The sequence below is a fragment of the Saccoglossus kowalevskii genome, chromosome 17 (genome assembly GCF_978046115.1).
Source record: "Saccoglossus kowalevskii chromosome 17, keSacKowa6.1, whole genome shotgun sequence".
In the NCBI taxonomy this organism is placed as follows: domain Eukaryota; kingdom Metazoa; phylum Hemichordata; class Enteropneusta; family Harrimaniidae; genus Saccoglossus; species Saccoglossus kowalevskii.
In genome coordinates this window covers 13,469,879-13,587,373 of record NC_140657.1, presented here as the reverse complement: position 1 = coordinate 13,587,373, position 117,495 = coordinate 13,469,879, and the positions used below count along the sequence as shown (strand labels likewise).

Here is a 117,495-nt window from a genome sequence, read left to right as displayed (position 1 = left end):
TCTCCCCAACAGTCCATACTGGCTGTTCTAATAACGACTAGAATGACGTGTAAAGAGCATGGTTCCACAGTGACTAAATGGACATGCACAATCCAAATTTCAAGCATCACTCAAACATACACATGTAGAATATACAACTACACACATATATATCCATGTATTCATGGTTCAATATGAATGTACTCAGTTACGATTGCACTTGGGGACAATTCTGCCCACTGGCATAGACAACCAACAGCATAAAATTAATATAATTACAGTACGAACACACACAAATTTCAACAGGCAGTATAAGAATGTATTTAGTGTTAGTTTATTACTGATAGGTCACATCCCATTGTTGTTAAATGTTAACATTAATAATAAGCACTTGATCTAAATAAATGTACCAGTATGTAGTTTTGTTTACTACTAATAGTTAAATAAAATTGTTTGTTTAAAGGGCGGCGGCCATCGCGCTGCACATGTGCAACATTTGAGTCAATAAACATTGATTTTCCCACAATCCAATGCGCTCTTCTAATGGAAATCACAAGTATGAGGTTTGACCTGGGCGCGACTTGCACTAATTACTGCCGGTGACTCCTTGGATACCTACCAATCACCTAAGTACCTAATTAAAGAATGGTAACGTCTCAGTTTGTACTTGTTGATCTGCGCCATCTTTGTTTATATGAGACCCATATATCCGTGCAACAACTACCACCGTTTAAAGTAAACATCATTCATTGGTGAATCTCATTGAATGATTGTAGTTTTAACATTGATAAGTTACATTATTGTTGTTTAAAGTAAACATCAACAGTGATTGGTTGATCTCCTGGAATGTATTAGTTTTTTTTCATTACTGATAGGTTACACTAAACTTTTTAAAGGATGATGGTCATCGTGCAGTGTGTGTTCAAATTCCATGTAAACAAACAATGTATTTTAAATACGCTGTGCACATCGGTACAAGTCTCATTGCGAACAGGACGTGATAATCATCGGCTTTAAAAATAAACATTATTCATTGGTTGATTGGTTTTGTTTAATACTGATAGGTTACATTGAATCAATGTTTAAGGTAAACATCATTCATTGGTTGATCTCATTGCATGTCAGTAGTTCTGTTTAATACTGATAAGTTACATTAAATCAATGTTTAAGGTAAACATCATTCATTGGGTGATCTCATTGAATGTCAGTAGTTCTGTTTAATATTGATAGGTTATATTAAATCAATGTTTAAGGTAAACAACATTCATTGGTTAATCTCAGTGAATGGATATGGTGTTGTTTGATACTGATAGATTACATTAAATCAATGTTTTAGCTAAACATAATTCATTGGTTGATTTCATTGAATGGATGTAGTTTTTTAATACTGACAGGTTACATTAAATCAGTGTTTAAGGTAAACAACATTCATTGGTTGATCTCATTGAATGGATATGGTGTTGTTTGATACTGATAGATTACATTAAATCAATGTTTTAGTTAAACATAATTCATTGGTTGATCTCATTGAATGTCAGTAGTTTTGTTTAATACTGATAGGTTACATTAAATCAATGTTTTAGTTCAACATAATTCATTGGTTGATCTCATTGAATGGATGTGGTTTTTTTAATACTGATACGTTACATTAAGTCAGTGTTTAAGTTAAACATGATTCATTGTTTGATCTTATTGAATGTCAATAGTTTTGTTTAATACTGATAGGTTACATTAAATCAATGTTTAAGTTAAATATGATTCTTTGGTTTATCTCATTGAATGTCAGTAGTTTTGTTTAATACTGATAGGTTACATTAAATCAATGTTTAAGTTAAACATGATTCATTGGTTGATCTTATTGAATGTTAATAGTTTTGTTTAATACTGATAGGTTACATTAAATCAATGTTTAAGTTAAACATGATTCATTGGTTGATCTCATTGAATGAATGTCAATAGTTTTGTTCCATACATATATGTTACATTAAATCAGTGTTCTAGTTAAACATGATTCATTGGTTGATCTCATTGAATGTCAGTAGTTTTGTTTAATACTGATATGTTACATCAAATCGCTGTTTAAGTTAAACAACATTCATTGGTTGATCTCATTGAATGTCAGTAATTTTGTTTAATACTGATATGTTACATCAAATCGCTGTTTAAGTTAAACAACATTCATTGGTTGATCTCATTGAATGTCAGTAATTTTGTTTAATACTGATATGTTACATCAAATCGCTGTTTAAGTTAAACAACATTCATTGGTTGATCTCATTGAATGTCAGTAATTTTGTTTAATACTGATATGTTACATCAAATCGCTGTTTAAGATAAACATCATCAGTGATTGGTGGATACTTGTCATTACCATCAACACACTTTATAACAAATGAACTATCAGGATGACAGAAAAAAGTTAGAGACTGACGACTTGAGTTTTTCATTTTACTTGTCTCTGGTATCAACACTCTGTGCACCTGTGAAGATAAGAAGAATACAAAAGAGAAATTAGTGAATAATGTAGAATAAATTATGCGTGTTTGTGCATAAACGCCAATATTCAAACTGTAATATGAGGTAATTACAAGGATACTGCAAAGTATGCACGTAGGCAGTACAGCGAGAATACTGACTGACATACAGCAGAGGTTGACGCAACAGCTAACTGTATGAGTGCATACTTTGCAGTATCCTCGTAGTAACCTTATTATTATTATACATCTTTCACTCCCAGGAATACATCATCGGAATGCCAAAATCCAAAATGTTTAAAACAAAACAAACCCTGGGGCAGCTATGTTTGTTTTTTTATTATTAGAGGACCCTCATATGTGTAATCGTTCCATATTTGTAATTTGCATTTCCTAATATGAGGGGGGGTAGCTGGTACAGTTTTACGGGAAATAAAAAGGGCTTTTTACAAGTTTAAATTGAATTTTGCAGTGAATTGTGTGAATTTCCCTTGATTATTCTTTACGACTTTTTTTATTTCGATGTAAATTCTTGTACATACTGAGAAAAATGACACATTTTTACAGTGTACGAAAACAATATTTGATTGATTATGTTGTGCGTCTAGCCTGTGATTACAGAATTACGTAATTTATTTTTTCAATTTAAGTTGTACGAACAAAAAAATATTACAATTACGTTGAACGAAAATAACCCTTGCCCCCCCCCTAATATGGTAGAATGAAAATGCCCAGTGCAATACCGCAAAATTATAGCACGCTGTAACTTATGGCGTTACAGTGACAGATGTATAATAATATACCGGGTATATTACATGTATATTACATACCTATCTTAAGTATATGTCCAAGTGATGAAATTGCTTAAATACTGTAGAATACTTTATTTTCGCTTGGAATTTATTTTCGCTATTTTCACTGAAGGGATGATTCCGTGAAAAAATAAAATCCAGCGAATATACTTTTTTTTCCCTATATTTCACATTAAACTCATCAAAAATCAGTGAAAATAAATTCCATACAAAACGCCCAAAAAGCCTTTTTAGTGAAAATTAATTCCAGCGAAAATAAAGTATTCCACAGTTGTTTTACTATGTCAGCATCTTATCCTTGAACCCCAAACAAAGAATCAGAGTTTATCTACATGACACATGCATACGAGGACACACATGGCATGCAGCACGATATTGTGGTGATAAGCTTGTGTATACTCACTGTGGATACAAGTTTATCAGATGTCCATCTTTGCATAAGATCTCCAATATTCACAACAATACTTCCTGTCATTGGTGTGGCATCCACAAAAGTACCATCAATACTTTTGACCTGTAAAAACAGATGCATGTTATAATCATCTACTCCACATGTTAAATTATGGGATGGATAGTGCAAGTAGCTGAAAAGTGAGAATGACAATAATATACCGGTAGACGAAACATCTCATTGTTAATGACATAGTCCCCATTGGAATTGGGGGAAATGTTATTTATGCCAAAAATAAAATAATATGCACTAAAACATAATTAATTATTGAGAGTGTATAATTGGCTGGTCTTTGACTTGTATCTCAACATGTTTAATGTTTGTATCAAATTTGAAAACTAATAAATCCTGTCCAAGACACCACATTTTCAAAAAAACTGATGCCAGTCAGCAATCTCTGATCTGATTATGGAACAAACTGACATGAACATGTATTCCTATATGTATGATGTATGTATGTGCCAAATATGAATGCAAATGGTCCATAAGCCTTGGAAATAAAGTAGAATGGTCACAAAGCAAGATGACCACCAGTCAGCCATCTTTGATCTGATTATAAAAAAAATTGTCATGGACATGGATTCTAACATGTATAGTGTATGTACAAAAACCTGGCAAAAACCTGGCAAAGCTTACATAAGATACCACATTTTCAAATAAACAAAATGGCTTCCAAGTGGACATCATAGACGTGTATCCTAACATGTATAATGTATATACCAAATTTGACCAAAAACTGACAAAGCATGCACAAGATGCAACATTTTCAAAACACAAAACGGCTACCAGTCAGCCATCTTTGATCCAATTGTGAAATGAACCGCCATAGACATGTGTTCTAACATGTATAATGTATGTACCAAATTTGAAAAAAAATGACAGAGCATGCACAAGATACCACATTTTAAAAAAGCAAAATGGCTGCTATTCACCAATCTTGGATTAAATCAGTAAACCACTACATGTGCATATGTCCCAGATAAAGTACTAGGCACAAGAATTAATAGATTTGGTGCATAGGATTCTGAAATATGATCCAGAGGGACGGATGGAAGGACGGCCAGACAGGGACCAAATTTTAAGTCTCTGTTCGAACGAATAATCATTGATAACATGGTTTCACTGTACCAATGATTGGTAGACCAGACTCAAATTCTATCTGGAGATGAACACCAAGAAAAGGTGGTGATCCCTACCATGGCTGAGTGTGCTACATAGGAGACTCAATTTGGAGACTGAAGTCACTGGTAAACAATCATAACTTGTATGTGATTAAGAATTTATGTACCTACTTATTAGGTCTATATTCCTGCTTATATGTAATTTATTATTACTATTCTGCATGATATAAACACCTCTAATCCTTCAATGTCATATTGGATTAATAATATCCTCACCTCTAATCCTCCAATGCCATACTGGATTAATAATATCCTCACCTCTAATCATCCAATATCATATTGGATTAATAATATCCTCACCTTTAATCCTTCAATGTCATATTGGATTAATAATATCCTCACTTTTAATCCTTCAATGTCATATTGGATTAATAATATCCTCACCTCTAATCCTTCAATGTCATATTGGATTAATAATATCCTCACTTTTAATCCTTCTATGTCATATTGGATTAATAATATCCTCACCTCTAATCCTTCAATGTCATATTGGATTAATAATATCCTCACCTTTAATCCTTCTATGTCATATTGGATTAATAATATCCTCACCTCTAATCCTTCAATGTCATATTGGATTAATAATATCCTCACTTTTAATCCTTCAATATCATATTGGATTAATAATATCCTCACCTCTAATCCTCCAATGTCATATTGGATTAATAATATCCTCACTTTTAATCCTCCAATGTCATATTGGATTAATAATATCCTCACCTCTAATCCTCCAATGTCATATTGGATTAATAATATCCTCACCTCTAATCCTCCAATGTCATATTGGATTAATAATATCCTCACTTTTAATCCTTCTATGTCATATTGGATTAATAATATCCTCACCTTTAATCCTTCAATGTCATATTGGATTAATAATATCCTCACCTCTAATCCTCCAATGTCATATTGGATTAATAATATCCTCACCTCTAATCCTCCAATGTCATATTGGATTAATAATATCCTCACTTTTAATCCTTCTATGTCATATTGGATTAATAATATCCTCACCTTTAATCCTTCAATGTCATATTGGATTAATAATATCCTCATCTTTAATCCTTCAATGTCATATTGGATTAATACTATCCTCACCTCTAATCCTCCAATGCCATACTGGATTAATAATATCCTCACCTCTAATCCTCCAATGCCATAATGGATTAATAATATCCTCACCTCTAATCATCCAATATCATATCGGATTAATAATATCCTCACCTCTAATCCTCCAATGCCATAATGGATTAATAATATCCTCACCTCTAATCCTCTAATGTCATATCGGATTAATAATATCCTCACCTCTAATCATCCAATATCATATCGGATTAATAATATCCTCACCCTTAATCCTTCAGTGTCATATTGGATTAATAATATCCTCACCTTTAATCCTTCAATGTCATATCGGATTAATAATATCCTCACCTCTAATCCTCCAATGCCATAATGGATTAATAATATCCTCACTTTTAATCCTTCAATGTCATATTGGATTAATAATATCCTCACCTCTAATCGTCCAATGCCATACTGGATTAATAATATCCTCACCTCTAATCATCCAATGTCATATCGGATTAATAATATCCTCACTTTTAATCCTTCAATGTCATATTGGATTAATAATATCCTCACCTCTAATCCTCCAATGCCATACTGGATTAATAATATCCTCACCTCTAATCCTCCAATGTCATATCGAATTAATAATATCCTCACTTTTAATCCTTCAGTGTCATATTGGATTAATAATATCCTCACCTTTAATCTTTCAATGTCATATCAGATTAATAATATCCTCACCTCTAATCCCCCCAATGCCATAATGGATTAATAATATTCTCACTTTTAATCCTTCAATGTCATATTGGATTAATAATATCCTCACCTCTAATCCTCCAATGCCATACTGGATTAATAATATCCTCACCTCTAATCCTCCAATGTCATATCGGATTAATAATATCTTCACTTTTAATCTTTCAATGTCATATTGGATTAATAATATCCTCAACTCTAATCCTCCAATGCCATACTGGATTAATAATATCCTCACCTCTAATCCTCCAATGTCATATCGAATTAATAATATCCTCACTTTTAATCCTTCAATGCCATAATGGATTAATAATATCCTCACCTCTAATCTTCCAATGTCATATTGGACTAAAAATATTTTCACCTCTAATCTTTCAATGTCATATTGGATTAATAATATCCTCACCTCTAATCTTCCAATGTCATATTGGATTAATAATATTCTTACCTGTAGTCCTCCTACGTCATCTTGGAATAGTAATGTAATTGATCCATAATCTGAATGCTCTCCACATCGTATCTGATTAGGTTTAATTTCATCATTGGGTATGGGTGGGTACCAAAGTGATCTAATTAGTGTACCATTGACTTGACTGCCAATACCAGCATGTGCTTTGACAAACAGTAATGGATCCTTATTAAAAAACAAACAAAAAACAATAAATACATAGTGAGCTACAAAAAATCCACATATTGATGTTAATATTGTTATTGTTAAATATATAAAAGCGAAAATAGCTGTAACTATCGATCTTTTTTTTTTTTTGATTTTCATTTTTAATAAAACATTTTCGATGTCATTAGTGCTAATTTGTAACAATATTTCAATATAGTTCTATTCTATTCTATTCTATTCTATTCATTTTGAAACATATACACGGGTGGCCAAAACTTATAATAATATAAGGTTATTATGAGGATACCTCAAAGTATGCATGAAGACAGTACAGCTGTAGTAACGATTGACACGCAGCGGAAGTCAATGTGAAAGTGTACTGTTTTCATGCATATTTTGCGGTATCCTTGTAATAATCTAATTATTATAGAAATTTTCCTTCGAAGGATACATCATAGGAATGCCGAAATCCAAAAAGTTTAGAACAGAACCAGCTTTGTGTGGAGTCCGGTCAAACTCTGGTGGCAGCCAATTTTTAATATGGTAGAATGAAAATACCACGTAAAATACTCCAAAAATACTGCGAAATTACGGCATGCTGCCACTTATGGCATTATGGTGACAGGTGTATAATAGTCTTTATATTCAATTCATCCAATCAGCAACAGAATACACTTGTCTTTGAGAAGTTTCATGTCAATGAGCTGACGTAAGTAGACAAATATACAAGATGAGGGGATTGTGACTTACTTCAATTTCTAATCCTCTTGCCATAATTTCCAACATTCGGTTACTCAACTCTTTACATTTACCAAATAAAGCCATCACCGATTCCGAGAACTCTGGCAACTCTTTCTTTAGCAACAACTAAAATACAACACAAGATGAGATAAGTAAACTGAGTCTACATTTGTATGTATATTTAACTCAGTCACAGTGCCTTGAAAACTTTTTATCTGAGCAATTCTCTACCCACTATTTAGATTTGCTAGTGTCAAAAATAGTGTCATTTTTCATTGCTTTAGTATAACTATATGTTATATATACTATTGTTTACTAACATTTTTTGAGTGATCAACAACAATCCAACATTATTATTATTATAAGTACTTACAGTGCATTTCTGGGGTAAATAATTAAAAAGTTCTTTGTAATCCCCAGGTCTATCAGGATTCAGTCTGAAAAAAAAAAACAATGTTATTTTTGAAAGTTTCACTTTCAACAAAATAAGCACTCAGGTAATGTTTCCAGTAGCAATGCATTGTGGGTATGGTTATGGTAATGTTTCCAGTGACAATGCATCATGGGTATGGTTATGGTAATGTTTCCAGTAACAATGCTTTGTGGGTATGGTTTCATAATGTTTCCAGTGACAATGCATCATGGGTATGGTAATGTTTCCAGTGACAATGCATTGTGGGTATGGTTTCATAATGTTTCCAGTGACAATGCATCATGGGTATGGTAATGTTTCCAGTGACAATGCATTGTGGGTATCCTAAATGTTCAAAACATAAGTCCTTTTGTTTTTGTACTGCATCAGAACAGGAACAAAAAAATGGGGCAAGTTTGTTTTAGCTCACCTAGGCAAAATTATGCATGTGAATTGCTCACCTTTAAAGGAAGATGTACAATATGCAAATAATCTACTGTAAAATACTTAATTTTCACTGGAATTATTGTAAAATCTGTATTAGAAGCTGCAGCTTCTATTAAAATGGTACAATGCAACTGAGGGGATGCGGCTTCTATTAGAGGATCTACACATATGAGAAATGGTGAATTTTTTGGTCTCAATTGTTCAAAAAAAATGTGTGCGACTTATATTAGAGATGCGGCTTCTACCGTTAATACAGATTTTACGGTAATTTTCACTGAAAAGACTTTTCGACTGATTTTTGATGAGTAGAATGTAAAATATAGGAAAAAAAAGTATATTCTCTGGATTTTATTTTTCACTTAATAATTACTTCAGCGAAAATAGCGAAAATTAATTCCAAGCGAAAATAAAGTATTTCACAGTATCACAATCTAGTGACAATCAATGTCAAAATTTAAACTGGGGTATATTTTGCATTTCACTGATATGCATTGTGTTATCAGTTGACATTTGATTTGACAAATTCAACAACTCACAAGGTGTACTCAAGGCTGTCCTTTAAATGAACTTTAATCAACATTATAACAATAGACCTTCTGGGTTAATTTGTATTGTGATCAACAGTGAACAGGAGCACAGCGCCCTCAAGCCATGGCCATGCGCCCCCTTACCCTAAGGAACAGATTCTCTGGGAACCATAAAATTCTGATTGACAAGGGATCACATGTTGCCACAGTCTTCAACTGTGATATGTCTAATAGTAATTTTGGCCCCAAGGAAGCCATAGAATGCTCAATTTTAACTTAGAATTATCAAAAACTCCACACCCTGGTAGGAAGAACCCTATCTCCCCGCTTTGTGGCGCCGCTGAATTCCAGTCCTCCCTCATGCAGTTTTTTCTAGAAAAAATTCCTGTACTATGGTCGTGTCTTTTCTTGTTGATTTAGCACAGCACTGGTGCAGTGATATGTCTTCAGCTATATTAGAGTTAGATAAATATTTAACCTCTTTGATTGCCAAAGATAATTTTTATCACCTTTGACAAATATAACCAATATGGTTTCATGTTTGTTTGTTTTTTACATTTTGATCAAAACCTATAGTCAATAGAAAAATAGGTTCATCAGCTCCAAAATTATTTATAGAAAAATAAATAAAAATAGGCAAAATATTGCAACATAGTTTTAGCATGAGAAAAGGGTTACCAACAAACTAACAATGTGTCAATATAACATAACTCACTGTTCACGCCAAAATGTTTTTCTGTAATTCTTTGGTAATTTTTGATGGAATAACAATTTCCTATTTACTGACAGTATTAACAAAAAGTTTTAAAATAAATTTGAGAAAAAAAAAATGTGCTAGTTTATTTATGATAGCTGAACAATGATTTTTCCATTTAAATTATCCTACAACATCTGAGCTCTAGTGATACATTCACGCGTTCATTTATAATCGCTATATACTGATTCAAAGGTAGGCAAATAAACTGTGGTTGTTGATCAGAAGAGTGGTAAAAACTTCATGTCAGATGGGGTGTGGGTTGGAATCCCAAAAAGAGTTTACAACTTTAAAGCGGGAGGGTCGTCACCTGCACACGTGCGAGAATTGAGTCCCAAGCGACGATAACAACACACGCTAAAAATGCAAAGGTTCATGGGTAGATGCTTGTTTGTAAACAATGACACGCTATGGCCATGTGACGCATTCGCAGGTGACGATTGCCCCGCTTTAAGCTATTCATCTTGCGGCTATTTTGACAGACGACAGTCTTGACAAACCCCACAAAGCTTCTTTATACCAATATCATTATTGGATTAGAAGCTCAGAAGCAGTACATGTTAACATATTTTCAGGGTTTGAATGAATCATGCCAAAACAGGCAGTAACATTCAGGATTAACATGCCACATGCATAATTGAACCATAATGTCATAGCAACATGTGACTCACAAAACTGATAATATAATTAACATTAATGTAGAATATTTACGTAATATTATGGTAATCACTGTGAGAAATATGTGAAAGAGGCGGATCCAACGTCTAGCACAAAAATCAAATGATATATCTTTCCAAGTGATTGAAATATGGCATTAAAATATTCTTATTTCATCAAAATCAACCATTATCAAATGTCCAGGAATATTGCCACACTGGTCGGCCCGGACCGGCACTCAAAATTAGTGCCCACCACGGAAACGCTTCCGATCATGACTATTGTCCGATTGTTATTATAATTACATACTGACCGACACGCTTCCTGTCAGTCATGGATTATATAATTTGTATACAATGGACCTAGTCGCCCGATGAGGTAGCGGCTTATTAACAATACTAGTCAATGTTGTTAAATTAGCACCTCTTTGTTTGTAAGTAAATACTTTCTGACAATAGACACATTTAAATTGAAAGCTAAAATTCTTTCAAAATCAATTCCACCCTGATATACATGTAACATGGTCAAAGTGGAGTTCACGATCAGGTTACGTTATTCAAGAAAAAATCAACACATCAAAATATTTTTGCGATTGTCAAATCCCATGCAATGTTTTGACGGTCACTTTGACGCTATGACCTTTGTTTATCCTCTTTTTACATTTAGATTTTATGCATAATGTGGGATCTCACAGTAAACAGAAAAATGTCTTATTGTCACTGGGATTTGTTTTCGATGGCATGTTGCATGTAATTCACTTTCACTATTACAGTTTTTTAATGATCTAATCATTCACAGCAAAAGGCCCTTAAAATGAAATTGTTACTTCTACCACAAACAAATTATAAATACATACTGTATCACTTTAAAACAATTCCTAATTAAAACAGTTGAATGAATGAATGAATGAATGAATGAATGAATGAATGAATGAATGAATGAATGAATGAATAAATAAAACAAATAAATTAATAAATGAACCAATGAATGAATGAATAAAATAAATGAATGAGCAAATAAATAAATAAATAGATAAATAAATAAATAAATAAATAAATAAATGAAAGAATGAATGAATGAATAAATGAATAAGTAAATAAACAAATAAATAAATAAATAAATGAATGAGTAAATAAATAAATAAATAAATAAATAAATAAATAAATAAATAAATAAATAAATAAATAAATCAGGAATATTCTCATTTAGGGAAGAGTAGGAAATCAAACGGGCGGTTCACCGCGGTAATCACCGCGGCTCTCCGCGGTACACCGGGGAGAGCCGCGGACTGCTTATAATTAGGGGTCTCTACCGCGGTGGCCACCGATACCGGTTGCAACCGCGGTCGTAGGAAAAGTGTGAAATACGTACTTAACAGTTGCCTTTGTGATTCCATGAGTCTTTGTTTCAAATAGCTGTTTTTAAATCGAGCATGTTACGAGCATCGCTGGCATGGAAATACTAAGCAATATAGTAATATTATCGGCCCACGTATTTTATTAATATAAAAATCCATAAGTCCAATGCTGTATACGAATTGTTGTTGCGTGAAACAATGTTGTATTTTATGCATGTATTTATCACCAATTCCAAGAGTAAAAGTCGTAACTTTCGAAGGTACGAGTATTATGACTCGTCCATACATTTCACTTACGTTTGTTACACTTGAATAAAGTCTACCACATGAAAAGAATGTTATTTACGAAGTTTTAAATAGCCAAGCCTTCCTGATTCGAGCCTCTTGTTGATTTGACAACGGTGGGTATCATTAATGTTTATTCTTTGCCTGTATCGCATTCCAGACAAAAAGTTCAAGATCGGTAAACAAGAAATGGACGAACTAAAATGTCTCCCGTGTTTCACGTGCGGCATGATTATTAAAAAAAAACAGAGTTAAGCGGTCATGTACATTCTATAAATCTAACCTTGCACACATAATCTTGTATTGACGTGTTTTTTTTTTGGTCAAAAACGACGTTGCCTTTCAGTTAACTCTTCGCGAGAGTTTACCGATTTTTTGAACAAATGTTAAGTAACTATATCGTTTTGCGTCAAACTGGGTGGCCCGAATTTAAATGTCAGTGCGTGAACTCATTGAGGTCATTGCCCATTGCCGCACGTAATTCAAACACGTGGTTATTAGAGTTCAGTCAAAATGTACGTGAATAATGCGATCGAAGTGCGCTGCGAGTTTATTATAAAAAAATTTAACATTACGCATGATATTGTATGTTATTGTATGGTTAATATTACATATTCACTTTATTTCGAATAAAATAATTCACCGATGAGTCACAAGTATTTAAATTATTTTCTCAACTTTCGTTAGACACCTGACTCCGGGACCTGACTATCTTTTTCAATGATTTAAATGCGCCCATGTTTATATTTGCGTAATAATTACGAATGCAACACATTATCAAGTCGGTAATATTGAAATATTCACAGACCCAATAGCCCGGGTTAGTGTCCCAACAATAATAAAAATAACATAGTTTACGTAATTATTATAAAAGTAATACATTGCAAAGTTGAAATATTTAGAGCCCGTCCAATACTGTAAACATATTTGCGTTATTAGAAAAGCAGCACACTAAGTAAACGATGTTGAAATATTCAAAGCCAATACAGAGTTGGATACAAGTTGTGTTATTACAGTACCGCCGGATAGGATAACAAATTTACGAGATCGAAGCGCGGACCAAGAAAGAAAAAGGTTGCTAAGGTAACGCGCCAGTTCAGCGCGTGACTTGGGGGTCAAACTTCGGTCAACACACACTTGATGTCAGCATCGCCGCGTAGCAAGTTTCGCAACGTACAAGTTCAATTGTGCCCCAAAATGATGTCGACGATCACTCAATTGTCGCAACGCATGTTGTACCAAGTCCATGATACACCCCGTTTCGACTTTGGCTTGCTTTTTCTTCTTAGTGCATGTTCTTGTTCACGTAAATGCGACCTCTCACCAATGTATTAAAACACTTTGAATTTATACTTATGCGTGATTATATTTGGTCCACGCGAAACATTAATCTTTTTAAACATTTTCTGAGACCATGCATGATATATATTCACAAAATAATGCGATCTTATTTTATACTATATTGATCTCTGCGTCTTTCTGGATCGTTTTGTGATTTTATTCCAAAGCTCAGGCAAATAAAATAATGTGAACTATTATAGACTAGTTTCCTAGCTTTTGGCTCAGCCAAATTGGTTTAATTTTTCATTAGAACTTTGTGATCCTGTTAATTTCCCAGTTCCTTGTGTTCATTAATGGTCTTGACAATAAGTGTGAATTGCTGTGCGAGCCCACCGCACACGACCGCGGTAAACCGGGGTCATGGATTCTATGCATAAATTTGCATAAAATGCGGTCGACCGGCGAGCACCCACCACCACCGCGGTAATGACCGCGGTGCACCGCCCGTTTGATTTCCTACTCTTCCCTTAGGGACTATACTTACGCTTCTCTACCAATCTCAACATAGCCATGGTTGTCATTTGTTGGTCTGGCATACTTATTTTTTGTTTCACTTGGCAAGGCAAAAAATTTTGATGACTGTTTAAATGCATTATCAATCTGCAACATAAAAGAAATGAAATTACTGTATAATATGGTAATATCATGATTTTTAAATTACATTTTACCATTTTTTTTTCTAATTTGAATACATCAGAAACAAAGTACAATGAAATTGTCAACAATAATAATAATATAAAATGTGGTAAATGAAATCATCACTTTGTACGATTTTGAGTAGAAATTGAAATTGTTTCTTGCTTTGTTGAATAATTTACAGTTTATCAAATGGTGTAAATTCATCTTAGCAATGAGAACAAATACTACATGTATTTCTAATGGTTTATTTGATTGTGTCATGGTCGGTAGTATGGGAGGAGAGAGGAGAAGTTTTAATCCAGATTTATATCTTTTATTTCAAGCTTTATCATCATTGTCTATTTTTCCTTACTCAACAAAACAGGTTTGACTCCTGAATTTTAGAGCTGAATAATAAACTTGCTCTGAACATGAAAAATGAGGAAGCAGTAAACATGCACAGCACGGTTCATATGGTTATAGGTTACTGGTAAGACCTGTCATCGAAAATAAAATAGTTGTTTTCCCAGCATGAGTATAGATGAAAGACTGCTCTGTAGCAAAATTGTTTCAGTTTGAAAACGAATAAAAACACATCTTGTTGTCTCAGGAAGTATTTAAAAGGGTTAAGTGGGGCTTTATACTCTTTCAGATAAACTTGGTCAATTACGTGCACTGATCTACGATGTGAAAAAAACACATGACTTTTACGCAATAGTTCCACCATTTTGTTTTTAGTCTATTCCTGACAAACTGACTTTTAATCACATTGTGCGTGTGAAATATGATGTTAGGACCCTGGTAGAATCCTGGAAACTTCTTATTGATAGAATATCTGTATTTTGGTCAAGATGTGCAATTTTGGTGTCAATTTATCTCCGATAACTTTTACTGCTTTCGAGCTAGACTGAATTGCAACCAAGTACCAATAAATAAATTAAAGTGATCATGAAAAAACAAAAATGTCCTCTCTTCTCCCCTAATACCTTCCATGGTTGTGCGCACCTTTTTTTATATTGCCAGTTTATGACTGAATTTTGCAGTCATTTTAACATGATTCTTTTACATGTAATATGTATATGTATTCCTCCTCTTCAAGTTTATTTTTTAAAGTACTGCAATGTATATGTATGTAATTTGTCATTTTAATTTTTGTTTTTATTATTCCAGTCTTTCTCATATTTTTTTTAATTGATGTTTTTTATTTCTGATTTTTCAAGCATTGTTAAGCATGAACTATTTTTTTGTTTACTTGCTTGCTTAATTTCTCCATGTATTTGTAACCATAGACTTTACCAATGAGAGGTTCTCCACCAAGCTTCATTTTACATATTATTTTGGTGGATTTGTTCCCTACATTAATAATTTTGTGACAGAATTACAGGTGAAATTTTTCAGTCTTGTTTTATCCCAAGTTAGTTCGGTTAAGAAAGATACCCCACATTTCACAAGCATATGTCAATATTGGTATTTGTGTTGTATTAAAAAGATTTTCTTTAATTTTTTCAAAATTTTTTGATGTTGCGTATATTTTGGATTGTATCATTGTTACTTTGTAAACTTTATCAGCAAACCTATCTGTTGCGAGTGTTATTGAGCCAGTTGATTTGAAAAAATAACTTCTAAATAGATGTATTGTTCCTCAATATTAATTAGTTTTACTAGTTTTACATCAATTAATGCAGAATATAATGACTTGTGTCTTTTCTATAATGTCAGTCCCAACTGTTAGTATACTCACTGTTTTCTATACTGAATCAAACATTTTTTGAGGTCTACAAACAACAGTAAATTTTCTTTGATCCAGTTTGATAGAATGGAGAGTTAGAACATGATCCACTATCCAATGTTTTTGACGAAATCCAGCCTGATATGGAAGTATTACATTCTACAAAATGTGGGTATTTTGATATTCTGTTATTTGGGAATTATAATCATACTATTAAAACACTTTGGTAATTACGTTTCCATGGTAATTGTTTGTATCTCTCTGGCTTTCAAAAATTCTTTTTTATGGGCAGATGCGATGAAACTTGTACTCCATATTTTGAGATAAATTCCTGTATCCAGAACATAGGTGTATAATTTCTGTAACAATTGTTTCACTTTTTTGTTGCTGTATTTCAGCATTTCACTAGCTACATACTTTCTGGTAAAATTGCTTTATTGTTTTTAAATCCTTTCAATGTTTGTACGATTTCTGTCAGTTTTATTGGATAATTTATGGCAAGGTTGTCTTTCATTTCACTTTCTTTTTTATTGTTCTAACTTAGACTATTTCTTTTATTAACACATTTCTCCCCAATTAGTAATGTAGGTTCGGGGGCAATCAAAGTGATTTTTTTTTTTGATTTTTCTTAACTAAACAGTGTTAAAATTTCAAGAATTTTGTAAATGTTGCATCATACTCAAATAACGATTTTAAAATATAGGGAACTGAGGCACAAGTATGTGATTAAAAGTCCCCAAGGTTTGTTTACGTTGCTCTTTGATTGACATGACACTGTTGACGATATATGCAAATGAGTTGCTGGCCTCAGTTATGGAGAAGCGATTTGTGAATTCCTGTCCTTGGCTCCTTGTTAAGCGCGATCAACTAGCCTTGCAAACAACAAAACAAAGACAAGGACACTTCCACACAGCGGCGGAAATCTTGCATGAGGGGCGAGATCTGAAATCTAGACACTCTGAAACGCTATTTACTGCATTTGGAGAGGCAGATTTTGCTGACACCACAGTCTGTGCTGACACAAAGGGTTTCAGCTTGATTTTCGGGGGTGGGGGTTGTCTCCTCTTGGTGCATAGGTTTTAAGCTTTTCGCATTGTGGGCGATACTAAAAAAAATGTTTCTCACGCATTTTTTTTCATTTTAACACTGAAGTAAACAATTTTCGTTTCGCTGTAACCGTGTTGATAGCATCTTTATTGTACCATTCACTGAACGAACAACAGGGTTGTTGAAGGTCATGTGACCCAGTGAACAATATTGCAACACTTTTGGATCAGGTTGCATTTTCCTTCCGAGCAAACACATATCACCATACTATACTTGGAATTGCAAAAACACGGCTGTTTTTCCGTGGTCATATATGCTACAACTTCAACACAAAAACATGAGACATTATAATTATAGAAAACCATGCAATATTATTAGTATTATAACCGTCACTGACCAGTTCTTGTGGAATACCATGGTTTGTCAAATAAAGAAAACCGATCGTCTTCAATGCATTATGTACGTCATCTATTAGTTCCTGGAAACACTCTTCGTCCGGGGACTCTCTCTGCAAACCATACGCAGTGAAGTCGATGACAGGGATTGTATGGGCCGCCATACCAAAATGCACTATTTACATAACACCCGTGCTCTCTTACCGGTCAGTGCTCTGGCGTGTATTTTGAATACACAGCTGATTGAAGGTGGTTACGCCCTCAACGGCAATAACTTTCGTCGAACGCTTTTCGTCTATTACATATTCGAACACGAGTAGGTAGGAGTACATCTTCGGTCCCTGTCAATTGTTACAGTCCTACCAGAGAGATATAGAACGACAGACCTGGTTATAGAACTAGAGACATGTTTGTACTTAAAACAATTGTTGATAAATACATTAATAACAAAGTTACAACAAAAAATAGGCATAAAATAAACAAAGTGTTTGTTGGATTTGAAGATTTACAAAAATTAAAGCCTTTGATAGCATATTATAATTTGTTAAAGAATAATATTACTGGAAACGTATATCAGGTAATTAAAAGTATGTATGATGATGTGAGATACAATATAAAATTAAAAAATGGAATGACTAAAGATTTCAAATCACTCAGAGGTGGAAGACAAAGTTGTAACATCAGCCCAATACTCTTCAATTTATTCCTAAATGATTTACCAGGACAACTAGATAAGTCATGTAAAGCAGTTAAGTTAAACAACAATACAATTAGTAGCCTGTTATATGCTGATGACCTTGTCTTTATGTCTGAAACTGAAGAAAGGTTCGTTGTTTCAATAAGTTGGCAGCCTACTTCAGTATGTGGAACCTAAAAGTAAACACATCTAAAACAAAAATTATGATTTTTAATATAGTATAATTTTTGTTAAATTAAATAACTAGAAGTAGTTAAAACTTATAAATATTTAGGAATAGAATTTAAACCAAGTTCGATCTAGCAAAAGAACATTTATATAAGGAAGCATTACAAACTCAAAAAATAATTAGCACATCAACAAATATCAACATAGCAACTTGGATCAACGTTTTTGACCATATAATAAGACCAATACTAACTCATTGATGTGAAATATGGGGTTCAGAGAAGTATACAGATAAAACATATATAGAAACATTATTGATCAATCACAATGGGCAAAACCAATACAAGAAATACTAGGCGAAAGTGAAATTAATAATTATTGGAAAGAGACTAAGAAAAACATACATCACATAAGTGATCAAATAGAAGCAAGGTATGTAGATTTGTGGAGAAAAGCAATTAATTCAGAAAAATCTAAATCTGAGGAAAATAATAAATTAAGAACATACCATACAGTAAATTCAAGAAAGAATTTAAAACAGAGAAGTACTTAAATAAAAGCACAAACCTCAAATCATCCTTTCACAATGTTAGATAACGAAGCAAAGTTTATATAAATTACGGGCAACATACATATAGAACTGACAGTTTATATTAACGAAAGTGCCATTTTCTAAACCAGTGTTATCAGTATCTTTATTTTCATCATTTCTTTTTTTTTGTTTCTTAGAATAGTATTTGACTATGTTCTATTCAAAATGAATAATGTCTATCAAGTTATTATTATTATAACACATTCCCTTTCTTCTATGAACTTTCCAAGGTCAATAATATACATCTATTTATTGACACAACACTGATTTTGAGAAGTACAACAGTAAAGTCACTAATACCACAATACAATAAAAAAAATTGATTAACAGTGAAAAATAAAAATGCATACTTGTTACAAAATTACATTTACAAATTACAAGATTCACTCTCCATTAACATACGAAAATACATTACAATACATATACCGTATAACTATACTATGGGGTGCTGCGGTCTTATTTTAGTGCAATGTTCAACAAGATTGTGATTATACTAAGCTTCATAATCATTTTTTCCCCATTACTATAAATTTGTACTCTGTCAAATTTCCGGCGTTCTTATTCAATTTCTTTCTTTGATCGTTGTAAACAGATTAAGTTGTTATAAAATTGCAATCGTCTTCTACTTCTTTATTTGGGCAAAGATTATAGACTCCTTTCTGTTGGAAATTTCGGTTTCGTATGTTTCGATTTTGCGGTCGTGGTTACTAAACGGAATCGAGATAATGACTCTCGTGTATCAATATTTGTTAGCATTGTTAAATAATTATTCATTTCAAACATTTCTTGAATGCTCTGTATGTCCTCAGTTTGTTTTCCCCTGGTTTGTTATTTTTTGTGTTATCTGACTTTAATTTATTGTTTCAGTGAGGGATGAATATTTTTTTCTACTTTTTTTTGTTAACTGTGTAGCTTAAATTGTGTTTCATTTAAGCACAGAAACGTTTTATTTTTACAAGTATTGAAAACGTCATGGTCACGTGATCGTCATAGCGTATATAACGCTAAGGAATCAAGATAAAGAATAGCCAATTTGAACGAAAATGTTTTCACCCATAAGCGTGATTTCGACGTCGCACACAGAAACGCCCGTCACTAGTCAGTAGGCACGGTTACAGAAAACGTGTATTGGGCTGTTTTCCAGCAATCAAATTAGTGACTAGTCGATCTAAGCAAACCGGGTGAATATACTGGTCAACTTACCATGCTATAAGCACAATAATTCTGGGACGCTCATTGGCTTATTCAATAAATTTGAATGTAATAATATAACATCAAAACAAATCTATTATCCAATAACATACAAGATGACAAAAGTCATCAGGTCCATGAGACGCACAATTCGCCAACAGTGTAAGTATGAACCATCTTGAACCACTCTACGTCTCTGTACAAGTGGTGGTACCAGGTGTCCAGAATCGGTAAGCATACCCTGCTAGCACCCGTCAAGATGATACCAATAACTCCAGAAGCATGTAGTTATCTGGGCAAGTTGTTAAATAGTTTATAGTGAGTCATATCCAGGAATACGAATTTTTTAGGATTCTTTCTTTAGAAACAAGTGTGGGTTTACTTTTTTAGCTCAATGTTTTTTTGCTGTGATTTTTACTTTTTAGTATATCTGTTAGGTGTTCATCATCCGTTCTAAAGTTGCTTTTATTGTATTTAATATTTGTATTCATGATTTGTCGTTCCTACTTCTATGAATTACAATTGACAAACAAATGTTTTTCGTTTTCAATATAAGGTTATATATATATATTTGAAGGATATGAACACTATTCTGAACCTTGTCAGCTCTATGATTTGGATTTTCGATTGTGGTGAAATATTATCATATGCAAATTATGTTTCCTAACTAGGTTCGTAACTTGTTTTCATGGTTTGTGCCTTTATTGTCATCATGTGATGTTTCTGTGCTTTGGATTTTAAATAATTGTTCTAATATAGACATGTTACATATACTGTATATACATTTTTTTGTCATCCTTAGATTTATGTTTTTTCCAAATATTTCCCATATTCAAAGTTTCTAAAATGTCTGTTACCCAGTTGTTCTTTCCCTTTTTATTAAGATATATGTCTAGTTTCAGAGGCGGTGGCACGACATTTTGCATTAGGGGCGAGATCTGAAATCTTGACCCTCTGAAACGCTATTTTGCTGCATTTTGAGGGGCAAGTTTTGTTGATACAAAGGGTTTCAGCTTGATTTGGGGGGCCTTCTGTCCCCCGGCCCAGTGCCGCCGCCACTGTAACAGTAAGCTTCATGAACCAGCGTTAGAATTACTTGAACCAATATTCGATCATATATTTTAGGCTTGTTGCTAGGAGTGGATAACTCCCCAACTCTAGCAGGCATGCCAAATTACTTGCTTTGTTATTTACTTTCAGACGGTATTTGCAGAAATGTATTTGTACTTTTTTCATTGCATGGTTTAGACAGATTTGCCATACGATGCGATTTGTTGATGTTTTCGCTCGTCCAAATTTCACTGCAGTAAAGCATAATTGGCTTTGCAATTGCACCAAACATATTTATGTATGTATGTTTTGATTAAATTCGTTTTTTTCTGAGAATAACATTTTGAAACATGCCTTCATTACTCTTGCTTTGAGCTCCGGCGAAGTTTCCAGATTTGTGTGTTTAATTCCGAGGTTTGTGTAGGTTTTTGTATTTTCAAGTTTCTTTCATCAACATCAAATTTGAGTTTGTCCAGTGGTTTACAGAACATGCAATTTTTTGATTTAGAGATATTTCCATTTCTGAATTTATTGTTTAAGCCGATATGTGATTGGGACAACACTGCGAGGTCGTCTGCATATAGCAGAATGGGAGACTTTTGTTTAAGCGACATGGCGGGTCGAGGCAAGTCTAATGATGTTTTTAACTGATCGCTGGTTGTATGTTGCTTGTTGAATCAGACTCATGATCGGTAGGCCAACATTTAAATCCTACTTTAGGCTGAACACCAACAAGTGTAGACCCCCTACCCTGGGTGAGTGTGCCACAGACTCAATGGGAAGGCTAATACCACTGATCTAGATTCATTCACTAACGAATGCGACTTTGGGGGAACCTTGGTTAGGTTCTGCAGGTGTTTGTGTTCGACCGAGTATAGTTGACGCCAGAATAACGTATTAAATTGCCTTTTAATAGAGAGATGGCCGAACAGTCCTGACATGTAGTTCCAAACATAAATATGGCTTCTGTGGCAAAATGTGTCAGCGATAGTACTTGCAATTTGCACATTAAACGAGAAGTCAGGCAAAACAACAGTAACATTCAGTAACAATTCAACTGTAGCCTAGCACAAAAACAAAAGAAAAAACGTCTGATTTTATAATGCCATTTACATAGACGTTGAAAAAAGTGGACTGAGTCCATAACTTACCACATTGGGTAAGTTGCCAGAAGAGTCCGAGTTGCCAGATGGAATCAAAGGTTTTCTGGAAGTTTATTGCTTAGGTTTTTTGTGGTTTGAGGACAAATAAATTAGGTATGAATCCAATTGGTTTTCTAATAATTGTTTTCCTTTAGATGTTTCAAAAGCCGCTGCTCAAACTGGTGTAAAGTTTACAGTTATACTATTAAGAAGTATGATGCCTCTGTAATTGTTTGTTTTGTCACCTTTTTGAAAATAGGGGTGATCATTCCTAAATTCCAGAAACTTGGGATGTATCCACTCTGGCGAATTAAATCGCATAACTTGTGTAATGTTTTTATTAATGGTTCCTGTTGGCTTTGATTATTTCATTGGTAATTTTATCTGCGCCTGGAGCATTTTTACTTTTAAGTTTAGTTGCAGCATTTTGGATTTCTAATTATGTGAGATGTACTTGTTTAAATTCGCTTTTGGTAGAGAGAGTGATTCTTGATTTTAAAGTTGTAGCTTCAATGAGTTTTCGTTCATTGTATTACTTACATCTATATGAATTGAATATACAACACATAATAAATAAAATGTGATACCATACGTGCCCGTAGTTTGACTTGGATGACAACGTCTTGCTAGATACAGACAAATTGTCCATGAGAGCGATTTTGCATGTCACTTGCTCATGAACCTTCTCAAGTTGTGTATGGCATGAACCTTGACTTTACTGAAGATGCCACCCGGTAGCTGATATTTTCAATATGAGTATCATCACTCAGCACAATAATTTAGGCCTAATGGTTGCATTGTTAACTCAAAGCGCGTTTTGTGATACTGTATCTTTGGCCTTGAAATCTAAGCAGGCATTGTGGGTAACAATAGTAAAGTATGCCCCTCAAAATGCAGGAAATAGCGTTTCAGAGGGTCTAGATTTCAGATCTCACCCGCGGGGGGGGGGGGGGATACTCCAAGTCTCTAAACACGCATTTTTGTGACATTACACTCCTTTTCAAGTGCAGAAACTTAAAATACATACCCTATATACATTCCTTTTTTCACACTTTATTACTTTATTCAACCCTAAACACGGTACACACGTCAAATAACTAATTTAAAATAACACCCCTTTTACACGTTTTTACTTCAGCTTGCGTACCATATTTTATTCAGTGAACCACCATAGGGGATCTCGTCCTCTCGGGGAAAAAAATCGTGCCACCGCTTCTGCACTGGGAACATGTGTACCAGTTTTGAAAGCTTTGGCTATTTCTATTGCAAACATCTATTAGTCTTGCCTGTCGCTTTTACGGAAAGCTATACCTGTCCAACGCTAATAAAATCGAAGTGGACAAACTAATTTATATATCACCATGTTCAAATGTAACACCAGTCGAATACATTGCAGATGTACTACGGACAAGATAATTACGTATTGAAATAAATGATATGCTCATAAAATTGCAATATGATAAAAGAATGGTTAATAATAACCTAAAAGAAAGTACGCCCGTTTATGCAAAAATAATCCCTAAATCTCAAACTAATGGCCATGGTGTTACACGTAAAATAAACTTCATGACCAAAATAATAAAAATCATAGTCATCGACTTTCAAATAAACTAAAACTTTAGAAAATTAACTTTAGTTTTACGTAATTTCCAACTATAACAGTAGCGAAAAAGAATTGCTGAGAATCTATTTATGTGTTTGAAGTTCAAGAAAAAAAATCAGAAAACTGATCACTACAAATTGTAACATTAGCATGTTAAATGATTCACTTGCATACTATCACAAGATATTAATTTTTAACAACAAAACTTCTAGATTGTACAAGCTACAGTGAATAAATCGAATTAATAACATTATCAGTGATCGGTGTTTCTCACTGAATGTATTTAGTTTACTGATAGGTGACATCAAATCGTTGTTCGAGGTAAACAACACCAGTGACTGGTGGATCTCGTTGAATGTATAGAGTTTTAATAGTGATAGGTGATATCAAATCGTTGTTTGAGGTAAACAGCATCAGTGACTGGTATATCTCGTTGAATGTATAGAGTTTTAATAGTGATAGGTGATATCAAATCGTTGTTTGAGGTAAACAGCATCAGTGACTGGTAGATCTCGTTGAATGTATAGAGTTTTAATATTGATAGGTGATATAAAATCGTTGTTTGAGGTGAACAGCACCAGTGATTGGTGGATCCCATTGAATGTATGGAGTTTTAATCTTGATAGGTGATATCAAATCGTTGTTTGGGGTAAACAGCATCAGTGACTGGTATATCTCGTTGAATGTAAAAAGTTTTAATATTGATAGGTGATATCAAATCGTTATTTTGGGTCAACAGCACCAGTGATTGGTGGATCCAATTGAATGAATGGAGTTTTGATATTGATAGGTGATATCAAATCGTTGTTTGGGGTAAACAGCACCATGATTGGTGGATCCCATTGAATGTATGAAGTTTTAATATGGATAGGTGATATCAAATCGTTATTTTGGGTCAACAGCACCAGTGATTGATGGATCCAATAGAATGTATGGAGTTTTGATATGGATATGTGATATCAAATCGTTATTTTGGGTAAACAGCACCAGTGATTGATGGATCCAATTGAATGTATGGAGTTTTTTAATATGGATATGTGATATCAAATCGTACTTTTGGGTAAACAGCACCAGTGACTGATGAATCCAATTCAATGTATGAAGTTTTAATATGGATAGGTGATATCAAATCGTACTTTTGGGTAAACAGCACCAGTGACTGATGAATCCAATTGAATGTATGGAGTTTTAATATGGATATGTGATATAAAATCGTTATTTTGGGTAAACAGCACCAGTGATTTGTGGATCCAATTGAATGAATGAAGTTTTAATATGGATATGTGATATCAAATCGTTCTTTTGGGTAAACAGCACCAGTGATTGGTGGATCCAATTGAATGTATGGAATTTTAATATTGCTACCAAATTGTTATTTTGGGTAAACAGCGCCTGTGATTGGTAGATCTCGTTGAATGTATAGAGTTTTAATATTGATAGGTGATATCAAATCGTACTATTGGGTAAACAGCACCAGTGACTGATGAATCCAATTGAATGTATGGAGTTTTAATATGGGTATGTGATATAACATCGTTATTCTGGGTAAACAGCACCAGTGATTGGTAGATCTCGTTGAATGTATAGAGTTTTAATATTGATAGGTGATATCAAATCGTTCTTTTGGGTAAACAGCACCAGTGATTGGTGGATCCAATTGAATGAATGGAGTTTTAATATGGATAGGTGATATCAAATCGTTCTTTTGGGTAAACAGCACCAGTGATTGGTGGATCCAATTGAATGTATGGAGTTTTAATATTGGTAGGTGATATCAAATCGTTCTTTTGGGTGAACAGCATCAGTGATTGGTGGATCAAATTAAATGTACGAAGTTTTAATATTGATATGTGATATCAAATTAAATCGTTGTTTGATGTACATCAATGACTGGTGGATCTCATTGGATGTATTAATATTGATAGGTGGCATCAAATCGCTGTTTAAGGTAAGCCTGACCAGTGATTGGTGGATACTTGTCATTACCATCAATACACTTTATAACAAATGAACTATCAGGATGACAGAAAAAAGTTAGAGACTGACGACTTGAGTTTTTCATTTTACTTGTCTCGGGTATCAATACTCTATGCACCTGTAAAAATAAAAAGGTATACAAAAGAGAAATTAGTTAGTAATCAGAAAAAGACAAAGCCATGTTTAAAGTAAAAGTAATATATGTCCAACCATACAAGTGTAATTATTCTTTTATGCTCATATTTGGATTGTAATTTTTGTATTACACGCCTCCCAGCTGATACACATGCCTTTAAAACAACCCCACGAATCAATGGATAACAAACTCAAGCCAAAATATTGAATCCATCACTACTAACGTAAAGACAAGTTTACATAACACAGTTCATGCATGTCATGCTTTGCCTCATGAGATGCCCCTAATATATGATCTGATATAATCAAATAGCTATTATGGGTCAGGCAAGGACAGTTTTTCTGGCAACACATTGACACATTGCAACAATTAGCTGCCTTGCCGCGTGTTTATTACTATTGCCGCTATGTAGCCTCATGCATTGTCTCCTGTAAATCAGCCTTAAAGACTACTACATCATTGTAAATTATATAGTCCCATGAATCATTTGAGTGCATTGTATGTTGAAATAAGAAGTTAGTGAGCTTAAAAGTAAATGCCAGAGACAATAACATTGTTTCAGGTAAATAGTGAAAGAAAAAACTGGATGCACCTACCACCGAATATGTATTATTATCATACACAATTTGATTGATATTGGTTTGGTTAGGTCACAGTGCTCTATCCATGGTCTGGAAACGGCTATTGTCTAAGGTGTAAATTACCCGCTGTGCTTGGACTGCGCTGGGTATGGCTTTCCGCGAAGCATAGTCTCTTGATATCAGAGGATTTTATTGAAACGAACGATTCATTGTTCCCTTCATGTTCTAGTTTTTACAACCGAAAAAAACATATATTTTGATAATTTATATAGATTTAGAAGCTCAACATAAGTCTTTAGCCGGCAAGTCTTTCTATAGTGGCATATTGACATTATTATTCGTGAATATCGCACTTAAATTTGAGGACAGGGATCACAACTTGGAACACGTCTAACAACCTTGACCGGTTGGGCCCTTCTATTTGTCATGTGTTTTAGAAAGATCAATGTTTTTTTAGTTTATTGGATAGCTTAAACCCAGTTGTAGTTGGTGGATCGGTTCATTGTGCTTGTTTTATTATATTATATAAAGTATACGTGTCATATTTAGGCATCACTTTTTCCGTTCAAAATATTGATGGCCTCTCGCCGATTCATTGCCATTCGAATTTTCGTGTCATTATTTTTGTTTCCAAGCATATATTTGGGATGTAGTTTACAATGCTGGTGACATCATGTCTCTAAGAATAAGATCCTGCAGTATCAATTCTTTAGCACTGCCAGAAATTGAGTAGGCAGACTTTTTTTTCGCCCCACTGAGAATTTATTTACGAGCGCCATTTTGTTTTTGATTTACTAACTTGCTTGACGCGAGTCAGCGGGTTGGCCCATTTTATAGTATGAAAACCATGTTCAACCATAATATTTTTTTCAATGTGAATAGATTTGTACATTAACCTTTTGGTGATGTAGTTAGTTTTTTCTCAGATGTTCGTATTTTGACAAATCACGGTAATATGTTCTGTTCTGTTTATAGTTTGTGATCACAGTGCTAAAGTTAGTGTACGCACAGCTTCGTGGCTCATTGTCAAAGGTGTGAATGGTTTATTTACCCGTAACCAGCCCTGGGACAATAGACTGCGAATTTTTTCCAGACCGAGAATAGAGGGACTGTGGTCAGGTTTAGCTAATTTTTTTACCAGGCTTTAGCATTTATAGTATCATGAAATGATCACCTTGCATTACCAGTTGGATACATTTGATGAGATCATTTACACAAAAATAGATGCATATGTATTTGTATCAACCATTGGTCATTGTATCCCAGAGAATTTGATAAAAAAACAAAATTGCAGCCAGTCGTACAAAGTAATTTCTGAGAGCAAGCTTTGGACATATTTAAGTATTAGGATGTTTTATGTCCAAACTGGATGCCAGATGACATTATTTGATCGACTAAAAAAAATGATGTGCATATGTATGACATCATGTAACAAGTAAGATATAATTTGGTCCAAGAAATGGCTTCGACAAACAAGTCCCAAATTAATAATCTCAGTGTTTGGATTTTATTCAATGCAAGAACATATCTGACATACAGCACAATACTGTGGAGATAAACTTGTTTATACTCACTGTGGATACTAATTTATCAGATGTCCATCTTTGCATAAGATCTCCTATATTCACAAGTATACTTCCCTCCAAGGGCTTGGCATCCACAAAAGTACCATCAATATTTTTGATCTAGAAAGACAGATGCATGATATATTTATCTACTCCACTTATACATGTTAAATTAATTCAAACCTCAAGTCAAGTTTAAGTTTATACCTTAACTGGTGATGGAAAGCTAGTTGTTGTTTATGTAAGGATACACCAAGTGTTCAGAAATAGTGAAGCAGATTTTATGATTTTGGCTCAGTGTTTCTCTGAGTGATGGAAACTATCCCTAGATATCCATGGTTGATGGGTTGGTTTGGTTAGTTTTACTTCCCATTCCCAACTCCTGGGTTCAGAGGCAGAATTTCTAGACTAGTTCCTGATAGAGAAATGTTTTACACTGTTTAATCTTTTTCAACATTGCAGGTTTTGGGATGGAAGTAAGGATATTTGAAATGAAATTTGCACCGATTGGATGAGAAACTATGCACCACTAACTTGCTGGGCTGCAATTGGCACAAAACTAGCACCAAAACCAGTGCCAACCCTCACAACGAATTTAGGAATGCTGTGTTTGATGGAAGGCATTAAACATTGTACTTTATAGATAGATTTATTAGATGCTCATTTACAAATACATTTGAGCAACATGTGTTTCCGGGAGAGAGTGATGAAAGGATAATGAAAAAAAACGTTCCCAAACATTCAAGAATGACCACTAAAGACAGTTCAAGCTGAGTCCAATTGCTGATATATCGAGCATAAATCATGGGCACAAATCCAAACATTATTGGAAGTTTTCAGAAACTTTTTACAAATATTAATATTATATCATTATTAATGTATGATTGTTTCATCCCAAATTACCAGGCAAAATTTGGAGACATAATAAATATAGCAATTTCGAACATTTTTTCTAAAAATTTGAATCAGTGACACTAATTTTAACTTTTCAGTACTTTAATGGCATAAAGCCATATAATAAAAGCTTCAAGAAGATGACATATCTTCAATAAAATATTCATTAACTTTAAGATCCTGTCTTTTGCATAAAATCGAAATAAAATCAGCACAAACAAAGGTCACAGCATTGTGTGGCGTCGAATATAGCAAATGTAATTTTGGGGTATTTCAATACTTAATAATGTAGGATACACATTTGATTATAACCAAAGAAGTAAGGGTATCTCAATGCCATATTCTTTTTTGGAATACAATTTCAAAATCGGTTCATGTCTTTTACATATTAGGCAAGGCCTTGCAGTGAAAGGTAAAATAACCTATTAGGCATGAACATATACTTACCTGTAGTCCTCCAACGTCATCTTGGAATAGTAATGTAACTGATCCATAATCTGAATGCTCTCCACATCGTATCTGATTAGGTTTAATTTCATCATTGGGTATCGGTGGATACCAAAGTGTTCTTAATGCTGTATCATTTGCTGGACTCCCAATACCATTATGGGCTTTCACAAACAGTAATGGATCCTAATAAGAAAAAAAATAGCTGTTAACATTGCTATTGTCAACCCCCTTTAAATATATTAATCTTAATGAATTACATCATTTAATATCAAATTCAAACATTGGACAAAACACAAAATAGTAGCATATACACTGTACTAATAATTGTTTTAGAAGCTACCATTATGTCACCTCATATGCTATAAGTAAAGAAATATTCAAGATAAAGGGAATTTTTGTGACTTACTTCAATTTCTAATCCTCTTGCCATAATTTCCAACATTTGGTTACTCAACTCTTTACATTTACCATATAAAGCCATCAGTGATCCTGAGAACTCTGGCACCTCTTTCTCTGGTAACATCTAAAACACAATTTGCAGTAAGTACCTTTATATTCAGCTTAAGGCTAAAACGTATTAACACCCACAGTGGCTAAAATATAACATTGTTATATTTTTCATAGCCATTAATTAATTGAAAGATTGTCTATAACCCCTTAGCATGTGCTCTGATGATATATTCTGGCTCCCATTGACGACAACTACCGTAAGACCATCGCTGATTGGCTGCTGAGTTGTAATAACAATTATTTGTTTGTTTCTTCTGAAAAACATGTTTCGCAACTGGTCTATTAATTTAGTTCCATGTGTTATTCAAGATAGCGGCCCCCATAAAGTAAATGTGCACCAGCTTACTGTGGTTGTACACAGATTTGCTGTGCTATTGTTTGGGTTATCAACATCCGGATAACGTCTGGTCAGGGGTCATGGTGTTGAAGTAATCATGTTTTTTTATATGTAAATAATAAGGGTGCGTACGTTGTTTTATTATATAATTCTGTGACAGGCAATAGAGGCAATACATACGCGTAACAAGATCGTTACTAGTTTATTACTAACATGGCTGAAGAAGTAACAATAACAACAACAAAAGCGTATACAATAACTATAATGAACTCGAGAGGGCGCTGCCCTATGTGAACTAAATAATATTGAAATGGTAATGTCTATGTATTATATCTATAATAGGACAGTCTGTCACAAATTTACATTGCAAGAAATTGTATGCAAACCATTCAAATTTAGAGGTGATATCCAATTCCAATTTTCATTAATTAGTTTTCATAATTCCAGTATTTAGGACATATCAATATTTGTATTATTTGTACAAATCTGGTATACATTATTTATTTATAAACAATTTTAACTTTTCCTATAAATCATTAAAACGCCACCAACGTCTATGGTTTGCAAATAAAGTTATGTTCATCGAGTCGCAATTATTCATACACTTTGATGTTCGCGCTTCGTTATTTACATTCAATGCACTTAGTCAAATTTATTTAGCAATAGGAAATACACGAGTCTGTATCATTATTTACAAATAACGAGCTTACTTTAAATATAATGGTATTTATTTATAAATAATGCATTTTGCTGCATAATATGTAAATAATATTACACACTTTTCTGATTATATAGGAAACACAATTTTTTGTATAAAAATCACATAAACAAAATAAAGTATATAATACGTTGATTCTTAGTTTGTAAATATCTGCTGCAAAAAAAGATTATTTTCATAGTTTCTTTATGTGTATAACTTACCTCATGTCATAATTAAATAACATGAAAATAACTTATTAAAAAATAATAAAATTTACATAAAGATATTATATATATATATATATATATATAATAGTATGAATCTTTAGAAATAAAACAAAAATGTTAACTCATGAGTTCTATATACTGTGAAATAATTTATTTTCACTGGAATTAATTTTTCGCTGAAAAGACTTTTTGGATGTTTTGCATGGAATTTATTTTCACTGATTTTTGGTGAGTTGAATGTAAAATATAGAAAAAAAGATATATTTGCTGGATTTTATTTTCACTGAATCACTACTTCAGCGAAAATTAATTCCAAGCGAAAATAAAGTATTTTACAGTAATTGATTTGAAAAATCATTATTTATTAATAATGAAAAATCATATAATTTTTTTCATATAGCTTAAATCCATAAAAAAACGCTATATAAATAATTGCACAAACAGCACCCCATACAACTGTATTGCACAATATGATGGCTGAATGTCTTTTATAATTTATTTGTGAAAACATTCACTGCAAACATAGGCACTACATCATGTGTACTTATCATATGTGTACCAAACCTGGGTTCTCCTAAATCAATAGAATAGGGACCCCTATAATTTTGAATAAACAATATAGCTTAATTACCATAATAATGAATACAGTGTATAATAGAGGTGATTGACATAGTATACTGTTATGCAAATTAGCTGGATGCTAAGTTACTTTCGTGGAGAGAACATAGCGATACTCTTTATAATAATACTGTATACGAAACAATTACGTGCTAGGCTAAATTACAAGTTGGTAAATATGAACAGTAAAAAATAAAGTGTATTGTGCCAGTAAATTTCAAACCTGTACATCAAATCCCCATAAAGGGCTGTGGTTGTCACGCCGCGTCCTGTTCGATATGGGACTTATAGCGACGTATACAACGCGTGTAAAATACATTGATGGTTTACATGAAATTCCAACATGCGCTACGCGACGACCACCGCCCTTTAACCTTATACATTGTACAGTGAGTAATTATACTTCTACAGTATACAGTTTATTTTGCCTGCAACAATTATATTTATAAAGAGGAAAGATGCTCTTCATTATCTATGTATATGGTGCATATGCCAGAATCTATTCTGATTTCAAACATCAGTCTCACACCAAGCTGCCTGAAATTACTTCCAAAATTACCTAATAAGCCGGAATTATCCATAAATTCACAAATTTAACAATCTTATCCAAAGTCTTGAAACATTGGTACTTCACATTTTGTGAGACACAATGGAGTCAACGACAACGACAACAGGCATTTTCTCTCCATATACATCTCCGTATTCCCATGCTGCTCCTCTTTTCAAAAAACTAAGAATACTAGACATTTTTATTTATTTATTTATTTAATTATTTATTTATATGTATTTACTACCTGTGCAACTTCTACCTTTACCTTTGTTTTTTTGTTTTGTTTTTTTTGGTGAAATAAATTTCATTCATTCATTGACCTTCATCTATAACCATAATAATAACAATTAAATAATATCAATTTGTATAGTACTTGTAAGTCATATAAATGATATGACTTTTTTGGCATAAGTAATGAATCAAAAAGACATATTGCGCATGTTTTTTTTCACTTCATTTTGGGCATTGATTATCTTCAAAAAACTATGGTAATTCCACACTTTATTTCATTTCCTTCATTCATGTAACACAAAAACCATCATTGCAATGCGAAAAAAGTGACATTAATATTATATCTTTGAAGACCATAAATTTAATCTAACTTTGATACTCACCTGTAGTTTTCCAGTACATTCTTGTGGAGCAAAATTGAAAAGTTCTTTATAATCTCCCGGTCTATCAGGATTCAGTCTGAAAATAAAAAATGTAATTTTTTTCAACCAAACAAATCTTGACATGACAGAATCATCATCAGTTAATTACTAAACAAAACTGAAATATGTCAGCAATTCTTAATCAGAACATGGAACAAATTACCTGATATATAAAACAGAGGGGGCAGCACGAAATTTGTCATGGGGAGGGGGAGATCTGCTCACTAATCTTATCTAACCTTACCTTACTTAATTTAGAAATATAGACCCTCTGAAACGCTATTTCCTGCATTTTGAGGGGCAAATTTTAATGACACAAAGGGTTCCAGCTTGATTGGAGGGGGGGTGTTTTAGAGGGGGCAACTGCACCCTCTGACCCCTGTGTTGCCACCAATGTATGATGTATTTCATGTATAACTGAGATCTAGGTTCAGAAATATTTGATCGATTTTTACATTAAAATGGTCGCCATTCAGCCGACTTGAATCTGATTAGCACAACAAAATGACGTGCAACAAGAATGAAATCTATCCATATACAAACTAGGTTCATTTCCGAAATGGCAAAAATGCTTCGATGAACATAAAAATGGACGCCATTCGGCCATCTTGAATGAGATTATGAATTAATGAATGAACTTATGTAACCCAAGACGTATAATAGATGTGTGAAATTTGAATGTGATCAGCCCAGGTACGTCAAAGATATAAGCGGGCATGCATACACACATGGATGGACAGACACAAGATAGTCAATTCATAAGAAGCATTGATTGGCAATCATACTTTGCCTTTATCAATAATTTTTTTTTTAAATCTGTGACTGCTATTTTCTCTGAGAAAACACAGAAAAAATGAAAAAAAACTTTCACCTTTCACCCCAAAAAATTATACTCATCATACTCAAAAATACAGGCTCATCATCATTGTTGCACTGGGGTCAAAGGTCACTGATTTCATATCTATCCAAGTTATCAATACAGTTGGGTCTGTTTTTCTGGATAAATTGAAGTGCATTCTGTCATTTCAGGTGAAGTCTCATGTTTAAACTGAAATACATTGCGAATTTCATGAATTAGGAAAAATAGTATAATTTTAAACATATCACACTTCAATCTGATTAAAATCCGATGTAGGTATGAGGCTCCAATTTTTTTTTTTTTTTTTTTTTTTTTTTTTTTAAATATTTTTTGATAACCCTTTATATTATATTTATTTGTATTTTAGTTTGATTAGGTCGATTTTTTGGTTTTTCTTGCCATTAATCAGTTCTTAGAAAATCGTGTCCCAGTCGCCTCTAACTCTACGGACCCAGTTGAAAGACAGCCTCATTACATTATTCCAGATTGCAAGACTATAAACATTTGCCCAAATGGGGAACATTGGATTGTCAGTCGTAAAGACTCCTAGAGACAGTACATCCATATTTTATTGGATGGTTGACAAACTAAGAGAAGAGAACGATACTTTCCCACAGACAATTACTTATTGTTCATTAGCTCTTTATCATTATTTCAAAAACTAGTATTCCCAGTCAGTTTTTATATGCGAATGTACTATAAGGAAACTGACAGTATTGTACAAGAATCGCATCTAAAAGAAATAGCTGAAGTGACCAACTAAAGTTTGAGATTAATATTCTGCCACACAGCCTTTGGTATGGAAATTTTTATGAAAACAACTCATGTACTCCATTTAGATCCCTCTTTCGATATTGAAAATTATAATACAGGGGTAGGGTTGAGTTGGTAGAGATGATGAACCATCTCAGCAGTCTTGTTTTGTCATGTAAATTGAAGATTTTTGCATCAAATGAAGATATCAGTGACACGAAGAGCAATAAACCACATCACCTAAATAAGTGACACGTTGGTTAATGTCATGAAACATAGCATATATTTACAGGTATATTAAGCCATTAAATTTTTTTTCAGCTGTTTTCATAAGCATAACATGTTCATCTGCTTAAAAAAACAATTGACAGAACAAGTACCAATAAATATATATTTCTCAAAAAAAAAAATATGTTTGTCAATCACTAATTTACTGAAAATACTCTTATAAAAAATAAAAGTATTTGGCAGCTATTCATCACATTTTTAGAATTTTAATTTTAGTTGTTGCTAAGTCAACAGGAATATGTGGCTACCTACTATTAGTTAATTGTGATGGTACTGTTTATCAAAATGGCACAACTATTCCAAAATGCCTGTTGAGAATCTTAGTTAAACAACAAATTGATAGATACTAAAGATATCTGGTGGATTTTTTCTTTGTGTGACCAAAGATATAAACTGAGAAATTCAAAAACACTGACTAAAAAATACTAGTAGATGGATTCAGGAATCAATTCTGATCAGACATAGACAAGAACAATGAAGTCATCAATAATTCACAAAATCAACAAAAAAACAAAAACAAAACAGAACTGATATGAAAAAAAAATTATAGCACAGAATCATGTCTAAGAAAATACTAATTAACATGATAAATTAATCCATGTTCTGCATTAATCTCATAACGTAAATTGTATGAAATTTGCATTACAAGAGTTGGTGAAAAAAAGCACACTGTGCTTGTAGCCTCTCAGCTGAGATAGCTGTGCTGTTAGCAATGCACATCAATAAATAAAATATAGGTGATTAACATAAATATTATGTAAATTAAATAAATACTATCGACACGCGAATACTATTAGTTTGTTTCTAAAACTGAATCCACAAACAACACATTCATCTGCCCTGGGAGATAATTGTTTCTGGGGTGTCACGTTCTTCCTGAAAAAACAAACAAACATGGAACATGGTGAATTGATCGCTAGCGTTGTTGGCCCGATCTTAAACATTCGTGATTGGGATAAAACGACTTGAAGTTGATACCGGATCACTGACGCCGATCCAGAGGCAAAAAACAACATTACTGGCATATGTAATTCATCTGCCACCAAACAGAAATGAAATGCAATCACGGCTAATGCTACTTACTTGTTATTTTAGACAACGATCCATCATCGAAAAAACTGCATTGTTAATAAGTTGTATGAGGTCCAGCTCACACAAAAGTAGCTGCCGTACGCCGCCATGTTTTCAGTCATGCTCAAGCGCGTTTGTAACCTGTGATCTGATTGGCTGGTCCCTGGGCGAGATTTGTACGAGATTTGTATAGGCATTTGTATGGGACACGATTTTCTAAGAACTGATTAACGGCAAGAAAAACCAAAAAATCGACATGATCAAACTAAAATACAAATAAATATAATATAAAGGTTATCAAAAAATATTTAAAAAAAAAAAAAAAAAAAAATTGGAGCCTTATACCTACATCAGATTTTAATCAGATTGATCACACTTAAGACAGGAAACAAATTACACCGGGGTCTTTAAGACAAGGAACAAATTACACTAGAGTCTTTATGACAAAAAACATATTACACTGGGGTCCTTATGACAGAGAATATATGATACTAGGTTCATTAAGACAGGAAACAAATTACACTGGGGTCATTAAGACAGGAAACATATTACAATGGGGTCATTAAGACAGGAAACATATTACACTGGGGTCTTTAAGACTGGAAACATATTACACTGGGGTCATTAAGAAAGGAAAAATATTACATTGGGCTCTTTAAGACAGGAAACATATAACACTGGGGCTTTACAACAGGAAACATATTACACTAGGGTCCTTAAGACAGGGAACAAATTACACTGGGGTCATTAAGACGGGAAACATATTACACTGGGGTCCTTATTAAGACAGGAAACATATTACACTGGGGTCTTTAAGACAGAAAACATATTACACTGGGGTCTTTAAGACTGGAAACATATTACACTGGGGTCTTTAAGACTGGAAACATATTACACTGGGGTCATTAAGAAAGGAAAAATATTACATTGGGCTCTTTAAGACAGGAAACATATAACACTGGGGCTTTACAACAGGAAACATATTACACTAGGGTCCTTAAGACAGGGAACAAATTACACTGGGGTCATTAAGACGGGAAACATATTACACTGGGGTCCTTATTAAGACAGGAAACATATTACACTGGGGTCATTAAGACAGGAAAAATATTACACTGGGGTCCTTATTAAGACAGGAAACATTTTACACCAGGGTCATTAAGACAGGAAAAATATTACACTGGGGTCATTAAGACAGGAAAAATATTACACTGGGGTCATTAAGACGGGAAAAATATTACACTGGGGTCATTAAGACAGAGAACATATTACACTGGGGTCCCTAAGACAGGGAACATATTACACCGGGGTCATTAAGACAGGAAAAATATTACACTGGGGTCATTAAGACAGAAAAAATATTACACTGGGGTCATTAAGATAGAGAATAAATTACACTGGGGTCCTTAAGACAGGAAACATATTACACTGGGGTCCTTATTAAGACAGGGAACATTAAAATGCATTATAATTACCTCGGGAAAAGAGGTATTGTTCGTTTGTTGGTTTGACTTTTAGCAGGATGACTCAAAAGGTTTACGATGGATTCTCATAAAATTGTTGAAATTTCTGTTACAGTAGTAGAAACTGTCTCAGAAGAGAAAACTGTTTGAATTTCTTTCTTTGCTGGTGGAAATCAAACCAAATGCCAGAAGTTTCATTAATTTCAGATTCACAACATTCGTCAACTCAACCCCTATGTCAATATTCTGTGTAACAGTAATTTCAGTGTTGTGACTACTCACGCTTCTCTGCCAATCTCAACATAACCATGGTTACTATTTGTTGGTCTGGCATACTTCTTTTTTGTCTCAGTTGGCAAAGAGAAAAATGTTGATGACTGTTTCAATGCATTATCAATCTGCAACATAAAACAAATAATATTATTATTATGAATTTTAAATTTTACCATTTTTGTCTATCTTGTAATCAGGTAAAATTATAATAAGTAAAAATGCGTTATTAATTTGAAACAAAAACAAATATTATTAATATACTATCATTTAACTCACATTTTACATTACTATCAACAATCTGAAAATTTTTATAATATGAGAATTAATAATATGATATACCTCAGATTAAAATGTTAAAATGTGCAGGTATTACATTTATGCAAATTAGGCTAAAAATAACAAATGTGGGTCTCCAATAACAGGGTTAACAATTCATGTGCTACTTTCAATGACTGTGTTCTCAAAACATTTTCACAATCACGACAAGGATGGCTATGGGTGTGAGAGTGGTGAATTTTACTGCGGTGAAAATAAAATCATTGATCGTTTTATGGACTGCAGACAAAATTCAACATGAAAGACAAAAAAAGATCGCAGCCCAGTTAGGAGATACAAGTGAAATGAAAGTTGACAACAACAATCATAGTTGCCAAAAGAGAAAGTCTTGTATTTTTTTGCCATGCCCTCAAAACTATTTGTGCCTATTAATTATTTTCTCGTTCTAGTGTCAAGTCTCGCCACTGTTGACGAGTTCAACAGTTCAAAACAAAACAAATTCAAAATCATTGAACAGTTCATTTATACTCATTCTCCCGCCATCCACGACTCAAAATAGTCGGGAATACTTCAGGATGATTTAATACACCATTCTGATGATGCAAAGTATGTCTTCCTCAAGATTTGTTACAAAATACAGAAATACTATAAGAAACAAAACGATCATTTTTATTATTGCCGTTCATTACTATCTTTTCATTTACCCATGTATATTTCCATTTGCTTATTTGTATTTTAAATCATTCTTTTGTTATTTTTATCTTTACGACGGTTTTAATTATCATTCATTACTATTCACAAAGCTTCTATTATATTTCTATATTTCATTTTTTTTCAGTTTCATATTGTCTTTTTGTAAACCCCCTGTCAAGGTTTTACTTCTATAGTTTATACGCCTGCATCATGTTACAAAAGAGTCACATTTGTCTAATTTGTTTAGTAATTCATGTCCTAACCTTCAAACTGCCCAAGCATTAGGCACTCTCTCTCCTTAAATATAAGATAGAAAAATATGGGATAGAAAAAGTTGTTGCTTAGTTGTAGACTCTAAGTAGCTTGGACAAGTGGGACCGCATATAACATATGGGCCCCACCTATATCAGTATAAGTTTATTACCGACCAGGTTTCTATCTTGAAACTGCTCCAGAAAACATGTTTGTTATGTGTATTACTCATAATCACCGTCCCTCAACAGGGGACGGTGTCATAATATACAAGAACTTCGCCTCGTTGTCTAACAAATTGAACAAATAGAGAACCCGTACTCACCAGTTCGTGTGGAATACCATGGTTTGTCAAATAAAAAAAAACGATCGTCTTCAATGCATTATGTACGTCATCTACCAGTTCCTGGAAACACTCTTCGTCCGGGGACTCTCTCTGCAAACCATACGCCCTGATGTCGATTACAGGGATTGTTTGGACTGCCATATTAAACCATAGACCCTCTGACGTATATGATTAAACACACTGCTTACATATCAATAAGTGTGCGTCTGCACTTGGACGTGTATTTTGAAAGGGCAGCTGATCGCAGAAAATGACGGCATGAATATGTGCATTACTAATGCGCTTGTCACATACTATACTATGCATACTATTACTGGCAAGAAACGAACGATGAATGCACTGCGTTAACTGGATTTTACAATATATGGTTTGGGAGGATCCCATGAAAATATTTGCATGTATTTTTCACACTTTTTTAATTTGTTTACAAAAAAGAAAGAAATATGTAACAAAATGAAACATGTCTGTATAATAAGAGGGGGGGGGGGGCAAGGGTTATTTTCGTTCAACGTAATTGCAATATTTTTTTTGTTCGTACAACGTAAATAGAAAGACGGAAAAGGCCCTCTAACCGAATGGCGCGGTAATGGCGGAGCATTTGAGTCGGAGAGTTCTTTGGACCATTCAATGTTCCATTTTTTAACATTGTAAACTGTAAAAACATCTTTTTTTCCTTGTAAATTGTAAAAAGCCCTTTTTAAATCCCGTAAAACCGTACCAGCTACCCCCTTGCCTCCCCTCTAATAATTGTGGTTCTGTTGTAACTACTATAACCTAATTTCAATGTTACACATGAGACACTGAAACTAGTGACTCAGCTGAAGTATCGTCACCTGCGCACGCGCAGGAATTTAGTCGCAAGCGACGATAACATGCCACCTTATGCATGCGCAGTTGACCTTTCAGAATTCAGAACCTCAGAACCCTAGAACTCAGAATTTGGAGTGCGCCCCCAAACGAAGAAATTAAGGTTTATGAATTATGTTTTTTATGTGAAAAGAAAACATTCTTAACTATCAACTTAAATATAATATTTTTTTAGACCAAACTGCGCTTAATTAGCCAATTTGCATATTAATTAGCTACAAAATCATTTACATCTTATAGTTCAATGTTAGATTTCAATGATATTTGATTGAGATGTGCGAGTTTATTCACAGACCTGATAATTCTAAAAATAATTTGCTTATTAATTCCACGGATTTTTATCATGTTCATGGCTGTTTTTCTGTATACGTGAAGTTATTTCAATAAAATATTAATGACGTCATTTTGCTTCGATCAATCTGCTTTAATAGAATAGTGTTAGAATGGTGACAGAATTGGCAGTCTTGGCTAATCTGCAGCGCCCTCTATCATCGTTATGGTGCCCTCATACCGATTTTTTTACATTTCTGACATTATGACATGTCATCTCAAATGTTCAAGGAATCCATTTTTTTGTAAAGAAATCCAACATTATAGCATCCTCATACTTAATTTTGAGAAACTTCTAATTATTACCAGTCTACATGTTACCAAGTCTAGTCTACATGTTACCAAGTCTACATGTAACCAAGTCCATATGTAACCAAGTCTGCATGTTACCAGTCTACATGCTACCAAGTCTACATGTTACCAAGTGTACATATAACCAAGTGTAGATGTTACCAAGTCTGTTACAAATCTTTTATGTGATGGCACTTGCATGTATATGGTTCTTATCTCAATAATGCAAATGATTTGTCATAATAAAATGAAACCTCAGTTGAGCTCTTCAGATTTTTGTATGTGATGGCATTTTTGAAGTAAAATTCATGTTGATATTTGCCATCTTTCGAAATTCATTGAGATTTTGTTTGTACTTGATAGGATTTGACAAATTAAAAAAAAAACTGTGTCTGAACTGCTTTTTCTGATTGGCTTATACTAACATTGTATGGACATGTGTGTCAGTTCAAACGGAATATCAATTGTGAGAATGTCATTAGCAATAATTGACCACAGTTCAAAAAGGGTGGGTCATGCATGCATGCATGCATAATTCATTGGATATGGCAGATGATGTTTGTGAAATATTGCACAACCCTGTTATCAGAATACTGTTTTTTAGGGGGGGGGTAACTTGTGATTTTGTAATCTGTTTTTTATTTCATTACAAATTGTGGTTAAGCTGTAATATATTAACTGTATTTAAGACAGACTAGTGTGCTTTGTTGAGGAGAGTCAACATAATGTGTGCACATCAATAGAAATGTTCACAGGAGTAAGTTGACCACCTGAAATGCATATGGATAAGGAATGGACCAATATATTTTTGCTATGTTTTAATTAACAGTAAAATTACAAATGTTGTTCCGACACAAATGGCGAATAATACAGTATTTTTACTCTGTTTATAGTGTGTATATCATGTTAAATCATTATAATAAAGCAAATAATGAACAATAACATAAAGGCAATAGTATCATTGATTTCACGTGTGTGCCCAGATCAAATGCACCGGTAATGTCAATAGTTAGAATATTATATATCAGCCAGATCTCAATGAATGTTCAAATCACACAATTGAAAGTATAACCCTGGTTATATTTACTGATATCTGTATATGTCCTTTAGCATACTGAAATGTAGTTCACTAAGGTGTGGGCGGACCTCTTCAGGAATGTGAACGTATGAATTATTTATGTATGGATATCTTTGTCGGACACAATTTCCATGAACATGGAGGCTTTGTATGGTAGTGCGATTACCCAATGGCTCCTTTTGGCATTCTCGGTTACATCTATGATGAAGGTTTGTCTTCTGTGGACAATACTCCCACTTTTCTTCAGGAGTAAAGCAGATGTCATATGGTGGTGCTGCTGGTGGATCAACATTAAATTGTACACCGCACTTGTAACAACAATCTTTTACACTATCAGTTGCAAGTATTACACAAAATGGCTTATCGTTATACCAGATCCTTTTGAATCTTGATGAATCAGCAGTTACTGTAGGCCTACTGACTTGTGTTGCTGGTGTAGGTCTGTATGAGTATTTACTACGCCGTCCCTTTTCCCCCATGTTTTGTTGTGTCAGATGGTTCTAGTTGTTTGGTGGTATTACTGGATTTGTTGTGAAGTAGCTATTCTAGATGGTCTGGTAACTTCTTAACTTTGTCTGCAAGGCATAAAGAATGCCCACAATTTTTCTCTGCTTTATAATGTGGACAGTCATAGATATCATGATCAGTGTACACTTTGCATGAATATGATTTTATGTTGTCACCTCTAGATGCAACACACCACTGTTGTTGACTTTTCTTCTGTAGTGTAGCCTTTTGCTGTACAGCCCCTTCATTGTTTAACAACTCTTCCGCTGCCTTATGTACAGTTTCTGCAATCCTGTCATTGACATCAAGTAAGCTACTTAGACATTCTTGGACATCCACGAACCCATTCGTTTTCAGGCTATGGTAAAAGGTAATCAATTTTCTTCTTTGAGAAAATATCTTGAATGCTCATTTTATATATCTGCTCCACATAATATTTTCGCTGTTCTTCTGTCCAGTCGAACCAGTCTTCTTTACTCACGCTAAGGTGTTCAGCTATTTCTGCCAACTCGTATTCATCGCTCAACCCAATAATTGCCACGGTAAGCTCATTATGCTAAGCTCAAAAGATAGATGTCTGTGATTATTTCCATCTTTGAGGATGGTCCCTTGGCAGTCTGCTTTGCCTCTGTGACAGCCTTCTTCTGCTTTGTTAAAATCAGATTCATACTCTCCGATTGATTAGTATAACATTATCATCTACTGGCTTGCCACCCTTTAATCTTGCTGAACTAATCATGCAGTATTTCATTATCTCACAGTGTTTGTCTAGATATAACCACTATTGTGATTTATAACTATTATCATCAGATTTGACTATTTATCTTTCCTTTATAGCAAGTGGTTCTTTTAAAGATTTCAGTCTAGTTTTCAGATCCTTTTTATCACAGCATCCATCACACCTTCTTCTTGACTATCTCTCTTCCCAAATGTGAAGTGGAATGGAAGTGTTTCTGCTCTTCATCACTCTGAATTTCAATTTTTCTCAAGAATGTTTTGCTCGCTCACCATCTGTCAGATAGCCTTTCAAGTTTTCTCCCAACTCTATACAGCTTGAAACAACACATCATATAACCTTCTTAAAAGCATTGTAATCTCTGTAGTGATGGAGAGCTACTGGACCAAGAAATACAGAAGGATGGCTAGAGCTCTTACTTTCCAATGGTAGATGCTTATAAGTAAATGGAGTGCATTCACGTTTCCCATTATTGAAAGTGGGGTCTACACCAAGAGGATAACTTATAATATCTTGGCAACAGAAGCACTTCAAATCCATGATTTGTTGCTTCGTACCAAGCACCCACATGTCACATGGGTAAGTCTCATTTCCAAAGATAATTGGCTCTCACTACTTGAAGTAATATTCTTCACTTTGACCTTCATCTCTCTCAACTGCTTTTTGTTTACCAGCTGGCCAGGATGTCCCGCTTTAAGAGCACCACCACTTTCCTCCAGTATTTTCTGGTGTACAACTGCTGTAGACAGACCTGATGATAAATATTCTCTTGCTCTATCTAAACTAGACTTAGGCTTGCTATGAAAAGGTCTACCACTATCTTTAAACCATATGAGGGGACATCAAACTCCACATAATCTTTTCCATTATCTATGTGATACTGAACAATGGCTACATCATTAACAATTTTATTATTGTTGTTTGTCAAGTACATAGATGACTAAACAAAATGAAAGTCGTTTTTCTTTGAGTTTATGTTCGAAAGAAACTCATTCTCACTACTGGAGTTCAGTTTCTTGTTCTTACTCAATAGTGTTATTTCTAACTTTTCATCTGATTCAATGCATTTTATTAACCGACCACATATCAGCTGTGTTTTCATGAACTTGCGAATCATATCACTCCTTTTGTCATCTATATGTGCAACCGAATTTACATCTAGGAGGAATGCTACATTTTCACGACAAAGTGGGGCAACGTTTTTACATTTCATCTTGATTAGCTGTCCATATAATCTGCACTGCTTCTTTTGGTTCATACCTTCCACGAAGTCCTGTTGACAATACTAGAAACGATTTGTCATCCTTCCAATATTTCGTCATTTCATCCCAATTCTCACTGCTACTATGATCAGAAATAATAACTGGGTCCTGGAGAAAAACAAAACAAATTACTATATGTCATGAAAAAAGTCGATGTTCCTTTTATATTTAAGCATGTCTTTCACACATGTATCATTAACAAATACTTGAACACAAATTTGAATATTGCTCATTTAAAACTACTGGTTAAGCCAATAAACTAAATGACATATGTCCAAGAATCATGGTGGGAATGACATTTTCCAAAATCAAAACAGCTAGCATTTTAATCAAATCAGTAGATGTACTTGGTTGTGGAGAATCTTTTCTGTCACATCTTCTTCCAGGTATCACTGGTGTATATGTACCAGTAGATGTACTTGGTTGTCGAGAATCTTTTCTGTCACATCTTCTTCCAGGTATCACTGGTGTATATGTACCAGTAGATGTACTTTGTTGTGGAGAATCTTCTCTGTCACATCTTCTTCCAGGCATCACTGGTGTATATGTACCGGTAGATGTACTAGGTTGTGGAGAATCTTCTCTGTCACATCTTCTTCCAGGTATCATTGGTGCATATGTACCGGTAGATCTACTTTGTTGTGGAGAATCTTCTCTGTCACATCTTCTTCCTGATATCACTGGTGTATATGTACCGGTAGATGTACTTGGTTATGGAAAATCTTCTCTGTCATGTCTAATTCCAGGTATCACTGGTGTATATGTACCAGTAGATGTACTTGGTTGTGGCGAATCTTCTCTGTCAGATCTTCTTCCAGGTATCACTGGTGTATATGTACCAGTAGATGTACTTGGTTGTGGAGAATCTTCTCTGTCACATCTTCTTCCAGGTATCACTGGTGTATATGTACCGGTAGATGTACTTGGTTGCGGAGAATCTTCTCTGTCACGTCTTCTTCCTGATATCACTGGTGTATATGTACTGGTAGATGTACTTGGTTGTGGAGAATCTTCTCTGTCACGTTTTCTTCCTGATATCACTGGTGTATATGTACTGGTAGATGTACTTGGTTGTGGAGAATCTTCTCTGTTACATCTTCTTGCAAGTATCACTGGTGTATATGTACCGGTAGATGTACTTGGTTGTGGAGAATCTTCTCTGTCACGTCTTTTTCCAGGTATCACTGGTATATATGTACCAGTAGATGTACTTTGTTGTGGAGACCAAGTTCAGTCACGTTTGGACTAACAATGAACAAGACATTAACAAGCATTGACAATGCATAGTCCTTGTTCAGTATTAGCTGTCACTGAACTCAATGTTCAGTACAAGTGACATGTAGATATGCTGGGTCCCCTTTTTCATCTGTATGTTTTCAATGAGGTATGACTGGAACACAGTCAGCTGGCGGCACACGTGATAATAAAATAAATACGATATTTACTATATCGGGGGCGGCATCTTGAATGCAGCATAAAACTAAATAAGAGACAAGTTGTGAAACGAGTTTTTCAGATTCCTACAAATCTTGACAAAAATACCAATCTTTCACAAAAATGCGATCCGTTGGGGTTATATTAAGCCAACCGATAACAAAATTCGGACGAATTCGTCGTTATTGTGTATAAAAATTCCTTAAATACGAACACCTAATTATAAGAAGAATATAGAACACTTTCCTGGAGTATTTAAAACCGAATTTTGTTATCTGCAAATTTTACATCCAATATGGCCGCCAGTCAGTCATTTTTGCTCCGATCATGAAGTTACTTGATGTCCCCGTTTAATTAATAGTCCCCGTTTCCGACTTTGTCCGAACTTGGACTAACAACCAGAGATGCTCAGCATGTACTCCCGTTGTCTGCTGTAACAATTAAAGAGAAGATATTTGTGTAGTTCAAATGAAAGAATGCTTCAGCATGATAAAGAACAGATGACGTTTCACAATTTCCAAAACAAACTGGACCTATACTGTGCTATATAACATATTCCACTGACTTTCATTTAGAATTATCGAACTAATTCTTTCACTATTAAGGATTCTTATCATTTATCTACTTCCCAAGGTCTGCTCAGTTTTCAGTTTTAAAAAAGTTGAGAGTGAAAATAAATTGTAAATCTAGTATGAAGGTAATAGATTTTCCAGTTCACAGTTTGGTATGAAGTCAATAAAAAAATCAAAGTAGGAAAAAAAAGTTTTCTAAAAATATCATGTGATTGTGCTATAATTGTGATAGAGGATGTTTGAGGTTTGCATAATGTATCACACATGTGGCACAATTCATCATAGTCAATCTGACTGGCAGTTTTAGAGAAGATATAGTTTTGGTAAATATTCATGAATAAAATAAAATTACTTCAGGATCATATTTCCCACCAGGGTTTTCAGATCAAACTGTTTCACAAGAAATCAAGACCTCATGCGATAACTGGGACGAGTGGAAAAGTCCATTTCAGCTAAAAATACAATATGAAAGATGTCATGTATACCTGATATTTGTCAGCTTGTACAGGTGAAACTGTCAAATCTATCACTTCATCCACTTCACCTGTTCTGTCTTAACTTTAATTGGTGAAACTGGGTGTCTGTCACGTGTCTGTCTGTGTTTGGCCATACTAGCATCTGTACCAACATTAACATTAAAATTAACATCACAGATTGGACATACCATAAATACTGATGGTGGATGACATATTGAAATATGAGATCTTAGCAAGCTTGTGCATCTTGCAGGGTAGTATCACATCCTTTAAAAGGACAAGGAAACATCTGCATAAAAGAAAATTGTGATTAAATTCGAATATGAAAATAAGGGATGAACAATGATTGTCTGGGGTGATGTTATTATAAATAAACATTTCTTCTCTTTGCCCTATTTTTATTTCTTAAATATATGAAGGCCGATGAAAACATCAGTGACCAACTGAACATTTGACAAGACATGCCCGTGCCAACAATCATAAATCATTTGTTATATAAATCATAATCATTGTATAACCTGCACTTTATAAATAACACTCCTTTAAAACAAACATACACATCTATCATATAGTTCAAAGAGATAACCAGATAAATAAGAGGATTAAACTGGTCAAAACAAAGGGGTTTTAATACTCTTAATTTGGTCCAGTCTCCTTCTCATTACAGCTCTCTGAACACAGCAAAATACACCATGGCAAGACACGTTAAGTTACTTTAATATTTCAAAGCTCTCGCCGAGTACCGTTTCAAAATATAACTAAGTATTACATGTACGTGACACCCCGGGTCAATGGATTATTTTGAACACGGAATCCTCCAGGACCGTTTTTTTTTGGGGGGGGGGTGTCCTCCAAAATTCTGCTACTTCCGCCAAAAAAATTTCACCTCCGAAAATGTTACGAGATTGAGGTCCCTCCCAAACCCGCGACACCTCCCATAGACCAAAAACCCCCAGGAAACCCTGGGAATTTAATCGCCGTTATTCAAGACGATCAATATTATACATATTCATGAACACATTATGTTGACCAACATGGTGGTCTGGGAGTGGCCCTGGGTTCGTCTGGATGGCCAATGGAAAAAAGAGAGAATGATTTGCAATTCCACGTTATGTGCATTTATTTTCTATTTCCTGTAGTTCAATGAAGATTCATTGATATAATATTAACATTCTAAAATCAATTAATGGAATATCCTTACCTTTTCATTCACAAAAGGGACGAGCGTGGCCGCGCGATCGCAGTTCTAAGAAAAGCTTCTATCGTTTGAGGACGCACTGGGATTCGATGTCTGACAAGATGAGTCAACCAAATTGTTTGATGTTTCCCCAGATACCTTTAATTTTTTGCTGTGATCAAAATACCTAATTAAATATCAAAACAACAAGAACAACAAAATATAATAAAAAAAAAACTAATTTATTCATTGACCCCAATTTCTTCGTCTGAGGGCGCACTCCAGGTTCTGAGTTCTGAGGTTGTGGGTTCTGAGGTTCTGAGTTCTGAGGTTGTGGGTTCTGAGGTTCTGAGTTCTGAGGTTCCGAGTTCTGAAAAGTCGACTCTACCCCTGCGCAGGTGACGACTCCCCCAGTTTAAACACAGGGAACACAGGAACTATAATCAACTGTACGCGGGAGGGGGGTATCGGCTGGTATCTAGTGTAAGAAATAGACAAGGGATGAAGGCCACGGGGAATCTCATGGTAAGTTAATGAATTAATCATGAAGTCATCAGGGACGTGTTAACCAAAACACCACTCGTTAGTTTCTTTTCAACAGTTTATTATGGATGTATTGTTTTCTGTTATACAATTGTATTTACAATTATGTATTGTATCTATTGGTGCAATTTTCCTGCGATGTCAAGCTAACCATGGAGGTAAAATACAGTCTTTTATCTCCATGAGCTGACGAAGAAATGCGTTAATGATGCAGTAGATGTTTTTGCTATTGCAATTCCATAGCACATTTCTGAAGTAACATATTCTTTGAATCCCATCAAGTTAAATAATATGAAATGAATATTCCCCTCCCCAAAAATGGAACTGTATAATCACGTGATCAATGTGCAAATAAAGAGGTGTTATTTACAAAAAAACCGAAATAAGCCACAGAAAAGATGTTCGCCGTACTTAGTGACACTATAAAAGATTTGAATTCAATTTCCCAATTCGTCTACTGTTGAGTGGCCTACATTTTGACCTCATAACACTTTTTAAAACATCTTCAACGTTGTTTTGAAATATGATACCTCGTGTCAGAGTTCACAAAAGGGTGAGTTGTGTATTTGTATGCTGCTGTATTTGACAACGCATATAGTTTCACCGTTAGTTTTATTGGAGTCATAAACTTGATTAATGATCAAGACAAAGAATAATTAACAAGATTAAGACAAAGAATAATCAACTGTATCTAGAAACGCAATTTACGAATTTATATAGTTGTTATACTACCAGCTATTATTGTGAACTTGGACTACATTTCTAAGACTAAATCATAAGATGTTTCGTAATGTATTCTGTGACGTTGAAGAAGAATACGATCAGTGTATGTTTACATGCATATGCAAATGTCTGGTATGGGAAACATTCACAAATCATAAATTTAGCAATTGTATATTTAAGATTAAATCCTGAAAGTTTCGTAAAACTTTTGGTTAAGGTAGTCGTCAGGGCGTACTGGTAGGTATTTATCACTACCATCCACACACTTGATAACAGAAGAATTATCAGGAACGTTGAAATATGCTATCGATTGACGACTGGATTCTTGTTTTTTGATGCTTTTTGGTATTCCAACTTTATGTACCTGTAAACAAACATAAAACAAAATTACCTCCACGACGTAGCAGCATTACAGTAAGTGTATTACAGATTGAAAAATTCTGGCATAATTAGGCTCGGTTTCGTTGAGTTAAAGCAGGGGAGTCGTCACCTGCGCATGCGTCAGATGGCCATAGCGTGTTAATGTTTACAAACAAGCGTTTACCCATGAGCCTTTGCATTTAGCGTGTGTTGTTATTATCGCTTGGGACTCAATTACCGTGCGTGTATAGGTGACCCCCTCGCTTTAATACTCAAATATTGGAATAACAACATGCTTGAACATCATACATTTTCAGTCATTCATTTAAAAAGTTAGCCTGTCCAAGAAAAAAACAACAATTGAAAAGTGAAATATTTTGAAACAAACATTAGATAAAATATATTCATTATATCAATAAGACAATGCTATATGGATTGCATGGTATACGTAAACAGTTGTTGTAGTCGAGTAGAGTTCGAATTCCATGTAAACAAACAACGTATTTTACACCCGTGTGTACGACGCTATACAAGTCGCATATTGAGCAGGACGCGGCGTGACTTTAAATAAACTGATATCTGAACTGATAAAGAACTATCACAGCCTGCTTCACATGTGGAACCCACAATAATCTATGTAACAGTTATATTTAAACACAGGCAAACCATATATATTATAATCAGGCGATGTCACTCACTGCGGAAACGAGTTTATCAGAAGTCCATCGCTGCATTAAATCTCCTATGTTGACAACAATACTTCCATCTATAGGCGTGGCATCAATAAAACTACCATCCAGACATTGTATCTGTGAAATATAAATATTTTAAAATTAGTTTGTTGTATTTATATATTTATTAATTTTTTTGTATTCACAGAAATGTTTTGACTGACTACGCCGTGGTCTATAAATATAAGGACAGCAGAGTGTCAGTGATATAATCAATTATAAAAAAACATCGTATTCAGTTAAATACGACACTGATATAAAGTATTTATATACGAATACGAGTTTTGATTGTCACATATTTCATACAAAATAACCCTATTCAAGACACGTGAACATCTGTGACATGTGTGACATCTAATTAGAGCTATTCTGGTCGTTGAATGCTAAACATCCAAATACTTTATTTACTGTACACGGTAAGGATGCGTAGAAGTGGGGATTTCGACAAGCTTGGCAGGTAATCCTTACTGTGCTGGACGCCGTTTCACTTTTAACAGTATACCTTCCTATTTAGGCGCGGACGTTACGTTTAGTGTAGGTCAGAGTTCGTTATGACTATTATGGGTTAGAGTCTCATACGCGTACGCTAAACGCATTTTGCACGACTGAAGATCGCTACATAAAGTCCTTCTAAAAGAACACTAGACTCCGCGAATTAAGTTATTTTCTGAATTTATTGACTCATGAGTGGAGTGTCGAGTGTATTTTTCGCAATTTCCATGATTTCTACATCCTGTTATAGTTTTCACCGCTACCTTGAATAAACTGGATACCATAACGCAACTGTGTACGAGTTATTTGGGAAGTGGTTGACACCAGTACGAGTACTAATGCACTTGGACCTCAGAATAGTGACAATTCGATGCGTCTAGTGTTTTTTCGCCAAATTTGTTTACCTAAAGATTTCACCAACTTTTATGCAAGATTTCTTTGCCATCCAGCCGTATTATTATTGAATTTGTATCTGGTGTTAACATCTGATAATTTCTGATATTTGAGGCTAGAAATCGTGAATTGTGAGGACAGAAATTGTCTTTGTTGTGTCCTGTCGGGGTTTCTGTAGTATATCTTTGCCATATACACACAGAATTAGGAAATAAAATAACTCGGATATGTGTATCTTGATTGAACTCTATATCATTGTCTAAGTATTATATATATCTCAGTGTTACCCCGTAACAAAAACGAGACAGCTGCTATGGCACGGTTGCTCGCATCAGAAAATACATGATATTCACTTTGAATAGTAGAACCTAAGTCAGGTGGAATGTAACAGCGTTGTAGATGTACCTTCTCCGCATATGTAAGTCTGTTACACCAGTGGGTCCAGTAGGTATTCAAGATCAAAGGATTGTGTTTTAGGTGCACACAGAAACACCTCGCAAAAGACTGAAACTTAAGCATCAAGTGTGGTATCCGTCAGAGCACCAAACACAACTAAACATGGTGCAGAAACCGAACCAAAGAAAAACTGATAGAGCTCAGGCAATAACATCAAATTGCACAAAACTCATTAAGTGCACAGCTGGACGTTCGTGTGGCAAAATAGATTTAGCAAAGGTCTACAAACAATCCAGCCCAACACATTTCATAGAATCATATGCAGTACTCGATGATCAGTCCACTGCATGTATGGGGACACCCATCTGTTTAATGCATTGGAGATACAGGGTCCAACACTTGAGTATGAACTGTCAACATGCAGTGCCAAGGGCGAACGAAGAACTGGAAGACGTGGTGACCACATCGTGATTGAACCCATTGATGGCAAGAAGAAGTTCACCCTTCCAGTCCTACTCAAGAACGATTACATACCCAGTGACACAAAACGATATACCTTCACCAGAAATATGTAAAACATTTGATCATCTAAAACTTATAGGCGACAAATTTCCTGAATTGAGAGAACACATTGGTATACATCGTCTTATTAGCAGAAACTGTCCAGAACCACTGAAAGTCAGAGAGACCAGAAATGGGCCGACCAACTCACCATGGGCTCATCGCACCAACCATAGGGTGGAGGGTATCTGGTGAACTGTATATGGAAACTGTAAGGGGCGTTATCAGAGCTTCGGTACACTGCACAACAGCAACAGTGAACTACCTGGACACACACATGACAGACAGAACAGATACAACACTCAAATGTGATCATCACTTGCATATTAAAGACCCAGTCACCCCAAAACGTAGCATAGCTATATTTGAAAAGACAGCAGATGATGAGAAAGTTGTCCTCTCTGTTGAAGACAAACAGTTCCTTGACGTTATGCAAAAGGGTGCTCACACAAACCCTCAGGAAAACCTTGAATTCCCTCTACCTTTCAAACAAAATCCGAATGAACAACCAAACAATCAGCAGTCGGCACTCAATCGCTTTACTAATTTCCAGAACCAGCTCAAATGCAAACCAGAAATGATGCAACAGTACCTGCAGTTCATGGGCAAAGTCATCGAACGTAAACATGCTAGTCCAGTTCCAATGTCAGAATTAGACGACAATAATTCTTGGTACTTACCGCACATTGGTGTTTACCACCCTAGGAAATCTCAGATACGAGTAGTATTTGACTCAAGCGCTAGATTTAATGGTGTCTCACTGAATGATGCACTACTTCAGGGACCTGATAAGATGAATAGCTTACTTGGTGTCATACTGCGATTCCTTAGCAAACCAGTAGGTACAATGGGCGACGTGGAACAGATGTTTCAAAGCTTTATGTCAACAAGGAACATCATGATTATCTTCGCTTCTTCTGGTTCTAGGACAACAACCCCATGAGACATGTGATACAATATCATATGAATGTTCACCTTTTTGAGAACAGTTCCTCCCCTGTGCTAGCCACATTAGGCCTAAAAATGATTGCCACAGAAAACCAATCCACCTGGTAAAGACGTGAAAGACTTCATACACAACGATTTCTATATAGATGACGGTTTAACATCTGAACCTGATGCGGCGACAGCAATAAGCCTCATCAAAAGAACAAGAGACATGTTAGCCATCAAGAACATTTATTTCAACAAAATAGTCTTCAATGACAAGGATGTTATGATCGTCCTCCCAAGTGAAGTATGCGCAAGGGACCTGCAATGTTTAGATTTTAGTCAAGACACTCTACCCTCACAGCAATCACTAGGGATACAATGGTTCCTTCAAGCGGACACTTTAACATTCAAAGTGGACTTGAAGGACAAGCCATTCTCACGACGGGGAGTATTAGCGACCATAAACTCCATCTATGACCCAATAGGAATACTAGCTCCAGTTACAATAGAAGAAAAGTGCATTCTCAAGGGACTCATGACAGAAAGGCCAAAGGGACGTGAAATGGCCAGCGTTGGATAGGACCATTCGCTTTCAGCTGAATACCTACATCGCTGGACCCACTGGTGTAACAGACTTACATATGCAGAGAAGGTACATCTACAACGCTGTTACATTCTACCTGATTTAGGTTCCATAATTCAAAGTGAATGTAATGTATTTTCCGATGCGAGCAACGCAGCCATAGCAGCTGTCTCTAATATACGACTAGTGGACCAAGATGGTAAAGTTCATGTAGCATTTCTTCTTGGCAAAGCTAAATTTAATCCCTCACATTCCTTTTCAATTCCACGCTTAGAGCTTTGTGCAGCCGTTTTAGCAACACAATTGGGACAAAAGGTAGCTATAGAAATTAAAAGTACTATTGACCGCACAGTTTTTCACACTGACAGTACAAACGTTCTAGGCTACTTGAGCAAACAATCAAAACGCTTCCACGTATATGTAGCAAATCGAGTACAGAAGATACATAATGTATCTTCACCAAACCAATGTGTCCAACAAACAGAATCCGGCCGATCTCGCAACAAGATCTGTTTCAGCCCAACAACGTATGTATACTGTATGGCTTACAGGCCCTTCCTTCCTCTGGGAATCTGACTTCAGGTCTGGACACACAACAGAAATCATCCAGTATGCAATAACAGAAGAAGACCCAGAAGTTCGAAAACAACCACGCATCCTAGGCAATGTCTGCTAAACCGCACAAGCCTAACTGCATAGTCTAGGGTCTGAGAGATTCCGCCGATTCTCAACATGGACTGCTCTTAAGAGAGCAGCAGCGACCCTTATAATCAAGTTACAGAAACACCAGAGTGACAATAGTGAACTTCCATCGAAGTTTATCACCGCTACATGTGCATAGATCATTATCCTCTGCACAGTACAAGAAGTGGTGTTCGCAGATCAACTCAAGGTATTGACGATTGCAGACACAACTGATGATGGACAAGGATGTACTTATTCGTGTTGGAGGCAAAGTTCGTCAAACCGATCCTGATCTCTGTGGCCGCCATCCAATACTACTCCCAAAAACAGCCACATCTCATGGCTTAATGCTGAAAACATTCACAGAGAGACTGAACATCAAGGTCGTCAACTCAAACATGTAGCAATCAGAGCAAAAAGTTTCTGGATTCCTAGCCTACATGACTTAGTAAGAACCATCCTATAAAAATGTACAACCTGCAAAAAGCTGAGAGCAAAAAGTCCAATGCAAGTGATGGCAGACCTTCCAGCAGTCAGAGCTTAAAACACCAAACCATTCACAAATGTAGGGATGGATGTCTTCAGCCCCTGGAGTGTAGTGAACAGGAGAACGAGAGGTGGTTCATCAAGAACCAAACGATGGGCCATCTTTGTATGTCTTTATGCAACAGCCATACACATCGAGATCATCCACCTTCATCTATGCACTGCGTTGCTTCATAGCCATTCGTGGCCCTGTTAAGAAACTGAGATGTGACCAGGACACAAACTTCATAGGAGCGAAGAACGAACTAAGAGAAGTTCTCAAAGAACCTGACCAGCATCAAGTTCAAAACAGAACGCCAATGTGAATGGGTGTTCAATCCACCTCATGCCTCACATTTTGGGGGCATATGGGAGAGACAGATTGATACCGTCAGACAAGTCCTTAACTCTATGTACGTTCAACTTGGCAAATTGCAGTTCACGCATGATTTGCTTTCCAAACTAATGGCCAGAGTTTCCGCCATAGTCAATGCTCAATCCATAACCACCATATCTTCCGATGCCAATGAGCCGCTGACACTCAGTCATTGTATGCTTCTCACTATGAAGACGCAACAAGTACACCTTCCTCTGGGTACATTCATTCAGCAAGACATGTACAGCAGGAAAATGTGGTGTCGCGTACAGTATCTTGCCAACCAGTTCTGGGTGCATTGGAGGAAGGAGTTTCTACAAAGCCATCAACCAAGACGCAAGTGGAACAAGACTACTGCAAACATCAATGAAGGTGACGTCGTCCTGTTGAGAGATAAAGAATGCTCTCGCAATGACTGGCCTCTTGCGCGTGTCATGAACACATACTACAGTGATGACAACAAGATCAGATAAGCTGACATCATGGTTTGTAGAGACAACGTAAGACAAATCTACCAGAGACCAATTGCCGAACTCGTTTTGATCCAAAGTATCAAAGAAAACAATTCTGAACATTATTTGTTTGATTAGAATTAAGTTTAGTGTTAGTGTTCTAGCGTTTAGTGAAAATTATCTCTATCGCTCATTTTTAGACGGGGAGTGTGCTGAACGCCCTTTCACTTTTTAGAGTATGCTGCCCTCTTTAGGCGTGGACGCAATTTATTGACTCATGAGTTGTTCAGGCCACTTTAGCGCCGAGTGTCGTAATTTGATATGTGTATTTTTCGCAATTTCAATGCATTTTCTGCAAGTCGTTCACGCTCGTTCGTTTAGTCAGCGATGACGTCATTTGACAGGTGATTTCTTTATCCTATTATAGTTTTCACCGCTACCTTGAATAAACTGGTTACCCTAACGCAACTGTGTGCGAGTTATTTGGGAAGTGGATGACACCAGTACGAGTACTAATGCACTTGGATCTCGGAATACTTACATTAGAGAGATTTTATGTTCAACCCCGGAAGAATAGGCATTTCCTCAATACGGATAGTTCAGCTTTATAACTTGATACAAATATCAGGATAAGTTGATAAAAATCAATGAAGCCGAAATAAAGCAGGAAACAACACAGAATCCAACACAAAACCAAACAAAGAACCAAGGGGAGAAGTGACATGCTGGCAAAATATATTGTACTAAAACAAATAATATATAGCATACATGATAGTTCTAGATTATATCGTCACGAAAATGTTTTCAGTGACTTTTGTCAGTGACAAGTTACTTAATTAGTATGCATTTCGAGAAACCACAGTGTGTGTGCATGCGCAGTTTGAAATGGAACAATCACGCGTAGAACTCGGGCTCCAGCAAAAAATTGTATTGCATTAGTCATAAATTTAGAGTCTGCATTTTTCTACGAGATGTTTCTAAGTTTTGTTGAGGATTATTCTGTAACGAAATCGCTGAAATTATTTAGACGACTGACTTCGAAACGTTCCATTCAGATCGGATGGCGCCCTCTTGTGCCAATCCCCCTCCGATCAGAGCTATGATTGTGCAGTTATTAAGTGTTTGTCCATACCAAATATACTATTCATTAGCCAAATACTTTAAATATGTCATGTTTATATTGTATTCAATATTATGGTTTGGAATTGGAGTGTATGTGATCTCAATGGTTGAATTGCTTACTTAAAGATGTTAATAACGATTGTGCTTTGACCCCGACGTCTTGCCATATCCATACTTGAATCTGTAGTTGTTCATTGATATATGTTTATCACTGACGTACTTGTCGGACCTCTGATGTCGTTGTCTTGGAATATCAAGCATTTCACTTTTGACCCCATATGTCATTTTGTAATGATAATGACCTACCTCTAGTTCTCCAATGTCATATTTGAATGACAATGACCTAACTCTAGTCCCCCAATTTCATCTTGGAATGACAATGACATACCTCTAACCCTCTAATGTTGTCTTGGAATAGTAATGTCATTGCCCCATAATCTGAATGCTCTCCACATAGTATTTGATTGGGTTCCAATTCAATACCCTGTGATATTGGTGGGTAGTAGAGAGTTCTCAGTGTTGTAGTATTGTCTGGTCCTTTGATGCCTTTATGAGCGTTTACAAATAGTAATGGGTCCTGTAAAAATGAAATGAAATAACGCAAAAAATTAATAACTAAATAAAGCTGCAATTAATGATATGATAATATAGAGTTGATAGTGATAGGTTAATAGAAATTATTCTTACTACAGCAGTATTATATATTATGCACGAGTGTTGGCCAAAGAACTGACGCATCTGTCTATTTCATCGACGTTACCACCTACTTTTGTTCTTTCTCTTGAATAAACTCACCTCCAGTTCTAGACCCCTCGCCATGACCTCAAACAGCCGATTGGATAATTCCATGCATACATCAAATATATATAAACTCACCCTGGGATTACCAATACAAAACATAGGCACGTGGTTAAAACAATCCTTGTAATCCCCGGGTCTACTCGGGTTTGTTCTGAAAATTAAACCAGATGTTTATTGTTCAATTGTAACAACTACGACAGACAGATTATCTAAACTAGCAATCGAGAGTGCGTTAAAATATGTCAAATTTGAAAAGGGCAAAAGACAAAATCCTAAATATTTTTATAAACGTGAAATAAAGTACAATGTTTAAATATTAACGTGGAGTGAGCCACTTTCTGATACAATCTGATGTATTTACGGCGTGTATTTTATTTTATATTTTTTTAATATTTTTATATTACGTATTTGTGATTCGGTATATTTAACATCTGAACCAATGCCTATGTACCGAGATTGCAACGAGACCTCCTATGACTGGTTTAGTCAACGAATCACAGACCTCCTTCTATAGCGCACCTGATGACGTCACCAGAATCAGGTCACAAACACACTCAAATAAAATGGCGATTATACCGACTTTAGCGATGAAAACGATCGGGAACAAACGGCTTTTCAGTAAGTTTATCATTTTCAAATGCAACGAAAATCATCTATGATTTTTATGTTAATATTGTGGCTTAAATGGTTCCAGTTTAGGTTGTTATTTTGCGTAGTTATTCCAGGAGTGACGATTTTTTCCACCGGTTCCACCGAACACCGGTATCTTTTTCCAGTCACTTGCCCTAGAGACGGGTGACTGTTTTGTTGACTGTCTTGCCAAACTCGTCTACGGTATTGAAGCCGTAGCTGTAAATATTTATTAAAATGTATCAACATTTTGTACAACAACGAATATTAAAGTAATTGAGCTGATTTGGACTAGAATAAAATAGTTTTTATTTCGCACACATCGAAATTGATCAGGAAATATATTCTCCAATATTCTGCGTATACACCGTTATACAGTTTAAAATCAGTTTGCATTGTTTACTATAGCTGCTTAGAGTGTTCTAATCATTATGATTTACTTATTTTTTTCTTTCCATTCAAGATAATTATGCTCAGTGTTTGGTGTAAAGTCGAAGAGATGACTGAATAAACGAACCTTGGTTGGCGAAGATGCATCAGGAAGTGTACACATTTGTTGGAAATGAAAATTTTGGAATATAATAGTTCAATGACGAGAATTCAAATTCCCACTGATAATTTATGAGGGCAACACAAATTTGCGGGAAAATGGATGAGACAAACTAATAAACACTAACACCGATGAGAACATGCAGTCTTGCCAGACTGCAAAAAGTATAGGCTTCTCACTTTAACAATTTAAGGTGCCAGTGAGTAAAAGGAAAAATTAAATAAATTGTCCGTCGCTGTACATGACAGAACATGATTTTTTAGCTTTCAAAGGCAAATGAAAAAACAGCATTTAACCATCTTTTCCGGGCATTTCCCCCGGCCAACCTTTGATTGAGATGAGATGATTGTCTTCAAAATGAAACCCATGCGCCGCAACATGATCTTTTCTCTTGTACATTGGAATTGTTTGTTAAATATTTTCTCCAATGAGTACGCCGTCGGCCAATATAAAATGCTAGCTGTGATTGGTTGTAGCTTATACGAGATTTGAACGGGATTTATATTTTCATTGGGTCAGATCCTTGTTTGGTATTCGCAATTACCAAAACTTTTAAAAAACTATCAACAAATAAACAATAGATTAAAAATAAAATAAAATAAAATAAAATAAAATAAAATAAAATAAAATAAAATAAAATAAAATAAAATAAAATAAAATAACATATATAACCTCCAAATATTTAGATGCTAGTAGCATACATAAAATGAAATATACTCGACATAACCTTGCAGGTCATTTTAGGAGTTGAATATAATCATTTTAAGAAATATTGTTTGATATCCTGAACCTCAAGTCTGAGTTATTCCATCGGTTTTGATTGTGCATAGTGAATGAGATTGTTTGTTTCAGACTTGTTCTAAGTATGCGCCCACTTAGTCCGTCTTCAAGATAGCAAGATGGGAGTTAGGGTTAGTAAAGAACTGTTTTAAACTAAAATATAACTAACACAAAATGATTCAATGTTAAGCAGTAGAAACTACTTACGCTTCCCCGCCATCTTCGATGTAGCCGTGGTGGCTATTCTTCATTTTCCGATATTTATTCTTTGTTTCAAATGGCAAGGAAAAGAACATAGATGAATGCTTGAATGCATTATCAATCTGTATCAAAATAAATAAATAAATAAATAAATAAATAAATAAATAAATAAATAAATAAATAAATAAATAAATAAATAAATAAATAAATAAATAAATAAATAAATAAATAAATAAATAAATAAATAAATAACATGGTGGAAGATGTATAAGAAAAGATGTATAATGAGGTTATTATGAGGATATCGCAAAGTATGCACTCAGACAGTATGCCACTTTGCACATCGGTCGATGCTCCAGCTGTACTGTCTTCGTGTATACTTTGAGGGATCCTCGTAATAACCTCATATTAATATACAAGTACAACGACACCAATGAACGACATCAGATTACAGCATACAATGACATGGCACATAGTGGAATTGCATTTTGTTGCATCGAATGACATTGTGCATAATGAAATGGCATGTTGTTACATCAAATGACATGGCACAAAGTGAAATGACATGTCGTTTCATCAAATGACATGGCACATAGTGGAATGGCATGTGGTTACATAAAATTGCATTGTGCATAGTGGAATGGCACGTCGTTGCATGAAATGGCTTTGCGAATTGTGGAATGGCATGTCGTTGCATCAAATGACATGGCGTATCGTGGAATGGCACGTCGTTGCATAAAATGGCATTGTACATTATTGAATGGCATGTCATTGCATCAAATGACATAAAATGGCATTGCGCATTGTGTAATGCCATGTCGTTGCATCAAGTGAATTTGACGCATAGTGGAATGGCATGTTATTGAATTAAATGACATGGCGCATGGTGGAATGACATGTCCTTGCATAAAATGGCATTGCGCATTGTGGAATGGCATGTTGTTGCATCAAATGAATATGACGCATAGTGGAATGGCATGTCATTGAATCAAATGACATGGCGCTTGGTGGAATGACATGTCGTTGCATAAAATGGCATTGCACATTGTGGAATGGCATGTCGTTGTATCAAATGAATATGACGCATAGTGGAATGGCATGTCATTGAATCAAATGGCATGGGGCATGGTGGAATGACATGTCCTTGCATAAAATGGTATGGCACATATTGGAATGGCATGTCGTTGCATTAAATGACATGGCACATAATGGAATGGCATGTGGTATTGTGGAATTGCAACATAAATACTCAAGTCGCAGGGATTTGAATGTCAAACTACCCCACTCTCGCCTCTAGTGTCAGTTATCACAAATCACTTATTTGGCATCAAGGCAGTACGTTATCAGTTATAATTGCAAGCCACTGACCTTGAAAAGCCGTGCGATCAGAAATACATACAATATATTTACCAACTATGCCTCTAATACGGTATAGTATTCCCCCAAAGCATGCGAGCTTTTGCCAATAATGTTGAAATACCCAGTGTGCCTATGTATTTCTCACGGGTTCGCCTACATATAAACAATATTAATAACATTTATAAATAAACGGTATTGCTATTTAGATTTACATTTATGTAGTGACTGGTTTGGACTATTTTTAAACAATAAAAATGCTGGTTTGTAATCTAAATACTAATTTGTTATTTTTTGTTTAACCTCGATCTATTTTTTGAAAGTTCAGAGTTGAAATAACATTAATATTGCCGTTTATTAATTATTTCTTGTAATATCTACAAATGTCTATTTACGATCTATTTTTTAAAATTTCAGTCTGTCCTAAAATATTACTTTGTGGAATGTAACAAATTTAATACCTAATAAAATAATATAATAAGAAAATAACATTTACTTAATTGGAACGACAATGGTATTCAATAGTGTTAAGTGATATGTGTTCTGGCTACGAAATTCGCAATATAACCTCCTTGCAAATAGCAGAACATCAACGAACAGTTTCATAAATTCGGACTTGATTAGATTTCCAGCGTTTCAGGGTGCTACCTAGTCACCGAATCAAATACAAATCAATACACATCGAAAACGTAATAAATACATTCTGTCCGTATTTATTTAGATTTTATAATGACGGCTAAAATGGCGGATGATGCGTTTAATAGTGGCACGTGCATTCGATCTATACTCACCAGTGTTTGTGGAATACCATGGTTGGTCAAATAAAGAAAACCGATTGTCTTGAATGCACTATGTAGGTCATCTATCAGTTTCTGGAAAAACTCTTCTTGCGGAGACTCTCTCCGCAAACCATACGCAGTGAAGTCGATGACAGGGATTGTTCGGGCTGCCATGTCTGATAACTGTCGGACCACGTCCACACTGAATAAATGATGCCCCCAGTAGCGACCCTGTGTTAGGATATATTTTGAACACTTGAAATACATTTGCTCTCGACACACGATAAAATATACATCATTGCGAATAGCATTTATGAATAAACTGTCGCAATGGTCAAACTCCAAGATGGTATCAAAGGAAAATATTTCAAAGCCATTTGAACAGCAGTCGTAGGTTCCAGGTGTCGCCTCTGCCCGTCCATTCAATCCAGGGCGATAAAAACATGGCATGTTCGTGGATTACATTATTATATCAGTAATGTACGGAATGCTTCACAAGTCACCATTTGCGAAAACACTAATTGCCCCCAACAATTCATGAATAATGAAAAAAAAGATCTTGTGACTGATCACTACAATTTTATCTTACATACTCAATATTATATCAATTGCCCGTAACATCAATTTTAAACAAATGTGTGAATGAGACATACTTCAGATGTGTCTCATCATCATCTACTATTTTGAAACTAGTATAATTTTGTATGACTGATGTTGCCAGATTTGGGACATGTTTGGCGTTTGATTACAACATATATGTATAACCTAAAAGATGCTTCAAACATATCACAAACATAAACATATTATAGACACATTTCAAGCATATGAATACATTTAGTGGTTACAATGAACAAAGACACACTAACATCAGTATGAAGATTGAGCATTTATTCCAAGCAACATTATCCAAATAATTGACAAAAGCCATACTACAATAAAATAACAAATGAAATAATGTAACTCATATTCATGTGGTGTAGACTGCATTCATCAAGTAAATGTGATGATATAATTAGAACATCAATGCGAGAAGCACTTTTAAATGTGCTTGCATTCATTCCTATGTGGAAAAGCATATCAACATAACTCCATGGCTGTATTTGTATGAATATTACTTGACTCAAACTGTTCAATAAATAGCTGCAGCTTCTTGAATCAAGCTCCAGGTGACGTCAGACTTAGGTTGCTGAACATTTAGTATGATAAATGGCAGTTTAGTTGCAGGATTTCTGAACACTGTGCCAATGCCACCACATCATATTTACTTAACATGACCGACATGAAATATTGCGCGACCTCATGCAATTATGCCTCAAAGTGCACACATATTATAAGTCTTTTCGGACGCGTTTGAGACCAGTCTGAGAAATGTCCATATCTATCTTTTTAGTTTGAATACAATTTCATGAATAGCACGGTTTGAAAATTTACTGAGCATGCCTGTTTCTAACAAACTAGATAGGAACTAGGTTTAAAATAATGATTTTAACAGGAATTGTTTCAGTCATATATGAATAGGAGTGCACATGTCCCAGGCATATTTTGGACATATGTAAAATATGTCACTTCATTGGACATGTATCAATCTGAGACATTTTTCAATGATCACGTTTTGGTAAGGAGTATGGCGAGCAATTAGCACATACAAAAAAGTTTCAGGAGAGACAACAGTGACAATCAATGTCCAGAACTGTCGCCTGGCATAAAAAAATATTTAAAAAGAAAAAAGGAGTATGGCTTCTGGTCAAATTAGAATGTTAACAAAACAATTCAAAGCCACATTGGCTTGGACTCCTAACCAAAAGAGAGCCAAATTGCAAATTATGAGTATGCCAATTTTGACAAAGAAACAAAAGTACTACTTTTCACACTTGAGATTTGACGCAATTTTTTGTTTTGCAAAACAGATTTGCTAGATCAGCAAGTAAATTGTTATTACGTGCACACCATGGGTAAAAATAAACAGTATATGTTAAGATAATACATGTTAGAAAACAGTGATCCAAGAAGACGTCACTAGTAAATAAATGATGAGCCGGGAAACTCCATCATTTCAACCAATTACATATTGTCTGGCAGTCACAATTTTCTATGATTTGACAAGATAATTTACTTGCTATGCACATTCATATTTGTGAAGACTGTCCGGAAAAACAATGCCTCCGAAACTACATTGCAGTAAGATCGTAGAGTTATACTGTCAATACCTGGGTATTCTGTTGTTAACAGCACTCTATTTAAACAATGCTCCGTCTAGTTTAAATGAGTTCATTTGGTTTCTGAAATGAAATAGTTGGACAAACGCAGCACCCTGTTACATTTGCCGCATTTTCAGTTGCAATTGTCTTTGAGCCATCCATCTGTGTAGTTACAATCAGCCATTACTTTTTACCATGTCCCATTTGCTTGAGAGTTTTTTTGTGGATACTGCTAAGCACTGCTCGAAAATGCCTAGGTGAACAATCACCGTTTTTTTGTATTTGGTCAACTCAATTTAATTAGTATCTAAGTTGAAGGATTGCCAACTTCATTATGAAATTTTGCAATTGTGGTAATGTACATATCCCAAAAACAGTCGTGCCATGATTAAACATTGTTGCAAAATAACTCTCGACAAATTCGTGGAACAACATAGTTCAAGATGGCTTATTCAGACACTGGATTAAACTGAACTGTTTTAGACTATCAATTTGTATATCTCTAGCTGTCAGTTAATTCTAACTTTTACTTCACTTGGCCCCTTTGGCGATCCAAAAAACATATCAGCTTTTAAAGACATTTTATTACACATAATATAAATTCTCTCACCAATCATTGACAAAAATGTCTAATGTTTGCCAGCAACCCGATTGATTTTCATTATTGAACATTATTTAATAATAATAATTTATTTGTTGTTTAATGGCCTTCGGCCCATCACCATCATACAAAATAATTGTTGACAAAAAATAAATTTATATTACGAAATATGTATAAAAATATAGATGAAGAGGGTGTCAATAGATAGTATAAGCACTATATAATGTGATGGGGATATTAATATTTATATATGCAAGCATATTAGGTTATTCTAACTTGATGTTAAATAAATAGAGCTAACGAGTTAATGACTTGGCTTTTAGAGGAGCTTAATAATTGTACTAGAGTATTCAAATTTTCATTATCGAACATTACTTGAATAAAAAAAACTACTGTAAATCAAATTGGTTGTACTTAAGGTATAGATTCAGGTTCGTAAGCACTTGGAAGTGATTTGTTTTGCTATAGTCTTGGCTATAGACTGTTAAAATTTTGCAGCATTGTGAATAGTGGAACATACTCAAACGACGATTTTAAAATATAGAAAACAGGTACAAACATTCTCTCTTTTTAAATGCTTTGCAAGATTTAGCAAGGCTGTACATAAACAATAAATAGGAAATATGGTGAAAAAAGTAATGACGGGATCTCCATATTATGCACTACATTTAACTTTTTACAAAACAATAATAGGTTTAAATTTGGAACTGTTACAGCCATTTTAATTATGAGCATTAGCAAACTCCTTACTAAGTGAATGGTTATGCAAATTATCCATTATCTCCACACGTATTTTCCAGTTTACCATGGATGTTCAAATCTAAATACCTCTCACAATTCTTGTTTATTTCGATTGAAACTTTCACGCAACGTTTATCAGTTGTTTATTGACAAAAAGGGCGTCCGTCCAGCCGTATATATAGTATGTTTTGTTTTCGTATAACAAAGTTTTCAAGCACGATATGTGCTGTATATTCAATCCCGGTCAATGTCAAGACAAACTGGCAACACCTGTGGGAGCTAAGTAATTTTCCTACCAGAAAACACGAACGGATATAATGTCCGTTTTATGACAGTGACGTTAATCGTCTACATAAATGGTTATTGCATCACATCGACATGCTAAAATCCAAAATCAACCGACGCTTGCTGATGTTCGATCGACATTGGGTGGGTTGTGTCTAAATTTACCTTTCCTCAAACCTTTAAAAATACTCTGTATGACGCAGTTTTCTCACGATCTCCGGTGAAATGGACCGTGCGAAGTTAGACGGCAAGGTTGAAATGGGTCGTAATATTTTGCTACACAAGGGCCATTCGCAGTTTTTATTACTCAATCGCTCAAACGCCGGTTCGAAAAAGTCAAAATGAAAGGCAAACTATTGTAAATTGAGACAGGTTTCATTCAACTACAGACGAGACGAGTCGGTAAAAATTAAACGAACCACGACCTCTGGAAAGACCTCATTCATAGAGTGCCTTAGAACCAGAGGTCACTGAGCATGGCCGTACAACGTACTTGGCGACATCGCTACAGATACATGTTAGCAGAAAGGGGGTTTCCAATTAAGGTAACCAAGATGGCATCGCAAAGTGCTTGATTTTTCCCGCAGTGTTTAAAAACAGCAGCTCGTTGCCGATTTCTCTGTAATTTCCATGGTATTTTTAATTAACCGAGCATCTGACGTTAGTTAGTTAGTGAAAAAATAGTTATCGATGGCAGCACAGCAATGGTGTTTATTCGCAATGCTACCAGCACGGTGATCGTTACAGCGAAACGAAAAATGTACAAGTCAGTTTTAAATTGCCTTTAGAGAAAAAAATATGCGTAAAAAAATATTAAATAGTATACCACTGGAAGCTGCCAGACTGGAAGTTGTTGACATGTTGGGAGATAAGGATGGTAAAGTTTACTTATCATTTAAAACTGTGTTTTTTTGTTATTCCGCTTGCATGCTGGAAGCATCTACGTCTTATCTATTTTTTTGTCGTTTGCGAGACTAGTTGATAGCGCTTGAGGTAAGTTAAACAGGGTCGGGGATAGGAAGCTACACATCGCCGCACCATAACTGAGGCCAGCAACTCATTTGCAGATAACATCAACAGTGACTTGTCAATCAAAGAGCAACGCAAACAAACTTTCGGGACTTTTAATCACATACACATTTTAAAATCGATTTTTTAGTATGTTCCTGCATTGATAATGCTCTGCACTTTTAACACTATCTAGCCAAGTCTGTCTAGGTAAGAACAAGCAAAAAATCACTCCGAGTGCCCACAAATCTGCACCTTAATCTATGAAACTGTCTTAGTATAAAGTTCGATTATGATGAGCAGGGTGTAACATGGTGTACCAACTTCCTTCAAACTTTGGACACTATGTATGCATATTCACTGCATGCCATTTTGAGCTGAACGTTTTTAATCAGTTATTATGATTGAGTGGTTAACATGCCCATATCTTATTGCAAGATGCTTTACCATGTGCACGATATCGAAGCCCTTGGTGGGGGTCATGTTCAGTACACGCCATTTCTAGATGACGTTTTGGGTTCAGAAAATGAGGCTGTGTGATTCAATAAACACAACAACACAACATTTTAGGCCATTCTCAAAAAATAAAATAATGGCCAATAGCGCAAATAATCTGAATGCGCACTCACATATGCCCATTATAATACAATAACATAATAAAATATACGATTTAATTAGATAATCATGTTACAATATGTATTTAATAACTATTTGCATTAGTAGATATACATCAACATCAACACGTAGGATGTCCTGATTATGCATATTTTCTACATTATGGGTAGGTGAGTGGTTATTTAGACGTTGTTTAATTATTTAGTGCACTAAAGAGCCAATGCCATTCTGACCTTTGAAAGACTATTTGTCACATACTGTGTGTGCTGAACAGAATTATTCCTGTTTTATTGTCATATATACAAATAGTTCAGCCAATGTAAGACTCGACTCTAAAGTGTGGCACTTAGACAATGAGATCGGCTACATTTCAAGGCAAACATGTATACATATATGTGTGAGGCCAGTGAATTCGATTCTAGCAAAATAAAATACAGAAAACATGTTCTTGGAACACTAAACACCATATATATATATATATATATATATATATATATATATATATATATATATATATATATATATATATATATATATATATATGATCTTTATGTACAAGTTCAAGGCCATCGGCCCATAAAAGTATATACATAAATATTCTTAAATTACAAAAAATCAGCAATATCGCTTCTAAGTTTCAATGTGTGAATGTGTGATAAGCATAGGCTGCCAAACTTTTAATTATATTTGTTTCTTGTAAAGTTAATAATTCTACAAATTTATGAAAAGATGGAGGGTGGAAATAATATTTTGGAAGATACAATTGACGAAATTCAGAATAAAATGGGCATACTATTTCTATTTGATTTGTATAACAGACTTTACAAAGCCGCTGGTCTATCTCAAGAGTTCCCCTGTCATTTTCTATGCGTAGGCTATACGAAGAGCAACGAAAACGTGCTAAGGTTTTTCTGTGGGAGTTTATAGTGACCGAAGTAAGATATTTCTCCCGCTGTAGCTCTGTTTTAAATTCGCGAAAAGTCACGAGTTTTTCAAACGTACATATGTCACTTAGCCAGCTATGCTGCAAGTAACATTTGAATCCAACAGTAAATGTTTCCATAAACGTGCTAGTATTGTTAACTTCCTGACTGTACCAACAATTTTTCATATTACAAATAAACAACAATTTTTTTATATCAGTGATCCATGTATGACTCTTCTATACTGTAAAGCATATCATAACATTTTCAACCTGACACAGTAACTATTTAATATTTTAAGAGATCTTTGCAACCCGGTCACCGTATCTGAAAACATTGTTACATCATCTGCAAATAATAGGCAGAAAAGTTCGACAGGGTCGGAGATAGATGAATGCTATGATCATTGCGTTGATGCAATTCAAAGAACAGTTTATGAAAAGGGGAAATAAAAAAGGGCTTAGCATGCAGCCTTGCCGAACGCCTACAGACAGTCAAAATATTCGGTCTTTCGATTTGGGGTGTGGACACACGATTTCACGTTTGAATATATGCTGGACAATATTTTAAACATTTTCCCGTTTATTCTCTCCTTTAACAGAATATATCACAACCTTTGTCTATAAACAGTGTCAAAAGCCTACGACAAATGACGAACGAACAATACAATTTTCCCCATTTTCTGGTAATGTACTTTTGAATAATTGACTGCATAATAAAAATGTTATCAAACGTTGAGTAACCCTTCCTGAATCCCACCTGTGCTTCGTCGATCTTACCAAGTGCTTCTACCCAAAATACAGCCGTCTATTTAGTATCGAAGTAAAAATTTTACCAAATATACTGAGCAAGGAAATTGGAACACTAAATGTTACAATGGATGGTAAAGCCCTACTTAAATATGCAACACATTCAGAATTCTGAATAACGATGATTTCCCAGTGCTAGAGGCCGCTATAGACATATGTATAATATAGATTGCATGAATTCTTCTTAATCGGTCTGAAAATTTTGATAGACTTCACCGAATTTCATGTTGAGGAAATCCATGCTGGTGATTGGAGGATACTTGTTGCTCCTGTCCACACACTTGATGATACATGCCTTATCTGGGTTAACAAAACAGATAAGTGACTGGCGAGCTTGTTTTTTTATTTCACTGGATTCGGGGTTTACAACTCTGTGTACCTGTAAAGATAAAATACAAACATATATCATTGCATCGAGGCAAAGATGGGATAAACATGTCTTTACAACTGTGATCTATATTTTAACCATATTATTACACAACTACACAACATCATCCATTCACTAGTTGTTTGTTGTCAACAATGTTTGCACACTTGGACGCTATTGGTAGTTAGCGGCGTGCTTGAAGTCTATTTTCTACCGGCCTCGGACGTTTATTGAAAACTCAACCCAAAACTTACCGTTAAGCCATTCTTTATCAATAAAGATGAGAATATGTCACAAATGGCGTTAATGCTGTTACTTACCCTTGCTTTCAGTGTGTCAGAAGTCCATCTCTCCATTAAATATCCCAGATTCACAAAAACACCCCCTTTTTCTGGTTTGACGTCAATAAAGCTACCATCTTCACACGCCATCTAGAAAAATAATAATAAAGTCTAATCCATTTCTAGGACAAATACTCATAGTTGTTCAAATGTTCTTGCATAACACTCCAGAAAAGTTACATGTCAAGTGTGCAATCAGTTGACTATCTGTCTGATCGAAATGCGCATTTGCAGACTCGAGGAACATTGACGAAACTGTCATACTAAACCACGCGAACACTACATTGAATATCATTTAGGGGTAGCACGTAAGATACATTCGATGCGTTCATTTGCAATTCGCTCTAATTTGCGACGGTCATGCAAATGCACAAAATCTATTGGCTGTCATGATCACGAGTTCTAATATGTGTATATAATAACGCGATATTGGATCCTAGCTTGATGTCAGAAAGAGGTTTGTATCAATCCGAGCCATAAGTGATGAGTATTGCTAATGTAGCGGCAATAATACTTTGGTATATTCAAATTCAAAATAACTCAAATAACACCGAATACGCGCCTCGTATAACAATTCATTCCGTAGATGCAGGGAAATATATATTTTTAATCAATACTCATGTTTACCAAACTATGCTGATTAATTATTGGTTGCTTTGGCATGGTTTCTAGGGGACACGCCCACTTCTCTACTGTACTATAAATCTGGGAAGCATGCCTGTATCTAAATATCTAAAACTCTAAAAAAATACTCAAAATATGGGAGTCTTTTTCATTATTTACCCTCCAAATCGGAGCAATTTCGACCATATGATAATTTGCAGTCTCTATATATTATACAAAGCTGACTGTAAATTAACATACGTTACTAATGCTCAATATACACACAAAAGTAAAAAATATCCTTGTTTACCAAATGACAAAAAGATTCACAATAAAAATAGAAAACTAATCACCACAAAGAAATGAGCAGAGAGGTTAATGAAAAGAACCTAAATAATAAAGTCACACGAAGATCTATGGTTATCTTATATATGTTAGTCAAATATTTTGTCAATGTCTTCATTATAAGACTTGTTGCAATAGCTCATTCTTTATAGTGTCTGGGAGTTTACAGTTACGTGTATTGAAAAAGAAGAAGAGAAATCTATTATATTAGCCACATCTCTTGTACAATGCTTTCAATACTTGTGGCATTTGGAAAAAATGCTACAATGCTTGAGATATTGCAATTATGGATTATAATGAAAGTCAAACGACCATATATGATAATGTGATAATATATTAGCCATTAGTATACATAAGTCATTGCTCTTAAATACCAATTACGCAAATTATATGCAGAATCGAATCGGAATAGCCAAGGTAGATTGTGTTAGTGAAGTAACTGATACATGCCAGTAAATGGTCAAATCCAAAAATTAGCCGCAGAACCACGTGATCAATAAACAAATCTGTCTGTTTAAGAAGAATCACTAAAAGATGTGTTGTCTACAAAATGTTGTGTTAGGCGAAACAGCGGTGTTTAACTAGTTGATGATTTAATGTCGGAAGTCCTTGACCTCAAGAAAGTGCTGCTAGAAGGCCTTGAAAGTATAATAATCAGAACCAAAGAAACAGGCCTATGGACAGTATTGTGATCACGTATACATAGTGCTCCATGCAGAACAACGAAGGCTGACTCGAAGGTAATGAATTACGCAATAGCAAATAATGCTGATCACATCACAACAATTGTTTGGTGATAAACATGATTATTTTTTTCACATTTAAATTACCTGTAACCCTCCTTTGTCATCTTGGAATACCAGAGTAATTGAACCATAATCTACATGTTCACCACATCGTATCTGATCGGTTTTGAGGTCATCGTCTTGGATTGGCGGATACCATACAGTACTCATTGTTGACATATTGGCTTCACTGTTAAGCCCTTCATGAGCTTTTACGAACAAAAGAGGATCCTACAAAAATAAGGTAATTTTTGAGAACGGTCTCTATAAGATAAATGATTGGCAGATGAAGGTACATTCGTTATCAGGCAAAACTATGGGTGTTCACATGCTTGAGGGGCCACTCAATTGTGTAATACGTAACTATAGTATACGTTGATAGAAAATAAGATAAAATAATATATTGGACAATTAGTAATATACACAGCAGTATTTAACTTGTTGATTGTTTTTTCCCATTCTTTAATTTGTTTGGCAGATTTTACTTTCGTGAAACCAAACACACACATTCATTATAGACACGTTATCCTTGTCAATTTTTAATGACAATCCATAGTTAAGAACCCAATATTTTGTCACACTCACCTCTATTGGTAAACCCCGCCCCACGACCTCTAATATGCGGTTGATTAACTGTATGCATTCCTGGTACAGAGTTGTCAATGCTTGGGAGAACTTTGGTACTTCTTCATTCGGGAATATCTACAGTACATACAAATATTGTTCAAATTATTAGAATCTGCCAAAATCTAGGATATATGTGCAATAATTATGGCCAATTGAAGTTATTGTACATATATTTGATGAAATTAATGGTATTCACTTAAAAAATCAAAAATATTGCTTCCTCAGGACTGAATACTTGTTGATACCGAATAACTTCCTTTCTGAAATCACAATGAATCAGAATAAAAGATTTATCTTCTTACCTTTGTATTTGCCTCTCCCTTCAAAGGTATATAATTGAATGATTCCTTATAGTCTCCAGGTCTGTTAGCGGAAAGACTGCATATAGCATAGACGCTTATGTATATTAAATTTAACATTCTTTTGTCTTGAGCTCCAATTAAATTTTGGGAGTTATTCACGTGGGTATATATGAACTTGTAATATTATTATAAACAATTATTAGTATGGCTATTTCTAAAATTATTCATCAACATCGTTTAATCATACAAATAAGACACAAGGTCAATAACACTATGGAATCATACATTTGAAGATACTTTGAAAAATAAAGTCTTAGATTGCACTGAATTCTTCATACAATATTTAAAAACAATTAAATTCCAAGAGTCGCAGAAAAAGACTTATGTATTCAATGCAAATATCTATTTCTGGTAAACGATTACAAAGACCGGGGATTTGGTAATAGGCGGTACAGGAAAGCGTTCTGTTTATTGTGATACAATATTGCATTGTGAACTCGAATCCCACCTATCTGAGTTTGTTTTGTAACGTGTGCTCCAATACGTCATATCACCAACAATAATAAAGGTACTTACCATTCACTGCCAATTGCAACATAACCATGGTTACTATTATCGGGTCTCGAGTATTTCACCTTCGTCTCAGTTGGTAAAGTGAAGAAATTTGCCGACTGCTGAAATGCGTTGTCAATCTAGAAGGATATAGAATGTTTCTAATTTATATAAGTGAAAGTACACATTGATTCAAGTGACTGTTTGACTGTATGTTCAGAGCGTTTATGACATGGCATTTACGACGATATACTTTTTATCTGTATCATATACATCAAATATGATCAGTAGACTATGAGAACAATACACTCTGACGAATTGACGAGGTCAACATAACTATCATACAATGTATGTTTTGATTTGCCTTACACAAATAATCTGCCTGTAAACTGTTCAACTACAGTAGTCACAACGCTGATTGATATCCATGTTCGGGTCAACGTAACATTCAGACATTGGAATCAATACCTCCAAAACACGAATACAATTTTACTGGGTAATATAATGTAGCAATATATCTTAAAAATCGTCTCTCTTTCAGGAAGTATTCAATCAATCGATATACAACATTGCTTATTTTTCTTTTGATCTAAGAACTTTTAAAATCTTGTTATTGCATCACCAATATCACATGGGCTGCCACATTCACAAAGAGAACCTCAGCTCAGCTCATCGACTCTGCAGTCCGGCGTCTTCTCTACACCGATCTAACACATATCGCACAAGGAGTTCCGGGAGTTTGTTGTCGTCGATAGGCACGTATTTTACGGATATAATAAATTGTTTCAGTGATGTCTTAGCTATATAATTATGAATTAAACTGAGAAATATTATACAAATAAACTTGCCCTAAAATACCGTAGTTCTGGTCCGTGCTGGGGCGACAGCCTTTAGCTGTCATTTGACTTTTTGTGTTATATTACTGAAAACAGTAACACACACTTACAACATAATTTGATACAACATTTCTATTGTTGCATGTTCGTACTAAGTGCATTACAAATTCACAAACGCACTATCGTCTGTCTGAAAATAAAATAAAAAGAATTGATTGAACGCAAACAAAAGTCTAAAATGCTCAAGTTCATTGTGCCAAGGGCTGTACAATTCCCACCAACCATGAGCATTTCCTTTTGAGTGACTTAGAAAGCTGTAGCGTGAGCTTTACGACACTTGCTTTGACTCCTTTGATGCCGTTTGACATCTCTGACATAGCTCGTTCGACTCAGCTTGAATACACTGGAAATCACCCGCACAGTGACACACAGAACAGCGATGTTAAGGGCAATCCAGCGAAGCAGATTGCCACCATACGCACTGTGCACTTAATATATAACATATTGTATATTTAACCTTATGTACCTTTGTATAACCTTGTTTGATAATTTGTAGAATGGCCTTTCATCTCTTGTAATGTACCTTTCATATTTTTAGAGCGTTTATTAGAATCACGTGAGATGGGAATATCTCTGATTATTTCGAAAGGGAATGAGTTAGCATATTCCTTTGCGGTCGAACCTGGTATTTCTACAGTGTAAGCGACGTCGGCTAAGTCGGTTGATGTTAGAGCTATTCACCCCAAACGTAAAGACATGTGACCCCGCATGTGGCCCAAGCACACCGTCACTGAGCGAAAGTTGTGCTTAGTAAATTACACGTTTTTTATACGCTATTGTCATGTTATTACATTGAAATTTGTATTATAACAACTTGTATGTTCGTAGTAGACATTATAAACATATACTACATAGAGGATTTTTTTAAATACTTCATTTACAAGTTGTTTTCAACAGTGACAGTACTTTAACATTTGAGACACATCGCCGGTAATTATGTGATCATGGCAACGGCTACGGGAGTTTGTAAGATTTGGCAAGAAAGGGGACACCGAGGCATTACCTCAGCTGATCGTTTGGATGAAATAAGCTGAACTAATCTGCAATGAACTACGTACTGTGTGTACATTTGGGTCGAACTGCAACTCCAGTAGCCAAAACAATGTCATACACTGGCAAAATCAACCTTCCTATTACAAAGTATTTCCACTCACCGCAAGTTTTGGAATGCCGTGATTTATGAAATAAACACATCCAGCGGTAATGAAACCATGATGTACGTCATCAATAAGCTTCTGGTATGTCTCGGCATCAGGTGTATTTCTATTTAGATTATATGCCGAGAAGTCAAAAACGGGAATTGTCTGTGCTGCCATATTGCTACCATTTAATGAGTACAGAAGTCACGTAAGCCAGTTTATGTATTCATGAACCTTTACAATGATTTACGTTCTATGTGTACAAGTCACGCAGGCCCTGTAGATAACAATAAACAAAATACGGGCGACTTTTGAGGTTTCATTCCCAGGATGTGTAGATGAACATGTATATAAAGCGTGAATGTGTCGTGGAAGAACGGGAGTTATCATATCAAAATAGTTGTAGAAATACACTGGAACAGCAGTGCAGTGTTGAACAACTTTCCACAACGTAATTAGTCACCTTGCAACATTTTATTGTTTGACATCTGTGTATAATTGTGACAAATTTGTCACTATTTTGGTGTTATTTTTCATATTTATTGTTAATTTGTGTATATAGTTTAAAGTACTATAAAAGTATTATAATTGAATTAACGCATATCACATAATCCTAGTATTGTGGCGATTAAATGATACTAATTACAAGATTAATCTTTCTGGCAAGACGACGACATTTCATGCTAACTTGCTAAAGCTCTATGTTAAACCGGAAGTTGAGTCCAGTTTTGGTAATCCTAATAATGATACCTTTGAGGAGTGTTCATCTCGCCATACAGCCAACTCAATCTATACAGGATGTAGTAGTGAACAATTTGAACGAGGAACAAAAGATTGAGGTGAAGGAATTATTGGGGAAATACTCTGGTGTTCTGACCAATGTTCCAGGAAAGACCAATTTTGGAGAGCACGAGATAAGGATCGCAACTGATGAGCCAGTAAGCGGAACCTTAATCTAAACCCTATGCTATGAAAGATACAGTGAAGAAGCTCTGTCTAAGATGGAGCGCTATGGGGATAATAGAACTATCAAACTCTCCATACTTTCCCCCCAAATGTTCTGATGATGAAAAAGGATGGTTTTGTAAATTTCTGCATTGGCTTTTGACGCTTGAACAGCATTACAGTTTGTGATACTGAACCAATGGGGTCCCTAAAAAGCAAATTAATTTTGTTCCCCATCTTATAGCTACTCAATTGTTCGAAGCAGAATGCAGGGTGTGCAGAATTTCGTTGTATACTTGTTTGGGGATGAATTTGTGTTACAAACAGATCATAAATCACTTGTGTATATATAACATACTAATATGACAAATGCTGAAGTAATGCGCTCTACAGCCGTTTAGATACAGGATTGAATCATTTATGGGTGCAGATCATTGAGAGCTGACTTTCTAAGCAAAAGTTATTTTGCTGAGAACTAAAGGAAAAAGTGTCTCTGTAACACACTTTTTTTGGAAGGAAAGAGTGATGCGACAAATTTGTCACGAATTTGGTGTTATTTTTTATATTGACTAGTAATGTGTGTATGTAGGTTATGTTACTGTAAAATAAATAGAATTTAATAAACGCATATCACATAATCTACTTATGGTGCCGAGTGGTTGCTCGGCAACTAATGTACAGGTGTACATGAATCAGATCATGGTCTAACTAGCAGTTTGTTGGTATGCGAGTGCGTATTGGAAGTTAGTTGTATGCACTTACAGGTAGGTTTATGGATTTTAACTATTGTATGCTGGAGTGATGACTGCTTTTGGGGTGCAAAGTAGGTTAGTGTGCTGGGTAATTCTGCAGTGTGATGTGGGCAGTTGTCCAGGAGTGAGCATCTTCTGTAATAGTGGTTATTCATTAGCGAAAAAAAGAGAAAATGTGAATGCATTCATATTATTGCATGTAATTTCCAGTGAATCTCACTTGAGTGCTGACAGCACGGGAGTCTTGACATTTAATCCGTTTGCAAATAGAAAAAAACGGAAACCTCAGGCAATAATTCATAGACCCCTTTCATAAGTCGAGCGCTTCAAATACTTCCTGTTTCAGATACGAGCCAGTAGATATATAAAAACTCCACTGTCTCAGTGAACATACACTGCAGCTATCCAGGAAGTACTGTTTTAAAGGTAAGAAACGCTGTGATTTATTTTGACCCGGTGTTAAGCTGAAAGGTAAAGTCTGCACCATGTGTATAAGGTTTTCATGATTTGTTTGTGTGTTTTTTTGTGCAAAAAGTCATATAAAAAAACATTGACCACTGACTTCCATAGAGTACATCTGCAGACCAAATGTTTTTTTTTATACTGAAAAATAAGTGGCAGAGTAAACAAAGCGAACAGCTAATGGCTGTATCCATTGGCGTGATCATGTAATTACCAGGGATCTGTTTCAAAGGTTAAACCATTCACGGCATGAACTCGCGTGTTTCCGGTACGGTTACACAACTGTTACATGGCGGTTATGCAGTAAAACCGCAGCGTAACCGTCGGACTATGTGGGTGTGTTACGTTTGAGTTTATTTTATGTATTTATTATTTGTGTAATTTCTAGTTGGGGTTTTATTGAAACGTCATATTGTCCTCGGTCGCTTTATGTTGTGTTCTTTTGTCAATTTATCCCTATTTTGCATAATTATTTGTACTGAGTTAGGGAGTCTGCTTTGGCTATAAAAAAGCCTTTTGTTTTACGTTGAGGAGAGGACGGCAATTAGACGGTAAACTGATAGCAAGAAGAATCCAAATAGACGGTAAACTGATAGCACTATAATTTTACCAGTATCACTGACTGGTTTATCAGTTTATTAGGAAATGGGGTTTGCTCTTGAACATTGTTAGCTGTCCGGTCTGGCTTGTGTTTTCGTTCCGGTGACGTGTTGGAAGAAGCTGCAAGAAGTCCACGTGTGAGCTGAAACTTGGTACGCTTCGACGGAGATGAAAGAATGAAGATTGACACCACCTGAGAGTTGTGACAAAAGTTCGAAGACGACGGAGTGACAGGCCAGCACAGAACGAACTCTTTGATTTGATATGTATTGTTAATTTTGACTGTTTGTTCTTTTTGCCGTTTTTAAACGGAAGTCTATATTGGTTGTATGTTACTGTTAGCATTTTTGTTTGAGGTGTGGTGTAGCACACAAAGTTATGTGACATTTGAATAGGCCATTGAAAATATACTACCGTTCTATCTTGCACACTGCTTGCATTCGGGCGTTTTATTTGTTATACGAGTCGAGTACCAGCGTCTGAACGTAACAGGGTGGCATATCCGTCGCGTAACCGTCAGCCGGAAATGCTACGTTTGTCGTCCATTCAGTCCAACGTAAATCAACGGTAATTTCTGAAAAACCGCAGATTTCCGTTCAATGTTTATAACGTATACTTTTAAATAACCGCTGATTAAGTTGGACGGAAGAAACGTAAGTAGTTTAGGCGACACTATAGGTACGAACATGAGGGCGCTGTTCATGGGTTGACGTCATAACGGTGACGTCATATTGGGAATATCCCATACCGATATTGCGTCATCGTGGGATGTTATGACGTCATCCCACGAACAGCGCCCTCATGGTCGTACCTATCGTGTCGCCGGGATGACGTCAGGCGTTCACAACCATTGACGTCAGGAAAGAATTTTCTGAACGAACGACAGAGGGCGCTCACACACACACACACACAAATAAATACACGTCATTTTGAAAACTAACGTTGTTTATTACACAAAAGAAGAATATTAACATTAAAAAACATGACATTTTAAAAATGGTTTAAATACATAGGGTATACATTTTTGACAAAAAAACTAGTAAGATCAGTTACATTACATATATTTTTTTATTTGTTTTTGTGTTTTGTTTTTTGAAGTAATTAATCATAAATTGAAATGGTATACATTTTCAAACGCTGTTAAGTATTCACACTGAGTTATATAAGAATGATATTAGATGACAAAACTAGTAAGATAAGTTACATTAAATATATCTTTTGTTTATTTTTTTTGGTGTTTTGTTTTTTGAAGTAATTAATCATAAATTGAAATAGAAAACATTTTTCAAACACTTAAGTATTCACACTGAGTAATATAAGAATGATATTATTATAAGTAATATAAGAATGATATTCTTAGGAGTAATAATGAGAATTAAAAAAATGACATTTTTAAAAAAAGAAGGTTGAAATACATGCAGTATACATTTTTAAACGCAGTAAAGTATTCACACTGAGTAAATAAAAATGGTTATACATGACATTTAAAAAAAATGATTGAAAATGATAGCAAAACTAGGTTGAAAACTCCCCAATTTTCCTACATTTCACTGTACCATAGAGAATAACTGCTAAAGTATGAACAACATGTTTATTCTATGTATGCTGCTGTATGATGTCAACAAGTTGGGAATCCATTTCGCGTGTTGATAACATGATTTTACAGGAGGGTAAGCACAATTCAGGGGTCGATTTATAACGTTGGAATAGCACACGATTATACCGTCGAGAATATTTTCCGACCAGTTCTGGGTGAATGCGTTGAAAGGCATCGTAACGAGTGGCAATTTTACGGGCATCAATATCGCGCAAAGCTTGGACGATGTATTGGCGAATTTGGCTAACCTGGGTGTCCTTATCGCAGAATCCATAAGATAAACAAGCGTGTCGTATTTGTGAAGGATGGTCTATTTCACAAGCTCGGCATTGCGCATAGTGGAATGGCATGTCGTTGCATTAAATGGCATGGCGCATAGTGGAATGGCATGTTGTTGCATTAAATGGCATTGCGCATAGTGGAATGGCATGTTTTGGCATCAAATGGCATGGGAATTGTGGAATGGTACGTGGTATTGCAACATAAATACTCAAATCTCAGGGATTAGAATGTAAACCTACCCCACCCTCGCCTCTAATGTCGGTTATCACAAACCACTTATTTTGCATCAAGGTAATACGTCATCAGTTATATCTGCAAGCCACTTACCTTGGAAAGCCACGCGATCGGAAATACATATATTTATCAACTATGCTTCAATGTTACCGTAGTACCTAGTGCGCCTACGTGTTTCTCACGGTTCACCGTACATATAAGCAATGGAGATTACATTTATAAATAAACATTAAGACTATTTAGATTTACTTTTGTTTAGTGACTGGTTGGGACTATTTTTATACAATAAAAATTCCTCTTTGTTATCTAAATAGTAATTCGCTTTTTTCTGTTTAACCTCGGTCTGTTTTTTGAAAGTTTAGTGTTGAAATAACATTAATATTACCGTTTCTAATTATTTCTTGTTATATCTACAAATGTCTAAAATATCTAAAAAAATATGTTGTGTAATGTAACAAATTGAGAACAGAACAGAACATCAACCAACAGTTTCATAAATTCGGACGTGATTAGGTTTCCAGCGTCACAGGGTGCTATTTAGTCGCCGAATTTCACATTCAAAGTCCAGATGAATTATATTGCAAATCAATACACATCGAAAACGTAACGAATACATTCTGGCCATATTTATTTAGATTTTATACTGACGGCTAAAATGGCGGATGATGTGTTTGATAATGGCGCGTGCATTCGATCTATACTCACCAGTGTTTGTGGAATACCATGGTTTGTCAAATAAAGAAAACCGATTGTCTTCAATGCATAATGTACTTCATCTACCAGTTTCCGGAAACATTCTTCGTCCGGGGACTCTCTCTGCAAACCATACGCAGTGAAGTCAATGACAGGGGTAGTTGGGGCTGCCATATTTGATAATTGTCGGTCCACGTCCGAACTGAATATAGGATGCCCCCAGTGGCGACCCTGTGTTAGGATATATCTTTAACACTTCAAAAACATTTGCTCTCGACACACGATGAACATGATTGCGATTAGCTATAATAAAACTGTCGCAATGATCCAAGATGGTATCAAAGGAAGAGACTTTCAAGACTATTTGAACAGCAGTCGTAGATTCAGGTGTCGCTTCTGCCTGCCCGTTAAATCTAGGGCGGTAATAGCATGGCATGTTCGTGGACTTCATTATTGTACGGAATACTTCACATGTCACCATTAGCGAAAACACTAATTGCCCCAACAATTCATGAATAATGAAAAGTGTTCACTGTGTACGCTGCATGGATTGGATGACAAAGCTTGCCATTTCATTGAACACGGGGAATATGATTTGGTCGTCTACTACTGACTTCCAAGTTATGATGCAGCATGGTACGATATCTGTGATAGCCGCCTTGAAGACATGTATACCTTGAGAAAAATACATGTTACTGCTAAAATAAACTTGTAAATATTTGTGTAAAAATAAGATTGTTGTTTTAAGTGTAGTTGATGATTGGGCTTCCCCGAGTACCTTGCGGCTAGAACACCGAAAGTATCTCAGCCACAAGACTTTTATTACGCGTAATCCTGGCGTGTATTTGTTATTAGAGGGCTCTCATGTTGATTTCTTCTTACTTCTTACAATTTTAGAATATTTTATCGATAGCTCATAATGATCTTTTTGTGAAATGGTTATAATTTACAAATAAAAATAATGTTATCGTGGTATAAGGTGTTACTTGATTCTTCAAGATCATCGTTCTGCCGATTACCAAGCGAGGAAATAGAACAAAAAAAAACACATATTATCATTGGCTAACTAGTCCTACTGCAAATTAGTTTGTGCTTCTCACTTTGAAAACAGCCAGAATGTACAAACATCGCGTGACCATGGCAATGTTTTGGTGGACATTTATAAAAGTAGTACCATTATTCTATCAGTGATACGTCATTAATAAAACACATTTACTGCTGACAGATTGTGGAACGATGTTGCTATGGTAATGATTACTAGGCACACCCTTTTTTCTCATGTTAAAATAATATTTTAAATACATTTCTAGGAATTATATATGTGCATACCTGACTGTATAACCAACCAGCAAATAGAACACATTTTCATTTAAGGCAGCTTCGCAACATAATTAAGTCAAATGGTTCAGTGTATTTTTTTGAGAAGTCAGCCGCATTCAGATATTCATCCAATACGACATACAGACTATAATAGCTCTGAACGTCACGTGACACATATTTTTATTCGAGATATTGTTACATCATATATCACTCAACCTACAATAAAAAACATTCATCAATTTTGGGTCTAAAATCAATTGGTGATGCATTTATGAGCATGTTTTATATGCATTCAATCCAAAATTGAAACCAAAGTACATTAGTGTATAAATGTGATTTACGCAACAAACTAAATATTAGATCATATAGTGGAGAATTTTGCAAGAAATTGATTATTAGATTTTTTTTTCATTTTTTTTCAAACTGATATGACAAGCAAACTATGTGAGCACCCGGGCCAATTGTCAAATTCTAATGTACTTTTGGGTCAAATTTTGAATGTTTTCTAATGTCGATTTTTCATATCATATTTTGTCTTAATTGGCCAAGAACGTTATGGAAATAATATATTGAAGGATTTCAGCTATTTCTTGTAAAAACAAAATGACTGCGAAATTTATTTAACCGGTTATAATTTCAAACTTGAGAGCATGTCAGATATAGATGGCCTGTGCCAAATGATTGTAAATATCATGTGATGATTAAAATACGAGGAATTGAGCAGATCTAGTTTGAAGTTTTTGTAAAATAAAAATTGATCTTGACTACAATTTTATCCTACATCCTCAATTTCAGATCAATTGCCTGAAACATTAATTACATTAACAAATGTTTGAATTTTGGGCAGTTCTGCAATAAGTTCAAGATGGCGACCAAACAATGTAAATAATCCAACCTTTTTTAATTATTCTTCTAAGAATCTCTAGTCCTAGATGCACATGCAAGATATCAAGTTGATTGGTTGATACAATCATTGAAAACAAATGCCAAAATTTTGAGTTTTGAGAGAAATTCAAAATGGCGGCTTAAGCACGTGACTGGTGAAAATTATTATATTTTTTCCATAAGGAGCCAGCGTTCTCTGTGCCACATGCGATTAAAGCAATCAAAAGTAATAAATACTCAAAATACTGGTTTTTAATGAAAATCTAAGATGGTGGCAAAATAACATAATAACTGATCAGTTGAATCACTTAAGAAAAACAAATTTTTGTCAGAAATCCAAAATGACACTCCAATACCACGTGACTGATGCAAATTGCAACATGACAACTTTCTCTTCAATTGGATAACTTTGATATCAGTATGAAACTCCTTCCTACGTGGCCAAATCACGTGACCACCTTTGAGGAATGCCCGGACATCCTGGCTAACTCAAATTCAAAATAGCAGCCAAACAAATCGACCAATCCAAATTCCGATATGCACCATTTCATATGAGGGCCTATCATTATTGAAAGTTTCAAATAATTCTGTTCAATGGTTTTGTCAAACGAAATGGGACTAGTGTCATTCATGTTTGATACTGTGAGTGAAACATACTTCAGATGTGTCTCATCATCATCTACTATTTTGAAACTAGTATAATTTTGTATGACTGATGTGGCCAGATTTGGGACATGTTTGGCGTTTGATTAAAACATATGTATAACCTAAAAGATGCTTCAAACATATCACAAACATAAACATGTTATAGACACATTTCAAGCATATGAATACATTTAGTGGTTACAATGAACAAAGACACACTAACATAAGTATGAAAATTGAGCATTTATTCCCAGCAACATTTTCAAAATAATTGACAAAAGCCATAACCCAATAAAATAACAAATGAATCAATACAAATCATATTCATATGGTGTAGAGCAAATGTGATAATTAGAACATCAATGTGAGCAGCACTTCCAAATGTGCTTGCATTCATTCCTATGTAGAAAAGCATATCAACATAACTCACTCATGCCTGTATTTATGATTTCAATGAATATTAATTGACTGAAACTGTCAAAACAATAGCTGCAACTTCTGGAATCTAGCTCCAGATGACGTCAGACTTTGATTGCTGACAATTTGGTATGATAAATGGCAGTTAAGCTGCAGGATTTCTAAACACTGTGTCAATGCTACCACATCATATTTATTTAAAAATCCAACATGACCGACATGAGATAGTGTGCGACCTCATGCAATTATGCCTCAAAATGCACAAATGCTATAAGACTTTTTGGACACGTTTGAAACCAGTCTGAGAAATGTCCATATCCATCTTTTTTAGTTTGAATACAATTTCATGAATAGCACTGTTTAAAAATTTTCTGAACATGCCTGTTTTGAACAAACTAGTCAGGAGCTAGGTTTAAAATAATGATTTTAATAGGAAACGTTTCATTCATATTACAAACATCTCTCAATAGTTTAATTCAAACATGTTCATATACTGTTGCGAGGTGCTATACCATGCGCGCGAGTTCGAAGCCCTTGGTTGGGCCATGTACAGTACTGGCCATTTCTAGCTGACGTTTTGGGGTCAGAAATTGAGGTTGTGTGGTTTAATAACTCAGGAGTTATTTCCTTGAAATAAACACAACAACACAACCTTTAAAAAAAATAAAATAATGGCCAATAGCGCAAATAGTCTGAACATACACTCGCATATGGCCATTACAATACAATCGCACAATAAAATATACGATTTAATAAGATAAGCATGTTACAATATGTTTTAATATCTATTTGCATTAGTAGATATGCATCAACATCAGTAACAGCATTTTCCCCCTTAATACAACACGTAGGATGTCCTGATTATGCATAATTTCTACATTATGGGTGGATGAGTGGTTATTTAGACGTTGTTTATTTAGTGCACTGAAGAGCCATTCTGATCTTTGAAAGACTATTTGTAATATACAGTGTGTGCTGAACAGCATTATTCCTGTCTAACAGGAGTGATATATATATACATTTGACAACCCAGTTTACCTTTCACGCTCATTATTGTCATATATACAAATAGTTCAGCCAATGTAAGACTTGACTCTAAAGTGTGGCACTTGGAGCTAAGTGTAAATATCCAACTCTCTTAGACAATGAGATTGATTTGATTCTAGCAAAGGAAAAATACAGAAAACATGTTCTTGGAACACTAAATGTTACAATGAATGGTAAAGCCGTACTTAAATATGCAACATCTGTCACATTATGAGAATTCCGAATAAAGATGATTCCCCACGAGTACTAAATGTCGCTATAGCCAAATATTTGTCATCATTTACAATATTGAAACTGATATTTATTTATAAAAATAGACGAACTCAAGTTTCGGAGAAAGACAATACTCACTAAATACCACTAGAATTGACCCCATATTTCGTCCGATTTAAACCACTAGAACCCCCTGATTTCACCGTATTTCATGTTGAGAAAATCCATGCTGGTAATTGGAGGATACTTGTTGCTCCCGTCCACACACTTGATGATACATGCCTTATCTGGTTCAACAAAACAGATAAGTGACTGACGAGCTTGTTTTTTTAATTCACTGGATTCTGGGTTTACAACTCTATGTACCTGTAAAGATAATATACAAATATCAATCAACGTATCGAGGCAAAGAAGGATAAATATGTCTCTACGACTGTGCCCTATAGTTTATCCACATTATTACATAACTACATAGCTAGCGTCTACGTAAACATTACATACTCTCTAATGATTTTGAATATTCAAAAGAACATGAACAAGTTTCATGTATGGGCTTATATACGTAATACTACATTTTTGGTTCATCTATATATTTTTTAACTGTTCGTTTATCACAAAAGTACTCTTTGTTCCAAACATTAGAAATCCACTAGTTGTTTGTTGTCAACAATGCTATAAACATTATTTATGTTTATAAATTGTTATCAACATTGTTGACAACAAACAACACTCGTTAACGGCCTGCTGAGAGTCTTTATTCTACAGGCCTCGGACGTTTATTGAAAAATTTTCTTGTGCTTTATCATTAAACTGTGTTATGTCTTTATGATTCATCTTTGAAGTCGAGGGTGCGTCGATACTATGATTGCTAATGGTTGTTAATGCACAATCCGCAAAAATGGTCACCGGACAATGATGAAATTATCTTAATATATGCATCCAGTCTTATGCCATTTAAAAACAAAAAAAACATGATGAGAAGATGTCACAAAATGGCGTTTATGCTGATACTTACCCTTGCTTTCAGTGTGTCAGATGTCCATCTCTCCATTATATATCCCAGATTCACAAAAACACCGCCTTTTTCTGGTTTGACGTCAATAAAGCTACCATCTTCACACGCCATCTAGAAAATTAAACAACAAAGGCAAATCCATTTCTAGGAAAATACTCATAGTTCATATGGTGTTCAATATTATCGCACGTGGCAGTTAAAATATATTATGTACACACATTGTATATCGTTTAGCGTTAGCACGTAAGATACATTCGATGTGCTCGAATAGCGACGGTCTTGCAAATGCACAAAATTGACGCGATATTGCGTCCTGGTTTGATGTCAGCAAAAGTTGTCTATCAATCCGAGCCGTAGGCGATGATTGATGCTACTCTACCGGCAAAAATGCATTCGTATATTTCTACAGTGAAAATAACTCGAATAACACCGAATACGTGTCTTATCGGGTAGTATAAAACACGGTAGCTGGTACAATGTAACAAAGATCGAAGGTGTGATGCCATGCTATTTTTAATCTGGTATGTATTACGCCTCTTCGCAGATGTAGGAATATATATATTTCTACTCAATAAAGAAGCAATTAATGTTTCACAAATTTGCTATTTAATGTGTGGTTGCTCTGGGCGTAGGCTTGGTTTCTGAGGACACGCCCACTTCTCTATTATATTATATAAAAAATACACAAAATATGGGGGGCTTTTTCATAATTCACCCCTCCAAATTGGAGCAATTTCGGCCAAGATTTAAGAAGATATGATAATTTGCAGTCTCTATATGATAGTAAGTGACAGTAAATTAACGTTACTGATGCTCCATATACACACAAAATTACAAAAAGATTCACCAAAACAGAAAACTAATTATCACCAGGAAATAAACACATCTAATAGACGTCAATGAAAAGAACCTATATAATAAAGTCACACGATTATTTATGGTCATCTTATATGTTAGTCATATCTTTTTTTCAATGTCTTCATTATAAGACTTGCTGCAAGAGCTCATTCCTTATAGTGCTCGGAAGTTTACAGTTACGTGTATTGAAGAAGAAGAAGATTTTGATTTTAACAGGTGACATTTATTCTGGATGACATTAAATAGTAAATGTTGTTACATTACATACAAGTAAAGGGGCGAATTACAGAACAAATGAGGTGGAATGAAATATATATATTTACAGTTTAACAATAGATATGAACCGCAATTCCTCGTTCTCCAGTTTACATAATAATGAGTAGTATGTATTACAATCCTGGCAGTGATAAAAAATATAGTTAAATAGCTGGCAGTCAGACTTCCTAGCTTTATCATAAAGAGGACCAAAAAGGAACCATGCTAGGGGTGTTACATCAGTATTTGCGATTGCTTTTGCTAGGTTAAAAATAGATGCGAGGAGTGAAATGAGCCGTGGACATTCTGATAACATATGTAATAGGTCATCGGGAATATATTTACAAATTAGGAATTCACTTGTATTGTTACTTGAGTAGCGTACAGCTTGCATACATGTACCTGTAGATATGGCCCCTTTAAGTAGACGTCATTTAACAATTGGAGTGTCATAAATACATTAAAATTGGGCTCAATATCCGTTGGTATACCAATAATATCACTCCATGCGGAATCAAGTCTACCGTTGTTAGTATCAAGTGAATTAATTAAAAGATTGTAAATAACTCTTTTTTTCATATAAACATACAGACTTGTCTTCATTGTCAGAGCTGATATATAATGAGTAATTGTAGCGAGTGGTGTCAAGAGATGGCGGTGTCGCATACGATTTGTTTACCACTTCCGTGTCACTGAGAATGTTCTGGGTAGAATATTCTATATTTTTAGGAACTGGTTGGATAGTTAATAGAACACTGTAGAAGGCAATAGAAGGTAATGGAACATTCTAGGAATTTGTAGTAAGTTCCAGACTCATTATGTATGCTGATGTAATGGTCTATTTATAGACAGTGGGGGTATATATAGGGGAGTTGTTCAGCACTGAGTTCAGATCGGAGATCTCGTTGAATTGTATTGGAGTTTAAGTATCTAGTTATTGAAGTAGTGGAGTTTTACCGCGTTATTGTACTTGATGTTTGCAGAGTATAATAATACCAGTACCAGTTGAAACCTCATCTGTTGACTCCGTGTTCGTGTTTTATCATCGCCGCCAGGGAAGTCTTTCTGTTACTGTTGCCATTTTGGTATTTGAACCATCACACCTGTACTATACCAATTACGGTAATATTACGTTGCGTGTGACAGGCGGCTCATCTGTTTCTTCATTGAAGTAGTCCAGAAATGGTAAGTCCGGGAAGCTTGATAAAATACCAGTGTGAAAATCTTTTCGATTTTTTGTTTAAGAATTCGGGTAGAGTGTATCTGGATCCGAGTTGCAAGTTCGTCAGTAGTTTTCCAGCGACGGTATTTCAGATTCATCATATCAACAAATCTGGTCACTCCATCACAGGCGAAGTGACCTGTAGAAAATGGTTGATTGGTGGAAAGATTAAGAATCATCGGGCTATTATAAATAGGCTCGTTAAAGTATTTATGAATTTTAGAAGGTTCAGAAGCTCATGTAACTGTTATCGAGCTGAAAACGGCAAGACGTTCGTTGTAGAATACTGGAACGTTGAAAATGTGAGCGAGGTTTTCAAAAAATGCACAGAAGAGTTGTTTATTGTAGTTTAGGTTTCCGTAATGCCTTAAAAAGTAATCAGTAAAACAGAAGCTTGGATGATCAAGACCGGAGTAGAGGTAGCGTTTAAGATATTTGATTCTGATTGCTTTATTCCTAGATTTAATGTGAATAAGCCCGAGCCCGCCCCAGTGTTTACCTTGCCACATCTTATGGGTGACATAGAAATGAGGCGATGCCATAGTTTGGATGCACAAAGCTGGTTAATGACCAGTACCCGACCACGGTAAGAAAGTGCTTACACAAATTTACACCAGTTCTGTAGTTTGTTGTCAATTTTGGTTAAAACAATATTCCAATTACTCTGGCTGAATGTCTTGTTGTTCCCAATAAATCTACCCAGGCATTTTAAGACCTTTATTGTTCCATTTCAGATCCAGAGGATTGTCCGAACGTTTTATCCAAGCACCCGGCCACAGTCCTTCATATTTATTAAGGTTAACGTTTGCATTTGATGAGTTTTGATAAATTTATAACCAGTACTTCAGTCTTTCATAATCAATATCCCGCGTTATGATGAAATTCACGTCATCTGCGTAGGATGATAGGTGGCATTTTCTTTCTTTGCAGCCTGGTAAAGTCAACCCTCTAATGCCACTTTTAGTGAGATTTGTTTGTAATACGGGTTCATACTGCATAAAGTTGTCCCGAGAGAGAACACCCTTGTCTTCTACACGATTAAAATAAGTGGAGATGTAAGAATTTGGTTAATTTTAATGAGACTTACCGAGTCAGTGTATATTGTACTAATAAAATTAATGAAAGTTTCTGCAAAACCAAACGCATGTAGAGTATTGAAGAAATACGATCAAACGCTATTTCTGATCAATTGAAACTATTGCTAACGGAATTGTTTTGTTGGTTTGCATAAAAAATAGAGTCACATAACAAATTAATATTGTCGGAAATGTTTCTTCCGGGAATAGAATAACTTTGATCAATATGTATGATTTCGGCGAGAACAGAGCGTAACCGAGCAAACAATGTTTTGGGAAGAATTTTGTAGTCTGTACAAAGTAAAGACACAGGACGCCAGTTTTAATTAAAATATTATTGCCCTTCTTTGGTATAATGATTATTAGAGCTCTGTGGTATGATAAAGGCAATGTGCCTTTGTTGATCGAGTCAGTGAATGCGAAGGTAGTCTGGCCCGATGATTGGTCAGAATTGTTTAAACAATTCGGTTGGCAGACGTCAATGCCAGGCTATATGTTGTTGTTGAGTTTATTCGCCATCACTGATAGACAAATCGAAAAAGCTATAATTGATGGTTTCACTGATGGCCACGACGTTTTCGTTGCCCTTTTGACCGGAAGCGGCAAATGGATTGCATTTGAATTTGCTCCGTTCTGTTTAGATGAAAAAAAGTTTGGCATTGTCGACAAGTTTACCTTTAACCCGACCCACAATATTCACCTCATTATGCAGCGCGCACGCCCCCGCTTCTTTTTTGTAACAGATTAGCAGCAAATAAGACCAGTCTGTGGGGGTTTCACGTTCATCCCACCTTTCGCAGAACTATTTTTTTTATTTTTATTTTTTAAATCATCACAGCTGGACCAGTCTAGGTCATCAGTTGTCGAACCATCACCCATTACCAGCGGTAACATGGACTTGTTCACACCTTTGTATTGTTCCAGGTTGATAAAAAAGGTAATTTCTGCGTCACTTCCGTGAAACTGCTTAAATCTTAAATCATTACCAGCCGTGACATGGACCTGTTCACACCTTTGTATTGTTCCAGGTTGATAAAAAAAGTAGTTGCTGCATCACTTTCGTGCAACTGCTTAAATCTCGTCCGCACGATGGCGCCCTGTAACTGGGATTCAATAAGTTTATTGAGCAAGGATTTCTTTTCAGTAATAAGCGATTGAACGTTATTACGAGTGGCGGCATTATTTTCAAGCGTATGTAGCTCGTTTTCAAAAGTTTGTTTAGCGACTTTTAGTTTCTGTGTTCTGGCTTTGCTGTACTGTTTGTGAAAGCAATTTAATTTTCAGTTTGTCTACGTCCCACCAATTTTGAATAGACGCGAACTTATCTTATTCTAAGCGCCACTGCTTTCATAAGAGTTCAATGAAATCACAATAATTCTGTTCGTGTAATAATTGAGTGTTGAGTTACCATATCGGACTAGGTGAGCGGTGAGTGTCACGTGCGATTTTTAGTTTGACAATACGAGCAGCCTTTTTATCGTTTTCAAATATTTGAACTGAGATTGCTATTTTGCGGGTGCCACAAAAAATACACGCCCCCCCCTCCAGGAAGAAGACAAAAATACATATATTATATTAGCCACATCTCTTGTACAATGTTTTAAATATTTGAAAAAATGCTTGAGATATTACAATTATGGATTACAATGAAAGTCAAACGACCATATATGGTAATGTGATGACATATTAGTCATAAGTATATATCAGTCATTGCTCTTAAATACCATCTATGCAAATTACTTGCAGAATCGAATCGAAATAGTAAAGGTAGATTGTGTTAGTGAAGTAAATGATACATGCCAGTATATCACATAGAGTAATTGGTCAAATCCAAAAGTTGGCCGCCGAATCACGTGATCAACACAAAATCTGAAAAAGTCGGTTAAAAAAGATACACTAAAAGTTGTTGTTGTGTTAAGTGAAACAGCGGTGTTTAACTAGTTGATGATTTAATGTCGGAAGTTCTTGACCTCAAGAAAGTGCTGCTAGAAGGCCCTGAAAGTATAATAATCAGAACAAAAGAAACAGGCACTTGGGCAGCATGGTGATCACTTAGTGCTCCATGCAGAATAACGAATGCTGACTCGAGGTAATGAATTATGCAATAGCAAATGAAGCTGATTACATCACAACAATGGTTTGGTGATAAACATGATTATTTATTGCACATTCAAATTACCTGTAACCCTCCTTTGTCATCTTGGAATACCAGAGTAATTGAACCATAGTCTGCATGTTCACCACATCGTAACTGATCGGTTTTGAGGTCATCGTCTTGGATTGGCGGATACCATACAGTTCTCATTCTGGACGTATTGGCTTCACTGTTAAGCCCTCCATGAGCTTTTACGAACAATAGAGGATCCTACAAAAATAAGGGAATTTTTGAGAACGGTCTCAAAAAGATATAACTTTTATCCCTGGTCACAGTTAATTAAATGATTGGCAGATGAAGGTACATTCGTTATCAAGCAAAACTATGGGTGTTCACATGCTTGAGTGTGTATTCGTTTATTTGTTGATGGGGCCACTCAATTGTGTAATATTTATTTTAACCTTATTACTGTCAATGTATAATAAAGTAATGTATTGGACAATTAGGCTGAATCAGAATAATATACACAGCAGTTTTTAGCTTGTTGAGTGATTGTTTTTTCTCCTCTTCAATTTTTTTGACTCATTTTACTTTTGTAAAACCAAAACACATTCGTTACAGACACATTATCCTTGTCAATTTTTAATGGCAGTCCATAGTTAAGAGCCCAATATTTCGTCACACTCACCTTTATTGGCAAGCCCCGCCCCACGACTTCTAATATGCGGTTGCCTAACTGTATGCATTTCTTGTACAGAGTAGTCAATGCTTGGGAGAACTTTGGTACCTCTTCATTCGGGAATATCTACAGTATCATACATAAAATATTACTCAAATTATTAGAATCTATCAAAAACTAGGATATATGTGTAATGATTGTGGCCAATTAAAGTCTTTGTAGAGAAATCCATTGTATTAACGCTGATATGTGATGGAATCAACGGCATTCATTTAAAACATCAAAAATATTGCTTCCCCAGGACTGAATACTTGTTGATACCGAATCACTTCCCTTCTGAAATCACCATGAGTTAGAATAAAAGGTATATCGTCTTACCTTTGTATTTGCGTCTCCCTTCAAAGGTATATAATTGAAAGACTCCTTATAGTCTCCAGGTCTGTCAGCGGAAAAACTGCAAATATAGCATAGACGCTTATGCATATTGAATATAATATTTTTTGTCTTGAGCACCAATTGAATTTTGGGAATTATTCACGTGGGTATGAACATGTAATATTATTATAAACAATCATTAGTATGGCTTTTTCCTAAAACTTATTTCATCAACATGATTTAATCATACAAGCATAACATAAGGTCATTAAAATAACACTATAGAATCATACATTTGAAGACGCATTGAAAAATAAAGTCTTAGAATGCATTGAATTATTCATACACAATTAAAAAACAAATAAACAACTCCAAGAGTGCAAATATCTATTTCTGGTCAAAGACTGGAAAGGTACTTACAGTTCACTGCCAATTGCAACGTAACCATGGTTACTATTATCAGGTCTCGAGTATTTCAGCTTTGTCTCAGTTGGTAAAGTGAAGAAATTCGCCGACTGATGAAATGCGTTGTCAATCTAGAAGGATATTATTTTTAAAACTTATATAGGTGAAAATACACATTGATTCAATTAATTGTTTGACTCTATGTTCAGCGCGTTTATGACATGACATTTACGACGATATACTTTTTATCTGTATCATATACAACACACCTGATCAGTAGACTATGTGAACCATACACTCTGACGACATGGCGAGGTCAACATATATATCATACAATGTATGTTTTGATTTTCCTTATACAAATAATCTGCCTTTAATCCGAGTTCAACTGCAGTAGTCACGCACTTAAACGCAGAGTGATATTGTTCGGGTCAACGCAGAATTCAGACATTGGAATCAATACTTCCACAACACGAATACATTTAATTTTACTAGGAAATATAATGTTGCAGTATATCTTTGAAAAAAAACGTCTCTTTTTCAGGAAGTATTCAATCAATCGATATAAAACAATGCTCATTTTTTTTCTGATCTAAGAAATATTGTTATTGCATCACCAATATCACATGGGCTACCACTTTCACAAAGTAAACCTCAGCTCAGCTCATCGACTCTGCAGTCCGGTGTCTTCTCTACACCGATCTCACGCATATCGCGCAATGGGTTCCGGGAGTTTGTTCGAAACTTCAAGCGTTTCAAAATCAGTCGTCGATCGGCACGTATTTTACGGATTTAATAAATCGTTTCAGTGGTGTCTTTACTAAATAATTATACATTAAACTGAGAAATATTATAGAAATAAACTTGCCCCAAAATAGCGTAGTTCTGGTCCGTGCTGGGACGACACAACGCCTTCAGCTGTCATTTTACTTTTGGTGTTATATTACTAAAAACAGTAACACACACTTACAACATATATTAATACAACAATTCTATTGTCGTATCCAGTGTAGTACAAATTCACTAACGCATTATCGTTTGCCCCATTGGGAATAAAAAAATGAATTGAATGCAAACAAATGACTAAAATATTCAAGTTTAAATTGTGGCAAGGTTTGTACAATTCCCAGCAACCATGAGCATACCCCTTTGAACCTTGAAAGCTATAGCTTTTACGACACTTGGTTTGACTCCTTTGATGCCGTTTGACAACTCAGACAGAGCTCATTTAACTCAGATTGTAAGGGCAATCCTATCGAAGCAGATCGGCGCTATACGCACTGTGCACTTAATATATAACATATTGTAGAATTAACCGTATGTTCTTTTGTGGAACATTGTTTGATAATTTGTAGAATATCCTTTCTCTTGTAACTCACCTTTCACATTTTTAGAGCGTGTATTAGAATTCAATGTAAATCAATTCATGTGAGATGGGAATATCTCTGATTAGTTTGGAAGGCAATGTGTTAGCATTAGGACTTCACGTACATACTTTTGTTATTATTTAGGATCAACTGCTTTCAGTAGATAATTTAAACATACATTTCATAAATACTTTATCTACTGTTCTCAGTAATGTCAATTTTTGAAAAGCCTCAACTAACTTTGAGACTCGGTAATCACGTGATTATACCAGCTTCAGCCACTGGTTGATCGCATATTTACTTAGATTATGTAATTTTTTGTTATGAAAGTAAGCAGCGAGGCGTTACTTAAGCTGGCCGTTTTGAGTAATAAAGCCAACATTTCGTGATTAATCAGCTAAACTACATGGATGAATAAAGCTAGACTATCTGTAATGAAATGACGTTTATTCCTCTTTAGTCGAACCTGGTATTTCTCAGTGTAAGCGTCGTCAGCTAAGTTGATCGATGTTAGAGCTATGCACCCGTAACGTAAAGACATGCGAGAGAGATTCTGTACTAGAAACCTGTGATCCCACATGTGGCCCCAAACACACCGACATTAGGCGAAGTTGTGCTTAGTGAATTATACGCTATCTTCATGTTATTACATTGATTTTTTTATTATAACAACTTGCAAGTTCAAAGTAGACATTAAAACATATACTGTAGAATACTTTATTTTAGCTGGAATTAATTTTCGCTGAAAGACTTTATGGGTATTTTGTTTGGAATATATTTTCACTGAGTTGAATGTGAAATATAGGAAAAAAAGTATATTTGCTGGATTATATTTTCACTGAAGCCTTCCTTCAGCGAAAATAAATTACAAGCGAGAATAAAGTATCCTACAGTACTACACACAGGAATTTTATAAATACTTTATTTAAAAGTTGTTTTCAACAGTAGCTGTGCTTTAACATTTGGGACACATCCACGGTAATTATGTGATCATGACAATGGCTGCAGGAGTTGGAGATTTGACAGGGAAGGGAACACCGAGGCATTACCTCAGCTGATCGTTTGGATGAATAAAGCAGGACTAATCTGCACTGAACTACTGTGTATACATTTGGGTCCAGTAGCCAAAATAAGGTCCAACACTGGCATAATCTACCTTCTCATTACAATGTATTTTCACTCACCGTAAGTTCTGGAATGCCATGATTTATAAAATAAACACATCCAGCGGTAGTGAAACCATGATGTACGTCATCGATAAGTTTCTGGTAAGTCTCGGCATCAGGTGTATTTCTATTTAGATTATATGCCGAGAAGTCAATGATGGGAACTGTGGATGCTGCCATATTGCTACCATATAATGAGTGCAGAAGTCACGTAAGCCAGTTAATGTATTCATGAACCTTTACAATGATTTACGTTCTATGTGTACATGTCATGAATGCCCTGGAGACAACAAGTCAAACAATACGGGCGACTTTTGAGGTTTCATTCCAAGACGTGTAGATGAACGTGTATTTATACCACTTTTGGTCACGTGTATCATTGTTCTCGCCAACGAGTTATTCTTGCAAACAGGGTGAATTTATATGCAAATTGTAAAAAGCAACGCATTCGCAAATATGCAAAGTGTAAACGGTCACACTTTCATTCATATGCAAAGTGTAAATGCTACAATTTGTATCAAAAGTGCGGCGTTTACAATTAACATATCAATAGAAGTGTAACAGTTTACAATTTGCATATCAATCAAAGCGTTACCGTTTACAATTTGCATTACAAATTAAACAAAGTATATGCATTTAATCACACAAATCACTATGAGGGTGCAAATCACACTAATTTAATTATACTTTCTATGGGAAAAACAGTACTACAACACTACAATTCAATATTGACACATTTGTTTCAGTCCTGGATCTTAATTTTAATTTGTTTAGAACAACAATCATTTGAACGACACATTTGACTGAATTCTGCATGTGATGTTGCAGTCACTGGTTCAGGCGGTGGCTGTTCATATCTTTCAACCTTGGGCTTGTGTACGGAATCGGAATCGTCAATTACTTGCTTTCGGTAGTGGAGGTTGGAGAGCATCAGATACGATTTTCTGAAGAGAGTTACTTGTTCGTTTATATGGTCTCAACCCATCATCCGATCTGTGACCAGTGCGTTCTTTGATTAGTTGCTAATCAAAGCCTTTTTCATACAAGGAAGTCGCCGCAGTAACCTAAAAGTATGAAAAGAATGATTTGAGAAGTAAATATACCAACATTTATTTGCATCGCGTTTGAAATACGTTTTCACAATGTACAATATTTGTTTTCAATCGGCGAAATTCAAACACATTTGAACCCATCCCAAGATCCCAACCATCCCAGAATCACTCGAGACAAACTTACCTTACCCGAGTGTCCAGTATGATACCCATCTATTCCAGCCAGATCACACATTCTTTTTGGATATTGTAAAGTATTTACTCCAATCTTCTGTTTAGAAAATTTGAGCCCTCCGCTGGACGTCAGTGGACGTCGGTAGAAGGAACCTTTCGGTGGAATACATTGCAAATAACGTTTCAATAACTGAACACAACGCGTGTTGGAAGGATCGCCGTATTGGCCCACATTTTTATACGGTATTTTCCGCGGGTAATACAGTCCGCCTTGATTATTTTTACACGGTCTACCATTAAATTTCATATAGTCAGCTTGATTGTCTTATCCTTGTACGAACTGTTCGGCTGTAAGGCTACTATGTTCGTCGACTGCTCGGAACGCAAACACTTTACACACATAAAGTAGACCGCATAACTCAAATTTGTAGCAGACTATGGAAAAAACCTTATCCCACAATTTGTTTTCATCATCTGTGTATGGTTCAGCTTGACGTTTAATAACACCTATTCCCCGTCTGTCTATACTCTTCATTACACCGTCCAGGGTGTGATGGAATTCCATAAATTCCCGAGCATGTGTATCCATAAAGCACAAGTCAACTCTTTTGCATTCGTCACGTAAATCTCTGAATTGCGCTACAAAGCACACGCAGGCTATTAGATGAATATTCTGTTCCGTCTTGTCGACGAGCCTCGACAACAAAGCGACACAACCAAAATGAAAGTTCACGTACACCAAGTTCGCTGCATAATCTGGGAACAAATGTGAACACGTCAATACTGCTTACCCCGTGCTTCTCGACTCGTTCATTTCTGGCTCGGCCCCATTCATCCCACACAGACACTCCCCAGTTAGTACATCTACGCGTGTTTTTTGGCACTCGCAAATTCTGAATGGCAGCTATCTGTTCATTGTATACAGGTAAACCGAAACGTTGACGTTCTTGTTGTTTTGTTAACTTAAATCTTCTTTTTCGTCGTATTGAGAGCAAAATCTCTCAATGTCATCGTTGTACTCCGAATCGGAGATGTCACTGTATTCGACCATCACTGAGCGCTGCCTGCATTCGAAATGACAAGACCATGCTTTGACACGTGGAAAATTCAAATGTATTCAAAATATTGACCAATGAGTGGAGTTTATTTGAAAAGACCATTCAGCAAATAAGGCTTATTGGTCATATCACTTACATCCAATCGTATTCGATGAACGCAGATGAGCTTTCCTAATGTGAATCTCAAAGAGCATTGTCATGCAAATTTGAAGTGGCACAATCTCACGCACAACCAAAACAGTTGCTAAAAATCTCTTGCAATTTAATCATTTTATGCATGGGGATGCGTGGTATAAGCCGTTAATCGCAACTCGTTGTCGTGCGTTTACAACTATAAAGGCCACAGTTTTTTGTCAGCATCTTGTAAACGCAATCGGCCTTCGGCCTCGTGCGTTTACAAGATGCTGACAAAAAATGTGGCCTTTACAGTTATAAACGCACTCCAACTCGTGCGATAGTTATACTACCCCTACGAGTAGATTAACGGGAAATAGCGGCTACTTTTGGAGCCTCGGTCTGGTAAAAGTCCGAGGCGCGCAGCTATACGAAGTTATACTGCACGGCTTATTTTAAATCCTGTGGTCATGGCGGATGTTTGCAGCGCTATTGTGTAAATCGCAATTCTAAACCAGGTGTAGTCAACCGCAATTATCAGCCGTGCTCATTGGCTATAACAGATGTGTTGAAAAGTTCTAGCCAATCGGCATTTACTCAGCAGAGTTTGTTTTGTTTAACAATAAAATCCACCAACAGCGGACTTTATTGTATTACCATAACCAACACTGATTGGACCACGTAGAATTGCATATAAAACATTCGATCACGTGACTTTGGTGCTTATTTGTGAGAACAGTGTAGCACATTGTTGGGTGAACTCCGGAGACCCGCCAGAATCATGTCCGCTCAAGAATTTGCTGCTCCGGAAATTGATTGGGATTTGGAAAACTGGTTGTTCCAAATTGATGTGGACGACGCCGAGGACTTTAAACTGAGCGATATTCAGAAAGAATTCCGTTTTTTGCCTCCAGTTGACAGCAAACAAGTCACCGAATACCAGCAGTCACGCAAACAACCAGACAACACGCAGCGCTACAAAATGGGGCGTCAAAACATGGAATGAGTGGAAAGAGCAAAGCAGATGACTGATTTTGCTGGGATAAAAGGTTATCATACTGGGCATTCAGGAAAGGTACGTATTAGAATTTGCACTTTAGTAATGCAATGTTCGATTTCCCCACTGACGAGAAATAGTCATAACTTTATGTCGAAAATAATCACTACTCGTTAACTCCATTTTTTCATGCAAACTCTTTGGTGGAATACCATTTAAATATTATATTCTCTGGCACGATATGTCGGATTCTTTTCACGCGATAAAGATTTAATGCAAACGGCTTTGGCGTGTTTTAAAAAAGCTGAACGATTGAACGTACTATAACAATATATTGATATTTTACATTGCTATGAGGTGGACTGTTACAAGCTATTGTACTTTCATATTGATACATTATATTTTATTTTAATTAAACAGGTTGCACAGGCAACCACGCTGTTCCGGCAAAATTTCGACGAGCAGCTAATAGCAGAAAGAACGGGTCACTCCAGTCTAGCAATTAGAAGCTACAAGCGGACGTGCGACGAGCAGACGAAAGCAGTGTCAGACGCATTGCAGCCATCCAAACCGAAAACTGTGAAAGAAGCGGAAACGCATGACATATCTACCACCCCAACAGACGAGGACAAATCTAATACCACTGTCATAACCGATTCTTCCCAAGTGTCCGTGAATTTTGTAAAAGGAAATATGAAACTTGAAATACGTTTTTAAAATGTATCGTATAATCGTCATTGCGTATTTAAATAATTAAATGAAAATTCCACCTTGTTCTTCGTTTTCATTCAGTGGCCACCTGTTATGTTAATCAGCTTTTCACTCCTGTTGTGCTCATGAATATTTAAATTAACCCATTCATTATTAACAGTCCCGGCTTGTTAATCTATTGATAAAACAGTACCGTTAACAAGAATGCATAATTAATTAGGTTGAAACTGTCCGCTAACGAAATTAAGTAACATAGTTAGAACAATGGGGACGAGACAAAAAGTAGTATAACTATACATAAAGCGTGAATGTGTCGTGGACGGACGGGAGTTATCATATTAAAATAGTAGTAAAAATACACTGCAACAGCACTACCGTTGAACAACTTTTCCACAACGTAATTAGTCACATGACAACATTTTATTGTTTGACATCTGTGTAAAAACTCAACATGTATAATTGTGACAAATTTGTCACTATTTTGATGTTATTTGTTATATTTATTATTAATGTGTGTATATAGGTTATAGTACGGTAAAAGTAATTTAATTGAATAAACGCATATCTAATAATCCAAGTAATGGGGCGATTGAATGATACTAATTACAAGATTAATCTTTCTTGCAAGACGACAACATTTCCTGCTAACTCGCTAAAGCTAAAGCTAAACCGGAAGTTGAGTTCAGTTATGGTAATCCAAATAATGATACCTTTGAGGAGTGTTGATCTCTCCCATCATACAACCAACTCAATTTATACAGGATGTAGCAGTGAACTCCAATTTGAACGACGAACAGAAGGAATTATTGGGGGAATACTCTGGTGTTCTGACCAATGTTCCGGGAAGGACTAATTTTAGAGAGCACGAGATAAGGCTTACAACTGGATGAGCCAGTGAGCAGAACCTTATCCTAAACCCTATGCTATGAAAGATGAAGTGAAGAAGCGCTGTCTATGATGGAGCGCTATGGGGGTAATAGAACTATCAAACTCTCCATACTATCCCCCAGTTGTTCTGGCGAAGAAAAAGGTTGGTTCTGTAAAATTCTGCATTGACTTTTGCTGCTTGAACAACATTACAGTCTGTGAGACTGAACCAATGGGGTCCTAGCCAAGAAATCGCTTTTACATCCCTAAAAACCAAATTGTGTTCCCCATCTTATTGCTACTCAATTGTTCGAAGCAGTTTATATTGTGTACTACTACGCGGAAAAGGAATGGTTAGCCATAGTCTGGGGTGTGCAGTATTTTGATGTATATTTGTATGGGCGTTAATTTGTGTTACAAACAGATCATCAATCACTTGTGTATATACAACATACTAAGATGACAAATGCTCGCGAGAGCAATGAACTCTACAACCGTTTAGATTCCGGATTGAATCATTTAGGAGTGCAGATAATGTGGGAGCTGACTTTCTAAGCTTTCTTTCTGTTATATTGACTAGTAATTTGTGTATGTAGGTTATATTACTGTAAAATGAATTTAATTTAACAATTTAACGTATATCACATAATCTACTTATGGTGCCCAGTGGTTGATTGGCAACGTGTGTACAGGTGTACATGAATCAGATCACGATTTAATTAGCAGTGTGCTGGTATGCAAGTGGGAATTGGAAGTTAGTTGTATGCACTTACAAGAGGGTGTATGTATTTTATTTAGTATAGGCTGGAGTGATGACTGCATTTGTGATGCAAAGTAGGTCAGTGTGCTGGATAATTCTGCAGTGTGATGTGGGCAGTTGTCCAGAGGTGAGCAGCTTCTGTAATAGTTGTTATCCATTAGCGAAAAAGAAGAAATAATGTGAATGCATTCATGTTATTGCATATAATTTCCAGTGAATCCCACGTGAGTGTTGACAGCACGGGAGTCTTAATATTTTTTCCATTTAATCTGTTTGCAAATAGAAAAACGGAAACCTCAGGCAATAATTGGAACTGGAACTAATTAACACTTCCTGTTTCAGATAGAGGCCATTAGGTATAGAAAATCCAGTCTGTGTAGTTTTACTTTATTTCTATTTTGACCCAGTTCAGCTGAAAGTTGAAGTCTGTACCATGTGTATAATGTTTTCATGATTGCTTTGTGTGTGTTTTTTTTGCAAAAAGTCATATAAACAAAACATTGACCACTGTCTGCCACAGAGTACATCTGCGAACCAAATTTGCGGCAATATTATTTTTTTTCATACTGAAAAATACGTGCCTAAAACTGAAGGTTTTTGTCAGTGTTAGTATCTTTGTCGTCTACTGGATTTGCAGTTTTTGTCTAGTTATACTGCTGGTGGTATACTAGCGTGGTGTGTAGAGAACGTCGACTCACTTTGCCGATGGTGCTCACAAATGTTCATTATGGATTAGTCCAGCTCTATTCATCCAAACGATCAGCTGAGGTAATGCCTCGCTGTTTACTACCCTGACAAAATCTTAAAACTCAAACAAAAATCGAAAGCGTGGCAGAGTAAACAATGCGAACAGCTAATGGCTGCAGCCATTGGCGTGATCAAATAATTACCAGGGATGTATTTCAAAGGTTAAAGCATTGTGAAATTGCCACTATTAAAACAACTCGTAAACAATGTATTCATAAAGTATCTATAAAACTCATGTAATATGTGTTTATAATGTCCAACTCGAATATACAAGTTGGTATGATATAAATTGCAATGTAATCACGTGAAAATATGTGTATAATAAACGTGTGATTCACTAAGCACAACTTCGCTTATTTTCGGTGTGCTTGGGGCCAAATGTGGGGCCAAAGTTTCCTAGTACATGACCTCTTTTACAAGTCTTCACGGCATGGAACTCGGGTTGTATATATCTAAGTTCGACTGACACTGTTGAAATGACAGGTTCGAACCAAAGGGAAGCACATTAGTTCATTACAGATGTTCGAATATCATTAATAGATGAGTTTGCATCTCTAAGGTTATATTTTACCAGGCTGACTGCCATGTTCATAATTAGTAATACCCCATTGGGCCACGGAGCAGGACTTAATAGTCGATGCGACACTTCCCTATCAGATTCGACAACAAATGAACTATATGTATCAAACTTAGATTTATGTTTTCACATTTTACATCTTCAGAAAACTGCAAATTTCCTACGACTTTGTAATCGGTGCTAATCAAGATACGAATATTTTAAAAGAATTAGAGCGAAACGCTGTGATGGCGCACAATTCATCCACACTGACTGTTCCAACTGACGGATGAGGGCGCCTACGCCGCCGGCTCTTGACCACTATGAAGCAACTATTACCACGCACAGTTGCCACATTCATGGTTACCTCGGCAACATGCGGCTTCACTATTTTGAAGCCGCCATCTTTATTAAAATGTTTAACAACCCTACTCACGCCAGGTAAAAGCGACTTCACTTGTATTGCATACGTTTTTATACTGCCCTCTTTCATCAGAGAGTGTTTTCCCACAGAGCCAGCATAAGCGTGACAAGACTGATTGTCACTCTTGTCCTGTTTCCGTCATTCAATACTGTCTCACGCAAATCCTCACAATCCCCAGACTGTATAATTCCAGGCCTAGTCCATACATCCTGATTTTCAAATCATCTTTTCATGAATTTCATTTTGTTGAACAGATTTTTGATTGAGAGCTTTGATTGAGATCGTAGAACTGATTCCTTCAGCTCAAATACTTCTGATCTAACCGATTTCATTTCCCTAGTCATTACGAAAACAACCACATGAGTAATATCAATTGGTGGTAATTTACCCTAATCATTGGCAACAAAACACGGCAGTTCTCGTCATCCGTTTCGGGAATCAATTTCAACTATTATTGGCCCTGTCGACGTTTAATGTATTGCGAATTATTACAACATAACAAACACAAATTTCTTAGAGCCTTCAGTATCCTCATTGTCGAAATGGTCTGTGCACAGCTTGACAATGATATCGGTTAGAAAAATATGAATCTTATCGACCAAGAAACACAGCAATTCATTAATTTCTGCACTATCTGTGGCCTGACATTGAGGTCCACCTCCTGTCGTGTGACAGCTATCAGCATTAGAATTACCGGATCCAAAGCGTTTTTTATTACAGTTAGGGCAAAATTGAATATCAACCTGAGAACAAACTACCCGTTGAGAAACCCCTCCACAGTCTTCACATCGAAGAGTACTCTTTGCACTCCCAAAAAATCCACGGCCAGTTATAACGTACACCATTCAGCCACAAACTTGGCATTGCCTAATTAACAAGTGTAGAATAATCTTCCAAACACCAACGTTTTCCATGATGTTCATGGGACATTCATAAAACCATATACTCACCCCTACACCCGATGACTCGTCAATTTTGAAGAAATATTCGTCTTTTTTCGCAGTGTCATGCAGGACTCTGTTAAACAACGCCCTCACAACTGAACTGTTTTAGACTATCAATTGGTCAATCACTCGCTGCCAGTATTCTTACTTTTACTTTTACTCCGCTTGGCCTCTTCTGCGATGCTAATGGTTGTTAATGCACAATCGGCGAAAATGTTCACCGGCCAATGATGAAACTATCTTAATAAATGCGTTCGTGTCGTCTTATGTCATTTAAAAACTTTGAGATAAAAAACAAAGCAAGATGAAAAGATGTCACAAATGGCGTTTATGCTGATACTTACCCTTGCTTTCAGTGTGTCAGATGTCCATCTCTCCATTAAATATCCCAGATTCACAAAACATCTCTTCCGGTTTTTTGACGTCAATAAAGCTATCATCTTCACACGTTATCTTGATTTTTTTAAAATAGTTAAAATACCCATAGCAATCCAAAACAGTCACATGTCAAGTGTGCAATCAGTTGAATTTCAAGGCACATTGACGAAACTACCAAACTAAAACATTATAATATGTTGTTCAATAATATTGCAAAACGTGACTTTTGAAAGAATACTACATACAAATATTGGATATTATTCAGCGTTAGCACGTAAGATACATTTGATGCTTTCGTTTGCAATTCACTTTAGTTGTTGAGCCTAAATAATCCTACAATTGCCTGTCATCACGAGTTATGCTATATGTAATTGTATATAATAACGCGATACTGAATCTTGGCTTGAAGGTAGCAAGAGGTGTGTATCAATCCGTACCGTAGGCGATGATTGATGCTACTCTTGCGGTAAGTATGCATAGGTATATTTTTAAAGCAAAAGAAGCTCAAATAATACCGAATACGCGCCCGGTATAATACTTCTGAAAATAAACACATGAGATTGCCGATATGAGCAGTGTCCTAGTTATCGAGTAGTATAAAACACGGTAATAGGTACAATATGACAAAGATCGGTAGTGTGACATCATGCTATGTGCTATTTGTCATGTCTTCCGTAGATGCAGGGAAATATGTATTTTAACCCAATGAAGAAGCAATTAATGTTTTGGTCGTAGGTTTCGTTTATACTTCTTCCCACTTCTTTACTGTACTATCAATCTGGTAGCAAAACTGTATCTACACTATCTCAAACTTTAAACTACAAATTGTCTCTCAGTATGAGGGTGTTTTTCATAATTGACCCTTTGAATTGGAGCAATTTCAGCTAATATATATTAAGATATGATATTTTACAGTCTATATATGATAGAAAGGTGACAGTAAATTAAAATACAATACTAATACTCCATATACATACAAAAGTAAAAAAATATCAAAAGTGAAAAACTAATCATCACTAAGAAATGAACACATCTGATAGAGGTTAAAGGGGAATTCAAGGCTAACAACATAATACTCCCAGATTAAAGAGCTCGGTAAGAGTAAGAACATGCAATTCACATTTTTTTCATCACTTTTCATTCTCTAGATATTCAACTTTTCACCAATTCTTGTAGTCCGCCATCTTGATTCTTCAGGAAAGGATTATGGGTAAAGTATGACATCATAGAATCTGTTGTCAGAAATTGATCATCTATAACTTCACAAGTTGAACTTCAAATTGGCTGAAAGTTTAGAACATGGTAGCATATATGTACTGGTGCCAAACTTGCTTGTAAAATAGTTGCCATGGAAACAGAACTGAAAATATTAATTTTTATGTTTTTTCTACCAAATATATATATAGTATTAGTTGCAGATACTGTCGCCCTGATATTAATAACAATGTTTTTGATCCCTACGCTAAGTGACAAACATAAGTCAGGTGCAATTAAGAAAAAGACATGACTGTGAACAAGGCGTTTCAGTGACATCTGGGTCACTATAGTTATCACACCACACCACACCACTGTGTATTAATCAGTTTACTCTGATCCTGAGATACTGGTAACATATCAATGTCAACTGGAGGGACAATGAAAATTTATTTGAAAGTAAACTATAGGCCTCTTGATTGTACGCAAGGTATAGAATGTTACATAATACACTATTCCTAGAAATCGCGCCCTCTATTGATGTAATTTTCCTGTGATGTCAAGCTGACCATGGGGGTAAAAGACAGTCTTTTACCTCAATGAGCTAAGGTATAGGGGAGAATTGTGTTAACTCCACATTGGATTTTGTGGGATAGAAAAATGAAGCATAAAATGCGTTGGGGGAAACTCGTATCTTATGGTTGCAGACAGCTTGCAGTCACAAACAGTAAAAAATCTGAAAAAAAATCTTCAAAACAATCTTACCAGTGAAATTAATGGAAAGTTCAAAAATACAATCATAAGTTGCTAGAAAACAGGTTTACAGATATTGTTAGCACAAGGCTGTATGGCAAAGGTACGAGTTTTCCAAACACCCTCTATAGTTCAATTTTCTAGCACACAATCCTTTGCAAAATCCAATATGGAGTTAATGCTTCTTCCATATATGGGTGAACACAATGTCGTTTAAAGCGGGAGGGTCGTCACACGCGCACGCGCGGGAATTGAGTCCAAAGCGATGATAACACACGTTAAGAACGCAAAGGCTCATGGGTAGACGCTTGTTTGTAATCAATGACACGCTATGGCCACCTGACGCAAGCGTAGGTTTCGACTCCCCAACTCCCCAGTTGTTTGTTTCTTAAATAAGTAAAACGCCTCAAAAACAAAAAATCATAATTGATAGACGATTACAGACCTATATCGACGGAATTCCTGTCACCCATTAACGTCAAAGTAGCGTCTCGTCACCAAAGGGCGTGGTTAATAAGAATAGCAATTTTATTTCAATATATGTTTTAAATATACGTTCATAAAGTTTAGGATGTCATTTTGAAAACAGAATGTATTATCACATATATTATTGATAATTAGTATGGTGTATTTGACAAAGCACATAGTTTCACAGTCAAAAAATTGATAAATGATCAAGACAAAGAATAATCAACAAGATCAAAACAAAGAATAATCAACAAGATTAAGACAAAGAATAATCAACTGTATCTAGAAACACAGTTTACGAATTTATATAGTTTGTATACTACCAGCTAATATTGTGAACTTGGATTACATTTCTAAGACTAAATCATAAGATGTTTCGTAATGTATTTTGTGACGTCGAAGAAGAATACGATCAGTGTATGTTTACATGCATATGCAAATGTCTGGTATGGGAAACATTCACAAATCCTAAATTTAGCAATTGTATATTTAAGATTATATCTTAAAAGTTTCGTAAAATTTTTGTTTAAGGTAATCGTCAGGGCGTATTGGTGGGTATTTATCACTACCATCCACACACTTGACAACAGAAACATTATCAGGAACGTTGAAAAATGCTATCGATTGACGACTGGATTCTCTTTTTTTGATGCTTTTTGGTATTCCAACTTTATGTACCTGTAAACAAACATAAAATACAATTAACTCAATGACGTAACAGCATTACCGTAAGTGTATTACATATGAAAAAAAACACATCTAAATTATGGCATTTCGTAGAGTTAAAGCGGGCGAGTCGTCACCCGCGCATGCGTCAGATGGCCATAGCGTGTCAAAGTTTACAAACAAGCCTATATCCATGAGCCTTTGCATTTTTAGTTTGTGCGGTTATCATCGTTTGGAACTCAATTCCTGTGCGTGCGCAGGTGTCGATCCTCTCGCCTTAATACTCAAATGTAGAAATAACAACATGCTTGAACAACATACATTTTCAGTCATTCATTTAGAAGGTTAGCCTGTCCAAGATCAAAAACAATTGAAAAGTAAAACATTTTAAAACAAACATTCGATAAAATATATTCACTATATCAACAAGACAATGATATATAGACCTCATGCTATACGTCCTGTTTCACATGTAGAACCCGCAATAATCTATGTAACAGTTATATTTAAACACAAGCAAACCATATATATTATAAATAGGCGATGTCACTAACTGCGGAAACGAGTTTATCAGAAGTCCATCGCTGCATTAAATCTCCTATGTTGACAATAATACTTCCATCTATGGGCGTGGCGTCAATAAAACTACCATCCAGACATTGTATCTGTGAAATATAAACATTTTCAAAACCAGTCTGTTGTATTTATATATTGATTTTTTTTTGTATTCACAGAAATGTTTTGACTGACTACGCCGTGGTCTATAAATATAAGGACAGCAGAGTGTCAGTGATATATTCAATTATAAAAAAACAACAACATCGTATTCAGTTAAATACGACACTGATATAAAGTATTCATATACGAATACGAGTTTTGATTGTCACATATACCATACAAAATAACTCTATTCAAGACACATGAACATGTGTGACATATCAGGTTTGTGGCGTCGCCCCTCCAGCAAAACTTGACCCTTAAAATGCAGGAAATAGCGTTTCAGAGAGTATTGATTTTCCAATTTTTAAGGGGAGCATTCCCCCAGACCTCCTAGTAAGGTCGCGCGCAAGGTTAGTGAAAAATTTCGTGCCACCGCCTCTGCAGGTCATCACCTAGTAAGAGCTATTATGTTCGTTGAATGCTAACCATCCAACTACTTTATTTACTGTACACGGTAACTATGCGTAGCAGTAGGGACTTCGACAAGCTTGACAAGTTTGAATTCTTACGTTGGAGAGATACAGACCCGCCAGAAAATATTTACGCACCTGTCATTTGATCGTTTTCGTAACTAAAAATAACAATTCCGGGTAACATGATGTGTTGACTTTAAAATATACTAAATTTAAGAAGTACTAGTGCATTTTAGTCAAAATAAAATGGTACATTTGTGTTTAGTTTTTTTGTATGTAGACGTTTTTTCAGTGAGCGAAAATCGCCATGGTTCGCTCTATGGGAGCGCGCTCATTTGCATATATTTGCATCTCATTAAAACTTCGCGCCATAAAACATGTGCGATAGTCGTGTCCTTTCTCATGCAAATTTGAACCAATTGGGAAGCTGAAATTATTTCAACACGCGCTTCTGGGCGGGAATACCTGTCAGTTGTAGTTCATGAATATTCCTATCGAGGTCATAGTGTCAGATACGTAATTTTTATTTACAAACATTGAGCCATGCCGAAAGTTAGGGAATTGTCAGAATTTACTAAAGGGAACATTGAAGCACTGTATACAGAAGGAGTGTCTAATAGGGAAATTGCAAGAAGACTGGGAATTTCTGAAGGCTCCATACGTTTCAACCTGCGAAAACTTCGTCTGCGAGGTAGTATGGGCAATCGTCGTCGATCAGGTCGACCAAGGCGTACAACGCAACGCGAAGACGGCTACTCATCAGGTCTAGTTTAGCGAATCGGTTTCACACCGCCCGTGATTTGCGTGCCAATTTTAATCAACTCACTGGGAAAAGATTGAGTTTGAGCACTATAAAATCAAGACTATATAAGGATGGTAATCTTCGCGGCTGTGTTGCAAAAAAGAAACCTAAACTACAACCTCGACACATCGCAGCGCGGTTGCAATTTGCCAGACAACACATCGACTGGACTCCGGCGCAGTGGGCTCAAGTTATCTGGTCGGACGAATCAAAGTTTACGGTGTTTCGTAGCCGTGGAAGATTATTTGTACGTCGGAGACCAGGTGAAGAATACGAGCTGAAATGCATTAAACCTACAATAAAATTTGGTGGTGGTAGCGTCATGGTGTGGGGATGTTTTTCGGCTACCGGCTTAGGGTCGCTGGTCCGTGTACCGACGACCATGAACCGATGGAAATATTTGGATATCCTGCAAAACGAAATGATACCGTCGGCACTAAGACTCGTTGGACCCAATTTTCATTTCCAACAGGATAATGCCCCCGTTCACACAGCATTGGCAGTGACGGATTTTCTAAATAATCCACAAGAGTACGGATATTTTTTCGACAACTTTACCACTTTGAATTGGCCTGCACAGTCTCCAGATTTGAATCCCATTGAGAACCTCTGGGAGTTGATCGATTTAGAGGTGCATTCCCGACCAGTTGCTAACATCGAGGATTTATACGCGAGTATAATGGAAGCTTGGGGACAGTCCCAAGTGAACATGTGTCGGAAACTCGTCGATACCATGCCAAAACGGCTCAGAGAAGTCATCCAGCGAAGAGGTGGACACACGCTTTATTGACAATCGCCGCGTTCTATGTCTTCATTAATATTCATGAGCTTGCGTTTACACGGTATTCTCCATAGAGAATTCGAACGTTTTTTCACTGTTTCGTTCAGACTGCCGTTTTTATTCAATCCTGTATGACAATGACAATTTTGTTGTTTTTATTGTGTGTAAAAACGCATATTTTATTAGATATATAAATATATTTATTCAAACCGTTATTGAGTTTATTTTATTGTATAATATCGTAGGTAGTAGCTGCCTGTAGTGTGGCGCGTAAATACTTTCTGGCGGGTCTGTATATGTTCAACCCCCGAAAAATAGGCATTTCCTCAAACGGATAGTTCAGCTTTATGCGTATAACCAGTTTTCAACGATATCGATGATGCCCGACTGTTCACGTCTAGTACCAAATCTTACATACTTCTAAAAAAATCTTTAGGCGAGACAGATGAAACATGTAACAGACCAATGAACGGAGCCGTTGGCGCGATCACGTGATTGTCAGGGATGTGCCACAATGCATCAGCATTGCGAGGTTGCCACTTAGAAACACAATTAGGAAACAATTTGTTTTGAAATTGTTGTTTCTAATATCAGACATGCAAGTTGTTGAGCCTAAATAATCCTACAATGTCATGTAAAACATAGGTTTGTGTACAAATCGTCTTTTCAGTAAAATCGTGTCAAAATGCTTCCCGATAACATACATGATATTTCTAAATTGACTGATTCTATCGTCATGATATGATGTAAAGTTGTTTTTTGAGAAACGATTTTGATCAGACTCCAACAAACTGTTGAAAATAACCTACCTCTAGTCCTCCAATATCATCTTGGAATAGTAATGTCATTGATCCATAATCTGAATGCTCTTCACATCGTATCTGATTGGGTTTCAATTCAATACCCGGTGATATTGGTGGGTAGTAGAGAGTTCTCAGTGTTGTAGTATTGTCTGGTCCTTTGATGCCTTTATGAGCGTTTACAAATAGTAATGGATCCTGTGAAAATGAAATAACGCAAAAATGCGATCACTCTAAAAATAAATCATTAATAACTCAATAAAGCTGCAATTAATTATATGATAATATATAATTGATAGTGATAGGTTAATAGAAATTGTTCTTAGTACAGCAGTATTATATATTATGCACGAGTGTTGGCCAAAGAACTGACGCATCTGTCTATTTCATCGATATTACCACATAGTTTTGTTCTTTCCCTTGGATAAACTCACCTCCAGTTGTAGACCCCTCGCCATGACCTCAAACAGCCGATTGGATAATTCCATGCATACATCAAATACATTTAGAATGGATTCTGTGAACTTAAGATCCGAATTGTCTGTCGGCATCATCTACAAATAGACAACTTGAAGTCATTTCAACAATCCCCATATTGTATTTTGCTGAACTGACATTTGGGAGACAAAAGAATGTTGCATATCTCTCATGTTGAACTTCAATCTGAATCACTTTTATATTTGTGCATTTGTACTGGATTCAAACAAATTTTTAACAAAAGTTAAAACGAATGAAATACATATCACTGTAAATTATATATTATTAATCAATAAATATATGTTATTTTCATTTAAAAAAATTACTCGGATAGTGTCGAAAGCAAAGGTATCTTGTAATAACGTTGTTATGTGTATTTCATTTCCATTACTATTGTCTTGTCTACCCGATACTCGCAGTGAAAGAACCCCCTGTCCAGTGTGAGTTCTGCGGGTGGCACTTTCAATTGCAATAAACAGGCCTTACACTGTAACAATACTCAATTTAAACAAAGCATGACGAGAAATTATGTTTGAATTTTCAGACCAATCAGTAATCTTAGAAATATTACATCATTGTCGCTTATTAGTAGTAATTATACCCTTAATGTGTCTGGTGCCATTTTTGGTCTGTTAAATGTTAAATACAAATAATTAATACAGTTACCTTATCTCTGATTCGACAAACACATTTATATAAATATCATATTATCACACCTCCCTTACTCCTGACATATATATAAACTTACCTTGGAATTACCAATACAAAACATAGGCACGTAGTTATAACATTCCTTGTAATCCCCAGGTCTACTCGGGTTTGTTCTGAAAATTAAACCAAATGTTTATTGTTCAATTGTAACAACCACGACAGACAGATTCTCTAAACAGGCAATCGAGAGTGCTTTAAAATATGTCAAATTTGAAAAAGGCAAAAGACGAAATCCTAAATATTTTTATAAACGTGAAATAGAGTACTATGTTTAAATATTAAACGTGGAATGAGCCACTTTCTGATACAATCCGATGTATTTACGGCGTGTATTTTATTTTATATTTTATTTTAATATTTTTTTATTACGTATTTGTGATTAGGTATATTTATCATCTGAACCAATGCATATGTACCGAGATTGCAACGAGACCTCCTATGACTGGTTTAGTCAACGAATCACAGACCTCCTTCTATAGCGCACCTGATGACGTCACCAGAATCAGGTCACACACACACTCAAATAAAATGGCGATTATACCGACTTTAGCGATGAAAACGATCGGGAAAATAACGGCTTTTCGATAAGTTGTCAAATGCAACGAAAATCATCTATGATTTTTATGTTAATATTGTGGCTTAAATGGTTCCAGTTTAGGTTGTTATTTTGCGTAGTTATTCCAGGAGTGACGATTTTTTTCCACCGGTTCCACCGAACACCGGTATCTTTTTCCAGTCACTTGCCCTAGAGACGGGTGACTGTTTTGGTGACTGTCTTGCCAAACTCGTCTACGGTATTGAAGCCGTAGCTGTAAATATTTATTAAAATGTATCAACATTTCGTACAACAACGAATATTAAAGTAATTGAGCTGATTTGGACTAGAATAAAATAGTTTTTATTTCGCACACATCTAAATTGATCAGGAAATATATTCTCCAATATTCTGCGTATACACCGTTATACAGTTTAAAATCAGTTTGCATTGCTTACTATAGCTGCCTAGAGTGTTCTATCATCATGATTTATTTATTTTTTTGTTTCCATCTAGATAATTATGCTCAGTGTTTGGTGTAAAGTCGAAGAGATGACTGAATAAACGAACCTTGGCTGGCGAAGATGCATCAGGAAGTGTACATATTTGTTGGAAATGACAATTTTGGAATATAATAGTTCAATAACGAGAATTCAAATTCCCACAGATAATTTATGAGGGCAACACAAATTTGCGGGAAAATGGATGAGACAAACTAATAAACACTAACACCGATGAGAACATGCAGTCTTGCTACACTGCGAAAAGTATAGGCTTCTCACTTTAACAGTTTAAGGTGCGAGTGAGTAAAAGGAAAAATTAAATAAATTGTCCGTCGCAGTACATGACAGAACATGATTTTTTAGCTTTCAAAGGCAAATGAAAAACAGCATTTAACCATCTTTCCCGGGCATTTTCCCCGGCCAACCTTTGATTGAGATGAGATGATTGTCTTCAAAATGAAACCCATGCGACGCAACATGATCTTTTTTCTTGTACATTGGAATTGTTTGTTAAATATTTCTCCAATGAGTACGCCGTCGGCCAATTTAAAATGTTAGCTGTGATTGGCTGTAGCTTATACGAGATTTGAACGGGATTTATATTTTCATTGGGTCAGATCCTTGTTTGGCATTCGCAATTACCAAAACTTTTAAAAAACTATTAACAAATAAACAATAAAATAAAATAAAATAAAATAAAATTTATAACCTCCAAATATTTAGATGCTAGTAGCATACATAAAATGAAATATACTCGACATACCATTGCAGATCATTTTAGGAGTTGAATATAATCATTTTAAGAGTTATTCCATCGGTTTTGATTGTGTATAGTGAATGAGATTGTTTGTTTCAGACTTGTTCTAAGTATGCGCCCACTTAGTCCGTCTTCAAGATAACAAGATGGGAGTTAGGGTTAGTAAAGAATTGTTTTAAACTAAAATATAACTAACACAAACTGATTCAATGTTAAGCAGTGGAACTACTTACGCTTCCCCGCCATTTTCGATGTAGCCGTGGTGGCTATTCTTCATTTTCAGATATTTATTCTTTGTTTCAGATGGCAAGGAAAAGAACATAGATGAATGCTTGAATGCATTATCAATCTGCATCAAAATAAATAAATAAATAAATAAATAAATAAATAAATAAATAAATAAATAAATAAATAAATAAATAAATAAATAAATAAATAAATAAATAAATAAATAAATAAATAAATAAATAAATAAATAAATAAATAAATACCATGGTGGATCCTTGGAAGGAAAAGTTGCATGGCGCACAGTAACATGGCATGTCGTTGCATCAAATAAAATGGCACAAAGTGAAATGACATGTAGTTTCATCAAATAACATGGCACATAGTGGAATGGCATGTGTTTACATAAAATTGCATTGCGGATAGTAGAATGCATGTCATTGCATCAAAAAGCATGGCGCATTGTGGAATGGCATGTCGTTACATAAAATGGCATTGCACATAGTGGATTGGCATATCATTGCATCAAAAGGCATGGCGCATAGTGGAATGGCATGTCGTTACATAAAATGGCATTCCGCATTGTGGAATGGCATGTTGTTGCATCAAATGACATAGTGTATGGTAGAATGGCATGTTGTTGCATAAAATGGCATTGCACATTGTAGAATGGCATGTCATTGCATCAAATGACATGGCGCTTGGTAGAATGGCATGTCGTTGCATAAAATGGCATTGCGCATTGTGGAATGGCATGTCATTGCATCAAATGACATGGCGCATGGTGGAATTGCATGTTCTTGCATCAAATTGTATGGCACATATTGGAATGGATGTCGTTGCATCAAATGACATGGCACGTAGTGGAATGGCATGTGGTATTGTGAAATTGCAACATAAATACTCAAATCTCAGGGATTTGAATATCAAACTATCAAACCCTCGCCTCTAATGTCAGTTTTCACAAACCACTTATTTGGCATCAAAGCAATACGTTATAATTGCAAGCCACTGACCTTGAAAAGCCGTGCGACCAGAAATACATACAATATATTTACCAACTATGCTTCTATTATGGTATAGTATTCACCCAAAGTATGCGAGCTTTTGCCAATAATGTTGAAATTCCCAGTGTGCCTAGTATTTCTCACGGGTTCGCCGTACATACAAACAATAATGATAACATTTATAAATAAACGTTATTGCTAATTAGATTTACATTTATGTAGTGACTGGTTTGAACTATTTTTAAACAATGAAAATGCTACTTTGTTATCTAAATACTAATTCGCTATTTTTTGTTTGACCTCGACCTATTTTTTAAAATGTCAGTGTTGATATAACATTAATATTGCCATTTATTAATTATTTCTTGTAATATCTATAAATGTCTTAAAATATTACTTTGTGTAATGTAACAAATTTAATATCTAATAAAATAATGAAGAGAAAATAACATTTACTTAATTGGAACGAGGATGGTATTCAAAAGTGTTAAGTGATATGTGTAATTCGCAATATATCCTCCTTGCAAATAGCAGCACATCAACGAACAGTTTCATAAATTCGGACGTGATTAGGTTTCCAGCGTTTCAGGGTGCTACCTAGTCACCGAATTTCACTTTAACATTCCAGATGAATTATATTGCAAATCAATACACATCGAAAACGTAACGAATACATTCTAGCCGTATTTATTACGATTTTATACTGAAGGCTAAAATAGCGGATGATGTGTTTGATAATGGCGCGTGCATTCGATCTATACTCACCAGTGTTTGTGGAATACCATGGTTGGTCAAATAAAGAAAACCGATTGTCTTGAATGCATTATGTACGTCATCTATAAGTTTCTGGAAAAACTCCTCTTCCGGAGACTCTCTCAGCAAACCATACGCAGTGAAGTCGATGACAGGGATTATTCGGGCTGCCATGTGTGGTAACTGTCTGTCCACGTCCACACTGAATAAATGATGCCCCCAGTGGCGATCCTGTGATAGGATATATTTGTAACACTTCAAAAACATTTGCTTTCGACACACGATAAAATATACATTATTGCATATAGCATTTATGATCAAACTGTCGCAATAATCAAACTCCAATATTGTATCAAATGAAGATACTTTCAAGGCCATTTGAACAGCAGTTGTAGGTTCCAGGTGTCGCCTCTGCCCGTCCATTCAATCCAGGGCGAAAATAACATGGCATGTTCGTGGATTACATAATTATATCAGTAATGTACGGAATGCTTCACAAGTCACCATTTGCGAAAACACTAATTGCCCCCAACACTTCATGAATAATGAAAAAAAATGATCTTGTGACTGATCACTACAATTTTATCGTACGTACTCAATATCAGATCGATTGCCCGAAACATCAATTTTAAACAAATGTGTGAATGAGACATACTTCAGATGTGTATCACCATCATCTACTATTTTGAAACTAGTATAATTTTGTATGACTGGTGTGGCCAGATTTGGGACATGTTTGGCGTTTGATTAAAATATTTATGTATAATCTAAGAGATGCTTCAAACATATCACAAACATAAATATGTTATAGACTCATTTTAAGCACAGGAATACATTGAGTGGTTACAATGAACAAAGACACACTAACATCAGCATGAAGATTGAGCATTTATTCCCAGCAACATTTTCCAAATAATTGACAAAAGCCATAACCCAATAAAATAACAAATGAACTAATGTAACTCATATTCATATGGTGTAGACTGCCTTCATCAAGTAAATGTGATAATTAGAACATCAATGCGAGAAGCACTTTTAAATGTGCTTGCATTCATTCCTATGTTGAAAAGCATATCAACATAACTCCATGCCTGTATTTGTGATTTCAATGAATATTGAATATTGACTCAAACTGTTCAA

At 35.4% G+C, this 117,495-nt stretch overlaps 8 protein-coding genes and 1 long non-coding RNA gene across 9 annotated transcripts; 1 reads left to right on the top strand and 8 right to left on the bottom strand.

Moving 5' to 3' along the window:
• Window positions 1–1,834: 1,834 nt before the first annotated feature.
• LOC100367849 (uncharacterized) lies at window positions 1,835–17,864 on the bottom strand. Its single transcript, XM_002740175.4, has 7 exons — window positions 17,653–17,864; window positions 14,346–14,461; window positions 8,455–8,518; window positions 8,091–8,207; window positions 7,173–7,358; window positions 3,669–3,779; window positions 1,835–2,459 (listed from the first exon to the last, which is right to left on the bottom strand). The coding sequence occupies exons 1-7, from the start codon at window positions 17,812–17,814 to the stop codon at window positions 2,277–2,279; spliced, it is 939 nt and encodes a 312-aa protein (XP_002740221.1). The 5' UTR covers window positions 17,815–17,864; the 3' UTR covers window positions 1,835–2,276.
• Window positions 17,865–23,523: 5,659 nt separating this feature from the next.
• On the bottom strand, window positions 23,524–39,785 carry LOC100371184 (uncharacterized). Its single transcript, XM_085491837.1, has 7 exons — window positions 39,545–39,785; window positions 38,008–38,123; window positions 33,253–33,328; window positions 30,103–30,219; window positions 29,694–29,879; window positions 28,362–28,472; window positions 23,524–26,188 (listed from the first exon to the last, which is right to left on the bottom strand). Exons 1-7 carry the CDS (start codon window positions 39,704–39,706, stop codon window positions 26,006–26,008), a joined length of 951 nt encoding a protein of 316 aa, XP_085347963.1. The 5' UTR covers window positions 39,707–39,785; the 3' UTR covers window positions 23,524–26,005.
• Window positions 39,786–49,742: 9,957 nt separating this feature from the next.
• Window positions 49,743–58,069, bottom strand: LOC144362822 (uncharacterized). Its single transcript, XM_085491892.1, has 4 exons — window positions 57,965–58,069; window positions 57,558–57,746; window positions 50,620–50,730; window positions 49,743–49,925 (listed from the first exon to the last, which is right to left on the bottom strand). The coding sequence occupies exons 1-4, from the start codon at window positions 58,067–58,069 to the stop codon at window positions 49,743–49,745; spliced, it is 588 nt and encodes a 195-aa protein (XP_085348018.1).
• A 448-nt stretch (window positions 58,070–58,517) lies between these two features.
• LOC146732671 (uncharacterized) lies at window positions 58,518–59,390 on the top strand. The gene is made up of 2 exons (XR_014926840.1): window positions 58,518–58,588; window positions 59,064–59,390. It is a non-coding gene; the product is annotated as an uncharacterized LOC146732671 (long non-coding RNA).
• A 9,811-nt stretch (window positions 59,391–69,201) lies between these two features.
• LOC102801511 (uncharacterized) lies at window positions 69,202–81,158 on the bottom strand. The gene is made up of 7 exons (XM_085492165.1): window positions 80,981–81,158; window positions 73,393–73,508; window positions 72,817–72,892; window positions 72,473–72,589; window positions 71,933–72,118; window positions 70,134–70,244; window positions 69,202–69,825 (listed from the first exon to the last, which is right to left on the bottom strand). Exons 1-7 carry the CDS (start codon window positions 81,140–81,142, stop codon window positions 69,631–69,633), a joined length of 963 nt encoding a protein of 320 aa, XP_085348291.1. The 5' UTR covers window positions 81,143–81,158; the 3' UTR covers window positions 69,202–69,630.
• A 4,520-nt stretch (window positions 81,159–85,678) lies between these two features.
• LOC146732670 (uncharacterized) lies at window positions 85,679–96,188 on the bottom strand. Its single transcript, XM_085491891.1, has 7 exons — window positions 96,027–96,188; window positions 93,491–93,606; window positions 93,074–93,149; window positions 92,705–92,821; window positions 92,101–92,286; window positions 86,511–86,621; window positions 85,679–85,861 (listed from the first exon to the last, which is right to left on the bottom strand). The coding sequence occupies exons 1-7, from the start codon at window positions 96,186–96,188 to the stop codon at window positions 85,679–85,681; spliced, it is 951 nt and encodes a 316-aa protein (XP_085348017.1).
• Window positions 96,189–97,030: 842 nt separating this feature from the next.
• On the bottom strand, window positions 97,031–97,541 carry LOC146732669 (uncharacterized). Its single transcript, XM_085491890.1, has 2 exons — window positions 97,245–97,541; window positions 97,031–97,072 (listed from the first exon to the last, which is right to left on the bottom strand). Exons 1-2 carry the CDS (start codon window positions 97,539–97,541, stop codon window positions 97,031–97,033), a joined length of 339 nt encoding a protein of 112 aa, XP_085348016.1.
• An 18-nt stretch (window positions 97,542–97,559) lies between these two features.
• On the bottom strand, window positions 97,560–98,486 carry LOC146732668 (uncharacterized). Its single transcript, XM_085491889.1, has 2 exons — window positions 98,429–98,486; window positions 97,560–97,990 (listed from the first exon to the last, which is right to left on the bottom strand). Exons 1-2 carry the CDS (start codon window positions 98,484–98,486, stop codon window positions 97,560–97,562), a joined length of 489 nt encoding a protein of 162 aa, XP_085348015.1.
• Window positions 98,487–107,700: 9,214 nt separating this feature from the next.
• On the bottom strand, window positions 107,701–116,529 carry LOC144361676 (uncharacterized). The gene is made up of 7 exons (XM_085491888.1): window positions 116,368–116,529; window positions 114,604–114,719; window positions 112,613–112,688; window positions 111,822–111,941; window positions 111,397–111,585; window positions 108,426–108,536; window positions 107,701–107,883 (listed from the first exon to the last, which is right to left on the bottom strand). Exons 1-7 carry the CDS (start codon window positions 116,527–116,529, stop codon window positions 107,701–107,703), a joined length of 957 nt encoding a protein of 318 aa, XP_085348014.1.
• Between the last annotated feature and the right edge of the window lie 966 nt (window positions 116,530–117,495).

Bases quoted from the DNA above. Each gene is read 5' to 3' on its own strand.
- LOC100367849 (XM_002740175.4), bottom strand. From the start codon at position 17,814: ATGGCGGCCCATACAATCCCTGTCATCGACTTCACTGCGTATGGTTTG. The intron at 14,462-17,652 runs GTCAGTGACGGT...TTTATGTTGCAG, and splicing joins ATGGTATTCCACAAGAACTG to ATTGATAATGCATTTAAACA. The intron at 8,208-8,454 runs GTAAGTACTTAT...GTTGTATTTTAG, and splicing joins ATTTACCCCAGAAATGCACT to TTGTTGCTAAAGAAAGAGTT.
- LOC100371184 (XM_085491837.1), bottom strand. From the start codon at position 39,706: ATGGCAGTCCAAACAATCCCTGTAATCGACATCAGGGCGTATGGTTTG. The intron at 38,124-39,544 runs GTGAGTACGGGT...TTTATGTTGCAG, and splicing joins ATGGTATTCCACACGAACTG to ATTGATAATGCATTGAAACA. The intron at 29,880-30,102 runs GTAAGTCACAAA...TTTTCTTATTAG, and splicing joins CAAGAGGATTAGAAATTGAA to GATCCATTACTGTTTGTGAA.
- LOC144362822 (XM_085491892.1), bottom strand. From the start codon at position 58,069: ATGTTTTGTATTGGTAATCCCAGGGTGAGTTTATATATATTTGATGTA. The intron at 57,747-57,964 runs GTGAGTTTATTC...TCATTTTTACAG, and splicing joins CGAGGGGTCTAGAACTGGAG to GACCCATTACTATTTGTAAA. The intron at 49,926-50,619 runs GTGAGTGACATC...GTTTGTTTACAG, and splicing joins CTGATAAACTCGTTTCCGCA to GTACATAAAGTTGGAATACC.
- LOC102801511 (XM_085492165.1), bottom strand. From the start codon at position 81,142: ATGGCAGCCCCAACTACCCCTGTCATTGACTTCACTGCGTATGGTTTG. The intron at 73,509-80,980 runs GTGAGTATAGAT...ATATCCTTCTAG, and splicing joins ATGGTATTCCACAAACACTG to ATTGACAACGCATTTCAGCA. The intron at 72,119-72,472 runs GTGAGTGTGACA...TTATTTTTGTAG, and splicing joins GGCGGGGTTTACCAATAGAG to GATCCTCTTTTGTTCGTAAA.
- LOC146732670 (XM_085491891.1), bottom strand. From the start codon at position 96,188: ATGGCAGCATCCACAGTTCCCATCATTGACTTCTCGGCATATAATCTA. The intron at 93,150-93,490 runs GTAAGTACCTTT...CTATATTTGCAG, and splicing joins GTTGCAATTGGCAGTGAACT to TTTTTCCGCTGACAGACCTG. The intron at 85,862-86,510 runs GTAAGTATCAGC...TTATCTTTACAG, and splicing joins CTGACACACTGAAAGCAAGG to GTACATAGAGTTGTAAACCC.
- LOC146732669 (XM_085491890.1), bottom strand. From the start codon at position 97,541: ATGAAATTTAATGGTAGACCGTGTAAAAATAATCAAGGCGGACTGTAT. The intron at 97,073-97,244 runs GTAAGTTTGTCT...TCATACTTTTAG, and splicing joins ATACTGGACACTCGGGTAAG to GTTACTGCGGCGACTTCCTT.
- LOC146732668 (XM_085491889.1), bottom strand. From the start codon at position 98,486: ATGCTCTTTGAGATTCACATTAGGAAAGCTCATCTGCGTTCATCGAAT. The intron at 97,991-98,428 runs GTAAGTGATATG...ATTTGTTCCCAG, and splicing joins TTCATCGAATACGATTGGAT to ATTATGCAGCGAACTTGGTG.
- LOC144361676 (XM_085491888.1), bottom strand. From the start codon at position 116,529: ATGGCAGCCCGAATAATCCCTGTCATCGACTTCACTGCGTATGGTTTG. The intron at 114,720-116,367 runs GTGAGTATAGAT...ATTTTGATGCAG, and splicing joins ATGGTATTCCACAAACACTG to ATTGATAATGCATTCAAGCA. The intron at 111,942-112,612 runs GTAAGTTTATAT...GTCTATTTGTAG, and splicing joins TTTGTATTGGTAATTCCAAG to ATGATGCCGACAGACAATTC.